Below are 144179 nucleotides of genomic sequence, written 5' to 3' on the forward strand. Positions count from 1 at the left end.
AAAAAGTTAATACGACTGCAAGTTATCTACAGTTGTCCCAATCGACAGTCTCCACAACCTTAAAGGACAAAGAAAAAATATGTGAAGTAGTGAAAGGTTCACACGTATGAAGTCTATGATAATAAGAAAGCAACAACAAGGACCCATCCACAAAATGGAAATGTTGTTGATGCTGTGGATGGAAGATCAAATTAAAAAAATGTGTACCACTCGGCTTAATAGCATTCAGGCAAAGGCTAGAGGTCTTTTTGAGACTTTGAAGGAGCGAGCGAGAGAGGATTACATCGAGAACTTCACAAGTCATGGTTGGTTCAATAGATTTAAAAGAAGGTATAGCTGGCACAACGTACAAGTCACAGGTGAAGCAGCAAGTGCTGATGAAGGAGCTGCCGAAAAGATAAAAAATAAATCAAAGAATTTCTTTATTTCTTTATAATAAACCACAGAGTGATTTAAAAACATTTCAATTCATAAAATGGTTAAACAAAAATGAGATAATCATAATACAGTTTATATAACATTAAAAAATAAAAATGAAATAAGAACTAAAGAATCTTATATAAAAGGTAAAAAGAAACTACAGAATCATATAATAAAGCTGGGTAATAAAAAACGAAATATTTGATAGAAATTGAGAAAATAAAAAAAATGCCATACAGGTATATGAATTTTACATGCCATGTTGACATACGTCTGACTTATGTACATTTCAAGATCTGACCACTCGGTCAGAATGGAACTCAGACGTATGTTGGGGAATGGCTGTGTATATATGACACATGACAGCTAGAGACTGAGTGTGAATGAATGTCACCTTTTTTGTCTGTTTTCCTGGTGCTACCTTGCTGAAGTAGGGGGTAGTGATTCTATTTTCTATGTGGTGGGGTAGCAAAAGGAGTGGATCAAGGCAAGCAAGTACGAATATTTACATGTGTATATATGTATATGTCTGTGTATGTATATGTTGATATGTATATGCGCATGTATGGGCATTTATGTATTTTTTTTTTTTTTTTATACTTTGTCGCTGTCTCCCGCGTTTGCGAGGTAGCGCAAGGAAACAGACGAAAGAAATGGCCCAACCCCCCCCCCCCCCCCATACACATGTACATACACACGTCCACACACGCAAATATACATACCTACACAGCTTTCCATGGTTTACCCCAGACGCTTCACATGCCTTGATTCAATCCACTGACAGCACGTCAACCCCTGTATACCACATGACTCCAATTCACTCTATTCCTTGCCCTCCTTTCACCCTCCTGCATGTTCAGGCCCCGATCACACAAAATCTTTTTCACTCCATCTTTCCACCTCCAATTTGGTCTCCCTCTTCTCCTCGTTCCCTCCACCTCCGACACATATATCCTCTTGGTCAATCTCTCCTCACTCATTCTCTCCATGTGCCCAAACCATTTCAAAACACCCTCTTCTGCTCTCTCAACCACGCTCTTTTTATTTCCACACATCTCTCTTACCCTTACGTTACTTACTCGATCAAACCACCTCACACCACACATTGTCCTCAAACATCTCATTTCCAGCACATCCATCCTTTATGTATATGTATAAATAAATCAAATGAGTGGATGGGCCATTCTTTGTCTGTTTCCTGGCACTATCTCAAAGACACAGCGATTAAGTATGAAAAAAAATGTATGTATAACAGATTGGGGAAGAGCAGTGTGGTTTCAGAAGTGGTAGAGGATGTGTGGATCAGGTGTTTGCTTTGAAGAATGTATGTGAGAAATACTTAGAAAAGCAAATGGATTTGTATGTAGCATTTATGGATTTGGAGAAGGCATATGATAGAGTTGATAGAGATGCTCTGTGGAAGGTATTAAGAATATATGGTGTGGGAGGCAAGTTGTTAGAAGCAGTGAAAAGTTTTTATCGAGGATGTAAGGCATGTGTACGTGTAGGAAGAGAGGAAAGTGATTGGTTCTCAGTGAATGTAGGTTTGCGGCAGGGGTGTGTGATGTCTCCATGGTTGTTTAATTTGTTTATGGATGGGGTTGTTAGGGAGGTGAATGCAAGAGTTTTGGAAAGAGGGGCAAGTATGAAGTCTGTTGGGGATGAGAGAGCTTGGGAAGTGAGTCAGTTGTTGTTCGCTGATGATACAGCGCTGGTGGCTGATTCATGTGAGAAACTGCAGAAGCTGGTGACTGAGTTTGGTAAAGTGTGTGAAAGAAGAAAGTTAAGAGTAAATGTGAATAAGAGCAAGGTTATTAGGTACAGTAGGGTTGAGGGTCAAGTCAATTGGGAGGTGAGTTTGAATGGAGAAAGGCTGGAGGAAGTGAAGTGTTTTAGATATCTGGGAGTGGATCTGGCAGCGGATGGAACCATGGAAGCGGAAGTGGATCATAGGGTGGGGGAGGGGGCGAAGATTCTGGGAGCCTTGAAGAGTGTGTGGAAGTCGAGAACATTATCTCGGAAAGCAAAAATGGGTATGTTTGAAGGAATAGTGGTTCCAACAATGTTGTATGGTTGCGAGGCGTGGGCTATGGATAGAGTTGTGCGCAGGAGGATGGATGTGCTGGAAATGAGATGTTTGAGGACAATGTGTGGTGTGAGGTAGTTTGATTGAGTAAGTAACGTAAGGGTAAGAGAGATGTGTGGAAATAAAAAGAGCGTGGTTGAGAAAGCAGAAGAGGGCGTTTTGAAATGGTTCGGGCACATGGAGAAAATGAGTGAGGAAAGATTGACCAAGAGGATATATGTGTCGGAGGTGGAGGGAACAAGGAGAAGAGGGAGACCAAATTGGAGGTGGAAAGATGGAGTGAAAAAGATTTTGTGTGATCGGGGCCTGAACATGCAGGAGGGTGAAAGGAGGGCAAGGAATAGAGTGAATTGGAGTGATGTGGTATACCGGGGTTGACGTGCTGTCAGTGGATTGAATCAAGGCATGTGAAGCGTCTGGGGTAAACCATGGAAAGCTGTGTAGGTATGTATATTTGCGTGTGTGGACGTATGTATATACATGTGTATGGGGGGGGTTGGGCCATTTCTTTCGTCTGTTTCCTTGCGCTACCTCGCAAACGCGGGAGACAGCGACAAAGTATAATAAAAAAAAAATAAATGATAATAAAGATCACTTGGATAAAATTTTTATTTCAATTCAACTATAGTGATAAAAATCCTACAAGATAACTACATTCATGTATCATTACTTTCATATATAACTAATCAGATATATTAACATACAAGTATATACCAACCTATAAAATGAAATGGATACGGCATAAACATTTTTCAAGAAAAAAAAAAGATGAAGTTACTGGTTCCATTAAAGTAAACAGCCTCAGAAGCTTTGAATCATCTCATTTGCTGTTACCATAAAAGACTTTATTTGTTCATCATAAAGAAACGTAAGCTATGTCAATGTTACAGAATCTTAACCATACAAAGAAAAGTCATGAAGGGTACATAATACAACTATTTACATGTGGACTAGATTCTTTTTCCAACACATATAATATCTATAACCATTACCACACATAATTTTGTAAAGACTTCAACATACTGACTACCATGTAAACATGGGAAACAGTGGTCAAATATGAAAAAAAAATTAGTGTATTTAATCCATTCAACTTTACATCTATCTACTACACTCTATTTTCTTTTGGTACTATTGTCATTGCAAATTTCTACAAACATCTACATACATAATGGACCAAACTATTCACACACCATCTATCTATCTATATCTCTGATGCCCATTCCCTCTGGAAACTCCCACCTCGGGGATGGCCACAGCAAGAGTTTCCACTTATCCCTGTCTTGACATGCCTCCACATACACCATTCCACACATTCTTCCACCATTTCTCTCCCCACAGTATTCTTCTGCTCTATTTCCCCATGTCACAAGTGGTCTTTCTCTCACACCAACCCCTTTAACTGTACTACCATACATTCTCCTTGTAAACTCAAAATCATGCATTCTTTCCACATGCCCAAACCACCTCAAAGTTATACAATTCAACCACTCTACCACTCCACAATTCACTCCCTTTGGATTTACTACCATAAAACATCTCTTATACACCCTTCATTTCTTTCTTCATTCCATATTTCAGCTGCAAAGGTCAGGAGTGGGAGGACTATGCTGTCCCTTAATCCTCTCTTCACTTCCATACTTACACCTCCACCCTTCATTATTGTTAAGGGACCCAGTGACTCTTCTACTCTGCACTGCTCTCTCCCGAATACTTAAATTCTCTCACCTCTTCCAGTCTTTCTCCTCCTATATCTAAAATACAGTTCAGGACACTTCTTTCATAAAGCATACTGCATTATCAAGAGTTCAATGATTCAGAATCTTATGGCAAGCTTCATTTTTACATATACTGATAAAGCTGTCATAGGTTTGAAACCTTGAAGCTTCTTTGCATATGTATGTATGCATACTACTATCCAGTATATCAACATTTACTGATAAATCACATGTGATGCTCAGTATAAGTTTTCCTGATCTGCACTTACCCAAAACTGAAAATTTCCAAAATTATCTTTATCAGACCTTTTAAAAAGTTATACAATTTAATCTTGCAAATACAGGTCTTGGACATTACTAATATGCCTGTAAGATACAAATACTAATACCTTGTATTTGGGTTGCATTGTCCCTATACCATCCTAATTTGAATATCAGGTATTAATAATGGATATCAGAAAAACCCAAAACTTGTCTCGAAGACTGTGTTCAGGATATATGCTTTGACAATAAAAACATTTGGTCAAGAATTGCAGTGATATCTGCATGATTCCTTTTATCGTATGGATCTTATGTTTTTGAAAACTAATATATGTTTCTGTAGATTCATTGAAGAAAAAGGGAATATAATACATAAAATTATATTGCAAAGATCAGCATTGAAAACATTAATGTATTTTCTTAATACCATTCCCACACAAGCATTTGTACGTCAACTATAATGGATGACTGCTTGGAACTGTGTATAATTCTACGATGAAGCATCAGTGAATCCTTCTATCATGGAACATCAATGAAATCCCACTCAATTTCACTGGATACAGACAAACAGTATGGCATGTTAATGAATGGATGAAATGTATGCCTAGCCACTCATGAATACTGCACCAGCCAGACTGATGGAAGTTTCATGTGGATACAACTTATCTGGTGAAAGTAGTTAAATACAAGTTCCAACAGAACATGTTAAAGGTGCAATATTTTCTATAGCATCAAAACCATTAATATTATATATTTTTTTATACTTAATCGTCGTCTCCCACATTAGCAAGGTAGCACAAGGGAACAGACAAAAGAATACCCCAACCCACCCACATCCCAGGGGATGGGAGAAAGAATACTTCCTCCATATTCCCCACATGTCGTAGAAGGCGACTAAAGGGGGCGGGAGTGGGAGGTTAAAAACCCTCCCCTCCTTGTATTTAACTTTCTAAAAGGGCAAACAGAAAACCATTAATATACACTACTATAAGATGCAATGAGGTAATCAAATGGAATACTTATTTCTTAACTTTTGTAGGTAATGGATACTAAAAATATTAAGTTACACTGATCTTGTATAAACTATATCTTGTAAAAGAATACTTTATTACTGGATACTACAATGCACTTTCAGAAGGGTCATTTTATAATTATCCAATTCTTTATATGGTCTGCTGCCTTCAGCACAAATAGTAATCCATTTTTGCTTTCTTTTTGAAAACTTCACTAAAAGTTGGTGCTACAGTTTCTTTTGTTTTTCACCTCCAATACCACACTGATAGCTTCTAACTGGCAGAAAGAAGAACGAGACTCATAGCCTGAGTTAAGAAGTCAAATTAATTTCTGGGGGCGAAAATTCTGGGAGCCTTGAAGAATGTGTGGAAGTCGAGAACATTATCTCGGAAAACAAAAATGAGTATGTTTGAAGGAATAGTAGTTCCAACAATGTTGTATGGTTGTGAGGCGTGGGCTATGGATAGAGTGGTGCGCAGGAGGATGGATGTGCTGGAAATGAGATGTTTGAGGACAATGTGTGGTGTGAGGTGGTTTGATCGAGTGAGTAACGTAAGGGTAAGAGAGAGGTGTGGAAATAAAAAGAGCGTGGTTGAGAGAGCAGAAGAGGGTGTTTTGAAATGGTTTGGGCACATGGAGAGAATGAGTGAGGAAAGATTGACCAAGAGGATATATGTGTCGGAGGTGGAGGGAACGAGGAGAAGAGGGAGACCAAATTGGAGGTGGAAAGATGGAGTGAAAAAGATTTTGTGTGATCGGGGCCTGAACATGCAGGAGGGTGAAAGGAGGGCAAGGAATAGAGTGAATTGGAGCGATGTTGTATACCGGGGTTGACGTGCTGTCAGTGGATTGAATCAGGGCATGTGAAACGTCTGGGGTAAACCATGGAAAGCTGTGTAGGTATGTATATTTGCGTGTGTGGACGTATGTATATACACGTGTATGGGGGTGGGTTGGGCCATTTCTTTCGTCTGTTTCCTTGCGCTACCTCGCAGACGCGGGAGACAGCGGAAAAAAAAAAAATAATAATAATATGTGTATTTCAGCTCGTTTCCATTTCCCTGCCCATAACTGTACCAATACAAGACACTTTAAGTAACCCCATGAACACACTATATTACTGTCAATATAGGTGTATGGCAGCTCTATACACAATACAATTATATCATATACACCAGTATATTGCAAAGAAAAAACATACAAAAAGAAATCAATCCTAACAGCAATGCAAAAGACCAACTAATTTCTTGCTTATCTAACAATATGAAGTTTTACTATATGCAACTAAATATCTAGTTTGATAATTGTCTAACAGTCAAATTATAATCAAAGTATGTAGATCACCAGTTAAAAAAAAAAAAAAATACAAGTATTCAGTCCTCATCTTCTCAGATTTCATAAAACTGTTACTGGGTTATGTCCACAAGGTCTTGCATGTCCACCACACTCATCCTAGGACTGGAACATCACTTAAGAATAACCTACTCACAATACCTACATAACACACTAATCATTGACTTTACCCATCAGATGCAATACTACAGAGCTCAATTATTTATACACTAGTTTCTTTGAATAGGTCACTCAAGCACAATTAGCTTGAATATTTACACTAACATCTTGTATGAAATGAAATGCATTAAAAAGCTATTGCTGTAATAAAAATAAAAAGCTTTACCCCTAATAGACTAGTTCATCTATAACAGAAACACCTAAAAATTCACTTTCCCAGACTAGGTCTGGAATGAATGACAGTTAATAAACTCCATTCATCAATTATGAGGTACTCAGTATCAAGAATAGCAATACTTAAGATTCTATAATCTCCAAACTATCAGGTAAAAAACAATTACACATTGTAGTATACACACAATGTATTCAAAATATGCAACAGGAAATGTTTAAAACTTCCACATAATCATTATCCCTTAAAATTTGTTTTGTTCTTACTTGATCATTCTAGAAAAAAATCCCCCTGCAGTCTTCCACTTATGCAAGGAGGTAACTTTTCAGAAGAGAAAAATAAACTACTAATCTAGGAACCTCATATAATCGGTGCTCACCTGCTAATACCATTGCCAAAAAAGTTCCATTAACTCTGACCATCCATGAAAGTCATTACAATTTATATAATACAAGTAACTTATTTTACTTTGACCATTAAAACTGACAAGACATTATGGATAAGAACAACACAGACTTTCATTGAGGACAAATGTTAATCAAGACTATACACACGAATTGTGGGGTTAAACTTTGGGGTACAATTAAGTAAAGGAATATTCTAAACCTTTTACAGGACTTTTACTAACAAGAAACATTTAAACTGTGCAGTATAATCACAAGTTAAATATAGGACGTCTCAATGCATGAACCTGTTGAATTATGAAGACCGTGGGGTTTGCTTGCATGAATCTTCTTCTGCATACTGAGAAAAGATATACAAAACATAGTTAAAAGTAGACTATAAATGGTACTTGATACATAACAGCTAGAGACTAGAAGAGTGTAGAGATGCCAATGTTCATCTGCTCTTGAGGCTACCTTGCAAAAGTGGGGAAAGGTAAATAGTTGTAAACAAAAAAGATAATGGATGATAGTGCAATCAGCAACTTCAATCCTTAACAATCTTCATACAATACACAGAAAAGGTAATAATTACTTCCAGAGTCTCATCTCCTTCTATGAAAATAACATATAAGAAAAACACCTACACTGGACATGCAACTAGGGCTTAGAATTTCAATAAATTTATTGGCAGTTTATAAAAATTTGCATTCTGGGAGCACTAGCTACCATATATCTTCAGAGTAGTTCATAATATGTACACTGTAAGGTATGTGGTGAGTTACCAAGAAAGTCAGAAATCAACTTATTATAAAACAGTTATAGGTATTTTTGATATGAAGATGTCATGCTCAAAATGTTGAATTACAGCTTAGATAAAGGAAACTTATAAGTTTATCAGCAGTGCAAAGGATCTTGTTAAGATGTTTGGCACCAAATGCAAATATATCTAATGATGAGGAAGCAAACTTAATAAAATGGTCCTTTCTAAAAATCAAATTAACATGCACAAGCAAAACCATCAAAATAAAATCAAAGCTCTCATCAAACATCATTATGTGAGAAAAATCAAAGTTAGATGTTCTTTGCATGTAAAATAGACAGCTCCTAACCTAATACCTTATGAAAAATGAGAACATTCTATTTAAATGTGATACATCCTTTTCAGTTATCATAGTTACCAAACAACCATCTACCTCCACTGCATAAAAGTGCACAATTATTCATTTAATCAAACACACTGCATCTAAATAAAATAGGTGCCATAGCAACATTTACCGAAGTATGTGGGAAAATCCTTCAGTCTCTGTGCATAACCTATACGAAAATTAAAAATTCTTCTGATTTAACTCTCATCACTGAATATTCTTAAAAACATGTTTAATGTAGCATTCTTTACTGTCACTTTCAAACTTTTCTATTTTCAATAACTGAAAATTCTATCCATCAATTATCATTAATCTAGTCCCAAATCAATGGGGTGGATCAGGTATATACAGCCTCCACATTATTCACATAACATCTCAACCCATGCCCTATATGTTAAAGTGAACCATGGAATTTCCTGCTAATACATAAATTTTCTATTTCACTTTAAACACACTTAACTGTTTAATAAGACCAATACCTCCTTTCATACCACCTCCAAACACAGTTTCCAGTGGATCTGTTTAACAATCGTTCATATAACTATAACAGAAACATCCCTAGCACTTGGCAGATGTTATAATGAAGGAAATGTACGATGCTGGGCAATATCACTATCCGCTGTACCATGAAGACATGGACGTTTGTCACATTACTGAACCAAGGGTCATATATCTCTTGCTGTTGGTTTCAACGGAGCCTCAGGTGACTTGAGAGAGTACTTTGGCAATTTCTTGGGAGGTGTTATGGGAGAATGCTTTTGTGAGTCTCTTGAGAAACCCCACAAGTGACTACTTAGGTGACCTTTTGCATATTCCATACCTAAATCTGTAGCTGCTCACAAGGGAACAAGTTCATGATAGCCCAAGTAAGGTGGATTTAGAAGGGGATCTGGGATATACTTTCATAATACTTCAGTTTTGTAGCTGCATGACCAGCTTCTTACTTCTTTGGACAGTATTCTCTTTAGTATTTTTAAAAATAAAGGCCTGTAAATCAATTCCTATTCTGATTAAGTCAAAATGTAGCAATTCATGCTCATCTGGTTATAAAAGAGTCTTCCAGGATACAAAGAGATCTCATATACTTCTTCATGCATTTTGCCAATCACATGGTGGCATATGGTGTCTGGTATGACATATGCTCTAAAAAGACTACTGCACTATGATACTGTAACCCTTTCCTTTGACATTTCTCAAAACATTCATTAGTTTTCCATCTAATCAAACACTTTACACACTGAAGGCAAGAGCACCTCTTCTTAAAATCTGTTTTGCTAAAATGAGGCATAGTATTGTAAGTCATGTGTCTGATAGCTACTATACTTTTGAAAAATGAAGTTCAAAATTAAAAGTCTGCCTTAATATGTTATCTATTTTGTTTACCCAACCCATCCATCACTTTTTTGTATATTCTTTTGAAGTAAAGTTAACTGGCAGTAAGTCTTCCTCCAAGAACTGGTTATCCCTGATTTCTGTAAGCCTGTGGGACTTATGATGAGGTTCCGTAAAAGTAATTCCTTTTAAAAGTTTTGCACTATGTTCTCTAAATCCTACCAATGTAAATGATCAAGAATTCACGAAAACAGATAGTTAGATGAGTGGCTAGAAATCCTCCCTTCCTGTATTACTTTCCAAAAGAAGGAACAGAGTAAGGAGCCAAGTGAAGAATTTTTCTTTCTGAGGCTTTGTCATCTGTTCTTGATGTTACCTCACTCATGTGGGAAATGGTGAGCATGTGGAAGTGGACAGGGAGCTGTGGTTTCAGTGCATTACACATGACATCTAAAGACTGAGTATGAATGAATGTGGCCTTTTTTGTCTGTTTTCCTGGTGCTACCTTACTGAAGTGGGGAGTAGCGATGCTGTTTCCTGTGGGGTAGGGTGGCACTGGTAATGGATTGAAGGAGAGCAAGTATGAATATGTACATGTGCATATATGAACATGGCTGTGGTATCAGTGCATTACATTTGACAGCCAGAGAATGGATGTGGCCTTTCTTTCTTTGTTCCTTACATTACCTCTCTAACATGGGAAATATGAAAAAAAAATTATGATAAAGTATGCATTGTTTCCAACAGATGTACAGATTTCTTTAAGAAACCAGTAAACGTTGCTTGACTGCAAGGGCATGTCAGGCCAACAAAAGCTTCTACTTGCCAATCTGCTGGGTTATCTATATCTGCAGAATATTTTCAAGGATGAGGGTGGATGTGTTGGAAATTAAATGTTTGAGGACAATATGTGGAGTGAGGTGGTTTGATCAAGTAATGAAAGGGTAAGAGAAATGTGTGGTAATAAAAAGAGTGTGGTTGAGAGAGCAGAAGTGTGTGTGTTGAAATGGTTTGGTCACATGGAGAGAATGAGTGAGGAAAGACTGACAAAGAGGATATATGTGTCAGAGGTAGAGGGAACAAGGAGGAGTAGGAGACCCACTTGACCTAATTGGAGGTGGAAGGATGGAGTGAAAAAGATTTTGAGCGATCGGGGCCTGAACATACAGGAGGGTGAAAGGCATGCAAGGAATATTTTCAATTTCATATTTATGACTCATCATCAGCATTATGCTGTTTTCTCATTGAATTTTTCTCATACAAAAATATGCAAGTGCTCTCCTTGCATAAGTTCAAATTAAGAAAAAAGTAAACAATAAACACCTGTAATCATGAGTAACCCTACATATGTATTCTTGGTGGGAAATTCTACAACCAACACCTAAATTCAACAAGAAAATGGCATGTATGATACAAATCCAATATGTAAAAGAAGATCATAGCAAAGCCACAATATAGTTAATGCACTACAGTGAAAATGAACATGACACAAAAATGCAAAATATGCACTCTTTACATGCTAAAACTAAAATAAATAAAGTATTTCTATCTGCACTCAAAGAAGATTATCAAACGTTTGCACAAAATCACCCAATACATTACACACTTTATCTATAGTGTCCTCTTTCTTCAGTTGCCTCTCTGATGACCTGGGAGTGCTCCCTCCTGATGATGCAGCAATGCTTCCTTCTGCACCTGATGTGGGAATCAATGGTGGGGGGAGAGGAAGTTGAGGACCCTCCAAGGGTGGAGAAAGTGGGTCAGGGGGCAAAGAAAATGAGTGTCCTGTGTCACATGGTATATTTGGAATCCTACTACCCTGAATGGTAAATCCCGAGTAGGAGGACTGGGGAGGAGTATGTGATGGCTGAGTGTTACAGGCAGAGTTAATTACAGATGGACCAACTCCAACACCAGTAACAATCATTGACTTAGAAAATGAATGTTTAGGAGGTAGTGGAGGTGGTACTGATGGGGTGATGGGATGTATGAAGGGATTGGATACAGAAACTGTCAAGTCCAAAGCAGGTGATACATTGGCAGACGTATTCTTCAAACTATCACTTCCACATGGACCAAATGAATCCAAGAGATCAGGCAGGGATGACATCTTGGATAAAGGTGAATCATCAAGGAGGGATTTATTTTCAGGAGATTTTACTGCATCAATATCCCCATCATCTGATGCACCAAACTCAGTTTCTTCTCCAAGTGATACCAGTCCTGAGTCTAAATCTGACAAACCCTGAAGGAAAGACAAACTTTGCTGTGCTGCCAAGATATCTGGGCTTAAAGGGGCATCCGAAGGTCGAGAAGCATCAAGGCTACCATCTCCAGTCTTATTTTCTTGCATTACATGTAGCTTTCCACCCTCTGTAGTCTGCAGAATATCCACAATGCAAGAGATATCAAAATCTTGGTGTCAAAGAAAGAGTACATAATAAGATTCATATCAATGCCATTTGCAAAACATTGCCAAATGACCTATTCTTGAATAAATATTTCATCTGAAAGGAAAAATATATAATGTCTGCATTAATTCACTTTCCTTTAAAAGTAGAACAATGCACAATCAACAATTCACAATCATATTCTTAACTTCAATAATCCTGATATTTCACTTTCTCCATTTTGTGTATCTATTTATCTTTCCTTTTTTTCCTTCATACTTGATTGCCATTTCCTGCATATGTAAGGTAGTGCCACAAACTGATGAAGAAAGGCCACATATACTGACATCCATTCTCTAGCTGTCATGTGTAATGCACCATAGCTCCCTATCCACAGCCAGGCCCACCAAACCTTTCCATGGTTTACTCTGGATGCTTCACATGCCCTGATTTAGTCCAATGACAGCATATTAATCCCTGTAAACATCATTATTTTAATTCACTCTATCTCATGCATGCCTTTCGACCTAAATATCTTTTCACTCCATCCTTCCACCTCCAATTTGGTTTACCCGCTCACCTTGTTCCCTCCATTTCTGACTCACATATGTATCCTCTTTGTCAACTTTCCTCACTCATTCTCTCTAAATGTCCAAATCATTTTGGCACACCCTCTTCAGCTCTCTCAACCATACTCTTTAGTACCACACCTGTCTCTTACCTCTGCATTACTTACTCAATCAAACCATCTCACACCATACATTGTACTCAAAACATTTCATCTTTAACACACCTAACCTCCACCACAGTCTTTTCTCAAAACATTTAATCTTTAACACACCCAACCTCCACCACAGTCTTATGTATAGCCCATGCATTTCATCCACAAAATAATATTGGGACTACTAATACCTTCAAACATGCCCATTTTTGCTCTCTCAGATAAGGATCTCTCTTTAAACACACTTTTCAGTGCCCCCAGAACCTTCCTCCCCTTACCCACCCTATGACACACTTCTATTCCATGGTTCTATTTGCTGCTATGTCTACTTCCAGGTATCTAAATCACTTCACTTTTGCCAATCTTTCTTTACTCAAACTCACACCCTAACAGACCTATCCCTCAATACTGATGAACATAATACCTTGCTTCTATTCTCATATACTCCCAATTGCCTCCTTTCATACACCCTTCCAAATTCAGTCTCCAAGTTCCACAGTTTCACACTCACATCTGTCACCAGCACTGTATCTGCAAACAATAACTGACTCACTTCCCAAGCCCTCTCATCCCTCACAGACTAAATACTCACCCCTCCCTCCAAGACTCTTGCATTTACCTCCCTCACCACTCCATCCATAAACACATTAAAGAAACATGGTGACATCACATAACCCTACCACAAACCACCCTTCACTTGGAACCATTCACTCTCCTCTCTTCCTACTTGTACACATGCTTTACACCCTTGAAAATACTCACTGCTTCTAGAGCTTTCCTCCTACACCATATATTCTTAAGACTTTCCAAAAAGGCATCTCTATCATCCCTATCATATGTTCTCTCCAGTCGTTTAATACACACACAAATCCATCAGTTTCTCTACATATTTCTCACACACATTCTTCATTGCAAACACCTAATCCAAATACCCTCTACCACTTCTAGACCACACTGTTCCTCCCCAATCTGATGCTCTCTACATGTTTTCAATCTATCAATCACTACCTTCCCATACAAAATTACTACATACACTCAACAAACTTATACAATGGCACTATACATGCATTCTGCCGATCCTCAGGAACCTCTTCACGATACATACATACATCAAAAATTCTAACAGGACAGTCATCTCCTTTTTAGTAAATTCAACTGCAGTACCATCCACTCTAATGCCTTGCCACATTTCATCCATCATAAGGCTTTCTCCTCTACTATCTTCATCAAACCACTCCCCAAGACTCTCTCACTTTGCATACCAGCCTGACCCAAACATCCTACATATGCCATTCTATCATCAAACTGTTCAATAGTCTTTCAAAATAATCTATCTCCTACTCACTTCATCACTACCTGTAAGCAGTTCCCCTTTTGCCCCCTTAACTGATGTTCCTATTTGTTCTCTTGTGTTTTACACATTACTTATATCCTTCCAAAACATGATCTTATTTTCCCTGAAGCTTATTGTTACTCACTCACCCTCTCATCTGCCCTCTTTTTCAACCCCTGCAACCTTCCTCTTGACCTCTTGCTGCTTTCTTTTATATATCCCCATTCATTGGCATTCATTCCCTATAAGTACCATCTAAATGCACTTCTTTTCTCTTTCCTTAGGCAACTTTACTACTTCATTCCACCATTCACTACCCTTTCCAATTTGCCCAGCTCCTACCACTCACATGCCACATGCATCTCTAATACATGCCAGCACTGCTTCACAAAGTACCTCCCATTTCTCACCTACTCCCCTTGCTTCATTTGTTCTCGCCTTATGCCATTCTACACTCAATCTATCCTGCTCACTTACTTTCATAATTCTTTTCCCTGATATTGTTTCCTTTATTCCTAAAACCTCTTTAAATCTTCACCCTTGTCTCCACAAGACGGTGATCAGACATCCCACCAGCTGCCCCTCTCAGCACATTTACATCCAAAAGTTTATCTTCTACACATGTATCTATTAATATGTAATCCAATAAAGACTGCTGACAATCACTGTACACCAGGTATTCCAAATCACCAAACCATTTTTGGCACAACTCCAAAAGCTGTTCACTTTTTCCATTCATAATAATACCTCCAATTGCTGTATCTCAACTTCACATTCAAATCACCAATCATCAATTAATATCCAGTCTCATGCAACAAAATGCTGACACACTCACTCAGTTGCTCCCAAAACACTTAACTATCATGACCTTTCTTCTCATGGCCAGGTGCATAAGCACTAATAATCACCCGTCTCTCACCATCCTCTTTCATCTTTACTCTCATCAGTCAAGAATTCTTTTTCTTACACTTTCACACTCTAATCACTCCTCTCACCAACCCCTGACTTTACTCATAGGACATTTCCAAACCATTTTTCCCCTTCACCCTTGAGCTTTATTACACTCAGAGCCTGAATCTCTCTCTCTCTCTCTCTCTCCTCTTTTCTTATCTTAGTTACATCCACACAAATCTAAACATACCATCCTGAGCCTTCAAGGAGGATGAGCACTCCCTGCCTAGCTCATTGTTCTGTTCCATCTTTTAGGAATTAAAATACAAGAAGGTCAGGGTTTCCAATCACCTCCTACCATCCCCTTTGGATGCCTTCTACGACATTCAGGAAATATGGGGGTAGAATTGTTTCTCCCCTACCTCAGGGATCTATCTACAAATCTTCATTTATGGTTTAGATGCCCTATATATATATATATATATATATATATATATATATATATATATATATATATATATATATATATATATATGGAGAAAAACTGGAGGAAGTGAAGTGTTTTAGATATCTGGGAGTGGATCTGGCAGCGGATGGAACCATGGAAGCGGAAGTGGATCATAGGGTGGGGGAGGGGGCGAAAATTTTTTTTTATACTTTGTCGCTGTCTCCCGCGTTTGCGAGGTAGTGCAAGGAAACAGACGAAAGAAATGGCCCAACCCACCCCCATACACATGTATATACATACGTCCACACACGCAAATATACATACCTACACAGCTTTCCATGGTTTACCCCAGACGTTTCACATGCCCTGATTCAATCCACTGACAGCACGTCAACCCCGATATACCACATCGCTCCAATTCACTCTATTCCTTGCCCTCCTTTCACCCTCCTGCATGTTCAGGCCCCGATCAAACAAAATCTTTTTCACTCCATCCCTCCACCTCCAATTTGGTCTCCCTCTTCTCCTCGTTCCCTCCACCTCCGACACATATATCCTCTTGGTCAATCTTTCCTCACTCATTCTCTCCATGTGCCCAAACCATTTCAAAACACCCTCTTCTGCTCTCTCAACCACGCTCTTTTTATTTCCACACATCTCTCTTACCCTTACGTTACTTACTCGATCAAACCACCTCACACCACACATTGTCCTCAAACATCTCATTTCCAGCACATCCATCCTCCTGCGCACAACTCTATCCATAGCCCACGCCTCGCAACCATACAACATTGTTGGAACCACTATTCCTTCAAGCATACCCATTTTTGCTTTCTGAGACAATGTTCTTGACTTCCACACATTCTTCAAGGCTCCCAGAATTTTCGCCCCCTCCCCCACCCTATGATCCACTTCCGCTTCCATGGTTCCATCCGCTGCCAGATCCACTCCCAGATATCTAAAACACTTCACTTCCTCCAGTTTTTCTCCATTCAAACTCACCTCCCAATTGACTTGACCCTCAACCCTACTGTACCTAATAACCTTGCTCTTATTCACATTTACTCTTAACTTTCTTCTTTCACACACTTTACCAAACTCAGTCACCAGCTTCTGCAGTTTCTCACATGAATCAGCCACCAGCGCTGTATCATCAGCGAACAACAACTGACTCACTTCCCAAGCTCTCTCATCCCCAACAGACTTCATACTTGCCCCTCTTTCCAAAACTCTTGCATTCACCTCCCTAACAACAACATCCATAAACAAATTAAACAACCATGGAGACATCACACACCCCTGCCGCAAACCTACATTCACTGAGAACCAATCACTTTCCTCTCTTCCTACATGTACACATGCCTTACATCCTCGATAAAAACTTTTCACTGCTTCCAACAACTTGCCTCCCACACCATATATTCTTAATACCTTCCACAGAGCATCTCTATCAACTCTATCATATGCCTTCTCCAGATCCATAAATGCTACATACAAATCCATTTGCTTTTCTAAGTATTTCTCACATACATTCTTCAAAGCAAACACCTGATCCACACATCCTCTACCACTTCTGAAACCACACTGCTCTTCCCCAATCTGATGCCCTGTACATGCCTTCACCCTCTCAATCAATACCCTCCCATATAATTTACCAGGAATACTCAACAAACTTATATATATATATATATATATATATATACCCCCTTTGCATGTTCCACATACTCTAACCCTTTACCACAATAGTAGGATCCTACATTAGTTCATAACCACCATTTCCTCATAAGCTCCTTGAATCCTAACCTTGTGCACTCTTATGCATCCATTTTGCATTCACTGTCCATATACATACACACAGTTAGGCCACCACATGAACACCTTTCTGGAACTCGTTGCTTCAAGAATGTGCTTCACAATGGAGTGGACACAAGATGGGCTCCTTTGGAGCAACAAGGTCCTTGATGAGATGATTCTTTTTTGTGCACTGTTGATGATAGAGCCTTGTTGAAAGTGATTTCTTCCTCATAACATGAGTAAATGCACATAGCATCCGAGCAAAATAGTTTTATTCATTGAACAAGATGAACAGTGAATGTTTCATGCTAGCCTTGCTACCAATGACTTAATCTAATATGTAGGTAGGTACTCTCTCCGACACACATTAAGAAAAAGTGTCATTGATCAGGGAACTGTTACCAGTACTACATGCCTGGGTATCAGGTGGATTAGTGATAGCTTCATAGTGAGCCAACACTCCAGTGGCAGTCAAGTTTCACTCCTTAAACCAAGATTGCTGCCTCAACCACATGTAGGCCGCAGGCTGGCATTCAATCCACAAATTTCTCCATCACAAATATAACACTTGAAAAACATGTGAGTTGTGTGTTGTCAATGTTTTGGAAGGAGGTGGACACTGAGAGGAATCGTGTGAGGAGAACAAGACAACAAATGAGAGCATCAGTAAAAAGGAACAGTCATAACAGACAAAGGAAAGGCAAAGAGGTGATGGAGTATTCTGAAGGACTGTTGTATGTATTTAAAGATGGGAAAGCAGATGTTGTATGTGGAGGTATGGAAAACTAGAGTCATGGCAAGTGGTTTGGAGAAAGGAAAAGAGGTGGAGAATACTTTGTGTAAGATGAACTGTGGCAAAGCATCTAAAGTGGATAGAACTGTCACTGCATTTCTCAAGAAAGAGAGTGACAGTAATGGTGATTGTTAAAGTAGGATTTTCAATGTAAGTATGGCTAATGGTGAGGTGCCTGAGGACTAGCAGAATGCCTGCACAGTGCCACAAAAGTTAATGTTAAAATTACAGAGGCAAATGTTTGTGGAGTGCACCTAGTTAGATGGATGGGAGTGGTGACTGAGAGGGTGGAGGCAAGTACAAAGCAACATACTGGGAGGGAACAATGTTGTTTGAGAAGTGAAGAAAAAAAATTTGTATGGGAAATACTTAAGAAAAATAGATTGATATGTATGTGGCATGGAGAAAGCATATGATAGGTAATAGATTTGCTTCATGGAAGTAGTTATGAACAGACAGTATGGGAGAAAGTTATGAAAAGTAACAAGTTTTTATCATGAGAGTAAGTCACGTGTGCATGGAAGAAGAGGAGGGTGACTGGTTATAGGTTATGTCACCAAAGCTGTTTAATCTGTTTATAGATAGGATGGTGAGGAAGTTGAATGCAAGGGTCTTGCAGAGAGGGATAGGCCTGCCATCTGTGGAGGTTGCATGGGTCTGAGAGGTTAGTAAGCTGCTGTTCACATGGATGTGGAGGTAAATATGAATGAGAAACTGCAGCAGCTGGTTTCTGAGTTTGGGAGAGCTTGAAAGGAGAAAGTTGAGATAATGTGTATAAAAGACAGCTTCAGCATTGGAGTGAACACATTGGATGGAATACAAGTATAAAGAGCAAGAACCTACAGGAAGTCGAGTGTTTTAGATACTTTTGAGCACATATGACAGTGAATGGAAACATGGGAGCTGATATAAGCCATAAGGTAAGTTAGGAGGCTAAGGTTCTGGGTGCACTGAGGAGTGTCTACAATGGCAAAGATGGCTATATTTGATGGCATAGTAGTCCCTATGGTGCTGTATGGATTCAAGGGTGGAAGTAGTTAGATGCGTTAGAGATGAAACGTTTGAGGACAACATGTGGTGCTAAGAAGGTTGACTGAATAAGAATCGATATGGTACAAGAGAGAAGTACAGCAATATGAAGAGTATATACAAGAAAGCAAAAGAGGGTGAGTTGAAATGGTTTGGAAATATGGCAAGATAAGTGAAACAAGCTGAGTAAGAGGGTATACATGTTGGAAGTTGAGGGAACAAGAAGAAGGAGGAAACTGAGGAGGTGGAGAGATGGAGGGAAAGATGCCTTGAGAGTTTGGGACCTGATCATGCAGGAGGGTGCAAGGAGCACATGGGATAAAGCAAGGTGGAACAATGTGATATATAGTGGGCAAAGAGATGCCATTGGGCTGAACCACTCCAAATGAAGTAGTAGTCATGGAAAGGTCTATGGGGCTTAAATGTGGATAGGAGGGCTCTGGTTTCAGATAATCTTACATGACAGCTAAAGAAAGCATGAGAGCAATTTAGGTCATTCTTCTGTTCCTGACACTACATCATAACACAAAGAATGGCAAATAAGTATGACAATATATCTAATTCACTTTAGACCTCAAGGATCATGGTTACCAGGACCTGTGGAACAAGGCTGTTTCAAGAGGTGAATACTAATCTGAGACACTTAGGGTTTCCATAAAAAGGCCCAGCTACAAGACAGAACATGAATGGATAATATCCTGTGGTGAGCGGTTAGCATTCCTGACCATGATGCATTCATGGGCCACCCACGGTCGAGCACATAGATTTGAATCCTGTTATGGCAGTCAGTCCACAGTCAACCCAGCTGTTCATCCACCCTTAGGGGTTGGTCAATAAGATGGGTACACATCATATTCTTTATCATACTTGATTGCCATTTCCCACATCAGGAAACAGACAAAGAAAGACCCATCCACTCTTATACACACATGTAAACATACACACACATACATGTACATATCAACATATACACATATACATGCACATACACAGACATATACATCTATGCACATGTACCTATTCCTACTTGCTTGCCTTCACCCATTCCCAGCACCACCTCATCCTACAAGAAACAGCATTCCCCATTCCCTGCATTAGTGAAGTAGAGCCAGAAAAACAAACAAAAAAAGGCCACATTCATTCACACTCAGTCTCTAGCTGTCATGTGTAACGCATCAAAACCATAGCTCCCTATCCACATCCAGGCCCCACAGACCTTTCCATGGTTTACTTCAGAGGTTTCACATGCCCTGGTTCAGTCCATTGACAACATGTCAACCATGGTATACCACATCATTCCAATTCACTTCATTCCTTGCATGCCTCTCACTCTCCTGCATGTTCAGGCCCCAATCACTCAAAATAATTTTCACAACATCCTTCCACCTCCAATTTGGTCTCCCGCTTCTCCTTGTTCCCTCCACCTCTGACACATATATCCTCTTTGTCAACCTTTCTTCACTCATTCTCTTCATATGTCCAAACCATTTCAACACAGCCCCTTCTGCTCTCTCAACCACTCTTTCTTTATTACTTACACAATCAAACCACCTCACACCACATATTGTCCTCAAAAATTTCATTTCCAACACATCCACCCTACTCTGTACAACCCCATCTATAGCCCATGCCTTGCAACCATATAATATTGCTGGAACTACTATTCCTTCAAACATACTCATTCTTGTTCTCCAAGCAAGGGGGAAGTAATAACAGGTAGTGATTAAAAGAGTATTTTGAAGGTTTGTTGAATGTGTTTGATGACAGAGTGGCAGATGTAGGGTGTTTTGGTCAGGGTGGTGTGCGAAGTGAGAGGGTCAGTGAGAATGGTTTGGTTAAGAGAGAAGAGGTAGAGAAAGCTTTGCAGAAGATGAAATCTAGTAAGGTGGCAGTCTGGATGGTACTGTTGATTGGTCGGGAAGGATATTCAATGTATGTATGGATCATGGTGAAGTGCCTGAGGATAGGCGGAATGCATGCATAGTGCCACTGTGCAAAAGCAAAGGGAATAAAGGTGAGTGTTCAAACTACATAGGCATAAGTTTGTTGAGTATTCCTGGGAAATTATATGGGAGAGTATTGATTGAGAGGGAGAAGGCATGTACAGAGCATCAGATTGGGGAAGAGCAGTGTGGTTTCAGAAGGGGTAGAGGATGTGTGGATCAGGTGTTTGCTCGAATAATATGTGTGAGAAATACTTAGATAAACAGATGGATTTGTATGTAGCATTTATGGATCTGGAGAAGGCATATGACAGGGTTGACAGATACTTTGTGGAAGGTCTTAAGAGTTTATGGTGTGGGAGGTGGGTTGCTAGAAGCAGTGAAAAGTTTTCACCAAGGATGTAAGGCATATGTATGAGTAGGAAGAGAGGAGAGTGATTGGTTCCCAGTGAAAGTCAGTTTGTGGCAGCGGTGTATGATGAACCCATGGTTGTTTAATTTGTTTATGGATAGGGTAGGTAGGGAGGCAAATGCAAGAGTTTTGGAGAGAGGGGCAAGTTTGCAGTACGTTGGGGATGAGAGGGCCTGAGAAGCAAGTCAGTTTTTGTTCACTGTTGATACACATCTAGTGGCTGATTTGAGTGAGGAACAGCAGAAGTTGGTGACTGAGTTTGGAAGAGTGTGTGAAAAGAGAAAGTCAAGAGTAAATATGAATAAGAGCAAGGTTATTAGGTTCAGTGGGGTTGAGGGACCAGTCAATTGAGATGTAAGTTTGAGTGGAGAAAAATCAGAGGAAGTAAAGTGTTTTAGATTCCCGCCCTACAGGAAACAGCATTGCCACCCCCTACTTCAGCATGGTAGCGCCAGGAAAACACACAAAAAAGGCCACATTCGTTCACACTCAGTCTCTAGTTGTCATGTGTAATGCACCAAAACTACAGCTCCCTATCCACATCCAGGCCCCACTGACCTTTCCATGGTTTACCCCAGACGTTTCACATGCCCTGGTTCAGTCCATCAACAGCACGTCAACCCTGGTATACCACATCGTTCCAATTCCCTCTATTCCTGACACACCTCTTATCCTCCTGTATGTTCAGGCCCCTATCACTCAAAATCTTTTTCACTCCATCCTTCCATCATTAATGGTATGGCTTTGACTAGGGGCTAAGCTGCCCATGCCATCTCAGCTAAAAAGAAAATCTAAAAACAATGCAAGTTACAATACATAACTTTCTACTTGGTCCCAGACAGATTACTCACCTGTGGTATGAGGGGAGGTGGCAGGAGTTCTGATGTTGGAACTTCCTCATCGATGTTAGCACGTCGAGGACGAATATTTAGTGGTGTTCGTTCAATGACTTCTGCGACTTTTTGGGACACGTTTTCCTGTGAGGTATGTCAGTGTAAGGACACAATGAACTTCTATGTACTACTCACTATTGTCCTCCATATGATTCCAGTTATCTACTGTTTCACAAATAACCCTAATTTACATCTGCTCAATCTTACAGATTCATCTTCTTTGCTCATTCATGCTAATAAGAATTTCTTCCAAAACATTTCCATATAAAAAAATGCAAGATGATAATTTGCTCTGTTTGAGAGCTTTCTTGGGTAAAAATTATGTATAAGTTAAATGTTCTAATATTACTAACAAACCAAGGATATTGCAGGCTTTCTACTCCTATACAGGCTGCAGTGAACATCAGATAGACAAGCCATTTTAGTGCTAATGACTGCATAACAATGAGATACACCTCATTTAGACATGATGATTTTTCAAGATTTTTCTAATATTCTTTTATTATGCTTTGATGCATTACACATAACAACAAAATAATGCATATGAATGGATGTGCATTACGCATGACAGCTAGAGACTTTACCGAGTGTGAACAATTGTGGCCTTTTTTGTCTGTTTTCCTGTTGCGACCACGATGAAGCAGGGGGAAGTGATGCTGTTCCCTGTAGGGCAGGGTAGCACCAGAAATGGATGAAAGCAAGCAAGTATGAATATGTCGATGTATATATGTGTATGTCTGTGTATCCATATTTTTTTATTATTATCTTGCTTTGTCGCTGTCTCCCGCATTTGCGAAGTAGCGCAAGGAGACAGACAAAAGAAATGGCCCAACCCACCCCTATACACATGTATATACAGACACGTCCACACACGCAAATATACATACCTATACATCTCAATGTACACATATATATACACACATATATACACATGTGCATAATTCATACTGTTTGCCTTTATTTATTCCCATCGCCACACATGGAATAACATCCCCCTACCCCCTCATGTGTGCGAGGTAGCGCTACGAAAAGACAACAAAGGCCCCATTCGTTCACACTCAGTCTCTAGCTGTCATGTAATAATGCGCAAAACCACAGCTCCCTTTCCACATCCAGGCCCCACAGAACTTTCCATGGTTTATCCCAGACGCTTCACATGCCCTGATTCAATCCATTGACAGCACGTCAACCCCGGTATACCACATCAATCCAATTCACTCTATTCCTTGCCCGCCTTTCACCCTCCTGCATGTTCAGGCCCCGATCACTCAAAATCTTTTTCACTCCATCTCTCCACCTCCAATTTGGTCTCCCACTTCTCCTCATTCCCTCCACCTCCGACACATATATCCTCTTGGTCAATCTTCCTCACTCATTCTTTCCATGCGCCCAAACCATTTCAAAACACCCTCTTCTGCTCTCTCAACCACGCTCTTTTTATTTCCACACATCTCTCTTACCCTTACATTACTTACTCGATCAAACCACCTCACACCACATATTGTCCTCAAACATCTCATTTCAAGCAGATCCACCATCCTGCGCACAACTCTATCCATAGCCCACGCCTCGCAACCATATAACATTGTTGGAACCACTATTCCTTCAAACATACCCATTTTTGCTTTCTGAGATAATGTTCTTGATTTCCACACATTCTTCAAGGCTCCCAGGATTTTTGCCCCCTCCCCCACACTATGATTCACTTCCTCTTCCATGGTTCCATCCGCTGCCAGATCCACTCCCAGATATCTAAAACAATTTACTTCCTCCAGTTTTTCTCCATTCAAACTTACCTCCCAATTGACTTGACCCTCAACCCTACTGTACCTAATAACCTTGCTCTTATTCACATTTACTCTTAACTTTCTTCTTTCACACACTTTACCAAACTCAGTCACCAGCTTCTGCAGTTTCTCACATGAATCAGCCACCAGCGCTGTATCATCAGCGAACAACAACTGACTCACTTCCCAAGCTCTCTCATCCACAACAGACTGCATACTTGTCCCTCTTTCCAAAACTCTTACATTCACCTCCCTAACAACCCCATCCATAAACAAATTAAACAACCATGGAGACATCACAAACCCATGCCACAAACCTACATTCACTGAGAACCAATCACTTTCCTCTCTTCCTACACGTACACATGCCTTACATCCTCAATAAAAACTTTTCACTGCTTCTACCAACTTGCCTCCCACACCATATATTCTTAGTACCTTCCACAGAGCATCTCTATCAACTCTTATCATATGCCTTCTTCAGATCCATAAATGCTACATACAAATCCATTTGCTTTTCTAAGTATTTCTCACATACATTCTTCAAAGCAAACACCTGATCCACACATCCTCTACCACTTCTGAAACCACACTGCTCCTCCCCAATGTGATGCTCTGTACATGCCTTCACCCTCTCAATCAATACCCTTCCATATAATTTACCAGGAATACTCAACAAACTTATACCTCTGTAATTTGAGCACTTACTCTTATCCCCTTTGCCTTTGTACATTGGCGCTATGCACACATTCCGCCAATCCTCAGGCACCTCACCATGAATCATACATACATTAAATAACCTTACCAACTAAGTCAACAATACAGTCACCCCCTTTTTTAATAAATTCCACTGCAATACCATCCAAACCTGCTGCCTTGCCGGCTTTCATTTTCCGCAAAGCTTTTACTACCTCTTCTCTGTTTACCAAATCATTTTCCCCAACCCTCTCACTTTGCACACCACCTCAACCAAAACACCCTATATCTGCCACTCTATCATCAAACACATTCAACAAACCTTCAAAATACTCACTCCATCTCCTTCTCACATCACCACTACTTGTTATCACCTCCCCATTAGCCCCCTTCACTGAAGTTCCCATTTGCTCCCTTGTCTTACGCACTTTATTTACCTCCTTCCAGAACATCTGTATGCATATGTATATGTGTATATGTTGATATGTATATGTATGTATATCCCTGGGGATTGGGGAGAAAGAATACTTCCCACGCATTCCTCACGTGTCTTAGAAGCCGACTAAAGGGGATGGGAGTGGGGGGGTAGAATCCCTCTCCTCCTTGTATTTTAACTTTCTAAAAGAGGAAATAAGAGTAGTCATGCGGGGAGTGCTCATACTCCTCAAAGGCTCAGATTGGGGTGTCTAAATGTGTGTGGATGTAACCAAGATGAGAAAAAAGGAGAGATAGGTGGTATGTTTGAGGAAAGGAACCTGGATGTTTTGGCTCTGAGTGAAACAAAACTCAAGGGTAAAGGAAAAGAGTGGTTTGGGAATGTTTTGGGAGTAAAGTCCGGGGTTGGTGAGAGGACAAGAGCAAGAGAAGGAGAAGCACTACTCCTGAAACAGGAGTTGTGGGAGTATGTGATGGAGTGTAAGAAAGTAAACTCTAGATTGATAAGGGTAAAACTGAAAGTGGATGGAGAGAGATGGGTGATCACTGGCGCCTATGCACCTGGGCGTGAGAAGAAAGATCATGAGAGGCAAGTGTTTTGGGAGCAGCTGAGTGAGTGTGTTAGTAGTTTTGATGCAAGAGACTGGGTTATAGTGATGGATGATTTGAATGCAAAGGTGAGTAATGTGGCAGTTGAGGGAACAATTGGTCTACATGGGGTGTTCAGTGTTGTAAATGGAAATGGTGAAGAGCTTGTAGATTTATGTGCTGAAAAAGGACTGGTGATTGGGAATACCTGGTTTAAAAAGATATATATATACGTATGTAAGTAGGAGAGTTGGCCAGAGAGCGTTACTGGATTACGTGTTAAGTGATAGGTGCATGAAAGAGAGACTTGTATGTTAATGTGCTGAGAGGTGCAACTGGAAGGATGTCTGATCATTATCTTGTGGAGGCGAAGGTGAAGATTTGTAGAGGTTTTCAGAAAAGAAGAGAGAATGTTGGGATGAAGAAAGTGGTGAGAGTAAGTGAGCTTGGGAAGGAGACTTGTGTGAGGAAGTACCATGAGACGCTGAGTGCAGAATGGAAAAAGGTAAGAGTAAAGGTCGTTAGGTGAGTGGGGGAGGAATGGGATGTATTTAGAGAAGCAATGATGGCTTGCACAAAAGATGCTTGTGGCATGAGAAGTGTGGAAGGTGGGCAAATTAGAAAGGGTAGTGAGTGGTGTGATGAAAAAGTAAAATTGTTAGTGAAAGAGAAGAGAGGCATTTGGACGATTTTTGCAGGGATATAATGCAAATGAGAGGGAGATGTATAAAAGAAAGAGGCAGGAGTTCAAGAGAAAGGTGCAAAGAAGGAAGGAGGTAAATAAAGGAAGGAGGTAAATAAAGTGCATAAGACAAGAGAACAAATGGGAACATTGGTGAAGGGGGCAACTGGGAGGTAATAACAAGAAGTGGTGATGTGAGGAGATGGAGTGAGTATTTTGAAGGTTTGTTGAATGTGTTAGATGACAGAGCGGCAGATATACAGTGTTTTGGTCAGGGTGGTGTGAGAAGTGGAAGGGTTAGGGAGAATGATTAGGTAAACAGAGAAGGGTAGTAAAAGCTTTGTGGAAGATGAAAGCTGGCAAGGGAGCGAGGTTGGATGGTATTGAAGTGAAATTTATTAAAAAAGGGGGTGACTGTATTGCTAACTGGTTGGTAAGGTTATTTAATGTATGTATGACTCATGGTGAGGTGCCTGAGGATTGGTGGAATGTATGAATACTGTCATTGTACAAAGGCAAAGGGGATAAGAGTAAGTGCTCAAATTACAGAGGTATAAGTTTGTTGAGTATTCCTGGGAAATTATATGGAAGGGTATTGATTGAGAGGGTGGAGGCATGTACAGAGCAACACATTGGGGAAGAGCAGTGTGGTTTCAGAAGTGGAAGAGGATGTGTGGATCAGGTGTTTGCTTTGAAGAATGTATGTGAGAAATACTTAGAAAAGCAAATGGATTTGTATGTAGCATTTATGGATATGGAGAAGGCATATGATAGAGTTGATAGAGATGCTCTGTGGAAGGTATTAAGAATATATGGTGTGGGGGCAAGTTGTTAGAAGCAGTGAAAAGTTTTTATCGAGGATGTAAGGCTTGTGTATATGTAGGAAGAGAGGAAAGTGATTGGTTCTCAGTGAATGTTGGTTTGTGGCAGGGGTGTGTGATGTCTCCATGGCTGTTTAATTTGTTTATGGATGGGGTTGTTAGGGAGGTGAATGCAAGAGTTTTGGAAAGAGGGACAAGTATGCAGTCTGTTGTGGATGAGAGAGCTTGGGAAGTGAGTCAGTTGTTGTTCGCTGATGATACAGCGCTGGTGGCTGATTCGTGTGAGAAACTGCAGATGCTGGTGACTGAGTTTGGTAAAATTTGTGAAAGAAGAAAGCTGAGAGTAAATGTGCATAAGAGCAAGGTTATTAGGTACAGTAGGGTTGAGGGACAAGTCAAATGAGATGTTTGAGGACAATATGTGGTGTGAGGTGGTTTGATCGAGTAAGTAATAATAGAGCAAGAGAGATGTGTGGTAATAAAAAGAGTATGGTTGAGAGAGCAGAAGAGGGTGTTTTAAATGGTTTGGTCACATGGAGAGAATGAGTGAGGAAAGATTGACCAAGAGGATATATGTGTCAGAGGTGGAGGGAACGAAAAGTGGGAGACCACATTGGAGGTGGAAAGATGGAGTGAAAAAGATTTTGAGTGATCAGGGCCTGAACATGCAGGAGGGTGAAAGGCATGCAAGGAATTGAGTGCATTGGAACGATGTGGTATACCGGGGTCGACGTGCTATCAATGGATTGAACCAGGGCGTGTGAAGCGTCTGGGGTAAACCATGGAAAGTTCTGTGGGGCCTGGATGTGGAAAAGGAGCTGTGGTTTCAGTGCATTATATATGACAGTTAGAGACTGAGTGTGAACGAATGTGGCCTTTGTTGTCTTTTGCTAGCACTGCCCCGTGCACATGTCGGAGGAGGGGGTTGTTATTTCATGTGTGGCGGGGTGGAGATAGGAATGAATAAAGGCAGACACTATGAATTGTATACATGTGCATATATGTAAATGTCTGGGTGTGTATATATATGTATATGTTGAGATGTATAGGTATGTATATTTGCGTGTGTGGACGTGTATGTATATACATGTGTATGTGGGTGGATTGGGTCATTCTTTCACTTGTTTCCTTGCACTACCTTGCTAATGCAGGAGACAGTGACAAAGCAAAATAAATAAATAAATAAGTTTGATGAGTATTCCTGGGAAACTATATAGGAGGGTATTGATTGAGAGGGTGAAGGCATGTACAGAGCATCAGATTCAGGAAAAGCAGAGTGGTTTCTGAAGTGGTAGAGGATGTGTGGATCAGGTGTTTGCTTTGAAGAATGTATGTGAGAAATACTTAGAAAAGCAAATGGATTTGTATGTACTATTTCTGGAAGGTGGAGAAGGCATATGATAAGAGTTTATAGAGATGCTCTGTGGAAAGTATTAAGAATATATGGTGTGGGAGGCAAGTTGTTAGAAGCAGTGAAAAGTTTTCATTGAGAATGTAAGGCATGAGTATGAGTAGGAAGAGAGGAAAGTGACTGGTTCTCAGTGAATGTCGGTTTGCGGCAGGGGTGCGTGATGTCTCCATGGTTGTTTAATTTGTTTATGGATGGGGTTGTTTATGGATGGGGCAAGCATGCAGTCTGTTGTGGATGAGAGGGCTTGGGAAGTGAGTCAGTTGTTGTTCGCTGATGGTACAGCGCTGGTGGCTGATTCGAGTGAGAAACTGCAGAAGCTGGTGATTGAGTTTGGTAAAGTGTGTAAAAGAAAAAAGCTGAGAGTAAATGTGAATAAGAGCAAGTTTATTCAGTACAGTAGGGTTGAGGGAGAAGTCAATTGGGAGGTAAGTTTGAATGGAGAAAAACTGGAAGAAGTGAAGTGTTTTAGATATCTGGGAGTGGATTTGGCAGCGGATGGAACCATGGAAGTGGAGGTGAGTCACAGGGTGGGGAGGGGGCGAAAGTTTTGGGAGCATTGGAAAATGTGTGGAAGGTGAGAACATTATCTCAGAAAGCAAAAATGGGTATGTTTGAAGAAATAGTGGTTCCAACAATGCTATATGGTTGCGAGGCATGGGCTATAGATAGAGTTGTGCGGCAGAGGGTGGATGTGTTGGAAATGAGATGTTTGAAGACAATATGTGGTGTGAGGTGGTTTGATCGAGTAAGTAATGAAAGGGTAAGATAGACGTGTGGTAACAAAAAGAGTGTGGTTGAGAAGAACAGAAGAGGGTGTTTTGAAATGGTTTGGTCACATGGAGAGAATGAATGAGGAAAGATTGACAAAGAAGATATATGTGACAGAGGTGGAGGGAACGAGGAGAAGTGGGAGACCACATTGGAGGTGGAAAGATGGAGTGAAAAAGATTATGAGCAATCAGGGCCTGAACATGCAGAAGGGTGAAAGGCGTGCAAAGAATAGAGTGAATTGGAACGATGTGGTTTAGTGGGGTCGATGTGATGTCAATGGATTGAACCAGGGCATGTGAAGTGTCTGGGGTAAACCCTGGAAAGTTTTGTGGGGCCTGGATGTGGAAAGGGAGCTAAGGTTTCGGTGCATTATACACGACAGCTAGAGACTGACTGTGAACAAATGTGGCCTATATTGTCTTTTCCTATCACTACCTCATGTGCATGCATGGGGAGGGGATGGTCATTTCATGTGTGGCAGGGTGGCGACGGGAATGAATAAGGGCAGACAGTATGAATTATGTACATGTGTAAATACATATAGGTCTGTGTATGTATATATATATATATATACATATGTATAGTGTTTTAGATATCTGGGAGTGGATCTGGCAGCGGATGGAACCATGGAAGCGGAAGTGGATCATAGGGTGGGGGAGGGGGCGAAAATCCTGGGAGCCTTGAAGAATGTGTGGAAGTCGAGAACATTATCTCGGAAAGCAAAAATGGGTATGTTTGAAGGAATAGTGGTTCCAACAATGTTGTATGGTTGCGAGGCGTGGGCTATGGATAGAGTTGTGCGCAGGAGGATGGATGTGCTGGAAATGAGATGTTTGAGGACAATGTGTGGTGTGAGGTGGTTTGATCGAGTAAGTAACGTAAGGGTAAGAGAGATGTGTGGAAATAAAAAGAGCGTGGTTGAGAGAGCAGAAGAGGGTGTTTTGAAATGGTTTGGGCACATGGAGAGAATGAGTGAGGAAAGATTGACCAAGAGGATATATGTGTCGGAGGTGGAGGGAACGAGAAGTTGAAGACCAAATTGGAGGTGGAAAGATGGAGTGAAAAAGATTTTGTGTGATCGGGGCCTGAACATGCAGGAGGGTGAAAGGAGGGCAAGGAATAGCGTGAATTGGATCGATGTGGTATACCGGGGTTGACGTGCTGTCAGTGGATTGAATCAGGGCATGTGAAGCATCTGGGGTAAACCATGGAAAGCTGTGTAGGTATGTATATTTGCATGTGTGGACGTATGTATATACATGTGTATGGGGGTGGGTTGGGCCATTTCTTTCGTCTGTTTCCTTGCGCTACCTCGCAAATGCGGGAGACAAAGAGAAAGAAAAAAAAAAAAGAAAAGAAAAAATGTATGTATACATTGAAATGTATAGGTACGTATATGTGCGTGTATGGAAGTGTATGTATTTGCATGTGTATGTTATGTGGGTGGGTTGGACCATTCTTTCGTCTGTTTCCTTGCACTACCTCGCTAACGCGGGAGACAACAACAAAGTAAAATAAAATAAATGTATATGTGCATGTGGTTCAGTGAGTGTGAGGAATGGGGTATATTAGGGAAGCAGAGATGGTATGTGCAAAAGATGCATGTGGTATGAGAAAGGTGGGAGGTGGGCAGATTAGAAAGGTTAGTGAGTGGTGGGATGAAAAAGAGAAGTTGTTAGTGAAAGAGAAAAGGGAGGCGTTTGGACGATACTTACAAGGAAGGAGAGCAAATAATTGGGAGATGCATAAAAGAAAGCGACAGAAGGCCAAGTGGAAGGTGCATGGGTTGAAAAAGAGGGCAAATGAGAGTTGGGGTGAGAGAGAATCATTAAACTTTACAGGAATAAAAAGATGTTTTGGAAGGAGGTAAATAACATGCGTAAGACCAGAGAGCAAATGGGAACATCGGTGAAGGGGGCAAGGGGGGATGTGATACCAGGTAGTGATAAAGTGAGGAGATGGAGCGAGTATTTTGAAGGTTTGTTGAATGTGTTTGATGACAGAGCAGCAGATGTAGGGGTTTTTGGTCAGAGTGATATGCGAAGTAAGAGGGTCAGGGAGAATGGTTTGGTTAAGAAAATGAAGAGGTGAGAAAAGCCTTATGGAAGATGAAATACGGCAAGGCGGCAGGTTTAGATGGTATTGCAGTAAAATCTATTAAGACAATGCAGTGAAAGCAGCAGTAGAGGAATTCATAGACAAAGACATGATTTACCAAGCAGACATAGATAAGCTAAAGTCTAATGATAAATTGCAAATAGCCACAAAAGACTAAACAGATAATTAATTTGATTTTGTAGGTATGATTTTTTTCCTTGTCTGGACACTACCTCTCTCATCATCCTTCACACCCTTTGTGCAACTAATGTATCTGCAACAGTCAACCAGTGATGAAGATATTTCACATATCTTTTCATCATTACTAAACCTTGAAATATGAGTGACTTGCAGAAAGTGACTCATGATATGGGAGAAGAATCTTCATTTTTTTTCTTTGCTTTCCATTGTCAAAAGAAAAATACATATAAAAGAAAAGAATGTGAATAAAAACACTAACATACCTTATATGGCTGTAGTATTGTGCTTATGTACATGTGTAAATCTCAAGGAGAGTTGGTGGAAGAAGGGTGGAGGTGGGTGTGGTCATTAAAATGTTGTTTCCCATTCTATAATGAAAGAAACAGAAGTGAAAGTGACAATTATGTACTTATTATTGGTCTAACCCACCTTTTGTGGTCATGGTACAGAGCTCATTTATGGACAAAGATCCTCTAGAGGGTTGGTGGAGGATGGGTGGTGGAGGTTGGACATTACCCATTGTTACAGTCTGAGGCATCATTGAGTCATGAACCATGCTGCCCAAGCATGGAAAGTGACCAATGCTAAATCTAGTAGCCATAAAAATGACAAATATTGGCATACTATGTCTCCTGCCACTCCCAATTTGGTGAACTTTTTATATTAAAGCCTCACAGCATTTAAGCATTAATTTCCTGAACTTAGAATCATCTAAAACAACCAATCATGGGAGAAAGAGAGAAAGAATCTGTTATCTAATGCCCTCAACAGACCAAAATCTTCATCAAAGCTTTTTTACCACACCCTTACCCTCACCAGTGCCACAACATCACCACTACCTGCCCCACACACCTGATTTCATTTATCTCAAGCCTGGGGAAGACAAATATGCTGGTGTATATATGTATACTTCTGTAAGCAAACAAAAACAGGCAAGACAAAGAAAAAATGGTGATGATAAAAATGAAAATGATGAAATGAGCTTTTTCTACAGAAAAATGGCACAGGTCATTCTCTTAAAGTACTGATAAGTATTACCTCTAAATCATTCATCTCCTGCATTAGTGAGTCTGACTCTGTAATGAGTCGATCCATGCGTGTCTGAAGGTCATCCAGAGACTTGAGGTTCTGTTGCATGATCCTCATTCCCTATAGAAAGCAAATAATATAAGTATTTTCTGTGAAAGTATTAAGAAATGTATATACTATTAATGCTTTTTACCAGATTCAAACATCATATTTTACAAACATTTTTCTCAAATATTTTGAGTTTGCTTGTAGAGTACGTGTTGTTCTTTACAGCATTCATAAGGTTGCTAAGTGTAATGCCCTAAATACAACATCCATACTCTATCTCAAAACCTTCAGTTGTGAAATGTAGTATAAATTATATGAGAAGGGATATGCATCCAACTGTAATCTGATGATGATATATGTACTGTGAATACAAAACCCAGCAAGAAATTTCCATGCTTGGCGTACAAATACAACATGATCACAAGCATGTAATCCTTGTGTTACCTGCCACTAGAGTGTTTAACAATCCTTAACTTTACATGGATAGTTTCTGTAAAAGCCCATGTTTAACCCAATCATGTCCATTATCAAGAATACCCAACACAAGATTTGCCAATCTGAGCACTGTTATTCATTCCCAAGTGAAACTGCAGCCACACCTTTGGTGTACATTAATATATTGGCTTTGCCTGAATTATGTAATCATAATATGTGCTACTGTCATTTGTGTACATGAAATAAGAAACAGCCAGCATCAGTGTCTAAGGACAGAGACATGTTATTTTACACAAGAGTGCTTGGAATTTCTCCTAAAATTTTGATGCAAGCCCAGTAAATGCCTCTAAAGGCATCACATAATCATTTGAAAGTTCTGCCTTAAAACTGCAGTAAAACAGGTTAAACTAAGTAATCAAAGCCAGAAGGTACTCACTAAACAAAATTATTTTCAAAATACACCATTAAAGATAACAACTGGGAAACTATACTATGTCTATCCTTGGAGTCCATAAAGCAGGACCACTGGTCAAAATTGGTTTGGATTTGTCACAGAACTTCAATAATCTTTGCAATATCCAAAAAGGCTTTGTGAACCAAGACACCCAACTCTGTTGAAGTAGGTATGAGAAAAATGACAGTAGAAGTATCAATGACCCACAGAACAGCCGACAAAACTTTCATTTACAGCAAAGGCAACCCCGAATCAATGTTAAGTCAATACAAACACTGTTGCATTTCCATTTTGAATAGAACCAACCTCAGCTTCAATCTTTAAATCACTTGAGCAAGATTCAGTAGCAAAATTTCATTACTCACCTAAAAGACCGAATTCACCAAGCCTTCAACTGGTTAAATGACTCGCACTGTAGTTCAGCATGCTTGGAAACTGATCACAGCAATTCAATGCACTTGGAAATTTATCACTGCATTTCAGCATGCGTGGAAACTTAAAAATTAGGTGTCAAAATAAAGTTTTGCTGAGGTAACCAATTTCATGATTAAAACTGAAGAGTAAGATATATATCAAGCATCACAGGTTAAAAACATGAGTGAGGTGAAGAGTAGACAAGTAAACTTTATGCCAGTTTCTTGAAGGGGTTACATGGATTCAACTGCAATTCAGCAACTGACTGTAGTTGTCCTGCCACCTCTCTCGGGATATTTGGTAGCCTGCTTCCGTAGGTGGTATACCAATATTTTCAATGTCAAGGCACCCATGTGATTACCATTTTATGATGATTCAACACAGAAATGGATATGGCACCAATTAGAAAAGTTATATGTTGACAACAAAGCTACTGGATCAATTTTTTTTTTTAAACTGGTGAATATAGCAAAGATGATATGCTACTTCATGCATTCTGAGATTAAAGGCCAGCCTGCCTCTCTTTTGTCATCTTTCTTACCTAAGTATCATACAAAGTCTTGTTATTCTACCACTGATGAACCCAAAGTCTGAGAGTTGGCTTTCCCCTATATCTCTAAGGTTTTTTTTTCATATTTGTTCAATGTTTCCCACATTAGTACTAGGAACAGGCACAGACAGGTTCAAAATTACAATTTTACAGTCAACTAGTTACCAAAGTCTTAGTTGCTTTCTGCTCTACACATTTTACACCAACTGAAAATTTGGTGGGAAAAACAAGAGCAAAATAATTACATGAACAACTTGTCAACTTACCTCACAGAGCCAAGTATCCCCTTCGAGAGCATTAGGGGGAAGAGCTACACCTGACATGTATCGCTGAAACTCATCTGTCGTCAACCCTAGACTCTCTGCGGTCAACTTTTCTATAAAGGCAACTGCACAACACTGAGGAATATACATGTTTTCCAATATATCTCCCCATATATATCTCATTTCTATAAAATATTTCATATAATCTTCCGTGCAAACTTCTACATCAATACAATCACTTTTATATCAAGTGCATGCATGCAAGAGCACAAACAGGTAATCACACACACATACACACATATGTAATAGGTGGCAGGCAAACATAAACCAAAGAAGTACTACCATCTGGGTATCAGAATTGTTAGTGCTGGAAGTGCAGTGGGTCAGCACTTTAATGCCTTTCAAGTACCTTTCCCAGTTCCATGTTGCTGTCTCTTCCTGTCTTACATTTGCATGGGTTATTGGCTTTAGCTGACAAACACAAGCTCTCATACGACACTTGACAACATGTAATTCACACAACTCTTTATTTTCAACCCTTAAGTTTTGTGCGGTGGCCACAATGCACTAATTAAGCCTAACAGCAAAATTTCATCAAAGGTTAAGTTAAAAATAATGGAGCCCCATGAGTTTAGAACTCACTCTCTTCATAGTGCATAAAAAGATTATTTACTCACTAACTTTATGAGTGAATTGCACAGTGGTATTGATAATCTAATACTCCAAAAATATTTCACTGAACCAGACATAATATATATACAGCAATGAGGGAAAAACCAGGATGGTACAGAATGCAGTCATATGTACACATGTCAAAAATGGTCAAGTTCTAGTAATGGGATTTCAACCATAAAGTGTCAGAAATTTGAATGAATGCATAAATGGGTTTGAAAACAAGAGAAAGGTGGTTGTAATGGGTGATCTGAATGCAAAGGTGGTAAAAGGTAGTATGTAATGAAACTGGCAAGCTAGTTGGTAAATGAAAAGTGCCTGAAGTACATGAGAATAAAAGTTATCTTGTGATGTTTGTGCTGAGTGGGGTTATTCCTTGCAAACCCTTTTTTTCATAAGATAATTAAAAGATATATGTGGATGTGAAATGATAGGAAAGAAGAACAAAAGTTTGAATGGCTTTCGCAGTGGAAAAAGATTGATAAATGTTGTGCTGGATGCTAAAGCTGTGAAAGGATTCTTTAGAGATTTTGACCATTCTGCATTTTCTGTGGAGGTGAGGATCAGGGATAAGTGGAGGTATGGTGTAAGGAAGAATGAAGAGGTAAATGAGTTGGAAAGTGACATGATGAATCAAAAAGAAGGCAAGGAGGATTATAAAAGAGGGGAACAGAAAATTTAGGTGAAAGTGCTGTAAATGCAGGGATGCAGTCATGCAAGATTTTTTCTTGAAGCTGTGACAGCACGGGCAATTGAGGCCTTAATCAAGGCCATCACACTAATACTTTATTCATTTATTTTCTTTTATCATACTTAGTCACTGTCTCCTGCATTAGCAAGGTAGCCCAAGGGCTAGATGAATGCTAGATGAATGCTTTATATACATTTATTAAACTCAATTGCCATTTCCCGCATCAGCAAGGTACCACCAGGAAACAGACGAAAAAAGACCCACCCACTCATATACACACATATATACATACACGTACATATACATATCTTCATATACACATTTACATACACAGACATATTTCATTTTATTTATCATACTTAATCGCCATCTCCTACATTAGCGAGGTAGCCCAAGGAAACAAACAAAAGAATGGCCCAACACACCCACATACACGTATATACATAAATGCCCACACACACACACATATACATACACATTTCAACATATACATACACATACTTATACATATATACACATGTACATATTCACATTCCCTGCCCTTATCCATTCCCATAGCAACCCTGCCACACATGAAATAGCATCCCCCCCTCCAGCAAAGCAGCGCCAGGAACTGGAGGGATGTCTGATCACTATCTTGTGGAGGTGAAGGTGAAAATTCATAGAGGCTTTCAGAAAAAGAGAAAGAATGTTGGAGAGAAGAAAGTGGTGAGAGTAAGTGAGCTTGGAAAGGAGACTTGTGTGAGGAAGTATCAGAAGAGATTCAGCATAGAATGGCAAAAGGTGAGAGCAAATGACGTGAGGGGAGTGGGTGAGGAATGGGATGTATAAAAACACACACAAATGATTAAGAGGGGGAACTCTATGGACATAAAAACTCTCTGTAATGTACCTATTGAGGGAAGGAGAGGATCTCAGGGAACTCTGTCAGAGTCCCTCACAAGGAAGCCAACCTACTGCCATCCACCTCTTAAGTGCAGATCAATATGTGAACTCTGGCTTAAGCTGAGATGTAAAAATCTGCATAGTAAACTATTGTTGGTGGATGTCCAAATAAAAGCTGCACTCCCTGTATCATAGCATATGGCATCTGAGTTAGAATGGACAAGAATAAATACTTACCAAATTTGTGAAAAAATATCCAGCTTCTCCACTCTGAAGAGTACTTTGCTGAGCAAAGTTTGTGATATAAGCAATGTTGCTGTGTAGAAGTGGTGGGTTGGCCTGTAATACACAGTAGATCAGAGCTGGTAGGAAGTCATCAGCTGATGCTGGAGCACCTCCTCTTGACTGCTTCAGAAGGTTAAGTACATGGTGACTAGATGAGACAAGACATTTCAGTTTATCAGATGGAACTCTCTTACTGTTCATTTCAATCAATTCTGGAAAAAAAAAGTTGAGCTGTGTGTACATGAAAAAAAAAGTTTGTCTTAAATCATTCAGGGTATTGGCCCTGGTGACCTCACCTACTTGGGATCTACGGTCTTGGGGTCTTCTTTAGACACCTTATGCTAGTGCCACGCACATTTATACTTTTTGATAAAAGACATTATTACTGTCACAGAAACACCAAAATGATCTTGAAAAATTTATCTACAATGGAGTAAATATTCATAAGAATAAATATTTCAATTTGTATGTTGTATCATGTGAAACTATAACTACTTAGAACAGTTTTAAACATGCATACATAAAGATTTACAACATGTCAAGTCATCTTAAAAAATTACATACACTTATACATGCAATTTACCAACAGTATGTTAGAGATACAAAAAAAGCCAGCATTACACAAAGTCATCACAACAAACTATACAAAATATTACAAATTACAGCCTAAAATGTGTGTGTAAACCTCATGAGGATAAAATCGAATCAAAGGTAAAATGATTACAAAACCCCTGAGGAAGTTGAATACACCAAAAATAACATTAGTAGATCTAAAGACAGTTAATGCCTAAAGTATGTTACTAAATTCATTAAGTTTAAAATCAACTTCTCAATACTTATTCATTTCCAGCATCAGCAAGGTAGTGCCAGGAACACATGAAGAAAGGCCCCAATCACTCACATCCATTCTCTAGCTGTCATTTGTAATGCACTGAAACTACTGCCCCCTACCCATAATCAGGCCCCATGAACCTTTCTGTGGTTTCTCCCATCTAATTCATGTGCCCTGGTTCAGTCCATTGACAAAACGTATCCCCTGTATACCAAAGCACTCCAATTCAATCTATGCCTTGCATGCATTTCACTCTCACAGAGACCCAATTTGGTATACCCCTTCTTCTTGTTCCCTCCATTTCTAACGTATATCCTATCTGTCAACCTCTCCTCTCATTCTCTACATATGTACAAATCATTTCAGCTCACCCTCATCAGCTTTCTCAACCATAATCTTTTTATTACCAAACCAAATTCTCTTATCATTTTATTACTCAATCAAACTCCTTCCATACACATGTCCTAAAACATTCAATTTCCAACACATCCACCCTTCTCACTTCCTACTGCATAGCCCGTAACTCACATCCGTACATCATCATTGGGACTTTTGTACCTCTGCCCTCCCAGATAATGACCTCTCTTTTTACACATTCCAAACTCTACTTAGATTCACCGTCATTTGGTCTTTTTATACAGGTGGCCTCAGTAAAGCTCTCTGTAAGGCTCTCAAAACAAGAGTTTATAGCATAAAAGTTTCAAACACGTTCTCACATGCAAAGAGTAGCACTCACGCACTGGGAAGGTGCCTAGTACTATACGATCAGCAGGAACAAGAACCTGGCTGAAATCTTAAAGATTAATTTTGGTTACATTCTGGAATTTACACAATATAGTATCTAGGCTTAACCCTGGAACCTAGCCAGGCTACATGGATGTCAATTGCTATACGTGAAGAGTGTCACATGAAGGCCCATGTTAAGCTAAATCTTCCATAAAACAATTCTTCCTACAACTTTAGAGAGAAATATGCATCTAGGAGTTCTCGCAACTATCAGAATCATATTCATGATAATTACCCCACTTTTTCCTCTATGCTGAAAACTTTAATGAACCACTGATGAGAATCTCCCATCACCTAAAAAACTTTTGTAAATACACCAATGACAAATATATAGTCATAGCTTCAAAAATTCACAAAAATTACACTATTTGTTACTTTGTATAATGGTTTAAATGGTGTGCAAGACATTTCTCATTCTACTTGTGAGCAGTGTGTGCATTTGTTTGCACTGACTTGTAAACTGGACCATTCTCAATACCCAGTACCCAATATCTTCTACAAAGGTTTGTATGGACTGCTCACATTGTCATCTATGAAGTGACCTTATGGTGTTCTAATGACATTTCTAAACTCTTTTGCATTTTTTCATCTAAAGTTATCATTCTCAACACAATTAAAATGAAGAAAAATATGAAGAAAGGAAAATGTCTAAGAAAATAATAATAAAAACATCATATACAGTGATATTGGCACCTCTTAAATTCAGTGTTTAATGTGTACTGGCACCTCTTAAATTCAGTATTTAATGTGCACAGTATCATAAAACAGTCATTTACAAACAAATATACAGTATATGAAAAATGAATTATGACAAAATAATACCACAATTCAAAAATCTTTGTAAACATTTATGCATGGCTAAGAGACAGCAGTAGCAACTGGGACCACCTTGGGTGTGGCTCCCTGGTTCCTTAGCGTTATACTGTAAATCTTCCCTAATATTTGTATCATTTTTTTGAATGCAGCATCTTCCCAAAAAAGGTGTTACCAACATAGAACACCCAACATACTTCCAACCTCACAGTATTATGTGAAACAAAGATTTTTTTTTCTATTATACTTAGTCGCTGTCTCCCGCATCAGAGGAAGCACAAGGAAACAGACGAAAGAATGGCCCAACCCACGCACATACATATGTATATACATAGACACCCACACATATATACCTATACATTTCAATGTATACATACATAAACATACACAGACATATACATATATACACATATACATATTCATACTTGCTGCCATTCCCATCGCCACCCTGCCACGCATGATATTACACCCCCATCCCCCCATGTGCACGTGAGGTAGTGCTAGGAAAAGACAATAAAGGCCACATTCATTCACACTCAGTCTCTAGCTGTCACGTGTAGTGCACCTGAAACCACACCTCCCTTTCCACATCCAGGTCTCACAAAACTTTCCATGGTTTACCCCAGATGCTTCACATGCCCTGGTTCAATCCACTGACAGCACTTTGACCCCAGTATACCACATCGTTCCAATTCACTCTATTCCTTGGACACCTTTCATCCTCCTATATGTTCAGGCCCCAATCGCTCAAAGTCTTTTTCACTCCATCTTTCCACCTCCAATTTGGTCTCCCACTTCTCCTCGTTCCCTCTACCACTGACAATTATATCCTCTTTGTCAATCTTTCCTCACTCATTCTCTCCATGTGACCAAACCATTTCAATACACTCTCTACTGCTCTCTCAACCATACTCTTTTTATTACCGGGCATCTCTCTTACCCTTTCATTACTTACTCGATCACACCACCTCACACCACATATTGTCCTCAAACATTTCATTTCCAACACATCCACCCTCCTCCACACAGCCCTATCTAAAAACAGTACCAAAGATAGTACAATACAAACAGTCCTTTCCATTCATTCTAAATGAACATGACCTCCAGGTCACTAAAGACAAATAATTTTTATTTAGCTCAACACCTACATTCTAACCTCAAAAAAAAATTGGGTTCTCAAAAATATAAAAACATAATCAAAGATGATGTGATGTGAGAAGGAGATGGAGTGAATATTTTGAAGGTTTGTTGAATGTGTTTGATGATAGAGTGGCAGATATAGGGTGTTTTGGTCGAGGTGGTGTGCAAAGTGAGAGGGTTAGGGAAAATGATTTGGTAAACAGAGAAGAGGTAGTAAAAGCTTTGCGGAAGATGAAAGCCGGCAAGGCAGCAGGTTTGGATGGTATTGCAGTGGAATTTATTAAAAAAGGGGGTGACTGTATTGTTGACTGGTTGGTAAGGTTATTTAATGTATGTATGACTTATGGTGAGGTGCCTGAGGATTGGCGGAATGCGTGCATAGTGCCATTGTACAAAGGCAAAGGGGATAAGAGTGAGTGCTCAAATTACAGAGGTATAAGTTTGTTGAGTATTCCTGGTAAATTATATGGGAGGGTATTGATTGAGAGGGTGAAGGCATGTACAGAGCATCAGATTGGGGAAGAGCAGTGTGGTTTCAGAAGTGGTAGAGGATGTGTGGATCAGGTGTTTGCTTTGAAGAATGTATGTGAGAAATACTTAGAAAAGCAAATGGATTTGTATGTAGCATTTATGGATCTGGAGAAGGCATATGATAGAGTTGATAGAGATGCTCTGTGGAAGGTATTAAGAATATATGGTGTGGGAGGCAAGTTGTTAGAAGCAGTGAAAAGTTTTTATCGAGGATGTAAGGCATGTGTACGTGTAGGAAGAGAGGAAAGTGATTGGTTCTCAGTGAATGTAGGTTTGCGGCAGGGGTGTGTGATGTCTCCATGGTTGTTTAATTTGTTTATGGATGGGGTTGTTAGGGAGGTGAATGCAAGAGTTTTGGAAAGAGGGGCAAGTATGAAGTCTGTTGGGGATGAGAGAGCTTGGGAAGTGAGTCAGTTGTTGTTCGCTGATGATACAGCGCTGGTGGCTGATTCATGTGAGAAACTGCAGAAGCTGGTGACTGAGTTTGGTAAAGTGTGTGAAAGAAGAAAGTTAAAAGTAAATGTGAATAAGAGCAAGGTTATTAGGTACAGTAGGGTTGAGGGTCAAGTCAATTGGGAGGTGAGTTTGAATGGAGAAAAACTGGAGGAAGTGAAGTGTTTTAGATATCTGGGAGTGGATCTGGCAGCGGATGGAACCATGGAAGCGGAAGTGGATCATAGGGTGGGGGAGGGGGCGAAAATTCTGGGAGCCTTGAAGAATGTGTGGAAGTCAAGAACATTATCTCGGAAAGCAAAAATGGGTATGTTTGAAGGAATAGTGGTTCCAACAATGTTGTATGGTTGCGAGGCGTGGGCTATGGATAGAGTGGTGCGCAGGAGGATGGATGTGCTGGAAATGAGATGTTTGAGGACAATGTGTGGTGTGAGGTGGTTTGATCGAGTAAGTAACGTAAGGGTAAGAGAGATGTGTGGAAATAAAAAGAGCGTGGTTGAGAGAGCAGAAGAGGGTGTTTTGAAATGGTTTGGGCACATGGAGAGAATGAGTGAGGAAAGATTGACCAAGAGGATATATGTGTCGGAGGTGGAGGGAACGAGGAGAAGAGGGAGACCAAATTGGAGGTGGAAAGATGGAGTGAAGAAGATTTTGAGTGATCGGGGCCTGAACATGCAGGAGGGTGAAAGGAGGGCAAGGAATAGAGTGAATTGGAACGATGTGGTATACCGGGGTTGACGTGCTGTCAGTGGATTGAATCAGGGCATGTGAAGCGTCTGGGGTAAACCATGGAAAGCTGTGTAGGTATGTATATTTGCGTGTGTGGACGTATGTATATACATGTGTATGGGGGTGGGTTGGGCCATTTCTTTCGTCTGTTTCCTTGCGCTACCTCGCAAACGCGGGAGACAGCGGCAAAAAAAAAAAAAAAAAAAATCAAAGAAATATACATTATGCTCCAGTATGTTATTCCAGCATGTATAAAAGCTAGTATTTTCAAAGTTGACATGAAAGGTCATGAAAATAAAAGATATATGGGTTTCAAATCAAATTTCTTTACAAATCATGCTTTAGAACTGACTGGCAAATCTGTAGGAAGGATGTGGAGAACAAAAATCCTTCAAGAACTTTTAATTCCTGGTGATAGGGGTGAAAGAATACTTCCCATGCATTCCCTATGTGTCGTACAAGGTGACTAAAGGGGAGTGGAGCGGGGGACTAGAAACCCTCCCCTCCTTGTATTTTAACTTTCTAAAAGGGGAAACAGAATTTGAAGGAGTCATGTGGGAAGTGCTCACCCTCCTTGAAGGCTCAGATTGGGGTGTCTAAATGTGTGTGGATGTAACCAGGATGAGAAAAAAGTAGAGACAGGTAGTATGTTTGAGGAAAGGAACCTGGATGTTTTGGCTCTGAGTGAAACAAAGCTCAAGGGTAAAGGGAAGAGTGGTTTGGAAATGTCTTGGGAGTAAAGTCAGAGGTTGGAGAAAGGACAAGAGCAAAGAAAGGAGTAGCACTACTCCTGAAACAGGAGTTGTGGGAGTATGCGATAGTGTAAGAAAGTAAACTCTAGATTGAAATGGGTAAAACTGAAATTAGATGGAGAGAGATGGGTGATTTTTGGTGCTTATGCACCTGGTCATGAGAAGAAAGATCATGAGAGGCAAGTGTTTTGGGAACAGCTGAGTGAGCGTGTTAGCTTCTTTGATGCATGAGACCGGGTTATAGTGATGGGTGATTTAAATGCAAAGGTGAGTAATGTGGCAGTTGAGGGAATAATTGGTGTACATGGAGTGTTCAGAGTTGTAAACGGAAATGGTGAAGAGTTTATAGATTTATGTGCTGAAAAAGGATTGGTGATTAGGATAACCTGGTTCAAAAAGAGATGTATACATAAGTATACGTATGAAAGTAGGAGAGATGGCCAGAAAGTGTTATTGGATTACGTGTTAATTGATAAGTGCATGAAAGAGAGACTTTTGGATGTTAATGTGCTGAGAGGGGCAATTGGAGGGATGTCTGATATTATCTTGTGGAGGCAAAGGTGAAGATTTGTATAGGTTTTCACAAAAGAAGAGAGAATGTTGAGGTGAAGAGAGTGGTGAGAGTAAGTGAGCTTGGAAAGGAGACTTGTGTGAGGAAGTACCAGGAGAGATTGAGTGCAGATTGGAAAAAGGTGAGAGCAAATGACGTGAGGGGGAGTGGAGGAGGAATGGGATGCCTTTAGGGAAGCATTGATGGCTTGCACAAAAGATGCTTGTGGCATGAGAAAGGTGGGAGGTGGGCAGATTAGAAAGGGTAGTGAGTGGTGGGATGAAGAAATAAAGATTGTCAGTGAAAGAGAAGAGAGAGGCATTCGGCCAATTTTTGTAAGGAAATAGTGCAAAGGACAGAGATGTTCAAAAGAAAGAGGCAGGAAATCAAAAGAAAGGTGCAAGAGGTGAAAAAGAGGGCAAATGAGAGTTGGGGTGAGAGAGTATCATTAAATTCTAGGGTGAATAAAAAGATGTTTTGGAGGGAGGTAAATAAAGAGCTTAAGACAAAAGAACAAATGGGAAGTGAAGGGGGCTAATGGGGAGGTAATAACAGATAATGGTGATGTGAGAAGGAGATGGAGTGAGTATTTTGAAGGTTTGTTGAATGTGTGTGATGATAAAGTGGCAGATATAGGGTGTTTCGGTCAAGGTGGTGTGCGAAGTAAGAAGATCAGGGAGAATGGTTTGGTAAACAGAGAAGAGGTAGTGAAAGCTTTGACGGAGATTAAAGCTAGCAAGGTGGCGGGTTTGGATGGTATTGTAGTGGAATTCATTAAAGAAGGGGGGACTTTGTTGTTAAATGGTTGGTAAAGATAATCATTGTATGTATGGATCATGGTGAAGTGCCTGAGGATTGGCGGAATGCATGCATAGTACCATTGTACAAAGGCAAAGGGGATAATGGTGTGTTCAAATTACAGAGGCATAAGTTTGTTGAGTATTCCTGGGAAATTATATGGGAGGGCATTGATTGAGAGGGTAAAGGCATGTACAGAGCATCACACTGAGGAAGAACAGTGTGGTTTCAGAAGTGGTAGAGGATGTGTGGATCAGGTGTTTCCTTCGAAGCAGGAGGGGGTGCCATTTCATGTGTGGTGGGGTGGCAATGGGAATGGATGAAGGCAGCAAGTATGAATATGTACATGTGGACATATGTATATGTCTGTGCATGTATATGTATACATTGAAATGTATAGGTATGTATATATGTGTGTGTGGGCATATATGTATGTACATGTGTATGTGGGTAGGTTGGGCCATTCTTTCGTCTGTCTTCTTGTGCCACCTCGCTAATGCTGGAGACAGCGACAAAGTACAATAAATGAATAAATAAATAATGACTTCTATGTGCAGACAAATGCCACTGGATCCAAGACCTGCAAAACTGATACTTACTGAACTTGATACACAGAACATACCAGTAATTACAAGATCCAATGTTTCCCTCACTTCACTTGATTCTTTCACTCCACATTCTAAATGTTGACTGCTTACCCACGCTAAGCTTCGAATTCTGATTAAAGAAATGAGAAATGAAAAAACATTACTAAAATAAGACAAAACTTGCATCTACAAAAACATCATATTCAAAGTTTCTTTTCTTTGGTGGTACACAGCCCCCATTTTAAGAGAATGGTTATATTAAACAAAACTATGCAATCAAGAATAAACTAACCGAGATTTTATGGGCAACTAAATGCCCTAATCATAACCATCTCACATACTTGCTCCCAACCCCATGAGTCCATTTTATCTTTAAAAAATTCCCTGGGCACTGAGGCAGCCAGCTACATCCACCAGGAACAACAATATGTCAAAAAGTGTCCTGATGTTGTTGTGTATCTATATGTGGAGAGTGCTGGGAATCTTGTGCATTAAGTGCTCAGAGTTTTCATTGAGGGTGTTACACTCATGGGTAAGAAGGGCCCTATGATGTGCTGAATCAGTGTTTGTAGTAATGTACGGATGGGTGATGTTCACAGAATAAACAGGAAGGTGTGACTGAAGTCTGTCTGGGGAGTGTGGTTTCAGATGGATGTATGTCCACCACGAGTTATGCTCTCCCACTTATGCTCTGGACATCATCCATCACTACAACACTGCAAACATTTCAACAAATCCTAAGACCCTTCATACTCATGCAACTACCATAAAGAAGACACCAAGCACTTGCTACTCAATTGCCCTCCACTCTTTACACATAGACACACACATCACAACACTTTTGACCTGCTGTCCTACTTGATGAATGATGCCAGCTGCTTGAGTGCTGCAGGAGCCTCATATGGATCAAATGGACTCTAAAGGAAGGAAATAGTAAATAAATAAGGGAGCTGAAGTTGGTGTGCTGAAGCGGTTTTGACACATGTAGAGAATAGGTGAGAAAAGGTTGACAAAGAACATCTATGAAAAAAATGGAGGGGACAGTGAGAAGACCAACTTGAAGATGAAGGGATGCAGTGAAACAGATTTTGAGTGCTAGAGGCCTTGAACATGCATGAAGGTGGAAAGCATACACACTATAAAGGTTAACTGGAACAATGTGGCACACAGGTAAGCATGCTGTCAGTGGACTGAACTAAGGCATATGAAGCAGCTTGGGAAAAACTAGAAATGTCTGTGGGGACTGGTAGTAGACAGGAAGATGTGGTTTCAGTGCTTTATACATGACAGCAAGAGATGATGTGACCAAATGAGGCCTTTTCTTCATCTGTTCCAGGAGCTATCTTGTTAATGCGGAAAACAGTGAAAAAGTATGAAAATAAATAAATCAAATATATCAAGGGTGTAAGGTGCGTGTGCAAGTAGGAATGATTCCAAGTAAATAAATAAATCTATAATTTGCCATTTCCTGCATTAGCGAAAAAGGTACAGCTCAGGAGCAGATGACTGAACCTTAGAGGAAAAACTCCACACTTTGCCCCTTTCTATGTTCCTTCTTTTGGTAAATAAAACTACAGGGAGCAATTTCCAGGCCCCACTCCCACCCCTTTTAGTTGCCTTCGAAGACACGCAGGAAACATGTGGGCAGTATTCTTTCTCCCCATCCCCAGAGCTCTTATATATATCTATATTCATCTTTTATTATCCCTGGGGATAGGGGAGAAAGAATTATCCCTGGGGAGAGGGGAGAAAGAATACTTCCCACGTATTCCCTGCGTGTCGTAGAAGGCGACTAAAAGGGGAGGGAGCGGGGGGCTGGAAATCCTCCCCTCTCAATTTTTTTTAATTTTCCAAAAGAAGGAACAGAGAAGGGGGCCAGGTGAGGATATTCCCTCAGTGGCCCAGTTCTCTGTTCTTAACGCTACCTCCTACCTCGCTAACGCGGGAAATGGCGAAGTTAGAAAAAAAAAAAAAAATCTTTTATTATACTTAACTGCTGTTTCTCACGTCACCGGGGTAGTGCCAAGAAACAGATGAAGAATGGCCCATCCACTTGTATATACATACATACACATAAATGCCCATACACGCACATTTATATATACATATATGCCCATACATGCACATATACATACATATAAATATCAACATATACATACACATACATAGACATATCCTGATATACACATATACATTTTCATACTTGCTTGCCTTCATCCATTCCTGTTGCCACCCCACCACACAGGAAATAACGTCACTAACATGAGGGGGAGGAGGTTGTTATTTCATGTGTGGCAAGGTGGCGATGGGAATGAATAAAGGCAGACAGTATGAATTATGTAAATGTGTATATATGTATATGTCTGTGTGTGTATATATATGTATACGTTGAGATGTATAGGCATGTATATTTGCGTGTGTGTACGTGTATATATATATACATGTGTATGGGGGAGGATTGGGCCATTCTTTTGTCAGTTTCCTTGCACTACCTCGCTAACGCGGGAGACAGCAACAAAGCAAAATAAATAAATAAAACTCCTACTTCAGCAAGGACGCGCCAGGAAAACAGACAAAATGGCCACATTTGTTCACACTCAGTTTCTAGCTGTCATGTGTAATGCACCAAAACCACAGCTCCCTATCCTTTCCATGGTTTACTCCAAACACTTCACATGCTCTAGTTCAGTCCACTGACAGCACGTCAAGTCAACTGGGATGTAAGTTTGAATGGAGAAAAATTGGAGCAAGTGAAGTGTTGTAGACATCTGGGAGTGGACTTAGCAGCGGATGTAACCATGGAAGCTGAAGTGAGTCACAGGGTGGAAAGGGGGCGAAGGTCCTGGGAGCATTGAAGAATGTGTGAAAGGAGACAACCCTAAAAATCAGCGACTCTCTTTCTACACATTCCTCAATACACCTAGGACCTTTGGCCCTTTAACCACCTTACAGCTCAAATGAACTCAAATTATTCCTTTTGCTCCCATATCCACTCTCTGGTAACTAAAACACTCCACTTTCTCCAGCTTCTTTCCAATGAAACTCACACCCCAAACAACTTGCTTTCACTCAGATTTACTCTCAACCTTTTCCTATCATACATACTTTCAAACTTAGGTGCCAGCTTCTGGAATTTCCCACTTGAATCTGCCATGAGCACCATTTTTGGATGGACTACTTACTTTTTGAATTCAAGCCTGAAATCTAATTATGCAGAAAAAAAACGTTAAGCATTCACCCTAAAGCAACAATATACAAAACATGGATGGTTTACATAGCACTGTCTTGTTCTTCCTAAGCTGAAATAAGGATCAAAACCTTTCATCTGAGCCTAAGTCAGATGAGGATAAAGGTATCAAAGTGAATGGGAAGGGCCCACAATTAATAATACAATACCAATACAGAAGAGGAATTCAATGGCAGGCCCCCCTCCCTCTTCTTAGTCACATCCTACGACAAACAAGAGATCATAAGTAGAATTCTTTCTGCCCCTATCCCCTGGGATTCACAAAAATTAATGTTTTAACAGCTACAAAATGACTTACCTGTTCTGAATTGCTAAATCCTTCTCTTCATTAACAGCATTGACAGCACTTATCAAAGCTTTATAGAGTAGTGTTGTCACATATCGTTCAGTCAATTCATTGATTCTATCAACTTGATCCTGGGTTAACTCTGAAAAAAAATATTGATTTTTAACATCAATGAAAAGATTTTTTCTATGTTCACTTTCAACATAATGTGTGGTTGAGAGAGCAGAAAAGGGTGTATTGAAATGGTTTGGTCACATAAGAGAGAATAAGTGAGGAAAGATTGACAAAGAGGATATATGTGTCGAGGTGGAGGAAACAATGAGAAGTGGGAGACCAAATTGGAGGTGGAAGGATGGAGTGAAAAAGATTTTGAGCGATTGGGGCCTGAACATGCAGAAGGGTAAAAGGCGTCCAAGGAATAGAGTGAATTGGAACGATGTGGTATACCAGGGTTGACGTGCTGTCAATGGATTGAACCAGGACATATGAAGCATCTGGGGTAAACCATGGAAAGTTTTGTGGGGCCTTGATGTGGAAAGGGACCTGTGGCTTTGGTGCATTACACATGACAGCTAGAGACTGAGTGTGAACGAATGTGGCCTTTGTTGTCTTTTTCTAGTGTTACCTCATGCGCACGCGGGGGGAGGGGGTGCCATTTCATGTGTGGCACGGTGGTGATGGGACTGGATGAGGGCAGCAAGTATGAATATGTACATGTGTATATATGTCTATGTATGTATACGCTGAAATGTATAGGGATGTAAATGTGCGTGTGTGGGCATTTATGTATATACATGAGTATGTGGGCGGGTTGGGCCATTCTTTCATCTGTTTCCTTGCACTACCTTGCTAACATGAGAGACAGCAACAAAGTATCATAGTATCATACATAATATTTTATTTATTATCCCTGGGGATAGGGGAGAAAGAATACTTCCCATGTATTCCCTGCGTGTCGTAGAAGGTGACTAAAAGGGGAGGGAGCGGGTGGTTGGAAATCCTCCCCTCTCGTTTTTTTTTAATTTTCCAAAAGAGGGAACAGAGAAAGGGGCCAGGTGAAAACATTCCCTCAAAGGCCCAGTCCTCTGTTCTTAATGCTACCTTGCTAACGCGGGAAATGGCGAATAGTATGAAAGAAAGAAAAAGAAAGATTTTATTTACATGGGAGCCCTAAATATATTTGATATTCTGTAGGTTGAAATCACTAAATTTTGTCAGAAAGATTCATATAAGCTTCATCTACCATAAAACATGACTTTCAACACTGCAACTTAACAACTTCAGTGACAACAGAGGAACTTTGCAAGTCAGTGCAAGTCTGCTCCTTAATTGTTAGATGACAGAGGAAATTTTCAACTCAGTGCAAGTTAGCTTCTGAATGGTAGATGATGTTGAGGCAAAATGATTATACAGAACAACTTTGTGTAGAAAACCACCTGTAGTTAATATTCTAAAATGTGAAACCACTATACCATGTCAAAAAGAGTGAAATAAACTTTTTCAGTTTCACAATACCTAAATCTTTATATATCATTCTTAATGGTAAAGAAACCTGTAAATGCAATATACCTAACACGAAAGAAGCATAAACATTTAAATCTATGTAGAACATTCACTAACCCTGATAGGCACTGTGCATGGTGACCATTTCATTCATAGTATTGTAGAAGTCATGAACTTGTTCACCAGACTCGTCCACAGACTGAAATTCCACACTGTGAAGCATTTTCTCAACAAAACTTCTTATTTGCTTTCCGATTCCCACATGCATATCCTTGTTGAGTGTCTGTGGATGTTGGAGAACTTCATATAATATTTCATTTTCTATCATATGCCTGAAATATTTTGAAAAAAAAAATCTCCAAACACTAAACATGCACACACTTCCTCAATACCTATAGCTTTCTTAAAATGCTCACAACCAAGTAAGCAGTACACAGAAGCCACCAAAGGAGTGAACCAAATTTTTGGATTCATAGGAAGTGACTTCAAATTCAAATATATGAAAATCATCCTTACTCTTTATAAGTCATAGGTTCATCCCCATCATAAATACTGTGTTAAAAAAGAAAAAAGAAAAAAAAGAAATGGAGAAAGTGCAGTGTTGGGCTACCAAGATGATTCCTGAGCTAGGAAAAAAATCCTATGAAAACTGACTAATCAATTTGGAAATATTTAGCTTAGAAACAAAAAAGGTTAAAAGGAGATCTAATACAAGTATTTAAAATCATCAAAGGCTTTGATAATCTTGATCTAAGAAATTACTTACGATCTGATTTGTCTGATTTCCCTCACAGTAATGGATACAAACTTGTTGGCAACTGTTTTACCTTGAATGGAGTGAAGAACTTTTCCTTCAACAAGATTGCTAATATATGAAATGAATTACCAATCAAGAGGGGTTGAAAGCAGTACTATAGTAACCTTAATAACTGTTTTGCCTAAAGTCCACAACTTATATCATTTGTGGCTCCACAGATACATTAATAGTTTGCATGTTACTCTCTCTGATCATTAATAAAGGAGCTTCTGATATCTTCCATTATCACAAACAGCTTCAAAAGCATCCAACAGCTGTTGCCGTTTGAATTCCTTTGTAAGTCCTCTCCCTGTTCACAACATAGTACCACACTGTTATTGTTTTTCTGTTTACATTAAAGCTAAACCCACTGACTGAAAGAAATGGCTTTTGAATGACACTAAAAATATATGGTGGTGAAGGATTACTACATACTACAAGACTGATATTTTGAAATCTGTAAAAACTAGAACTTACCAGTTATTCAGTGCTATTTAACATGATAAAGGTAACTAAAAACTTCAATTTACTTGCACAGAATTTTTCATTTTTGCTTTTTCAAGATATCAACACAAAACTAGTTAAAAATTATCAAATATTTCTACATTCTTTAACGAATTCATTAGTCTATCTATAGCAAAATGTTTTGTTTCATACTTGTTTGCCATTTCTGCATTAGCAAAATAGCATCAGGAGAGAAGAAAAGGACTTGTTTGCTGTTAACATTATTATCTAAAATTTTTCAAATACTTTTATTACATGATTCATACATGATCTAAAGACTCCCAAATTATTTGCATTCTGTTAGAACATGTTCCAAGATAATATTAAAATTCCAGTCACATATTGGAGCAAGTCTCCTATCTATCAAATGACCAAGGGTCAACAAGGTATGATCAATCCTTATTCAACAACAGTCTCTCAAAATGGCGATTCCTGTTGAAGAAGGAATGCCATACTCCAAGTCCCAACAATCAGGATATTTACATCTAACACAATTATATATTCTGCTCATAAAATCATTGAGGTAAAACTCACATATACAGATTGCTAGATATAGCTGCTTTTGCCTTAGCATCTGCTATGTCATTTTTTCATGGTTAATATCTACTGTCCAAGACACTAGTAGAATTCCATCACTTTAATGCTTTGAGTGGATTCTTATGAATATAATCTTGGAATTTTGGAACTAATGGACACACGGCATTGTGTTATACCATTTGAAGTCCACACTGAGAATCAAGAGTAAACTGTAAATTTCTTTTCTGGAGACTGTTCATGTAATCTAAGTGCAACATGAATACTAAACAGTTCCACAGTAAATATGGAAGATTTTCTTGGTAGTTTTTTGAAGAGGCTCTTCTTCAATAACTATGGCAAAACTTACACCTTCATCACATCATGAGCCATAAATAAATATCTTTATTCTATTTGCATAAATAGTATCATGCTGAGGGGATTTACAGCATGTTACTATAAAAGCAATGTTGCTTTTGGGTCCATTTATCCAGTTTCTGCAAAGTCTGATCTCAAGAACCTCTAAAGAGGGAACCAAGCAGGACCTACTTTTTGAAACAAATTTACTTTGCCATCATTCCCATTAACGACTTACTTTATTCTTACATTAGCCCTTTAACATGCCCAAAAGATCTTCAACACCTGAATCAACATCTACAAATGAAAATCTACAAACTGTAAATTCTTGCCACAATTTCAAGGATACATACAGAATATGGTTAAGGAAGGAAGCACCAATGGTGTCAAAAGCCTCCAAAGGACAATCACTTTCAGCTACCCTGGAGATACAAATATAGGAGAAAAACTAGAGAAAGTAGCTGAAAAAAAAGGATTTACTAGCTAGTACCTGAACACTTGAGAGAAAGTAGCTGAAAAAAAAGGATTTATTACCTAGTACCTGAACACTTGCAATCACCTTCAGTCAAAACATTCAACTCATAATAGGTAAATGAAAAAGTAAACTGTATCTTGAAAATACTTTCTCTATACAATTCCTTCCATAGGTTCCTACCTAATGCATGTGTTGATAATCATCTAAATGGTCATCAAAATGAGAGAAAAGAGCTGAAACTGATGGATATCTTGACTAGCCCCTGAATGCTCACAATCATTTCTAATTCAAAATATTCAGTTTATAATTTCTGAATAATAAGGTAATCTACATTTTTCATGTACTTTTTATACACAATTTTCTCCTTACACTTACACATTAATCAAAACCAATCTACATGTTCAGGAAAATATTGCAAAAAAAAAAAAAAATGCTGAAACAAGCACATTTCTTACTTAGTTCCTGAGCACTAGCAACTGCTGTTGCTTAAAAATAATTCATACAATTTTTTCTATTCATTTCTCTTCAGTAAATTCTTACCTAATGCCTGAATAAATAATTATCCATCTATCTTTCTACCTTCTTTTTTTCTTCTTTCAAACTATTCGCCATTTGCCGCATTAGCGAGGTAGCGTTAAGAACAGAGGACTGGGCCTTTGAGGGAATACCCTCACCCGGCCCAATTCTCTGTTCCTTCTTTTGGAAAATTGGAAAAAAAAAAAAAACGAGAGGGGAGGATTTCCAGCCCCCTGCTCCCTCCCCTTTTAGTCGCCTTCTACGACACGCAGGGAATACGTGGGAAGTATTCTTAATCCCCTATCCCCTATATTTTTTTATTTTTTTTTATTTTGCTTTGTCGCTGTCTCCCGCGTTTGCAAGGTAGCGCAAGGAAACAGACGAAAGAAATGGCCGAACCCACCCCCATACACATGTATATACACACACGTCCACACACGCAAATATACATACCTATACATCTCAATGTACACATATATATACACACACAGACACATGCATATATACCCATGCACACAATTCACACTCTGCCTTTATTCATTCGCATCGCCACCTCACCACACATGGAATACCATCCCCCTCCCCCCTCATGTGTGTGGGATAGCGCTAGGAAAAGACAAGAAAGGCCTCATTTGTTCACACTCAGTCTCTAGCTGTCATGCAATAATGCCCAAAACCACAGCTCCCTTTCCATATCCAAGCCCCACACAGCTTTCCATGGTTTACCCCAGACGCTTCACATGCCCTGATTCAATCCACTGACAGCACGTCCTTGCCCGCCTTTCACCCTCCTGCATGTTCAGGCCCCGATCACTCAAAATCTTTTTCACTCCATCTTTCCACCTCCAATTTGGTCTCCCACTTCTCCTCGTTCCCTCCACCTCCGACACATATATTCTCTTGGTCAATCTTTCCTCACTCATTCTCTCCATGTGCCCAAACCATTTCAAAACACCCTCTTCTGCTCTCTCAACCACGCTCTTTTTATTTCCACACATCTCTCTTACCCTTACATTACTTACTCGATCAAACCACCTCACACCACACATTGTCCTCAAACATCTCATTTCCAGCATATCCACCCTCCTGCGCACAACTCTATCCATAGCCCACGCCTCGCAACCATACAACATTGTTGGAGCCACTATTCCTTCAAACATACCCATTTTTGCTTTCCGAGATAATGTTCTCGACTTCCACACATTCTTCAAGGCTCCCAGGATTTTCGCCCCCTCCCCCACCCTATGATTCACTTCCGCTTCCATGGTTCCATCCGCTGCCAGATCCACTCCCAGATATCTAAAACACTTTACTTCCTCCAGTTTTTCTCCATTCAAACTTACCTCCCAATTGACTTGACCCTCAACCCTACTGTACCTAATAACCTTGCTCTTATTCACATTCACTCTTAACTTTCTTCTTTCACACACTTTACCAAACTCAGTCACCAGCTTCTGCAGTTTCTCACATGAATCAGCCACCAGCGCTCTATCATCAGCGAACAACAACTGACTCACTTCCCAAGCTCTCTCATCCACAACAGACTTCATTCTTGCCCCTCTTTCCAAAACTCTTGCATTCACCTCCCTAACAACCCCATCCATAAACAAATTAAACAACCATGGAGACATCACACACCCCTGCCGCAAACCTACATTCACTGAGAACCAATCACTTTCCTCTCTTCCTACACGTACACATGCCTTACATCCTCGATAAAAACTTTTCACTGCTTCTAACAACTTGCCTCCCACACCATATATTCTTAATACCTTCCACAGAGCATCTCTATCAACTCTATCATATGCCTTCTCCAGATCCATAAATGCTACATATATATCCATTTGCTTTTCTAAGTATTTCTCACATACATTCTTCAAAGCAAACACCTGATCCACACATCCTCTACCACTTCTGAAACCACACTCTCTTCCCCAATCTGATGCTCCGTACATGCCTTCACCCTCTCAATCAATACCCTCCCATATAATTTACCAGGAATACTCAACAAACTTATACCTCTGTAATTTGAGCACTCACTCTTATCCCCTTTGCCTTTGTACAATGGCACTATGCATGCATTCCGCCAATCCTCAGGCACCTCACCATGAGTCATACATACATTAAATAACCTTACCAACCAGTCAACAATACAGTCACCCCCTTTTTTAATAGATTCCACTGCAATACCATCCAAACATGCTGCCTTGCCGGCTTTCATCTTCCGCAAAGCTTTTACTACCTCTTCTCTGTTTACCAAATCATTTTCCCCAACCCTCTCACTTTGCACACCACCTCGACCAAGACACCCTATATCTGCCACTCTATCATCAAACACATTCAACAAACCTTCAAAATACTCACTCCATCTCCTTCTCACATCACCACTACTTGTTATCACCTCCCCATTAGCACCCTTCACTGAAGTTCCCATTTGCTCCCTTGTCTTACGCACTTTATTTACCTCCTTCCAGAACATCTTTTTATTCTCCCTAAAATTTAATGATACTCTCTCACCCCAACTCTCATTTGCCCTCTTTTTCACCTCTTGCACCTTTCTCTTGACCTCCCATTCCCCCTGGGTACTCCCATTAAGGGAGTGGTCACGGCAAGAGTCTCCACTTGTCCCTGTCCTTATATACCTCCCTTACATATATCATTCTACGAATTCTTTCCCTGTTTCTCTCTTTCCAGTACTCTTCCACTATGTCACAGATGGTCCTCTCACATTAATCCCTTTAATCATACACACTCTTTGAAAACTCCCCACCTTGAACTCTTTCTACATCCTTGTAAATTCCCCATCTTGCATTCTCTCCATTAGCCAAAATCACTTCAAAGTATTGTTTCACCCACTCCACCATTCCTTGCCTTACCAAATCTCTCATACATTCCCAAATTACTTTCTTCATTCCATCCAGTCACAGTAAAAGCAGCTTTCCTCAAATAACTCATTTCCACAACCTGGATTCTTGACAAGTTTTGGCTGCAGAGGTCAGGGTCAGGAGGATTACACTGTCCCTTAATCCTTTCTTCACATCCATACTTACATCTTTACCCTTCATTATTCTATTAAGGGAACCAGTGACTCTTCTGCCCTGTACTGCTCTCTCCTTCACCTCTCCTTCCATATCACCAAACTAACTCAAGATAGCTCCAAAATACTTAAATTCTGTCACCTCTTACAGTCTTTCTCCCCCATAACTATAACAGTTCAGTACACTTTCTTCCATTGCTCTCTAAGGCATGCAAAATCTATATCTTCACTCCGCTTCCTTTTGAACACCATTACTTTACTTTCACTCGCATTCACCTCCAACTGCCTATGCTTACACACAGAATAAGACAAACTTACAACCTTCTTTAACTCCTCTTCACCATCAGCAAACAACACAGGGTCATCCAAAAGCAGGCTTTTAACTAACATCCATATAAATGTTAAAAAGCCATTGTGACATCACAAAGCCCTGCCTCACACCCACATGTATACAGAAAATTTTTGTTCAACTCTCCATCCACTCTTACACATATATTTGCTCCTCTATAGAAGTCAGCCTTCACATCATCCAACAGCTGTCCCACTTCCCCATATATCCTTAACATATCCATAAAGCATTCTACTCAACTCTATCATATGTTTTCTCCTAATCCATAAAAGCTGCATAAAGCTTCTTATCTTCCCTACCTCTACTAAAACCCTCTTTCCTCATTTTGCGTTCTGTCACTTTCATTACTCTATCAATTAGTATTCTTGCATGCACTTTTTCTGGTATTCTATCTATCTACCTGTCTATACCACCAATGCTCATTCTCTTTAAGAGCTCCCTCAAGGAGGTGGCCATGGCCTTTCACAGGCTACTAGCAGAGGGCAACTCTAGTGCAGTGTTTTCAAGGCTCCCACTGACTACTTCTACCTAATGTCCCAACCTACAACTTATACTTAATGCTCCCACCTAATGCTCCTTCTTATCATTTCTACCATAGGAAAATCAGAGTTACAAAGAAAAGAGTTCTGTGAGTTAAGTGCTATCAAGTGTTCTATATGACAATGAGAGGCTGTTTGTTTGTGGACAGAATGCCATAAGTCCTGGTACACTTAACAGACTCATTCCCCTATAACTGCTAAATATATCCTAGCACTTCTTCCTTTGGATAAAGGCATAATAATTGCTTTCAGCTAACCTCCAGGAACAACTGTCTGCTACCAAGCTAAGTTGCATATCAAATACATCCATTCTACCACACTTTTTCCTCCACACTTCAATATTTCAGTTGTAATTCCATCCACTCCAGGTACCTTTCCTACACTCAACCTCATTATCATGATTTCACCTTCCATCTTTCTATAGGCCCCAGCACTTGTATCCATTTCCTGCCATCTGCTGTGCCAATGCATGTAACAAATGCTGCCTCACCTTCACCAGTACTCATCAGTTCCTCAATTACTTTTTCCATCTTCCTACCAATTCTTCCTTTTGATTTAGCAACTCCCCTTCCTTATATCTCACATTTACATTTTAACTCTTATATCCACCTCTTTCCTTTTTTCACCCCTTTCCAGTCAAATTTCTTGATTTCCTTAAACTTTCTGCTCAACTTTTGTCCAAAATCTTCATATACTGTTTCTCAGCTTTCCTCTATCAGCCTCTTAACATTCTAATGAAACATCCTGTATTCTTCCTTCCTCCTTTGCTGAACTTCCACTGGTACATTTCTTTTGAGCAACACACAGCATATATAATCTCGGCCATCCACTATGCATTTCTACTTTTATTCTTATATCTCACATCCTTGTATCCATCTACTAATTTTCCATTCAATAACAGTCTTTCACTAAACTTTTTTTCATGTTGAAGAATTGAGACATGGACAAAACTCCACATAAAGGCTAGGCAGTAACTGAAATACAAAGAGAATAATGAATACACCCCATCCACATGACTTAATCCCCACATGTACTGACCTTTCATCTAAAGTATGTCACCCTTCTCTCATACTCCTCCTTGCATTCTTTCTGATTCATCTTCTCCCTTGTCAACACTTTTACCTTTTCTTTCTTCCTGATACCACATCTCCACAAGAACTGCAAAATGGTCAGTGAATGATACTAAATTTTCTTTCATATCTGATCACTGTTTCCTGCGTTAGCGAGGTAGTGCCAAGGACAGACAAAGAAAGGCCACACCCGCTAACATCCATTCTCTAGCTGTCATGTGTAATGCGCAGAAACCATAGCTCCCTACCCACAAATAGGCTCCACAGACCTTTCCACGGTTTACCCCAGATGCTTCACCATACCCTGGTTTAGTCCACTGACAGCACATCGACCCCAGTTTACCATATCGTTTCAGTTTGCTATATCCCATTCAAGCCTTTCACCATCCTGTCTGCTCAGGCCCTGAAAGCTCAATTCTTTTTCATTTTATCCTTCCAAGTCTGATTGGTCTCCCTTTTATCCTTGTTCCCTCCACTTCTGACATACATATTCTCTTTGTCAACATTTCCTCACTCATTTTCTCCTTATGTCCAAACCATTTCAGAACACTCTCTTCCACTCTCTCAACCACTCTCTTTTTATTACCACACATCTTTTGATATTTACTTGATCAAACCACCTCACACCTAATGTCCTCAAACATTTCATTTCCAACACATCATCCTCCTACGAACAGCCTTATCTACAGCACATGCCTCACATCCATATGACAGTGTTGGGACTACTAATCCTTCAAACATACACTTTTTTGCCCTTCCAGATAATGTTCTCTCTTTCCACACATTCTTCAGGACAACCAGGACCTTCATCCATCCTATGACTTACTTCTGCTTCCATGGTTCTGTTTGCTGCCATGTCCACTCCCAAGTATCTAAAACACTTCACTTACTCTAATTTTTCTCCATTCAAGCTCATCCCAACAAAGCTGTCCCATAACCTTACTAATCCTAATAACCTTGCTTTTATTCACATTCACCTCAACTTTTAATTTCATATTTTTTTGTACAAATTTCCATTCAGCAGGTTCTTACCTATTGCACAAACTAACAATCATCTACATTTTCAAGAGAATATTGGAGAAAATAAATGAAACAGACAGAAGTCTTCCCTAAAACCCCTAATGATCATATTCAGTTTTGGTTCAAAACATCCAACTTGAAATCAGTTAATGATAAAGCAATTTGCATTTCTCCTATATTTCTTCTCCACAATTCTCTTCAACAGGTTTTTACTTAAATCATACATGAATTCATAATTATCTACATAGAAAAAATCTGGAGAAAATCTTACCTTGAGAAAGTCTTTCAATTCTTGACCAACACACTGAGATTCAAAGCTAAGTTGACGGGTTGGCTTCCACTGTTCTTTGGTTGGATCTACAATATAATCTCACATATTAATATATTAAATATAAACAATGAGAGAATGTTATGGAGATATGTTAAGAACATAAGCAACAGGTTAAGAAAATGCAACAGAAAAATAAGAACTAAGTGCTTTAAATGTGATTTACACAGGGTGGCAACTGTGCATAATAGTTACCACTATTTTCCTGATGAGCAACATTACGGTAAGACTTCAAAAAAATTCCATGCTAAGAGTCATATCATCATTGAGATAGGAAGCAACTATTCCTTTATATACAGGTAACAACACTGCACCCATCTACTGATGCACCAAAGGCTTTATATTCCATGCATTCAGGCAGCTACATAACACATCTTCCCTGTCATATCAGCCAATGCAGATGCCAAAATTGACTTCACTTTCTTTCTTCATATTCAACTACTTCATTCTCAACTAATCTGAAACACTTCCAATATTTCCTCCCATCTCTACACTTTTTTTTTTTAACCATATACTTTCCTCACTTCAAAGAAGTGTCAGGAACAAACAAATGAGCCTTTAATGACAATAACTGCTTGGAGCTTTTATCTTTCCCCACTTTTACATTTATATTAAAAGATGGGAGGGTTTTCAGCCCCCAGCTCCCACCCATTAATCACCTCATACAACACAAAGAACAAACATGGGCAGTATTCTTATTCCCCAACTTCCAAGGAAAGGGAAGTATAGACATATCTTCACTCACACCACTACAACCTTTTTGAGATATCCCGTCAGTCACACACATACTGTGGCTTATATAAAACTCTAGTTTCTACTTTCCTCTTCTCACACTATTTTTCATTCATGTGATACTACAGCCTAAAACCCCATTCATACCTTTCAATCTTCAATGTCTACAACTGATTTTTCTAAAAACCTCAATCACCTTCTTTAACCTGTCTTCTGTATCCACAATTCTTCTTTAAAGTTTTAGAAAATCTGGCAAACCTAATCAAGTAAACCATCAATCTAAGGTACTAAATGGGAATGGGCTGTCTAATAACACCCACTGTCTGTTAAATCACAAAGTTTTGCACAAATACAAGTCAACAAAGTGAACAGTTTTCAATTCTATGAAAGCACATAATAATGAATCATTTATACAAAAAACAATACAATATAACCTATATTTCCATACATCTTCTGCTACTTAAAATATTCATTCTCTCTAACATCTATAATAGCTTTTAACCTTACTTGTTATTTAACCAAGTATTGGTTCCTTCTACGATTCAATGTACCCTTTGCAACATCTGCTTCACCAAACTTTCATAATTATGTACATGATTATTCAACTCTTTCATCCATTTTCCTTTCAAACTGCTTTGAAACTCATTTTGTGTCCCATCTATTGCCTTCTACTCTCATTCCAATAAAAACACCAAAACAATCTTAGTATCTGTCCATTATCTGGAATACAACCCCTTTTCTGTACTGCAGTACACATTTCATTCACCTTTAGTTTCCACTTCAGTTCATTTAAACAAAAGTAATTTTACATCTTTTCTGAACATATCACATGGAACAAATGGTTAAAATTTCAAATCAATGCACAATCCCTTTGCACCTGCTCATTACATAACCTCTCATAACACACCCTTGCTCTGAGATTTGCGGAAAATGGACTTCACGGCCTTAGTTCTCTTGTCTAACTGCAGTCTTCGCTTCTCTTCAAAGCGATCAAACTTGCGGCTCATCAAAGAGGTAGCAGTTGATGTAAGCTCTGACACATCACTCACTGAACGGCTCACCTTGCTGAAAATATATGCAATATGACATTAGCACCATGTAGACATTATAATTTAATAATGATTATATATCTGTCAAGTATAGATATGAATGAATTTAAAGGTTAACAATGATAACAAACAAATCACTGGATGAACCTCTAATATGATGTAACAGATCATCGTGATAATGATAACCACACAAACCAAGGTAATCTATCTTAAGCTCTATTTATTTCTATACTTGTTTGCCATTTCCTACACAAGTGAGGTAATGCCAGGAAAAGACATAGAAAAGCCACATCTGCTCACATCCATTCTCTAGCTGTCTTGTGTAATGTAACAAAACCACAGCTCTCTATCCACAGCCAAGCCCTACGGACCTTTCCGTCATTTCACCAAGCCACTTCATAAGCCCTGGTGCAGTCTACTGAGAGCACTTCGACCCTAACACATCACACCATTCAAATTCATTATCCCACACATGTGTTTCATCCTCTAACATATCCAGGCCCCAATCACTCCAAATCTTTTTCTCTCCCTCCCTCAGTCTTCAATTCAGTCTCATTGTCAACATCTCCAACTCATTCTCTCTAAACACCCTCTTCAGCTCTTTTATCCACACTGTTCTGATTATCAAACCTCTCTCTTGCCTTTTTATTAGTTACATGACCAAACCCTCTCACACCAAATACTGACTTCAAACATTTCATTTCCAACACATCTGCCTACCTCCACACATCCTCATCTACAGCCCATGCCTCACATCCATCCAACATTGATGGGACTAGTATACCTTTAACCATACCCATTTTTACCCTTCTTTCTTTCCATACACTTCTCAATGCTCCCAAAACCTTTGCCTCCTCACCCAACCTATGACTCACTTCCACTTCCTTGGTTCTTTTCACTGCCATGCTCACTCCCAGGTACCTAAAACACACTTCCTCTAAATTTTCTCCATTCAAACTCATACACCCAACTAACTTGTCCCTCTGCCCTCCTAAACGTAATAACCTTGCTTTTATTTACATTTACTCTCAACTCTCTCACACTTTCCCAGACTCAGTTGCCAACTTTGGCAGTTTCTCACATGAATCAGCCACCAGTGCTGTATCATCAGCAAACATGTGACTTACTTCTCAGGCCCTCTAATCTCCTACAGACAGCTTATTCAACCCTCTCTCCACGACTTTTGCATTTACTTTCCTGACCAACCCAGTCATAAACATAACAAACAGCCATGGTAACATCACAGACTCCTGCTGGAGACCAACCTTCATCTGGAACCTGGTCATACACATGCCTTATGTCCTTGATAAAAACTCACTGCTTTTACCAGTTTTCTTCCCACACAGTAAATTTGTAAGACCTTCCACAAGGCATTTCTTTCAACCAAATCAAATGCTTTCTCCTGATCCTTAAATGCCACATACAAATCCATCTGTTTCTTTAAACATTTCTCACATTCTTCAAGGTAAATGCATGATCCACACATCCTCTATCACTTCTGAAACTATAATGTTCCTCCCCAATTTGATGTTCTAAACATGTCTTCACCCTCTTAACCACCACTCTCCCTTACAACTTACCAGGAATGCTCAACAGACTTAAACCTCTGTAATTTGAACACTCACCTATGTATGCTTTGCCTATATACATTGGAACCATACATGTATTTCACCCATCCTCACCACGAAAACATGAATCCTAACTAACCAATCAACAAGTCATCCCCTTTCTTAATGAGTCCAACTGCAATGCCATCCTCATCAGCCGCCCTGCCACATTTCATCTTACACAAGGCATTCACCACCTCTTTCTTCACTAAACTGCCCTCCATGACTTTCATTTGACAAACCTCCCTAACTCAAAAACACCACATCCGCCATCTTAAAATCAAATGCATTCTACAATCCTTCAAAATACTCACTCCACCTCCTCCTCTCTTCATCACTATCTGTTACCACTTTCTCATTTTCCCCCTTCACTAACATTCCCATTTGTTCTCTTGTTTTTCTCATACTATTAACCTCCTTAAACATCATTTTTCCCTGAAGTTTACTGATACTCACTCAACCAAACTCTCATTTGCCCTTTATTTTAACCCCTGCACCATCCTCTAGACCTCATGCCATTTCCTCTTAAATATTTCCCAATCATTTAAACTCCATCCCTCTAAGTACCTTTCATAAAATCACTTCTTCCTATTTCACTAAAAACTTTATTTCATTACTCCACTCCTCATCACCCTTGCTAGACTCCCCACCTCCCACCTGCCACATGCTTCTCTTGCACATGCCAGCACTGCTTCCCTTCGCCCACTCCCCTATCAGTGTTTATTCTCATCTTTTACCATTCTACACTCAATCTCTCTTAGTATTTCTTCACACATATCTCTCTTCCAAGCTCACTCACTTTCACCACTCTCTTCTCACCCATATCATTTCCTCTTCTCCAAAAACCTCAACAAATATTCACCCTTGCCTCCACCAAGAAATGATCAGACATCACACCAGCTGCCCCTCTCAGCACATTCACATCCATGACCCTGTCTTTTACATACCTATCAATCACTATGTATTCCAATAATGTCTGTTGGCCATCTTTTCTATTTACCTATGTATACTAATGTGTCCCCCTTTTAAAACAGGTATAGTATTATCATTATACATAATCACTGTTTCCCGCATCAGTGGGGTAGCACTAGGAAACAGATGAAGAATGGACCATCCACTCATATACACATATATACATAAACGCCCACATACACACATATACATATCAACATATAAATACGTATACATACACATATGCAGACATTCTATACATACACATGTACATATTCACACTTGCTTGCCTTCATCCATTCCTGCTGTTGCCCTGCCCCACAGGTAAACAGCATCACTGTCCCTGCTTCAGTGAGGCAGCGTCAGGAATACAGACAAAAAGGTCACATTTGTTCACACCCAGTCTCTAGCGGTCATGTGTAATGCACTAAAACAACAGCTCCCTATCCACATTCAGGCCCCACAGACCTTTCCATGGTTTACCCCGGATGCTTCACATGCTCTGGTTCAGTCTATTGACAGCTCATCAACCCCAGTATACCACATTGTTCCAATTCACTCTATTCCTTGCACGCCTCTCACCCTCCTGTATGTTCAGGCCCCGATCGCTCAAAATGTTTTTCATCCCATCCTTCCACCTCCAATTTGGTCTCCCATTTCGCCTTGTTCCCTCCACCTCTGACACATATATCTTTATCATTTTGTAGGTAGTAGTTGGTAAAAAGCCAACAACTAGGGAGGTATATTACCAGTGCTACCCCCCTGGGTATCAGGAGGGTTAGAGGCATCTGGTTAGTGAGCCAGCACTTTAGTGGTTGTCAAGTTGCATTCCTCTGACCATATAGTTGTCTTTTCCTTCTGTCTCATTAACATGTAAACTACTGGCATTCTGACCACAAAGTTACACTCTCTCCTTGTCATATGCAATACTTGACAACACATGTGAAGCGTCTGGGGTAAACCATGGAAAGCTGTGTAGGTATGTATATTTGCGTGTGTGGACGTATGTATATACATGTGTATGGGGGGGGGGCATTTCTTTCATCCGTTTCCTTGCGCTACCTCGCAAACGCGGGAGACAGCGACAAAGTATAATAATAAGTATAATAATATATTTTCATACAGTGAGCATTATGTGCTAGCCCTCCCTTTTGGCAAAATGGTAGGAGCAGTAGATAGATGTAGTAGGTAGGAACATTTGGGCAGGATTATTAGGTAGAAACATTAGATAGAAGCAGTAGGCAGGAACATTAGATAGAAGAAAGTATTAGGAACATTTGATAGGAGCCCCTACAAAACTGCACTAGGCTTGCCCTCTGCCAGTGGCCTGTTATGGATGAGGCACTGAAGGATAAGAGGCAGCACTGGAGTTCTTTAGTTATGGAGACTTTGTTGTGGTGGCAACTGCTTTGAGGGAGTTCCAATTGAAATAAGCATCAGAGATACAGATAGATAGATATAATCATCATTTCAAATCATTCATGAAAGATGACAAGGAATGAATACAGGGCATTTGTTTCATACATGCCATCACTATTGAGATAGATGTTAAAAAACAAGCTTAGAAAAGGCAAAAGATAAGGTACAAATGTGAAGAATGGCACAATTACTGACTATTGTAATCTCAACAGTATGTATAAAACTTCACTTGCTATGCTTTGATCCATTACAAAAACTAATTCTACAGAAATTCACATCAGCAAACACCTGTTTATGCACCACTAAAACATGAGTTAACTTACTACGCACTTTAATAACATAAATGAATATTCAGAATGAACTTTCATATTCAAGACCTCAACATCTTATATGTCATAAATTCCATAAAATCTTAATTCTCATTAATAATGGATTCTATTTTTCTCTTCATGGTCAGTCCTACTACACACTATTAACTACATCAAGAGGATTTATCATCCAGTAATTCCTACATTCATTTAAAATCCTGTCATCCATGAGGCATCATTACTTTCATCTAATATGGCACACGTCAACTTTGCCACGCATCCTTTCTCTCCCTATCCATTATAGAAGTGTTGTGCCTTTATGATGTCTCTTGAACATGATATTTTTCGGAGCATTACTGCACACTTCATCAATTCTTTGTGGTATCTAACTTTATGCATTTTCATACATTCTAATTTGTAGTCCAAGAAATATGGGTCTACCTACTCTCTTCCTGGAATTCTGAAATTTTAAAACAAGTTCCTAGTAATAATGGTAATGGAGAAATGGTATATGGCATGCATAAATTGGGAAGAGGTGTTGCAAAAACATCCTTTCAGTACATAAAAGTCCTTATACGTGTGGTATAGGAACAAAAACATAAAGTATAACTGATATACTTTCAGTAGAAAATATGTGTAAGTGATGTAAAATCTAAGACATCAGGTGAGGCATTAAAATTACATGCAGCCACCTTGAGAATTCAAAACAAGTGGTCACCAGTCCAGGGCTCCTTTAAACCAGCTTAAACTTAATAATCATGTTGCTAGTGAAATACATAGTAACCTGGTCATGAGGATTTTTTTCTGTCACATCACACTCCTTGGTATATCTTAAGTCTCAAAGGGGAAGGAGAAGTAAAGATTCAGTATTTACAACCATCTTCTGAAGTGGGAAAATGGCATGTCAAAAATATATAAAAATCTCCATACTTTGACACACATTAGTTCTATTCCTGCCATAGCACAGCTCAACCAACAACATTCTGTAAATTACCGGTACTTTACTACATGAATATCCATGTCTGATCTGCTCCCCTTCACTGATAACACTCACTTAGTTATTCAAATGGTACATCAAATTACTTAATTCGCTAAATTCTAAGAACAAATTAATGATTGCATAAAAAAGTCAATACACTGTTAATGATCACCAGTGCCAAGAAATAACAGTATCCTATAAACACTAGTCCATATAATACATATTTTCAATTTTTAATTGCATGAATGAACAGCACTATAAACAGTATAAGGTTAGAGGATATCATCTGTGCCCCAACCATTGTTTGGTGATATAACTGCACTATGACTCGGATAATCAGATAAGAATCTATAACCTACTACTGATACACATAACAAAGGCAGAAAGAGCAACCACAGCCCCTTCATTATCTACTGCTAATAAAGGTACTGGAAATCTTTTTAACATTAACTAGTGGCACTTCCAAAAGTGCTCCATGCTAACTTTCAAAAGTGTTGCATGCTAACTTTGTATAAAAACTATCACTGGCCATCAGAAAATACTAAACACTAATTTTCAAGAAAAATTTACAGTTTTCAAACTAACTGCCTCTCCTTTTTTCTGTACCTTAGTTACATCCATGCACATTTAGATACCCCTGCCTGAGCCTTCAAGGAGGATGAGCACTCCCCTCTTGACTGCTTTTGTTCCCACCTTTAAAAACTGAAATACATGGAGAGGAAGGTTCCTGACCCCCACCCACCCACACTACCCTTTTAGTAATCCTCTGCAACAAGAAGATATGAAGGCAGTATCCTTCCTCCCATCCCCAGGGACAATTATAACAGAAACCATAGCCTACTAGCCACAATCAAGCCCCACAATCCAATTCTATAGTTCTCCTTGAACATTATGCACTATACCTTCAAGAAAAATGGCAGGAGTAACAGACAGAAGTAATAGGTAGGAATGTTTAAGCAAAGCATTAGATAAGAACATTCAATAAAAGTAGTTGGTAGTAATATAGGACAAGTGCATTAAGTAGTAAATAGGAACATTATGTAGGAGACCCTGCAAACACTGCACGAGAGTTGCCTTCTGCCATTGGCCTGTTATGGATGAAGCACTTAGGGGTAAGAAGTGGTATTGGATTTCACTAGTTATGGAGAAACTACTGTTATGGTCGCCACCCCGAGGGAGTTCCAGGTGGAAAGAGGCATCACAGAGATAGACAGATCCCTGATTATAGTAATCTGTTAATATGCTGCAGAACACAGAACATTTTTCTCTCTTAGCATTGGAACTAGATTTGGGACATGAGCTGTGTCCTCTATTGGAAAAGCACATAAAAAATATCAAAATCTTTACCATGGTTTCAACGTTTTGAACCACTTAACAATTTTTGGTTTATCTTTTGGCCTATTCTGCAGTATTACTGCAAACTTAATAGCTCTGTATCTTCCTTGCAGAGATTCTTTCAGATCTAGTGTACCATTCTTCATGCACTTAATTTGCTGATGGACAGAATCTTATACAACTTTCCCTTCTTTCTTAAAAAGAGGATACAAAGTTCTTTCAACTTTTCATCACTAAGAAAGCTGTGAGATTCACTTAAGAAAAAAGAAAATGCAATACATTGACTGTGTTGGGCATCTTTGGAGGCACTGTACTTAGAAATGTTAAAATGAGCCTTTCTGCTGCACAACAAAAATGAGAAATGCCATTGTCTTTTATAAACAAAAACACTTATCAAAGCCATAGCTCAACTCAAATATTTCATGCTCTACTTCTAAGACACGTTAAACAGTTTTACTAAAACTCCACATAAGTGAACAGCCACTAGAATATTGCTGATTCAGTCTTAAACAAGGCATAAGGGAATGTTTAATCAGCGACTTGTTTAAAATCCTCTTTTCACAAAAATTACAATGTCCCATACCCCACTGATTTTGCCAATTTTGATAACACCCAACCCAAACTTTTATGTAAGTCATCTGAACTAAACAAAATCCAGTGTACAATAAATTTTTGTGATCTCAAAATCTAATGAAAAATGTGTTTTTCCTGTGAAAAACAAGACATATACATCAGGATCTTCAACGGCTTTTCTTCAAACATAGAAGCCTCAAAATGTGTTAATAACACAACCTAACATAAGCCAACTAATTTTCACATTTCTCAACTTCCATTACATAAGAATGGGTCAATAACAATGGTGAAATGAAGCGATGGAAAAAGTGAAAAGGCAATAATAGCGGGTCTCCAAGTAAGTAACATAGTCAGTACCCCACCTGCGAATCTTCTGTGTTGGGTCAAACACTGTCTTTCGTTGATTTTTTTTCTGAATTCTTTCCTTGTAGCACTTGGAGCAGTGTCCATCCCATGCTGGGTTTCCATAATACCCACATCCTGTCTGGCACAACAATTCTGATTCATCAATATGGGGTCTTGCCCCTGTCCAGGCTGAGTTTGACATCACTAATCAGGCTGAAAATTAAAAAGAAAAAAATCAAACATATCCTTCTTTTTCTACATCCAAGATGTTATGGATGGAACCAAACTGTAGTACATCTTCAAAGTCCAAAAATCCAAGAAAAAGCAAGAAAAGTAAAACAAAAGTCTTAACAAAAGTACCCTGGACCAATCAATGCTTTAGCTAACAGTGTGCCATGTATAGAGAGAAAGATGGATGATAACATAAGCAGAGACAATAAGCTAAGCTAAAGATTACTTATATGAAGGGTAGCCTACCTATTTTCTCTCTTATTCACTCAGGTTTGGTTAGGTAGTTCAGCTACTTAAGTAAGATTAGACCGGTGCCAGTGTCAGTATACCTGGTAAATCATCAAAATCCTGTAGCTCCTAAATACAATCATTTAACTAGTATATTTACAAAGCAACCTTTTTTCTCCCCATACTCCAGCAAACATATTATGTAGTTATTTACTTACTCGTATATGTGATTTTTCAAATACTGTATGACAAACAAGTGGATACATATTTTTTCTGTCTTCATTTCTCTGCCAACTTTTTATATATTTCAAAAGATTCATACTGCAATCATATTCCAAACAATCCTCTAAACAACAATTTCAGCAACAAAAGATATTGGATTTATGGCTCCAATAATAAAAATATTATCTATTTATCTATTTTGCTTTGTCGCTGTCTCCCGCATTTGCGAGGTAGCGCAAGGAAACAGACGAAAGAAATGGCACAACCCACACCCATACACAATGTACATACACACACGCCCACACACGCAAATATACATACCTATACATCTCAAAGTACACATATATATACACACACAGACCCATACATATATACCCATGCACACAATTCACACTGCCTGCCCCTATTCATTCCCATCGCCACCTTGCCACACATGGAATACCATCCCCCTCCCCCCTCATGTGTGCAAGGTAGCACTAGGAAAAGACAACAAAGGCCCCATTCGTTCACACTCAGTCTCTAGTTGTCATGCAATAATGCCCGAAACCACAGCTCCCTTTCCACATCCAGGCCCCACACAACTTTCCATGGTTTACCCCAGACGCTTCACATGCCCTGATTCAATCCACTGACAGCACGTCAACCCCGGTATACCACATCGATCCAATTCACTCTATTCCTTGCCCGCCTTTCACCCTCCTGCATGTTCAGGCCCCGATCACTCAAAATCTTTTTCACTCCATCTTTCCACCTCCAATTTGGTCTCCCACTTCTCGTTCCCTCCACCTCCGACACATATATCCTCTTGGTCAATCTTTCCTCACTCATTCTCTCCATGTGCCCAAACCATTTCAAAACACCCTCTTCTGCTCTCTGAACCACGCTCTTTTTATTTCCACACCCATAATTCAATCACCATCAAAATCACTTCATTTATATGCAGCTCAGATGCACATTCATCATTGCCCACTCAGACTACAGAATGTTATTCATTTTTTTAATTCTTGCAAGCCATCAATCAATCTTTGAACGCATGCCAATGCACTTAACCAGAAGTCTTTCTCACATAAGAACAAATTTCAATGCATACAAAAGCTGCTCCAAAATCACCAAAGCAAACAAAATTGGTGCATTTGACAAAATGCTTTTCAATAATTTGAAGATTCACTTTATGATCCTCAGTGAATGAATTTTACTAATGCTTTTTACTACAACCAATTTTCAAGGTTTTCACACATTTTAAATGTGGCAAAAATTTCCCTCTTCATTTGTTATGTGCCTGTTAGCTAAAAACAGCAAATACATGGAATGTTTTTACTTTACCTTTCATTTTTCCACACCTATTTTGCCTCTCTGTAAAAAAACCTAACCTTTCCTTCTCCTTGGAAGCATGCCTTGGTGCAGCCCATCCCTAGATCACTCTAACACCCCTAACTACAGTCCCACTACTGTGCTCTCAGGTCTGCTATCGCAATCTTAGAAACTCTTCTTAATTCTCTTTAATGATCAGAATCCCATTCCCTTCTTTCTGAACACAAATATGTTCTATGTACACTGGTGATGTTCTCTTCTATACAACTCACCTCTGGTCCTCTTCTCTCAGGGATTTTGGTGTCTTTTTTGTCATGACCCTTGACATCTCCAAAGCATCTGAGAGGGTGTGGCATTAGATTCTGCTTTCTGAACTCCCTATTCACTTCTATGCTGATGATTCTTCTTTACACAATTAAACTTACTTGCCACTCCTCCTCCTTCTAATCCTCATTCTCTTTCTTAAACTGAACATATCTCTCTCTCAATTCAGACCTATGCAGCATCTTAAAATGGGGAAACAGGGACCTTGCTACATCTAATGGTGCAATTTTTCCCTATATCTTTAGAATCATTAGTTTTCCTCTGTTCATTTTCAAAACACCATAATTTAACCTTGTAAATACATAAAAATGTTGAGCAGAATCATACTCTTCACTTCATTCTAGTTAAAATCAATATAAAAAAGTCTGCTTCCCAAAATATAGTGGTGTTGTGTAGGTACTGTAATAATTTTTCTTGAGAGCTACCATTTCAAATACGCAGCAGTTTTTTTCACCTAATATGAAATATTGCTCCATGTGGGGTGGTTCTTTCTCCACCTGCTTATCAACCAGAGGGGAATCAAAAGCCTTCTGTCTTATTAATCCCCGAGCATCATTTCTCTTCAACCATCCCTTTCCGTATGCCACAAAGTTGCTGCTGCTCTCTCCGTTCTACAAGCATCATTTTTTTCTTTTATGCTCATACAATGTTTGCACCAGCCTCCACTCACAAGGCTTTGTAGACTGTTGGCTGATGCTTTCTAAAGTTTCTATATGGAGACTGGCCACTCAAGGACTGACCATTATATCCTCCTCTGAACAGTCTAAAACACCTAAGAGGGTCTAATTTATTTCTATTTTCTTTTTCTCTTATCTTATTCCCATAACCCTAGATGGCTTTTAACTGTGACTTGTTTCATCCATTACATGTTTTTCTTTATAAAAACTGCAATAACCAGCACTTATCTTGAAGTGGGAAGATGTAAACTGCCCCTAGTAAAATGATACAAAAAATCAAACGCTACAGTTTGAATTTGACTTATGAGCAGACCATAAAGTGAACACCAATCAACCTTACCAAGCCCCTAATGTGGACATTCTGCTGCTCAACCTTTGTACACCTTAATGTGACCCTAGCCTGCTTCACCATAACCTAAATGTGTTGTAAAGAAAAATAAACATTAAAATTAACAAGAGGCCAAATTAATGCTTCTCATCATCATTAGATTTGAATACTAAGTGATTTTCTTCTGCATTGCTACTACAGTGCTCAGAGAATGCAACTTATGTTGTAAGCATGATTTGCAGCATCAGATTGTCCTGAACCATCTTTTAATGAGGAGAGAGTAAGGATTACATACACAGCAAGGCAACTGTAAGGTTATTTGATGTAAAAGTATATAATTCACATGTAAAATATCTACAGAACCTATAAAACCTTACTCAGTGGCCAAAATGATAGCTGAAGCATACTGCCATTAAATCCAATAGATGCTAGGAATGCAGCATCCCCTCAAGTTCTCATTCATGATTGTGAGGATACATCTTGTCCAGAATACTGAACAATGAGATATATATGTGAGGTTTTTGAAGGGTCTGTTGATTATTGACAAACATGTTATACCTTTACTTTAATCAATATCAAATTTTCCTAGATTTACTTATATAGCCTTGTTTCATATTACTAAATGAAATATAATGGTCATCATCAAGCTCCACAACTGCTATTATATTCTTTAAACCCTACACTTGCATTACAGAACAGAATCACTCAATACACAAAGTTAATAGCTATACAGAGATAAACTAGACTTTTACTTGCAAAATACCTATTTGGTAGAACTTAAGTTGGTATCAGTTGTTGTCTAGATTCGCTTTTCATTACTATTGTTCTTGAATACTGGGTGACCTCTGCATCACTAGAGTGGAGCTTAAGAATATAATATCAATTGCAAAACTTGATTTAATGCATTTTGTTTCATTGAAAGATAATCAATAAGGCAATAATGGTTATATCACAGAAAATTTGGTTAAGTAATGTGTAAGTAGGTAATACTCTTGTAAAATATCAACAGAACCTTTTAGGACCTCATCTAACTACTTACACACCTGCACAGTGAAATGATACAAAACATCTGTCAATATACTGGCAGCACTCAATCATGGATGTCACTGTTGTACTTTTACTAGAATACTGAAAATCAAGATGAATTTTGCCTGCTACAAAGGTGAGACTGTTATAGGCTCGGTTGACTTTTCATTATCATATTATTTCTTTCACTTTTCCCTTATACTATACTATTACATTATCTTCTTCAATATCATTTGACAAAACATAAGGTAAAAGTCTAATTAACTCTGTATTACTAGTAGTTAGGATATTGAGCAATTCTGTTCTGCAGTACTAGTGTAGTGTTTTGAGAATTCAGTAACAAATGCAGAACATGATTCTAAGCATTATACTTTATTGAACAATATCTAGGTAATAATCATGAATATGCTGTATATCACAGAAAATGTGGGGTTAATTAATGTTTATGAAAGCAAAACACTTGTAAAACTCAAACAGATTTATGAGAGTGTCACTTAGTAGCCAAAATGTATGGCAGAAATTATTCATTCACTTATCATACTTTGTCACTGTCTCCCGCATTAGTGAGGTAGCGCAAGGAAACAGGCGAAAGAATAGCCCAACTCACCCAAATACGCGTTTATACATACATGTCCACACGCACATATACATCCCTATACATTTCAATGTATACATATATATACGTATATATTTATTTATATTTATTTATTTTGCTTTGTCGCTGTCTCCCGCGTCAGCGAGGTAGCGCAAGGAAACAGACGAAATAATGGCCCAACCCGCCCACATACACATGTATATACATACATGTCCACACACGCACACTATACATACCTATACATCTCAATGTACACATATATATACACACACAGACATATACATATATACACATGTACATAATTCATACTGTCTGCCTTTATTTGTTCCCATCGCCACCTCGCCACACATGGAATAACAACCCCCTCCCCCCTCATGTGTGCGAGGTAGCACTAGGAAAAACACCAAAGGCCCCATTCGTTCACAATCAGTCTCTAGCTGTCATGTAATAATGCACCGAAACCACAGCTCCCTTTCCACATCCAGGCCCCACAGAACTTTGCATGGTTTACCCCAGACGCTTCACATGCCCTGGTTCAATCCATTGACAGCACGTCGACCCCGGTATACCACATCGTTCCAATTCACTCTATTCCTTGCACGCCTTTCACCCTCCTGCATGTTCAGGCCCCGATCACTCAAAATCTTTTTCACTCCATCTTTCCACCTCCAATTTGGTCTCCCACTTCTCCTCATTCCCTCCACTTTGACGCATATATCCTCTTGGTCAATCTTTCCCCACTCATTCTCTGCATGTGACCAAACCATTTCAAAACACCCTCTTCTGCTCTCTCAACCACACTCTATTTATTTCCACACATCTCTCTCACCCTTACATTACTTACTCGATCAAACCACCTCACACCACACATTGTCCTCAAACATCTCATTTCCAGCACATCCACCCTCCTGCGCACAACTCTATCCATAGCCCACACCTCGCAACCATACAACATTGTTGGAACCACTATTCCTTCAAACATACCCATTTTTGCTTTCCGAGATAATGTTCTCGACTTCCACACATTCTTCAAGGCTCCCAGAATTTTCGCCCCCTCCCCCACCCTATGATTCACTTCCGCTTCCATGGTTCCATCCACTGCCAGATCCACTCCCAGATATCTAAAACACTTCACTTCCTCCAGCTTTTCTCCATTCAAACTTACCTCCCAATTGACTTGACCCTCAACCCTACTGTACCTAATAACCTTGCTCTTATTCACATTTACTCTTAACTTTCTTCTTTCACACACTTTACCAAACTCAGTCACCAGCTTCTGCAGTTTCTTACATGAATCAGCCACCAGCGCTGTATCATCAGCGAACAACAACCGACTCACTTCCCAAGCTCTCTCATCCACAACAGACTTCATACTTGCCCCTCTTTCCAAAACTCTTGCATTCACCTCCTTAACAACCCCATCCATAAACAAATTAAACAACCATGGAGACATCACACACCCCTGCCGCAAACCTACATTCACTGAGAACCAATCACTTTCCTCTCTTCCTACATGTACACATGCCTTACATCCTCGATAAAAACTTTTCACTGCTTCTAACAACTTGCCTCCCACACCATATATTCTTAGTACCTTCCACAGAGCATCTCTATTAACTCTATCATATGCCTTCTCCAGATCCATAAATGCTACATACAAATCCATTTGCTTCTTCAAAGCAAACACCTGATCTACACATCCTCTACCACTTCTGAAACCACACTACTCTTCCCCAATCTGATGCTCTGTACATGCCTTCACCCTCTCAATCAATACCCTCCCATATAATTTACCAGGAATACTCAACAAACTTATACCTCTGTAATTTGAGCACTCACTCTTATCCCCTTTGCCTTTGTACAATGGCACTATGCAAGCATTCCGCCAATCCTCAGGCACTTCACCATGAATCACACATACATTAAATAACCTTACCAACCAGTCAACAATACAGTCACCCCCTTTTTTAATAAATTCCACTGCAATGCCATCCACACCTGCTTCTTTGCCAGCTTTCATCTTCCATAAAGCTTTTACTACCTCTTCTCTATTTACCAAATCATTTTCCCTAACCCTCTCACTTTGCACACCACCTCGACCAAGACATCCCACATCTGCCACTCTATCATCAAACACATTCAACAAACCTTCAAAATACTCACTCCATCTCCTTCTCATATCACCACTACTTGTTATCACCTCCCCATTAGCCCCCTTCACTGAAGTTCCCATTTGCTCCATTGTCTTACGCACTTTATTTACCTCCTTCTAGAACATCTTTTTATTCTCCATGAAATTTAATGATACTCTCTCACCCCAACTCTCATTTGCCCTCTTTTTCACCTCTTGCACCTTTCTCTTGACCTCCTGCCTCTTTCTTTCATACCTCTCCCATTCATTTGCATTTTTTCCCTGCAAAAATCGTTCAAATGCCCCTCTCTTCTCTTTCACTAATAATCTTACTTCTTCATTACACCACTCACTACCTTTTCTAATCAACCCACCTCCCACACTTCTCATGCCACAAGCATTTTTTGCGCAAGCCATCACTGCTTCCCTAAATACATCCCATTCCTCACCCATTCCCCTTACCTCCTTTGTTCTCACCTTTTTCCATTCTGTACTCAGTCTCTCCTGGTACTTCCTCACACAAGTCTCCTTCCCAAGCTCACTTCCTCACACCACTCTCTTCACCCCAACATTCTCTCTTCTTTTCTGAAAACCCCACAAATCTTCACCTTTGCTTCCACAAGATAATGATCAGACATCCCTCCAGTTGCACCTCTCAGCACATTAACATCCAAAAGTCTCTCTTTCGCACGCCTGTCAATTAACACGTAATCCAATAACGCTCTCTGGCCATCTCTCCTACTTACATACTTATGTATATCTCGCTTTTTAAACCAGGTATTCCCAATCACCAGTCCTTTTTCAGCACATAAATCTACAAGCTCTTCACCATTTCCATTTACAACACTGAACACTCCATGTATGCCAATTATTCCCTCAACTGCCACATTACTGACCTTTGCATTCAAATCACCCATCACTATAACCTGATTTTGTGCATCAAAACCACTAACACACTCATTCAGCTGCTCCCAAAACACTTGCCTCTCATGATCTTTCTTCTCATGCCCAGGTGCATATGCACCAATAATCACCCATCTCTCTCCATCAACTTTCAGTTTTACCCATATCAATCTAGAATTTACTTTCTTACACTCTATCACATACTCCCACAACTCCTGATTCAGGAGTAGTGCTACTCCTTCCCTAGCTCTTGTCCTCTCACTAACCCCTGACTTTACTCCCAAGACATTCCCAAACCACTCTTCCCCTTTACCCTTTAGCTTCGTTTCACTCAGAGCCAAAACATCCAGGTTCCTTTCCTCAAACATACTACCTATCTCTCCTTTTTTCTCATCTTGGTTACATCCACACACATTTATACACCCCAATCTGAGCCTTCGAGGAGGATGAACACTCCTCGCGTGACTCCTTCTTCTGTTTCCCCTTTTAGAAAGTTAAAATACAAGGAGGGGAGGGTTTCTGGCCCCCCGCTCCCGTCCCCTTTAGTCGCCTTCTACGACACGTGAGGAATGCGTGGGAAGTATTCTTAATCCACTATCCCCAGGGAATATCCCCAGTTTTTATCGAGGATGTAAGGCATGTGTACGTGTAGGAAGAGAGGAAAGTGATTGGTTCTCAGTGAATGTAGGTTTGCGGCAGGGGTGTGTGATGTCTCCATGGTTGTTTAATTTGTTTATGGATGGGGTTGTTAGGGAGGTGAATGCAAGAGTTTTGGAAAGAGGGGCAAGTATGAAGTCTGTTGGGGATGAGAGAGCTTGGGAAGTGAGTCAGTTGTTGTTCGCTGATGATACAGCGCTGGTGGCTGATTCATGTGAGAAACTACAGAAGCTGGTGACTGAGTTTGGTAAAGTGTGTGAAAGAAGAAAGTTAAGAGTAAATGTGAATAAGAGCAAGGTTATTAGGTACAGTAGGGTTGAGGGTCAAGTCAATTGGGAGGTGAGTTTGAATGGAGAAAAACTGGAGGAAGTGAAGTGTTTTAGATATCTGGGAGTGGATCTGGCAGCGGATGGAACCATGGAAGTGGAAGTGGATCATAGGGTGGGGGAGGGGGCGAAAATTCTGGGAGCCTTGAAGAATGTGTGGAAGTCGAGAACATTATCTCGGAAAGCAAAAATGGGTATGTTTGAAGGAATAGTGGTTCCAACAATGTTGTATGGTTGCGAGGCGTGGACTATGGATAGAGTTGTGCGCAGGAGGATGGATGTGCTGGAAATGAGATGTTTGAGGACAATGTGTGGTGTGAGGTGGTTTGATCGAGTAAGTAACGTAAGGGTAAGAGAGATGTGTGTAAATAAAAAGAGCGTGGTTGAGAGAGCAGAAGAGGGTGTTTTGAAATGGTTTGGTCACATGCAGAGAATGAGTGAGGAAAGATTGACCAAGAGGTTATATGTGTCGGAGGTGGAGGGAACGAGGAGAAGAGGGAGACCAAATTGGAGGTGGAAAGATGGAGTGAAAAAGATTTTGTGTGATCGGGGCCTGAACATGCAGGAGGGTGAAAGGAGGGCAAGGAATAGAGTGAATTGGAGCGATGTGGTATACCGGGGTTGACGTGCTGTCAGTTGATTGAATCAAGGCATGTGCAGCATCTGGGGTAAACCATGGAAAGCTGTGTAGGTATGTATATTTGCGTGTGTGGACGTATGTATATACATGTGTATGGGGGTAGGTTGGGCCATTTCTTTCGTCTGTTTCCTTGCGCTACCTCGCAAATGCGGGAGACAGCGACAAAGCAAAAAAAAAAAAATATATATATATATATATTTTTTTTTTTATACTTTGTCGCTGTCTCCCGCGTTTGCGAGGTAGCGCAAGGAAACAGACGAAAGAAATGGCCCAACCCCCCCCATACACATGTATATACATACGTCCACACACGCACATATACATACCTACACAGCTTTCCATGGTTTACCCCAGACGCTTCACATGTCTTGATTCAATCCACTGACAGCACGTCAACCCCGGTATACCACATTGCTCCAATTCACTCTATTCCTTGCCCTCCTTTCACCCTCCTGCAAGTTCAGGCCCCGATCACACAAAATCTTTTTCACTCCATCTTTTCACCTCCAATTTGGTCTCCCTCTTCTCCTCGTTCCCTCCACCTCCGACACATATATCTTCTTGGTCAACCTTTCCTCACTCATTCTCTCCATGTGCCCTAACCATTTCAAAACACACTCTTCTGCTCTCTCAACCACGCTCTTTTTATTTCCACACATCTCTCTCACCCTTACGTTACTTACTCGATCAAACCACCCCACACCACACATTGTCCTCAGACATCTCATTTCCAGAACATCCATCCTCCTGCGCACAACTCTATCCATAGCCCACGCCTCGCAACCATACAACATTGTTGGAACCACTATTCCTTCAAACATACCCATTTTTGCTTTCCGAGATAATGTTCTCGACTTCCACACATTCTTCAAGGCTCCCAGAATTTTCGCCCCCTCCCCCACCCTATGGTCCAATTCTGCTTCCATGGTTCCATCCGCTGCCAGATCCACTCCCAGATATCTAAAACACTTCACTTCCTCCAGTTTTTCTCCATTCAAACTCACCTCCCAATTTACTTGACCCTCAACCCTACTGTACCTAATGACCTTGCTCTTATTCACATTTACTCTTAACTTTCTTCTTCCACACACTTTACCAAACTCTGTCACCAGCTTCTGCAGTTTCTCACATGAATCAGCCACCAGTGCTGTATCATCAGCGAACAACAACTGACTCACTTCCCAAGCTCTCTCATCCCCAACAGACTTCATACTTGCCCCTCTTTCCAAAACTCTTGCCTTTACCTCCCTAACAACCCCATCCATAAACAAATTAAACAACCATGGAGACATCACACACCCCTGCCGCAAACCTACATTCACTGAGAACCAATCACTTTCCTCTCTTCCTACACGTACACATGCCTTACATCCTCGATAAAAACTTTTCACTGCTTCTAACAACTTGCCTCCCACACCATATATTCTTAATACCTTCCACAGAGCATCTCTATCAACTCTATCATATGCCTTCTCCAGATCCATAAATGCTACATACAAATCCATTTGCTTTTCTAAGTATTTCTCACATACATTCTTCAAAGCAAACACCTGATCCACACATCCTCTACCACTTCTGAAACCACACTGCTCTTCCCCAATCTGATGCTCTGTACATGCCTTCACCCTCTCAATCAATACCCTCCCATACAATTTACCAGGAATACTCAACAAACTTATACCTCTGTAATTTGAGCACTCACTCTTATCCCCTTTTCCTTTGTACAATGGCACTATGCACACATTCCTCCAATCCTCAGGCACCTCACCATGAGTCATACATACATTAAATAACCTTACCAACCAGTCAACAATACAGTCACCCCCTTTTTTAATATATATATATATATATATATATATATATATTTTTTTTTTTTTTTTGTGTGTATATATATATATATATATATATATTTTTTTTTTTTTTTTTTTTTTATACTTTGTCGCTGTCTCCCGCGTATTGCGAGGTAGCGCAAGGAAACAGACGAAAGAAATGGCCCAACCCCCCCCATACACATGTACATACACACGTCCACACACACAAATATACATACCTACACAGCTTTCCATGGTTTACCCCGGACGCTTCACATGCCTTGATTCAATCCACTGACAGCACGTCAACCCCTGTATACCACATCGCTCCAATTCACTCTATTCCTTGCCCTCCTTTCACCCTCCTGCATGTTCAGGCCCCGATCACACAAAATCTTTTTCACTCCATCTTTCCACCTCCAATTTGGTCTCCCTCTTCTCCTCGTTCCCTCCACCTCCGACACATATATCCTCTTGGTCAATCTTTCCTCACTCATTCTCTCCATGTGCCCAAACCATTTTAAAACACTCTCTTCTGCTCTCTCAACCACGCTCTTTTTATTTCCACACCTCTCTCTTACCCTTACGTTACTTACTCGATCAAACCACCTCACACCACACATTGTCCTCAAACATCTCATTTCCAGCACATCCATCCTCCTGCGCACAACTCTATCCATAGTCTTGGAAAGAGGGGCAAGTATGAAGTCTGTTGGGGATGAGAGAGCTTGGGAAGTGAGTCAGTTGTTGTTCGCTGATGATACAGCGCTGGTGGCGGATTCATGTGAGAAACTGCAGAAGCTGGTGACGGAGTTTGGTAAAGTGTGTGGAAGAAGAAAGTTAAGAGTAAATGTGAATAAGAGCAAGGTTATTAGGTACAGTAGGGCTGAGGGTCAAGTCAATTGGGAGGTGAGTTTGAATGGTGAAAAACTGGAGGAAGTGAAGTGTTTTAGATATCTGGGAGTGGATCTGTCAGCGGATGGAACCATGGAAGCGGAAGTGGATCATAGGGTGGGGGAGGGGGCGAAAATTTTGGGAGCCTTGAAAAATGTGTGGAAGTCGAGAACATTATCCCGGAAAGCAAAAATGGGTATGTTTGAAGGAATAGTAGTTCCAACAATGTTGTATATATATATATATATATATATATATATATATATATATATACACACACACAGACATATACCTATATACTTTTCTTTCTTTCATACTATTCGCCATTTCCCGCATCAGCGAGGTAGCGTTGAGAACAGAGGACTGGGCCCTTGAGGGAATATCCTCACCTGGGCCCCTTCTCTGTTCCCCTTCTCTTTTGGAAAATTAAAAAAAAAAGTGAGAGGGGAGGATTTCCAGCCCCCCGCTCCCTCCCCTTTTAGTCGCCTTCTACGACACGCAGGGAATACGTGGGAAGTATTCTTCCTCCCCTATCCCCAGGGATAATATATATATATATATATATATATATATATATATATATATATATATATATATATATATATATATATGAATTGAGCCCACAAATAAGGTTGAAGAACTTACACAAAATACCCATGTAAGGGAGATAATCCATATATAAATCTGCATATTTGTAGCATGGATTCATGATATATGAAAGGGTATTTGCATTCAACATCCTACTGTGTTGAGGCAAAGAATCCGTAACACGCTCAATTTTTTTTTCCATTAAAAAAATAATAACTACACATTAATTCGCTAATCATGTATCACAAAGCTCATACATTATTTTGAAGTACATCAGGAATATTACCTAGGAAAGAACTATCATTATCTTAACAAATGAGAAAGCCAAAATTCAAAGTATAACACATAATCATTCATCCTTTATACAGCAAAATATTTTATTACTATAAAACTGCCACACAAAATATCAAGACACTTCCCATCCCTACCATAAATATGTCTATTATAAATTTCTTACACACATTGCAAAAAATGCTTTAGTTAAATTTTTCCCTTTTATGCTAAAGTATAGTATGGCCTTTTATATGAATCACTTGAACTTAACTTACATCTAGTATAATTATTCTATATACATGTGTACGAGAGTATGAGTACTCAAGTAAAAATTTGTAGCTAAATATACAGCTGAAGATTTTCATTCATTATGAAGGGAAAATACATGAAAATGTGCTTGACAGTATCATGTGCTCTACGATGAACTACCCAGTCACATGCTTATAATTAGTTCCTGCATGACACATGTGTCTATCTATCTATATATCTGATGCCAGTTCCTTTCAGGAACTCTCTCATGAGAGAGAGAGAGAGAGAGAGAGAGAGAACTTGTTGCCTTTATTCATTCCCATCACCACACCGCCACACGTGAAATAACAACCCCCTTCCCCCGCACGCGCAAGAAATAGCGCTAGGAAAAAACAACAGAGGCCACATTCGTTCACACTCAGTCTATAGCTGTCATGTATAATGCACCGAAATCACAGCTCCCTTTCAACATCCAAGCCCCACAAAATTTTCCATGGTTTACCCAAGACGCTTCACATTCCCTGGTTCAATCCATTGACAGCACGTCGACCCCGGTATACCACATCGTTTCAATTCACTCTATTCCTTGCACGCCTTTCACCCTCCTGCATGTTCAGCCCCTGATTGCTCAAAATTTTTTTTCTCTCCATCCTTCCACCTCCAATTTGGTGTCCCACTTCTCGTTCCCTCCACCTCTGACACATATATCCTCTGTCAATCTTTGGCAGAAATATGTCTGAAATTTACTAAACAATTTGGTTTTCGCAGGACAGCATTACTACTAATGTGTTATCTGTTAGCATTTAGGGCCATTTTCAAAATGCTTTACCATGGTTCTGACTGGTATATTCTGACGTTAGTATTGAATACTAAGAAAAATCTGAGCTACAAGAAAGGTTGGGTGAGGCTTTCAGAGGTTGTGTTCATCTTATACATGTGTATAACAAATCTTTACATTAATCTTCATTTTCCATGAAATACATACATCCCTATTTCATATTATTCAATAAAATAGAATGCTCCACATCAAGCTCCACAAATGTTTTTGCATTCTCAGAGGCAAGTCGCACTGAAGAACAAATTCACAAAATAAAAAGCTGATAACAATGCACAGCTAAACCAGATTTCTAAGAAATATAATACTCCAGTACACTCGGAATGCAGTACAAAATCACTCTACTTAAAGCTCACAGCAGTGCAGTGGGAAGTCAGAACATTTCTGGCAAGTTTTTGCATAAGCATGATAAGCAAAGGAAGGAATCCTAATTCTACTAAGTTCAGCAGGAATCTTCCAGAGCTCTTATCTGTCACTTTCCAGAAGTGCATGAAAAGTGTTAGTTGTAAACAATAAAATTTTACCCAACAAGCTTAGAACTGGTAAACCCAAACCCCCAAACCTTGGCCTACCTCAATGTTACCCATACATGCAAAATATTTCCCAAATACTGAGAGACATGTTTGGTAAATCTAGTAATAATATGATTGGTTACACTAATGCCAACATTAATGTACATGTTGGCATAACCAATATTTTCTCAATTTACAAGTTTTCGAGAAGGTAGCAGTAAAAGATACATAGGAAAACCCAATGACATTATTTCTGCCGATAATATTTCTGGTAAATGTGACATACTTAAATGTTTTAATATAATTTCTAAGAAACTTATTTTTGATACATGATTCTTGTACTCCTCTCATTCATAGAGGCAATTATCATTGTTAAACCCCACACAGTACAGTAAGGGAAAATTGTATGAGCATGACTTGGATACATGTTCAAGCAGAACATCATCTTACACTCCAGTACAAATAAAGTCTCCATCCCAACCCCAACCCATGGTAACAATAAAGCTCAGCTTCCTGAAAATTGTACACTGGCATAACTGTGAACTTTACAGCATTTTGCAACACCTCAGCTTTCCTTGACCTGGTATGGTTGTATCATGAAATAATTTAGCGTTCAAACTCTCGTTCTTCCCCAGAAAGTATTCCAAAGGTTGTCAATCACTTCCAGAGAGCTGACCTATTAACCATCTATCACAAGATGGCAGCGTAATATCCACTCACATAAAGCAGACACTTCAATGTTGTAACGTACAAGCCACCACTACAGATGACAATTATCTTGTTAGGACAGTTACTGTGTTGGCCAAGATGGTGTCAAGGTCAGGCTCGAGAAACAAATATTATTTGTGTACTGGTCGTCTTCACCAGGTAACCTCGTACCTCATCATCACTACCATTCCATCTTTACTAATATTAATTCACGTTTACCCAAAAGTTATTAGAGCAATACTATTTTGTTTAGATTGCACAAATCTTATGATTTTAACAAATTGAAATAACTCGCGTAGTACAGTTCCCACCGTACATTATATTGACCAACTTTATATTAGAGATATTTTGATGGTTGGAGAAAGGTTTCATTCAAAAATATTTGGTTATGGTCACGACATACATCTTTGCTCGCTAGAATTTTACGATAGATTTCAGGATGTCAGATAATAGTGTTCATCATATATTACCACATGTCCTTCCGTTCTTGAGTGAAGCTCTTCCTAAGTTTATATAAGTTTGTTTTGTGTTGAACCCAACCACAGATGGCTCACCTCTCGCTTAACATTATCATCTTTATTTAGGCCATTTAACTCGTCGACCACAAAAGTAAACCTTCTTATCACTGAACTAAGCATGTGTATTCATTTTAGCCCATTTACAAGAGACATTCCGTATAAATCGCATGCATTAATACCAAACAAAATCCAATACAAATAATTAATCCACATATACTAGCACGAAGCGTGAAGATCATTGAAAATTCAGACTAAATTGTTCTTCATTCCTAATAGTGGCAGAGTAAAGATGGGTTTGTTGTCAGGTTATGATTTTCAAATTCCTATGTAGACTAGAAGAAACGATTCATTACTTGATTCATTAGCGTGATATGTGAGTGGCATAATTCTCCATGATTAACAGGTTGGTGTGGGTTCTAAGCTCTGGTGGCCATGGTTTAGAAGGGAAGGGAACATCAGTAACATATATGACTCCTAAATCAACTGTATGTGCCGGAGAGTTAGATGGACTACTGAACAGTGAACCTAAATTATGAAACCCAGTTAAATACACCAGTAAACTGAGGAAAACATCATAGAGATGATGAAAATTTTCCTTGAAATCACAGTAAAATTATTGAGATGTTTTAGAATGTTCTTCAGGTAACTGCCTAGAAAAAGACACTATCAGGAAAGCTCAATATGAGGAAACATTCAGCCTTACATCCCGATCATAAGCACAGCAGTTCACACCTTGATAACGTAAGGCAATATCACCAGTTCTCGGGTTATGTGTCCCTTACCTGAAGAGTCTTGCTCTGTTCCTTGCCAGGTGAACAGAGTCTCTTTCCCCTGCCAAGTGGAACTGAGCCCAAGTCTGTCCCCCTGTGAAATGGAACTCTTTTGTTCCGTCCTCTTCCAGATGGTGAGGAATATCCTGGTTTTGTACTCTGCCAAATGGAACAAAGCCTAGATCTGTCCCCTGTCATGTAGTAAAAGTCCTGGTTTATACCCTGCCAGATAGGGCAGCATCCAAGTCTGTCCCCTGCCTGGTGGGACAGCATCCATGTCTGTCCCCTGCCAGGTGGGACAACATCCATGTCTGTCCCCTGCCAGATGGGACAGCATCCATATCTGTCCCCTGCCAGCTGGAGCAGGGTCCAGGTGTGTCCCCTGTCAAGTGTAGCAGAGTCCGGCTCTGTCTCCTGCTGGATGGAGCAGTTTTGATTTGTCCCCTGCCAGATGGAGCAGAGTCCTACTCTATCTCCTGCCAGATGAAGTAGAAGTCCTGGTTTATTCCATGCCAGGTGGGTCAAAATACCAGTGTCTTCCTTCCCATGTGAATCCTGCTCTGTCTCCTCCCAGCTGGAACAAAATCCAGGTCTGTCCTCTGCCAGGTCATGCAGAATTCGAGTCTTTTCCCAGCCAGGTGGAGCAGAGACCTGGTCTGTCCCCTTCTAGGTGGAGCAGAGTCCTTGTCTGCTATCTTCCAAGAGGACCAGAGTACTGGGCTGTTTCTTTGCAAGTGAAGCCGAGTCCTTGGCTTTCCCTCCCAGTTAAAAGAGTCCTGAGCTGTCCCCTCCCCGTTGAAGCCCTGGTCTTGTCTCTTCCTAGGTAGAGTGTAGTCTTGGTTAGTTCCTTCCCACATTGAACAGTCTCCTAGATGGAACAGTTCTACTCTGTCTCCTCCCATGTGGAGCTGATTCCTGGGCTGTCTGCAGAGTTGGGAGTATGATCGATAAAATATTTCGTTTGTAATCTGAACTGGAAATATTATGATATAACTCTAAAGACTTCATACCATACTAGTGCAGCAGAAAAAATAGTACAGTAATTTCATACCTCAACATAAATAAAACTTTATTGTGCCACACTAAACACTAAATATTAAGTGATCAAATTATATGGGAGTTTATCGAACTTGCTGACATTAAGGACAATATCATAAATAAAGAAGCATAAACATGAAAAAAAAAAATGTTGCAAGCACGTGGTAATTAGCTGATATCCAGAAGTTCTCCCAGTTGCCGCCAGAAACAATTGAAGTGATATTGGCATGGTTAACGATGGCTGCGCAGTGATCCAGCACATCAGTAGATGTCAAGTTGCACCCTTTTTTTCTACCTCACCCATGCATGGACTGCTGGTGTTCTATCCACAACCTCTCCGTGACACAAATAACTTTCGACAACTTTCACTTTTTGCCAGCCCCACTTTTTGGCATAATGATAGGAGCTATATATAGTAGTGGTAATTAGTTAAGGAGCAATAGATAGAAGCAGTAATTAGGAAGTTAGGAACTTTATGTAGAAACATTAGGTAGGAGCACGAGCTGGGAGCATTAGGTAGTAGTTGTGATGCTGGGCAGGAATATTAGGTAGACATAGGTAGAGGCAGTTGGTTGTAATGTTGGACAGAATATTAGGTAGGCACATTAGGTAAATGTAGTTGGTAGGACCAATAGGTAGGTGCCTTTGAAAACATTGCATTAGAGTTACCCTCTCCCAGTGACCTTTTAAGGGTGAGGCAATAAAGGCTATGAAGCAGCAGGAGTTCAGCAGTAATGGAGACTTTTGTCATGGCCGTTCCTTTAGGGAGTTCCCAATGGGAACAGGCATCAGAGATACAGATAAATACAGAGAAAATTTATCACTGTTAAAGTTACTCTCCAGAATCCTAATGTACGTAGCACTGATATGGAAGGGTAGAGAAATTTTTTTTTTGTGCCATACCATTTCTGGAAAAAATCACTATAAATTTCACAACATACTTGTCAAAAAAAAAAAATTATCAAGCTATACTACTCAGCCAGCCTTGGCAGTCTTCTCCTAAGTCAGAGAGTTATGACAAGTGGTCTCATGAAAAGAAGAGGTGGAGAAAGCCTTCTTTATGATGGAATGGGTGGGATTGCAGTTGAATTTCTCAAAGAGTAAATGACATTGTTGTTGGTCAGTCAGGATGTTTAAGGTATATATGGCTGAAACAGTGCCTTAGGGTTTGCTGAATGCCTATATATTGACACCTTATAGGGGGTGCAAATATAAATATACTAGTAAGGTGTATGGGTTGGTGGAGGATGTTGTGACATACACAGCGTCAGACTGGGAATGAACAGTGTAGCTTCAGGAGTGGTAGAGGATGTTTGGATTAGGTGCTTGCTTTGAAGAATCTATGTATAAAATACAAGAAACTGATGGGTTTTCGAGTGGCATTTATGGGTCTGGAAAAGCACGATATGGTTAATAGAAATGCTTTGTGGAAATTATCACAAATACATAGTAGAGTAGGAAAGTTACTAGAAGCAGGGAGGAGTTTTTATCAAGGGAGTAACATGTATGAGAGTAGGAAGAGAGGTGAGTGAGTGGTTTCAGGTGAAGTTGGGTCTGTGGTTATTTATGATTAGGGTGGTTAGGGAAGTAAATGGAAGGGTCTTAGAAAGGGGTAGGTCTGTAATCAGTTGAGTCAGTTGGTGTTTGATGATGCCATGACTCGGTTGGCATACTTGAAAGAGAAACTGCTGAAGCTGGTGTTTGCGTTTGGAGGAATGTGTGGTAGAAGAAATATGAGATTTGATGAGAATAAAAGTAAGAGAGAGAGAGAGAGAGAAGTTTGTTGGGGATTTTTTTTTTTTCTTTTTCAAGGCTCCAGTCAAGGACAAAAGTCCACATCAAGGCTAGGCCTTAATTGAAACATTGAGAGAATAATGAAATGGAAAAAGGAAAGACAAGGGAAAGTATTTATGAACTTTGGAGGTGAAAGACCTGTCTTGAAATGTGCCAGGTCATAGTTATTGAGAAAAACATGAGAAGGCAGAGAGTTCCAAAGCTTCGACAAGTAGGGAAAGAAGCAGGTATCAAAATGACCCACCTTTGAGATGTCAATGACCACACATTATCATGTGATGCAGCAGCTTGCCAAGTATTGTGCAGTCTACCTAGTGGTGGGAGCACACAAGCAGCCAGATCACGGTAGCTAAAACAAAGTAATACCTATAGAAAAGTGAACCAACATTGTGACATACAGCAGTGGGAGTCAAGTATGGAAGCTAGCCTGAAATTGTTTATGTCAGATTGCTTTTGACTCATCTCTATAAAGTAAGCATACAGAGCTAGAACCACCCCAAATGTGAGAGCTATACTCAACTCAAGGACAGATCAATCTCTTGTTTAAATGAATCAACTGTTCAGAAGAAAAGTCTCAACATATCAACAAGACACCCAGTTTCTTAGAGGCAGGCTCAGCTATTCCTGTAATGTGTTGTCTCCAAGAAAGTATGTTTGCTGAGTGAAGAGGTGGAATTACAGAACCATCAAAGGAGGGATGAGAGTTGTGAGTTTTCAATAGAGAGAGAGGTAGAAACTGGGTCTTGGAGGCATTATACTTAACAAGATTTTGTCTAACCTAAAGAGATATCCTATTCAAATCTGAGTTTATTGAGGAAGTTGTGTCAAGATGAGATGCAGATCAAATAAGAGAAGAGGGAGTTATTAACAAGTTGTGTCAAGACTACATGCAGATCAAATAAGAGAAGAGGGAGCAGAATTGAAGGATGTGGATGAATGCAGTGTTGTGTCAGTATATGAGTGTATTGGAATATTTGTGGGGGAGAGGAAATCATAGAAAAAATGGAGTAAAAGTTTAGGGGACAATACAGAACCTTGGGGGACACTGCTGTTGATAGAGAAAAGATGGGAGGCTGATCTATCAATAACCACAGATAGATTGGCTGGAGAGGAAGCTAGATATGAAGGAATAAAGTGAGGGAGAAACCCAAAAAAGAGGAACTTAGAGTTGAGACCCTGATACCACACCCTGTCAAAAGCCTTAGATATGTCAAGGGCAACTACACATGACTCCCCAAAATCTTTCAGGAATGATGACCAGACATATATAAGATAGGCGAGAATATCACCAGTGGATCTCACTTTACGGAAGCCATACTGGTGATTAGAGAGAAGACTGATTTTCAATGTGTTTAAGGATATGAGAGTTGAGGAGGGATTCAAAGACTTTGGAAATGGTAGATGTCAAAGTAATAAGACAATAGGGGTAAAAATGGTCACCCTTCTTAAAGATGAGATGTATTGATACATGTTTCCAAGATGGAAAAAATTATGGTTTTTAAGCAAAAACAGAACAAATGAGCAAGTGAAGGTGCAAGTCCAGAGGCACGCTCTTTCAGTACATGAGAATGGATGCCATCAGGACAAGCCATGCTTGAGTCCACAGAAAGAAGCACTTTTTGGACAGTCCAAAGAGATTATGGGAAGAGGCATAGGATTAGTAAGAGGAGCATCAGGGGGTGAAGGAATGTTAGAGTCATCCAAGGTGGAGTTAGATGAGAAATAGGAACCAAAGAGAGTTGTTTTGTCTATGGGAGAGACAGCTATAGTACCGTCAGAACAGAACAGTGAAGGAAAGGTAAAGCGACAGAAGGTTATTAGAGATGTCCTTAGCTAAAGACCAGAAAGTCCTGTCAGTGGATGATGGGGAAAGGTTATCACACTTCCTTTGAAAACAAGAATGCTTCATCTCACAGATAACATGCTTGCAGTGATTACAGACAATGATAGAAGCTGAATGGGAGCCAAAGGAGAGTTTTTTCAAGCCCGATATGCCCAATCCTTTGTCTGAATGGCCTCAGAGCAGGAACGTTTGAACCATGGATTAGGTGAAGAGGTTGTTTTGGAGGAAGATGGGATAAATGCCTCTGTTCCTGAAAGAATAACCTCTGCTATGCATTTGGTGGAGATAGAAGCATCACCACATGAGAGACAGTAATTTACCCTAGGAAAGTCAGAAAAGAAGTTATGTATGTTATATTAGTCAGCTTTGTTGAGGTGCCAGTAATGACGCTTAGAAGGGGCTGTCATTAGAATAGATACATTTATGAGAGTAAGATCAGATGAACCAATTGGGAGTGTTATTGTGTATTTACAGTGGGATGGTCTAGAGATGAAAAACAAATCCACAATATTAGGAGAGTGCTCACAGCAGTCAGGAATGTAGGTAGAGTGGAAGATACTTTGCTCTAAATCATTGAGAATAGAGAATGTGAGGGCTTTAATTGCTCCTCTATCTGTAAGGTTGGAATTCAAGGGAACGTAGAGGATGTGGAGTATGTTAGATGCCAGAAAGTGAATGTAGCAGTGGATATAATTATGAAAGCTGGAGTAACGCACATGGTGTGTGGGGATATAGGGTCTTGAGCACACTAAGAAGTGCTTGGAAAGAGATGTCAGTCTGAGAGGGCAAAAAATCTTCCCCTCTCATTTTTTAATTTTCCAAAAGAAGGAACAGAGAAGGGGGCCAAGTGAGGATTTCCCTTAAAGGCTCAGTCCTCTGCTCTTAACACTACCTCACTAGTGCGGGAAATGGCAAAGTATGAAAAAAAAAAAGAAAAAAGTCTCAATGGTGTGCTATGGATGCACGGCATGGTCTCTAGATTAAGAAGTTTGGAGGGAATTGGATTGGATGGATATGAAATGTGAGAACAATACGTGGTATGAGGAGGGTTGATAGGGTAAGAGATGTGTGGTAGTAAAGGGAGCAAGTTTGAGAGAACTGAAAAGGGTATGCTGAAATGGTTTGGACTTATGGAGAGGATGAGTTAAGGAAAGGCTGACCATATGTTGGTTGTGGAGGTAACAGGAAGAAGGGGAAACCAAAAGAAGTCAAAGGATGGAATGAAATAAGCTTTGAGTAATTGGGGTCTAGGTACAAAGGGTGTAAGGCATGCATGGGATAGTGAATTAGTGCAATGCAGTATGCAGAGCATTGACCCAGGGAACATAAAGAAGTCCAGAGAAATCACATAAATGTCTGTGGAGCTTAGCTGTGGTTAGGGTAGCTCTGGTCTCAGTGAATTATACATGGCAGAGAGTAGATGTGAGTGAATGAAAGCATTCTTCATCTTTTCCTGGTGCTACCTTACTGAATAGCAAATGGTGTGTGAGCAGAAAAAAAAATCACTGAAAGGGCATAATATGAATTGTGCAGTTAGAGGGTTTAAGGGCTATCATTAAAACAGTTGTGGGTTCCTGGCACAGGCAAACCTTGCAATATTTGTGAACTGCATTTTTCTGCCGATGTGAAGGACCCTATGCTTCCTTTGCCAATCTGAAGGATGTATAAATGCCAGATATCACTCCTAAATTGAACACACAGAAATGTCCATAAGACTCAGTTACTCACACATTACTGTGATGAAAAAATGCCACTCACTTCTCTCATCTTACGATGAGGTATAAACACATAAGTTTGTAGAGTATAACATTAAAGAAAAAGTAACTGTACAAGCACAGGGAAGTAAGAGTAAGGATCATATGATGGGGTAACTATGTGCACACTCGAATTAAATGGCAGTAGCAAATGAAAATTTAAATCCTTAGCAGTAGCATATGATGTCTAAATGGCTTATAGTGCTTGTCATTATTTCCAATACTGCTAAAACTCCACTGTCTATAGGAGATGATTTCATAGGAATCTACCATCCCAAGAGAGTTGAGTAAGGTTTCTGTATTGTTTAACAGAAACCTACGTATACTGGTATCCAGTACAGTGTTTCAATTTCAAATATTTCCTGCAACTGTAAATATATGGGGTATTATGAAAAAAAACTCAGTTTGCATGTTCTGTAATGTACTCTTAAATCAAAGATAATACTGTGGAGCATTTATAAAATTTCCAAATGAATACTAAATACTATTACTATAAACCTGAAGTACTTTACATACATGGTCTACATTCATGGTCATCTAAGGATGTGTGTAACAAAGTACCAAAATTTGCTTATGCTTTATGATAACACCATCAGGCAGTCATACCAGACTTCACATGGAAGTGGTTAAACTGTGAGCAGGAAGTCACCTTTGGTGAGGTCATATCAATGTCAACAATCATAAAGAAGTACAAACACTTCAAGTACCTTATCACTTCAAAATAGACCATCATTACTCTGCTCCTGTTGAGTACATCCACGAAGCTGTAGGAGTCTCATAAAAGGGACCCTAGAGCTATATCATAATAACAATCACGAAGCAAATTTTTACATCCAGTGTTTTATCATAAGTTTTCCGAGCTAAGAAACTGCATCAAATGATGATACAGTGAAAAATGAGAGAATGAAGATATGTTTTTGTAATAAAAAAAAAATTAGCAGCTGTATTGGAAAAAAAAAGTCATGTAGCTAATAACAATGCCACTGCCATATTTTTAACAATGGACAAAAAAAAAAATGGAAGAATTTTTAGGTGCTGTAATCTCACAGCACACACTATTTCAAAAATTAACTAACCTGTCTATCTTACATTCTCAAGGAGGTAATTGGGATACACTCTAGTAGTAACAAGAATGGGAGTAACATGAACATTAATAAAAATATAATTAATTTCAGTGATAATAGTTTTGCCAATGAAACAATTTCAGAATCTTACTATATATAAAGGCATCCACAAAACATCCATAAAATATAAATCTCATTCATGAAATATTCACTCATGAGAATTACTTAATTAACATGAACAAATCTGAAGTGATGATATTTATAACTAAACCACGTCAACATCTCAATGATCCAAATGCACTATGGCAAATGGCCCCAAGATAAGGGGCTCTAAAATATGAGATCATAGTCTCTAGTTCAGGCTCAATGGCAAAGCTGCACCAGAGAAATCTAAAAAAAAAAAAAAATATGTATTATAATTTTAGGTTTTCTTTCCCTGTTAGCAATGACTGGTTTTATTGCTGGTTCCTATGTCATTTGATGCTTCTGATACATGCAGTTCTAATGAAAAATATCATTTATAAAGTACTTCAAGGTACCATAAATGGGTTTAAAAAGATAAAATCTGATGTAAGTGCAGAAAACATGTGAAACATTTTATAATTCAAGATTCACCCTGCTTGAAAGTACAGATACATTTCTGAAAATATGTTTGATATGCAGAATCTCAGTAAGCAAAATCTGTTTTTCCATAGATGCGTATTAAAAAAATCCACTCTATTCTACTCCAGTAACACCCCAAGCCATTATTACCACCTTTTTCAGTAAGCATCCCTTAAATTTTGTCAATATCACCTGTGATAAGGTAGCAGTAAGTGAATAAGATTCTGGGAGTGATGTAGAAAACCCTTGTCCACTTTCATTGACCTCCCAGTAACCCTCACTAAACCCTATCCCACTCTACCTTAAGCCCTTATCACCATTTTTTTTTAATATCAAATCAATTACATCACAACAAAGTGTGGTATATTAGTGGTAAGCTTACTGTTTACGGTAGTCCATCCAAAATCACTACTCACAGACTGGAAAATTTTTTTGTCATAAACTTGGTTTTCAATTGCTCAACTTGCACTGTTCTGATTTATAAAAGATTTCCTATGTACATATATACACATGTACATAATTCATACTGCCTACCCTTACTCATTTCCGGTCGCCACCCCGCCACACATGAAATGACAACCCCCTCCCCCCCACATGTGTGTGAGGTAGCACTGGGAAAAGACAACAAAGGCCACATTTGTTCACACTCAGTCTTTAGCTGTCATGTATAATGCAACGAAACCACAGCTCCCTTCCACATCCAGGCCCCACAAAACTTTCCATGGTTTACCCCAGATGCTTCACATGCCCTGGTTCAATCCATTGACAGCACATCAACCCCGGTATACACTGTTCCAATTCACTCTATTCCTTGCACGCCTTTCACCCTCCTGCATGTTCAGGCCCTGATCACTCTAAATCTTTTTCACTCCATCTTTCCACCTCCAATTTGGTTTCCCACTTCTCGTTTCCTCCACCTCTTGCAACCTTATAACACTGTTGGAACTACTATTCCTTCAAACATACCCATTTTTGCTATCCGAGATAACATTCTCTCCTTCCACACATTCTTCATTGCTCCCAGAACCTTCACCCCCTTTCCTCACCCTGACTCACTTCTGCTTCCATGGTTCCATCCACTGCTAAATCCACTCCCAGACATCTAAAACTATTCATTTGCTCCAATTTTCCTCCATTTAAACTCAAATCCCAACTAACTTATCCCTCACTCTCAACTTTCTCATTTCACACACTTTTCCAAATTCGGTCATCAACCTCAGCAGTTTCTCACATGAATCAGCACTAGAGCTGTATTAGCAACAAACAACAAATGACTCACTTACCAGGCCCTCTCATCCACAACAGACTGTATACTCGTTCCTCTCTCTAAAACTCTTGCATTCACCTCCCTAACCACCCCATCCATAAACAAATTAAACAACCATGGGGACATCACACAACCCTGCAGCAGACCAACATTCACTGGGAACCAATCACTCTCTTCTCTTCCTACCTGTACTTATGCCTTACATCTTGGTAAAATCTTTTCACTACTTCTAGCAACTTACCTCCCACACCATATACTCTTTAAAACTTTCCACAAAGCATCTTTATCAACCCTATCGTATGCCTTCTCCAGATCCATAGATGCTACAGCCAAATCCATTTGTTTTTCTAAGAATTTCTCACATTCTTCACCACTTCTGAAACCACACTGCTCTTCTTCAATCTGATGATCTGTACATGCTTTCACCCTCTAAATCAATATCCTCCCATATAATTTCCCAGGAATACTCAACAAACTTATGCCTCTGTAGATTGAACACTCACCTTTATCCCCTTTGCCTTTGTACAATGGCACTATGCATGCATTCTGCCAATCCTTAGGCACTTCACCATGGTCCATACATACACTGAATATCCTAACCAACCAATCAACAACACAGTCACCCCCTTTTATAAGAAATTCCAATGCAATACCATCCAAACCTGCCGCCTTGCAGGATTTCATCTTCCACAAAGTTTTCACTACCTCTTCTCTCTTTACTAAACCACCCACAAACACACATATATATATTCCTACGAATCCACAGGGAAAATGAAACGTGTTATCGTGTTTCATTTTCCCCGTGGATTCATAGGAATATCTTGATCATGTGCAAAATTGTGATCCTTTCCAACACACACACACACACACATATATATATATATATATATATATATATATATATATATATATATATATATATATATATATATATATATATATATTTTTTTATTTTTTATTATACTTTGTCGCTGTCTCCCGCGTTTGCGAGGTAGCGCAAGGAAACAGACGAAAGAAATGGCCCACCCCCCCCCTATACACATGTATATACATACGTCCACACACGCAAATATACATACCTACACAGCTTTCCATGGTTTACCCCAGACGCTTCACATGCCCTGCTTCAATCCACTGACAGCACGTCAACCCCGGTATACCACATCGCTCCAATTCACTCTATTCCTTGCCCTCCTTTCACCCTCCTGCATGTTCAGGCCCCGATCACACAAAATCTTTTTCACTCCATCTTTCCACCTCCAATTTGGTCTCCCTCTTCTCCTTGTTCCCTCCACCTCCGACACATATATCCTCTTGGTCAATCTTTCCTCACTCATCCTCTCCATGTGCCCAAACCACTTCAAAACACCCTCTTCTGCTCTCTCAACCACGCTCTTTTTATTTCCACACATCTCTCTTACCCTTACGTTACTCACTCGATCAAACCACCTCACACCACACATTGTCCTCAAACATCTCATTTCCAGCACATCCATCCTCCTGCGCACAACTCTATCCATAGCCCACGCCTCGCAACCATACAACATTGTTGGAACCACTATTCCTTCAAACATACCCATTTTTGCTTTCCGAGATAATGTTCTCGACTTCCACACATTCTTCAAGGCCCCCAGGATTTTCGCCCCCTCCCCCACCCTATGATCCACTTCCGCTTCCATGGTTCCATCCGCTGCCAGATCCACTCCCAGATATCTAAAACACTTCACTTCCTCCAGTTTTTCTCCATTCAAACTCACCTCCCAATTGACTTGACCCTCAACCCTACTGTACCTAATAACCTTGCTCTTATTCACATTTACTCTTAACTCTCTTCTTCCACACACTTTTCCAAACTCAGTCACCAGCTTCTGCAGTTTCTCACATGAATCAGCCACCAGCGCTGTATCATCAGCGAACAACAACTGACTCACTTCCCAAGCTCTCTCATCCCCAACAGACTTCATACTTGCCCCTCTTTCCAAAACTCTTGCATTCACCTCCCTAACAACCCCATCCATAAACAAATTAAACAACCATGGAGACATCACACACCCCTGCCGCAAACCTACATTCACTGAGAACCAATCACTTTCCTCTCTTCCTACACGTACACATGCCTTACATCCTCGATAAAAACTTTTCACTGCTTCTAACAACTTGCCTCCCACACCATATATTCTTAATACCTTCCACAGAGCATCTCTATCAACTCTATCATATGCCTTCTCCAGATCCATAAATGCTACATACAAATCCATTTGCTTTTCTAAGTATTTCTCACATACATTCTTCAAAGCAAACACCTGATCCACACATCCTCTACCACTTCTGAAACCACACTGCTCTTCCCCAATCTGATGCTCTGTACATGCCTTCACCCTCTCAATCAATACCCTCCCATATAATTTACCAGGAATACTCAACAAACTTATACCTCTGTAATTTGAGCACTCACTCTTATCCCCTTTGCCTTTGTACAATGGCACTATGCACGCATTCTGCCAATCCTCAGGCACCTCACCATGAGTCATACATACATTAAATAACCTTACCAACCAGTCAACAATACAGTCACCCCCTTTTTTAATAAATTCCACTGCAATACCATCCAAACCTGCTGCCTTGCCGGCTTTCATCTACCACAAAGCTTTATATATATATATATATTTTTTTTTTGCCGCTGTCTCCCGCGTTTGCGAGGTAGCACAAGGAAACAGACGAAAGAAATGGCTCAACCCACCCCCATACACATGTATATACATACGTCCACACATGCAAATATACATACCTACACAGCTTTCCATGGTTTACCCCAGACGCTTCACATGCCCCGATTCAATCCACTGACAGCACGGCAACCCTGGTATAGCACATCGCTCCAATTCACTCTATTCCTTGCCCTCCTTTCACCCTCCTGCATGTTCAGGCCCCGATCACACAAAATTTTTTTCACTCCATCTTTCCACCTCCAATTTGGTCTCCCTCTTCTCCTCGTTCCCTCCACCTCCGACACATATATCCTCTTGGTCAATCTTTCCTCACTCATTCTCTCCATGTGCCCAAACCATTTCAAAACACCCTCTTCTGCTCTCTCAACCACGCTCTTTTTATTTCCACACATCTCTCTTACCCTTACGTTACTTACTCGATCAAACCACCTCACACCACACATTGTCCTCAAACATCTCATTTCCAGAACATCCATCCTCCTGCGCACAACTCTATCCATAGCCCACGCCTCGCAACCATACAACATTGTTGGAACCACTATTCCTTCAAACATACCCATTTTTGCTTTCCGAGATAATGTTCTCGACTTCCACACATTCTTCAAGGCTCCCAGAATTTTCGCCCCCTCCCCCACCCTATGATCCACTTCCGCTTCCATGGTTCCATCTGCTGCCAGATCCACTCCCAGATATCTAAAACACTTCACTTCCTCCAGTTTTTCTCCATTCAAACTCACCTCCCAATTGACTTGACCCTCATCCCTATTGTACCTAATAACCTTGCTCTTATTCACATTTACTCTTAACTTTCTTCTTTCACACACTTTACCAAACTCAAGTCACCACCTTCTGCAGTTTCTCACATGAATCAGCCACCAGCGCTCTCAATCAATACCCTCACATATGATTTACCAGGAATACTCAACAAACTTATACCTCTGTAATTTGAGCACTCACTCTTATCCCCTTTGCCTTTGTACAATGGCACTATGCAAGCATTCCGCCAATCCTCAGGCACCTTACCATGAATCATACATACATTAAATAACCTTACCAACCAGTCAACAATACAGTCACCCCCCTTTTTAATAACTTCCACTGCAATACCATCCAAACCCGCTGCCTTGCCGGCTTTCATCTTCCGCAAAGCTTTTACTACCTCTTCTCTGTTTACCAAATCATTTTCCCCAACCTTCTCACTTTGCACACCACCTTGACCAAAACACCCTATATCTGCCACTCTATCATCAAACACATTCAACAAACCTTCAAAATACTCCATCTCCTCACATCACCACTACTTGTTATCACCTCCCCATTAGCCCTCTTCACTGAAGTTCCCATTTGTTCCCTCGTCTTATGCACTTTATTTACCTCCTTCCAAAACATCTTTTTATTCTCCCTAAAATTTAATGATACTCTCTCACCCCAACTCTCATTTGCCCTCTTTTTCACCTCTTGCACCTTTCTCTTGACCTCCTGCCTCTTTCTTTTATACATCTCCCAGTCATTTGCATTATTTCCCTGCAAAAATCGTCCAAATGCCCCTCTCTTCTCTTTCACTAATAATCTTACTTCTTCATCTCACCACTCACTACCCTTTCTAATCTGCCCACCTCCCACGCTTCTCATGCCACGAGCATCTTTTGCGCAAGCCATCACTGCTTCCCTAAATACATCCAATTCCTCCCCCACTCCCCTTACATTCTTTGTTCTCACCTTTTTCCATTCTGTACTCAGTCTCTCCTGGTACTTCCTCACACAAGTCTCCTTCCCAAGCTCACTTACGCTCACCACTCTTTTCACCCCAACATTCTCTCTTCTTTTCTGAAAACCTCTACAAATCTTCACCTTCGCCTCCACAAGATAATGATCAGACATCCCTCCAGTTGCACCTCTCAGTACATTAACATCCAAAAGTCTCTTTCGCGCGCCTATCAATTAACACGTAATCCAATAACGATATCTAGCCATCTCTCCTACTTACATACGTATACTTATATATATATATATATATATATATATATATATATATATATATATATATATATATATATATATATTTTTTTTTTTTTTTTTTTTTTTTTTTTATACTTTGTCGCTGTCTCCCGCGTTTGCGAGGTAGCGCAAGGAAACAGACGAAAGAAATGGCCCAACCCCCCCCATACACATGTACATACACACGTCCACACACACAAATATACATACCTACACAGCTTTCCATGGTTTACCCCGGACGCTTCAAATGCCTTGATTCAATCCACTGACAGCACGTCAACCCCTGTATACCACATCGCTCCAATTCACTCTATTCCTTGCCCTCCTTTCACCCTCCTGCATGTTCAGGCCCCGATCACACAAAATCTTTTTCACTCCATCTTTCCACCTCCAATTTGGTCTCCCTCTTCTCCTCGTTCCCTCCACCTCCGACACATATATCCTCTTGGTCAATCTTTCCTCACTCATTCTCTCCATGTGCCCAAACCATTTTAAAACACCCTCTTCTGCTCTCTCAACCACGCTCTTTTTATTTCCACACATCTCTCTTACCCTTACGTTACTTACTCGATCAAACCACCTCACACCACACATTATCCTCAAACATCTCATTTCCAGCACATCCATCCTCCTGCGCACAACTCTATCCATAGCCCACGCCTCGCAACCATACAACATTGTTGGAACTACTATTCCTTCAAACATACCCATTTTTGCTTTCCGGGACAATGTTCTCGACTTCCACACATTTTTCAAGGCTCCCAAAATTTTCGCCCCCTCCCCCACCCTATGATCCACTTCCGCTTCCATGGTTCCATCCGCTGACAGATCCACTCCCAGATATCTAAAACACTTCACTTCCTCCAGTTTTTCACCATTCAAACTCACCTCCCAATTGACTTGACCCTCAACCCTACTGTACCTAATAACCTTGCTCTTATTCACATTTACTCTTAACTTTCTTCTTCCACACACTTTACCAAACTCCGTCACCAGCTTCTGCAGTTTCTCACATGAATCCGCCACCAGCGCTGTATCATCAGCGAACAACAACTGACTCACTTCCCAAGCTCTCTGATCCCCAACAGACTTCATACTTGCCCCTCTTTCCAAGACTCTTGCATTTACCTCCCTAACAACCCCATCCATAAACAAATTAAACAACCATGGAGACATCACACACCCCTGCCGCAAACCTACATTCACTGAGAACCAATCACTTTCCTCTCTTCCTACACGTACACATGCCTTACATCCTCGATAAAAACTTTTCACTGCTTCTAACAACTTGCCTCCCACACCATATATTCTTAATACCTTCCACAGAGCATCTCTATCAACTCTATCATATGCCTTCTCCAGATCCATAAATGCTACATACAAATCCATTTGCTTTTCTAAGTATTTCTCACATACATTCTTCAAAGCAAACACCTGATCCACACATCCTCTACCACTTCTGAAACCACACTGCTCTTCCCCAATCTGATGCTCTGTACATGCCTTCACCCTCTCAATCAATACCCTCCCATATAATTTACCAGGAATACTCAACAAACTTATATATATATATATATATATATATATATATATATCTTTAAACCAGGTATTCCCAATCACCAATCCTTTTTCAGCACATAAATTTACAAGCTCTTCACCATTTCCATTTACAACACTGAACACCCCATGTACACCAATTATTCCCTCAACTGCCACATTACTCATCTTTGCATTCAAATCACCCATCACTATAACCCGGTCTCGTGCATCAAAACTAGTAACACACTCACTCAGCTGCTCCCAAAACACTTGCCTCTCATGATCTTTCTTCTTATGCCCAGGTGCATATGCACCAATAATCACCCATCTCTCTCCATCAACTTTCAGTTTTACCCATATCAATCTAGAGTTTACTTTCTTACACTCTATCACATACTCCCACCACTCCTGTTTCAGGAGTAGTGCTACTCCTTCCCTTGCTCTTGTCCTCTCACTAACCCCTGACTTTACTCCCGACATTCCCAAACCACTCTTCCCCTTTACCCTTTAGCTTCGTTTCACTCAGAGCCATAACATCCAGGTTCCTTTCCTCAAACATACTACCTATCTCTCCTCTTTTCTCATCTTGGTTACATCCACACACATTTAAACACCCCAATCTGAGCCTTCGAGGAGGATGAGCCCTCCCCGTGTGACTCCTTCTGTTTCCCCTTTTAGAAAGTTAAAGTACAAGGAGGGGAGGGTTTCCAGACCTCCGCTCCTTTAGTCGCCTTCTACGACATGTGAGGAATGCATGGGAAGTATTCTTTCTCCCCTATCCCCAGATATATATATATATATATATATATATATATATATATATATATATATATATATACTTTTTTTTTTTATACTAATCGCCATTTCCTGCATTAGTGAGGTAGCGTTAAGAACAGAGGATGAGGACTGGGCCTTTGAGGGAATATCCTCACCTGGCCCCCTTCACTGTTTCTTCTTTTGGAAAACAAAAGAGAGGGGAGGATTTCCAGCCTCCCGCTCCCTCCCCTTTTAGTCGCCTTCTACGACACGCAGGGAATACGTGGGAAGTATTCTATCTCCCCTATCCCCAGGGATATATATATATATATATATATATATACATATATATATATATATATATATATATATATATATATATATATATATATATATATATATATATACACACACGCATACACGTACATATACATACACACATATATACATATATATATATATATATATATAGATAGTGGTTCCAACAATGTTGTATGGTTGCGAGGCGTGGACTATGGATAGAGTTGTGCGCAGGAGGATGGATGTTCTGGAAATGAGATGTTTGAGGACAATGTGTGGTGTGAGGTGGTTTGATCGAGTAAGTAACGTAAGGGTAAGAGAGATGTGTGGAAATAAAAAGAGCGTGGTTGAGAGAGCAGAAGAGGGTGTTTTGAAATGGTTTGGTCACATGGAGAGAATGAGTGAGGAAAGATTGACCAAGAGGATACATGTGTCGGAGGTGGAGGGAACGAGGAGAAGAGGGAGACCAAATTGGAGGTGGAAAGATGGAGTGAAAAAGATTTTGTGTGATCGGGGCCTGAACATGCAGGAGGGTGAAAGGAGGGCAAGGAATAGAGTGAATTGGAGCGATGTGGTATACCGGGGTTGACTTGCTGTCAGTGGATTGAATCAGGGCATGTGAAGCATCTGGGGTAAACCATGGAAAGCTGTGTAGGTATGTATATTTGTGTGTGTGGACGTATGTATATACATGTGTATGGGGGTGGGTTGGGCCATTTCTTTCGTCTGTTTCCTTGCGCTACCTCGCAAACGCGGGAGACAGCGACAAAAAAAAAAAAAATATATATATATATATATATATATATATATATATATATATATATATATATTTATTCAATATTATACTTAATCGCCATTTCCTGCATCAGCAAGGTAGCGCCAGGAAACAAAGAATGGCCCATCCACTCATATACACATAAACATACATATACATATGCATACATAGCCATACACATATATACACATGTACATATACTTGCTTGCCTTCATCCATTCTCTGTGCCACACCACCTCAGGAAATAGCATTGCAAGGTAATGCCAGGGAAACAGACAAAAAAGGCCACATTCGTTCACATTCAGTCTCTAGCTGTCATGTGTAATGGACTGAAACCACAACTCCCCATTCATTCCTAATTAGTTTACATTGTTATTATTTCTACGTCTCTGTACTACTTGTTCCTCTACAACAATTGATCCAGCAATGATGTCATATACAATACGATTATGTTGGAATGAGAAGAATGTGAAGCAAATTGGGAAAAGAAAAGTGAGAGAAAAGTTCTTCACCACTGATCGAATGACCGCACGACACAACCTGTGAGAGAGAAAAAGATTAATCACATGATGCCTACTTATGTATCAAAATATGTATCAAACTATAACATATTTGGCTTCTTTAATGATATTCAGTAAGGTACCCTATTCAATTAAGGTAAAACAGCTAGAAGAGAATCTTCTACTTATGCATTATAGGACTACTTCCACTGCATTGTGAGGTAGCTATAGCATAGCTTTTGCAAAATACTAAATGCAACACATTTTATACACTCCTAAATACTCACATCCCTCACATACATTGTTCTAAGCTTTATCCTTTTACCTCATGTTTAGTCTTTTCCTATACCTAATCTTATTCAATTAACTCGCAAATATTCTCTTAATTTTTAGCTACACTTCAGTTATTTCCACATTCCTATAATAAACAAACTCACTCTACAATGCAGCTGACAGTGATTACACCTTTCCCATCTAGCTTTGTCTCTTCGATGTATATCAACTGACTGTTATATTTCTCTCTTGTCTCTCCCCTGATGATGTGATTATTACACGAAAGTGCACTTGGGAACCTTTCGTGTTTCATTTTCCGCGTGGACTCATAGGAATATCTTGATCATGCGCAAAAGAATACTTCCCACATATTCCCTGCGTGTCGTAGAAGGCGACTAAAAGGGGAGGGAGCGGGGGGCTGGAAATCCTCCCCTCTCGTTTTTTTTAATTTTCCAAAAGAAGGAACAGAGAATTGGGCCAGATGAGGGTATTCCCTCAAAGGCCCAGTCCTCTGTTCTTAACGCTACCTCGCTAATGCGGGAAATGGCGAATAGTTTGAAAGAAAAAGAAGAATATATATTATCATTATTATTATTATTTTGCTTTGTCGCTGTCTCCCGTGTTAGCGAGGTAGCGCAACAGAGGAAAGAATGGCCCAATCCACCCACATACACATGTATATACATACACGTCCACACATGCAAATATACATACCTATACATCTCAATGTATATGTATATACACACACACAGATATATACATATATACTTTTTTTTTTTTAAACCATTCGCCATTTCCCGCCTTAGCGAGGTAGCGTTAAGAACAGAGGACTGGGCCTTTGAGGGAATATCCTCACCTGGCCCCCTTCTCTGTTCCTTCTTTTGGAGAGAAAAAAAAAAAGAAAAAAAAAAAAAAAGAGAAGGGAGGAACGAAGGCCCCATTCGTTCATACTCAGTCTCTAGCTGTCATGTAATAATGCACCGAAACCACAGCTCCCTTTCCACATCCAAGACCAACAGAACTTTCCATGGTTTACCCCCAGATGCTTCACATGCCGTGGTTCAATCGATTGACAGCACTTCGACCCCAGTATACCACATCGTTCCAATTCACTCTATTCCTTGAACGCCTTTCACCCTCCTGCATGTTCAGGCCCTGATCACTCAAAATCTTTTTCACTCCATCTTTTCACCTCCAATTTGGTCTCCCACTTCTCGTTCCCTTCACCTCTGACACATATATCCTCTTGGTCAATCTTTCCTCACTCATTCTCTCCATGTGACCAAACCATTTCAAAACACCCTCTTCTGCTCTCTCAACCACACTCTTTTTATTATCACACATCTCTCTTACCCTATTATCACTTACTCGATCAAACCACCTCACACCACATATTGTCCTCAAACATCTCATTTTCAGCACATCCACCCTCCTGCGCACAACTCTATCCATAGCCCATGCCTCGCAACCATACAACATTGTTGGAACCACTATTCCTTCAAACATACCCATTTTTGCTTTCCGAGATAATGTTCTCGACTTCCACACATTCTTCAACGCTCCCAGAATTTTTGCCCCCTCCCCCACCCTATGATTCACTTCTGCTTCCATGGTTCCATCCGCTGCCAAATCCACTCCCAGATATCTAAAACACTTCACTTCCTCCAGTTTTTCTCCATTCAAACTTACCTCCCAAATGACTTGACCCTTAACCCTACTGTACCTAATAATCTTGCTCTTATTCACATTTACTCTCAGCTTTCTTCTTTCACACACTTTACCAAACTCAGTTACCAGCTTCTGCAGTTTCTCACATGAATCAGCCACTAGCGCTGTATCATCAGCGAACAACAACTGACTCACTTCCCAAGCTCTCTCATACTATTCGCCATTTCCCGCATTAGCAAGGTAGCATTAGGAACAGAGGACTGGGCATTTGAGGGAATATCCTCACCTGGACACCTTCTCTGTTCCTTCCTTTGGAAAATAATAAAAAAAAAAACGAGAGGGGAGGATTTCCAGCCACCCGCTCCCTCCCCTTTTAGTCGCCTTCTACGACACGCAGGGAATACGTGGGAAGTATTCTTTCTCCCCTATCCCCAGGGATAATATATATATATATATATATATATATATATATATATATATATATATATATATATATATATATATATATCTTTCTTTCTTTCATACTATTCGCCATTTCCCGCAATAGCGAGGTAGCGTTAAGAACAGAGGACTGGGCCTTTGAGGGAATATTCTCACCTGACCCACTTCTCTGTTACTTCTTTTGGAAAAAAAAAAAAAAAGAAAAATGAGAGTTAAGAGTAAATGTGAATAAGAGCAAGGTTATTAGGTACAGTAGGGTTGAGGGTCAAGTCAATTGGGAGGTAAGTTTGAATGGAGAAAAACTGGAGGAAGTGAATTGTTTTAGATATCTGGGAGTGGATCTGTCAGCGGATGGAACCATGGAAGCGGAAGTGGATCATAGGGTGGGGGAGGGGGCGAAAATTTTGGGAGCCTTGAAAAATGTGTGGAAGTCGAGAACATTATCTCGGAAAGCAAAAATGGGTATGTTTGAAGGAATAGTGGTTCCAACAATGTTGTATGGTTGCGAGGCGTGGGCTATGGATAGAGTTGTGCGCAGGAGGATGGATGTGCTGGAAATGAGATGTTTGAGGACAATGTGTGGTGTGAGGTGGTTTGATCGAGTAAGTAACGTAAGGGTAAGAGAGATGTGTGGAAATAAAAAGAGCGTGGTTGAGAGAGCAGAAGAGGGTGTTTTGAAATGGTTTGGGCACATGGAGAGAATGAGTGAGGAAAGATTGACCAAGAGGATATATGTGTCGGAGGTGGAGGGAACGAGGAGAAGAGGGAGACCAAATTGGAGGTGGAAAGATGGAGTGAAAAAGATTTTGTGTGATCGGGGCCTGAACATGCAGGAGGGTGTAAGGAGGGCAAGGAATAGAGTGAATTGGAGCGATGTGGTATACAGGGGTTGACGTGCTGTCAGTGGAGTGAATCAAGGCATGTGAGGCGTCTGGGGTGGACCATGGAAAGCTGTGTAGGTATGTATACACGTGTGTGGACATGTGTATGTACATGTGTATGGGGGGGGGGTTGGGCCATTTCTTTCGTCTGTTTCCTTGCGCTACCTCGCAGACGCGGGAGACAGCGACAAAGTATAAAAAAAAAAAAAAAAAAAAAAAAAATATATATATATATATATATATATATATATTTTTTTATACTAATCGCCATTTCCCGCATTAGTGAGGTAGCGTTAAGAACAGAGGATGAGGACTGGGCCTTTGAGGGAATATCCTCACCTGGCCCCCTTCACTGTTTCTTCTTTTGGAAAAAAAAAGAGGGGAGGATTTCCAGCCTCCCGCTCCCTCCCCTTTTAGTTGCCTTCTACGACACGCAGGGAATACGTGGGAAGTATTCTATCTCCCCTATCCCCAGGGATATATATATATATATATATATATATATATATATATATATATATATATATACACACATGTATACACGTACATATACATACACATACATATATAGACATGTACATATTCATACTTGCTCACCTTCATCCATTCCTGGCACCATCCCATCCCACACAAAACAGCATTGCTACCCCATGTCAGCAAGGTAGCTCCAAGATAGACAAAAAAAAAGGCCACATTTGCTCACACAGTCTCTAGCTGTCATGTGTAATGAATCGAAACCATAGCTCCCTCTCCATATCCTGGACCACAGACGTTTCCATGGTTTACCCTGAATGTTTCACATGCCCAAGTCCAGTCCATAGATAGCATGTTGACCCCAGTATACCACATTGTTCCAATTCACTCTATTTCATGCACACTTTTCACCCTCCTGCATGTTCAGGCCCTGATCGCTCAAAATCTTATTCACTACATCCTTCCACCTCCAATTTGGTCTCCCACTTCTTGTTCCCTCCATCTCTGACACATATCCTCTTTGTCAACCTATCCTCATTCCTTCTATACGTCCAAACCATTTCAATACACCCTCTTCTGCTCTCTTAACCACACTTTTTATTACCACACATCTCTCTTACCCTTTCATTACTTACTTGATCAAACCACCTTACACCACATATTGTCCTCAAACATTTAATTTCCAACACATCCACCCTCCTCCATACAATCCTATCTATATCAACACATAATTACAATTTCATCAATACTCTTCTGAAAAACAAGTGCATCACATGTGGAGAAAAAGCAAATTCATTTCTCCATCTCAGCCCTACCCCAAGTCTGTGGCAGGGTAGATCAAAGCCTGGTCTGCAGCAGTTGGTGCTACCCACTCACACCTTACGACTCGCAAGCCTACCACCTTTTTGCCTGGTGTAGCACCTCCTACCCCTCCAGAACCACGGTGTAGACAAAGAGCCTGTTGACAATGTATCAATACACATGTAAAATCTTTTAATACCTACTTGCCACTCCCTCTTTACTAAGGTAGTATCAGGAAGAAATGAACAATGAACATTTGCACTTATATAAATTTACAAGAAGTATTTATGATTCCCTTACTATAAGATAGAAAGTACCATTAACATGTCTCCTATGTTTCTTATGAGGTGACCAACAGGCATAGGAGACAGGGCTGGAAACCACCCCCTCATGTATACCACTTTCTGAGAACAGGAAAAGGAGGAGGCAAAGATGTAACCAGGAAGAAAAGGGGGGAAAGATAGGAGCTATGTTTGGAGAGAGAAACTTGGGTATTCTGGCTCAGAGCAAGAGCTGAAGGGTAGGGATGAAGTGGTTTGGGAATCCTCGGTGGTTAAAGACATAGTGAGAAGAAAATACCACAAGAAATGGTAGCTCCTTTGATGAAGAATGAGCTGGGGGATTATGGTAAAGAATGTAAGTAAGTGAGTTTCAGACATGCATAATAGAAAAAAAGATCATGAGTGGTGAGTAATCATAAGTGTGTTTCCTGTGAGTTATAAAGGGAGTGAAGAAGAAAGGACTGTATTTTGGGAGGAGCTAAGTTAGAGCTTTGGCAGTTTTGATGCAAGAGATCAAATCTTGATGGTAGCTTGGTGGCGTGGCATGGCATCCTTGGTGTAAATGGAGAACAGCTTCTCAAGTTGTGTGCTGGGAGAGGAATGGTGATAGAGAAAACATGGTTCAAAATAAGATGCAGCTGTAATCTTACATAGGTGAATGTGGTTGGTATCACTGGGAGTTATTGAATGCATAGGAGAGGCTGATGGATGTGGATGTACTGAAAGAGGTAAAAGGCGGAATGTCTAATTATATCTTGCTGGAGGCAAAAGTGAAATTTGGTGGTGGGTTCAGGAATCAGGAAATAACATATGTTTGACAAACTGTGAAAGAATATGAGCTTGGAAAGTGGCCTGTGTTTACATACCAGGAGAAACTACATACCTGGAGAAACTAAGTGAAGAATGGCAAGGGAGAACATAAATGGAAATACAAGAGTGGAAGAAAAGAGGAGTTTTTAGGGAGATGTTATTTCAGTGTGCAGGTGGTATGCTGAATATGAAAGGGCAGTGAATGATGAAATGAGGATCTTATACTGCTATGAAATGAGAAAAAGGAAATTTAACTTCACATCCTCTCCAAGAAGCTTCTTATCTACCGTCTTGTTATTTATTTATTTATCATACGCAGTTGCTGTTTCCTGTGTCAGCGAGGTAGCGCCAGGAAACGGACGAAGAATGGCCCATCCACTCATATACACATACATATACATAAATGCCCATATACATACATATACATACATAAAAACATATACACACACACACACACACACAGACATATACACATGTACATATTCCTACTCGCTTGCCTTCATTCATTTCTGGCTCTACTCCACCACACAGGAAACAACATCGCTACCTCCCACTTCAGTGAGGTAGTGCCAGGAAAACAGACAAAAAGGCCAGATTCGTTAACACTCAGTCTCTAGCTGTCATGTGTACTGCACCGAAATCACAGCTCCTTATCCACATCCAGGCCCCATAGACCTTTCTATGGTTTACCCCAGACACTTCACATGCCCTGGTTCAATCCATTGCCAGCACGTCATCCCTTGCCTCTCATGATCTTTCTTCTCATGCCCAGGTGCATAAGCACCAATAATCACCCCTCTCTCTCTATCCACTTTCAGTTTTACCCATATCAATCTAGAGTTTACTTTCTTACACTCTATCACATACTCCAACAACTCCTGTTTCAGGAGTAGTGCTACTCCTTCCTTTGCTCTCATCCTCTCACCAACACCTGACTTTACTCCCAAAACATTCCTTAACCACTCTTCCTGTTTACCCTTGAGCTTCGTCTCACTCAGAGCCAAAACATCCAGGTTCCTCTCCTCAAACATATTACCTATCTCTCCTTTTTTCTCATCTTGGTTACATCCACACACATTTAGAAACTCCAATCTGAGCCTTTGAGGAGTATAAGCACTCCCTGCGTGCCTCCTTCTTCTGTTTCCCCTTTTAGAATGTTAAAATACAAGGAAGGGAGGGTTTCCAGCCCCCCCCCCCCCCCCCCCTCCTGTCCCCTTTAGTCACCTCCTACAACACGTGGGGAATGCATGGGAAGTATTTCTTATTCATCATATTTCAAGAATTTCATGGGATCAAACACAAACAGCCCCCAAAACTTCCAGATTCCTCTCCTCAAACATACAACCTATCTCTCCTTTTTTCTCATCTTGGTTACATCCACACACATATAGAAACCCCAATCTGAGCCTTCGAGGAGGATGAGCACTTCCAGCATGACTCCTTCTTCTGTTTCCCCTTTTCAAAAAGTTAAAATACAAAGAAGGGAGGGTTTCTAGCCCCCCTGCTTCTGTCCCCTTTAGTCGCCTTCTACAACACGTGGGGAATATTTTTTTTTTTCATACTATTCGCCATTTCCCGCGATAGCGAGGTAGCATTAAGAACAGAGGACTGGGCCTTTGAGGGAATATCTTCACCTGGCCCCTTTCTCTGTTCCTTCTTTTGGAAAATTAAAAAAAAACGAGAGGGGAGGATTTCCAGCCCCCCGCTCCCTTCCCTTTTAGTCGCCTTCTACGACACGCAGGGAATACGTGGGAAGTATTCTTTCTCCCCTATCCCCAGGGATAACGTGGGGAATATGTGGGAAGTATTTCTTATTCATCATATTTCAAGAATTTCATGGGATCAAACACAAACTGCCCCAAAACATATATTTTACAATATACATGAAAGGTTGAGATTGTATGTGTGAATAAGTTCATTGTTCATTTGTTGCTCACACTACCTTGCTAAAACGAGGACAATAAAGTATAATGAAAATAATTATAATGTCTCTTGTGCATAAAAATATAACTTTAGGAGAAGCTGTATTCACATCTGAAATATCTTAAGTAACTGAGACCAAACACCTTATATTTGATTTAATACTGATAACATGTGCAGGTTACTATGCATTAACTAATGGTAAAGAGGCATTTAAAGTTAAACCATTATTTTTCCTCTATGAAAATCAATTTGATTGTAACTGCAAAAGAAGCTATGGGCAATGGACAGCTTAATCGTTCTTTAACTCTGCATAATCCAAAAAATGGCAGAAAAAATATACATAATATGAATACAGACACACTTTACTTGAGAAAGGCTATTCCTTCTTTAACTATTTATCATTTAAAACATATGGGAGTAAAAATGGCTACATTTCTATCATTCTAACTTGCTGACTACACTTACATATTAATTTTAATTGCACCTTATCACATTTCATAATTAAATTCATCCTTCCTTTCCATCACATAATGGGTAAAAGTGAATTTAGAACATTCTTTTTTTCATACATGCCATTCCCGCATTAGCGAGGTAGCATCAAGAACAGAGAACTGACCCTTGGAGGAAACAATCCTCACTTGTCCCCCTTCTACGTTCCTTCTTTTGAAAAAGTAAAAACTAGAGGGGAAGACTTCCAGCCCCTGCTCCCATCCCTTTTAGTCACCTTCTAAGGCATGCAGGGAATAAGGGGGAAAGTGAAAACTTTAAAGATTCTTTAAGCAAATGTCAAAAAATGTCCTCTAACCATGAAAGAAAATGTAACTACAAGGAACATAAAACACACTGAAACAACTACAAAACACTGCAAAAAAACAGAGTAAATTATCAACTTTTTGGCTGATCCCAGGAAGTAGTGGAGGTGAAGGCAGAGACATTTACAAAGCAAATCTCTGGATGTCCCGCTTGCTATTTCAAAGCAACTGCTGCAGACATCCCACTTGCTATTTCAAGGCTACTGTCACTGTCGCTGAGTTTACATTTTCCTTCCCAACACTTTATATTTGATCTATCAATTTACTGAAACCTAATACAATTTTCATATCATGTATTACAATGAAATCATAACACTTGAGTGAGAGAGGATAAGTTCACTATCACTTGGAACTTATTATCAAGGTCATTTTCTTTCATACAATTTAATGTATTACAATCCTTAGCAACTTATAGTTACCACAGCAAACCCTCAGGTGTGATTTAAAAAAGTTTAAATCAACAAATGGAACAATCACCCTCTGTGCAAGTCAACTGTCCAAAAAAGTTAAGTCGAGGCAGAGCTTTGTTAAGAGCTTTCATTAAATTTCAACTTAGCCACTGAAAACTAACCAATTAAATATTACAATGCAAATGCATGCCATTTTGGCCAATCATGAGAGGAAGTTCAAGCTGGTGGTGTCTAAGACATTTACCCCACTACACACTGGATGCAGGAAAAATGAACTGTGTGGTGCACAGCCACAAGAGTGTGAATTTTAACTCTGAATTATTGAAATTTGGGTAGTAAAAAGTACGTCTTGTAGGAACAAATTCAGACCTCGTGGAGCACTATAAACAAGGGTCAGGTGTATTGTCATCATATCTAGTGCAGGGACAGTACAGATTTTCAGTGTAATTTGTTCCATTCATCATAACCTATATTTTCATATCTTCCTTCTTCTCTCTGTCGATGCTCCACCTTTGCTAAGCAACTCTTTCATACAGGTTTGTATGTTGCTTTTCATAATACCTTAATTTGTTCCAGACCTTGATCTTAGTTCTTTGTTTCTCCATCCATAAGTGTTTGTTTCAGATGGGATGAAAATCTCAATGCCTACCCAATTTACACTTATGATACCTGTCATAAAAGTAATATACTTCTATCTCCTTTATCGCAGCAGGGTGCAGAAATTTGCATCTATTTCATAATATGTTCCATAAACTACAACTCACCTTTTATTAATAAAGATTTTAAGGTATGAAAACAACTCACCTCAAACACACAGGTGCCAATTCGATGAATAAGCTCCAACACCATGAGTTCTGATGTCATTTCCATTGCCTTTCTGAAGTCAGCCATGATATCTGTACGCAAGTTTTCAAAGTCAAACATTTCAACATCACTCCTGAGAAAACAAAATCTAATGTAGCTTTATATGCTCCAACTCAGTAAAATTATAATGCTCTTGCACAAGAACTTTAACAGAAAAAAATAGGATTTTTGGATGGGATGTGTTGAATGCAAACTGCTGTCAAAGTAAGATGATTTGTGTAAGACACTAGAGATGCATAATAGGAGTAGAACACCTGTGGTGAGTCTTGATTTGGACTAGATACATTTAATGTTATGTTAATCATAAAAAAAGAAGGAAAGTTGAGTTTGTTAAGGCTCTACGAGTGGGTCAATTTCAGCAATGCTTTCATAAAGGATGTGTGAGAGACAGGAATAGGAAAAAATATCAAAAGTACATAAGAGCATATATATGAGTATCATGGGAAGCAGCAATTAAGTATAATAATAATCAACATATATATACATATACACACACATACACAGACATACATATATATACATGTACATATTCTTACTTGTTTGTCTTTATCCATTCCCAGTACTACCCCGCCCCACAGGAAACACCATCGCCACCCCTTGTATCACCGAGGTAGTGCCAGGAAAACAGACAAAAAAAGGCCACATTTGTTCACACTGCCTCTAGCTGTCATGTGTAATGCACCAAAATCACATCTCCTTATCCACATCCAGGCCCCACAGATCTTTCCATGGTTTACCCAAGATGTTTCACATACCCTGGTTCAGTTCACTGACAGCATGTTGACCCTGGTATACCAAATTGTTCCAATTCACTCTATTCCTTGCCATAAAATATGGTGCTTTAATACCCTAATTTGTTGTTCCATTATCCTCAAAAAACTTGGGTTGACCTATATATAAGGCATATCATAAATTAATGATTTCTTGACCAGAAATCAAGGGTCGTCCTATACATGAGGTAGACTTATAGATAAGTATATACAGTATGTATGAAAAAAATATTTTATTAATTTTCTTTTCAAGGCTCTGGTCACAGAGAAAAGACCACATAAGGGCTAGGCCTTACTTGAGATATATAAAGGTTAATAAAAGGAAAACAGAAGAGACAAGGAATAGTATTTACCACTTTTGGAGAAAGTGAAATACCTGTCTTAAAATGTGAATTTCATGTTACTTTTATGTGAACTTTCAACACCTGAATAGGACTCCCAGTTTCTTACAGTCAGACTTGGCTATTTCCATAATGTGGGGTTTTCAAGATAGAGTGGATGTTACAGTAATATCAAGTACATTACTGGGGATAGGGGATTAAGAATACTTCCCACGTATTCCCTGCGTGTCGTAGAAGGCGACTAAAAGGGGAGGGAGCGGGGGGCTGGAAATCCTCCCCTCTCATTTTTTTTTTTTTTTTTAATTTTCCAAAAGAAGGAACAGAGGGGGCCAGGTGAGGATATTCCAAAAAAGGCCCAGTCCTCTGTTCTTAACGCTACCTCGTTAACACGGGAAATGGCGAATAGTTTAAAAAAAAAAAAAAAAAAAAAAAAAAAAATTACTGAGTCACGAGGTGGAATTACAGAATTGTCAAAGGAGAGAGGAAAGTTGTGAGGAACTTACTAAAGGGAGATTGGTAGAAACAAAGTACTGGAGACAATAAACTTAACCAAATTTTGTCTATCCCACTGAGATATTGTGTGGAAGTTTGAGATGATTGAGGAAGTTGTGTCAAGATGAGATGCAGATCATGTGAGGGAAGAGAGAAGAAAGAGCAGAGCTGAAGGATGTGGAAGAATACAGTGTTAAGTGGTCAGTGTATGAGTGCATTTGATTATATGTGAAGGAAAGGAAAGCTTTGGTAAGAAGGATAAAAAGTGTAATAGACAGGACAGAACCTAGTGGGACACCACTGTTGATGGAGAAAGTGGCAGAGGCTGATCCCATCAACAACTACTAAGACAGATTGGCCAGAGAGGAAGCTTGATATGAGGAAGCAAAGTTCAAGAGAGTAACCAAAAGAGGGGGACTTAAAGAGGAGACCCCAATATCTCATCCTGTCAATAGCTTTGGGTATGTTAAGGGCAACAACATAAGATTCCCTAAAATCTTTCAATGATGAAGACCAGACATTAGTAAGACAGGAAAGAGTATCACCCGTGAATCTCGCCTTATAGAAGCCAAACCAGTGATCAAAGAGAAGATGGTAAATTCGGGAAGTCTGAGGATACTGGAGTTTAGGATGGATTCAAAGACTTTGGAAATTCTATATGCCAAATCACTAAGGAAATAGTTAGAGGGGTTAGAACGGTCACCCTTCTTAGGAAAGGGATGTATTAATGCATGCTTCCAAGAACGATAAAACAGAACAGACAAGCAAGCTAGGTGCAAGTTCATAAGCAAACTCTCAGTACACAGGGATGGATGACACCAGGCCATAAGCCTTGCCTGTGTCCAGAGTGAAAAGTGTTTTTTGAGAGTTAGAAGAAAGATTATGGGAAGGAAAATACGATTAGTAAGAGGAGCATCAGGGGGTGAAAGAATGTTAAAGTCATCCAAGGAAGAATTAAAGGAGAGACTGTAACCTAAAAGAGTAGCTTTGCTAAGGGAGAGACAATTACAGTATCATCAGAATGGAAAAGTGATGGAAAGTTAAGCAACAGAAATTGTTTGTGACACCCTTAGCTAAAGACTAGATAGACCTAGCAGTGGATCATGAGGAGAGGTGGCAGCAGAAAAAGGCATACATGATACTGATAGGCAGATAAGGTACATTAATATATCAGTGTAAGCACAATGCAACTCAATGATATCATGATAGATAATCAACACTTAAAAGATTTCAAATGTGTTTTGGTTGTAACATTAGTCTCCAAAATACTGCTTAAACTGTAGTAAATTAGGTACTCAGATAATGTGGCTAGCACCAATGTTAATGTATAAGAAAAATTTCTTGTCAAATATACTCTGATGCATCTACAAATGTAGTGTGATAAAAGTCATTACTTGAAATTAATAAATATAAAAACAAACATACAGCAAATCAAAGGCATCCACTGCAGCCAATGTAACTGCCAGCTTAATTACAAACAAGAGTAGGAAGTCAATGGCCTCAGCAACAAGTCTCTTCCACAGAGGTGGGATTGTGTATTCCACACCTGTGGAGTAAATAAAAAAAATCATTAAAATTCTAATGAATACAGACATTTGCAAGTTTGCCATTTATAAAGAGTCAGTTTTGTGAAAAGCATCTTACAAAAGCATGCTTCTGAACTAAAATCCCCACTTGCCCTTTTCCTATGTAGTTCCTCTGTAAAGCTGTTAAGATCATATGGTTAGATGACTTTACACTCGCAGCATACATGACACTACTCAAGAAACAAAAAACATAAAATCTGGGATGTAAATGGGGATAAATAAGAGTGCAAACTGTGTAATTAGTTCATTAGCATGTACTCAGTTCCCAGAACCAATTTCCATTACTGGATACAAAACTACACCATGCAATCAAAACAATGACTCACTCAAAACAGAATTTCTGCACATCAACAGGAAATCCACCGACACCCTCTTACCCCTGATAGGCATGAATCTAACCAACATTCTTCTGTAACTTTGAAGGCTCACCCATTACGCTCAAGAGAACACCAACTATACCAGGTATCATACCCAACCATAATGAGTAACAAAACCAACCATGTATCACAACCAATCATAGGTAACATAAACAACCATGCCAGGTAACACATCCAACAATGTATCACAACCAATCATACTAGGTATCACAACCAACCTTACTCAGTAACATATCCAACCATGTATCACAACCAATCATACTGGGTATCAGAATGAACCAAACTGGGTGTCACAACCAACCATACCAGGTATAACAACCAACCACAATGGGTATCACAATAATTCATACTGGGTATTAGATTCAACCAAACTGGATATCACAACCAACCATAATAGGTATTACAACCAACCCTACCAGGTAACACAACCAACCATATTGGGTATCACAATCAATCATACTGGGAACTAGAATAAACCAAACTGGGTATCAAACCATCCTTACCAGGTATCCCAACTAACACTACCAGGTAACACAACCATAATCGGTATCACAACCGATCATAGTGGGTATCAGAATCAACCCTACCAGATAACACAACCATAATGGGTATCACAACCAATCATAGTGGGCATCAGAATCAACCAAACTGGGTATCAAAATCAACCATACCAGGTAAGACAACCCACCATAAGCGTATTACAACAAATCATACTAAGTATCACACTAATCCATACTAAGTATCACAACCAACAATGTTGGGTAAAACACCCAACCACACTAGGTCTCAAGCAACCATACCAATTATCAAATACAACCATACTGGGTATCACAACCATCAAAACTGGGTATCACAACCAACCATACCAGGTATCACAAACAACCATTCTGGGTATCACAACCAACCATACTGGGATCACAAGCAACTACACAAGATATCACAACCGACCATACTGGGATCACAAGCAACTACACAAGATATCACAACCAACCATACTGGGATCACAAGCAACTACACAAGATATCACAACCGACCATACCAGGTATTGCAGTAGGTATCACAACAAACCATAGTAGGTATCACAACCATGCTTGGTATAACAACCAACCATACTGGGTATCACAACTAACCATACTTGGTATAACAACCAACCACACTAGGTATCACATCCAACCATACTAGGTATCACAACCAACCATGATGGGTATCACAAACAAATATACTGGGTATCAAACACAACCATTCTGGGTATCACAAACAACCATATAAGGTATCACAACCAATCATACATGCACATAATTTCAGTCATACCAAACATCATACACAACACACTCATAATATTCACTCCTTACACCTCAAATCAATATAGAGGCCACAAATAAACACCCTTAGAAACACTTAGCAGCACCAGTTTAGGATTAAAAGAAAAGAATCCCTAAGTGTGCCCTCCAAAAAATTCATCTACTCCACCCTAAACTGTCTCATCTGCATGGTCTTCAATCATCGAAAACTAATATAACATAGCTGCAAACCACACACAAAAGAACTTTCAAAACAATGACTAGCTTCTTTGCAACCACAAACACTCAACACCTTCACAGACACAAAAATACTTCAAATACAATCTCACTTCAATATGCTCAGCACTCACTTTGCAGCAGCACTATGCTTCTCCAAACCCAAACTACTCCATAACTAATCACCAGTCCTTAGGCAGAAGTAAAAGGCTTACCTCTGCTTTATACTCACAGTTATCCCTCTCCCCAACAACAAAACAATGACAAAACATATACATAATCTTATGACTAAACCAGCACTAACCAACTGCCCTTCTAACCCATTCTCAAACTTCACCTGACATATATCCATCCGAAACTACAGTCCCAATGCATGTATGAGTTATAATTTCTTACCTGTGTTCTGGACACCACCCATCTCTTCAACATTTTAAACACTGATTCAACACAGCACAATATTCCCCATGCTCAAAATACAATTTTCAAAGAAAAGACACTAAACCCTTACTCCTCAAATGTCCTGCACTTTGAACATACAAACATCACTACACTTCTTGTCTGAAGGTCCCACCAAGTGGATGTGGTTTGCCTGCTAAGTGCTGTGGGAGCCCTACAAAAGATTCTGGGGCAGGATGGTAAGCTACATGGTTGACATTGGCAAGATAAGTAAATACATGACAAAAAAATCACACAGTCATGCTTAAAGCATGCAAAAAAACATAATGTGTCCTACAGGGAACAAGACAAAACTACTCAAAAACTGTTTTAATTACTCGCTATTTATGCCATTATGACACCGCATTATCACATCTCAGCCATCTACAATTTTAGTCATTAACCTTCAAGGGTCTTAGTATGGTGAGCCAACCTCTTCTGGGGAAGATGAGCTGAGTGTGCAAGGAGATGGAGGGCAGATGAGGATTCTAGAACAAATATATGCTTTTCAAAAACACAAAGCTGATAATTTGAATAAGACCTTCACTTGCCTTTTACCCATGCAGTTGCATTAAAAGTCTGTACTTCAAATATGAAAAAGCTCGACTTAGCACGAGAAAATCATTACAGTACCCAGTAGCAGAACAAGCACCTCCAGTTACTAATCCCTTGAACATAACCATGGAAGAGACTCTTCTCTTTCTGAGGTCTTAGCAAGGTATAACCCTTCCCATGGGAGCATCATTTAGCATTGACAAAAAGTGTTTAATTGTATTTCCAGAAGTACATGAAAAAATCCATCTTATGAAATATACCAATTCTTGCATCCTTCAGTAAGTTTCTAGTTGGCTGATCTTATCTGGTTCTCAAAACTCATCATAAATCTTTCCTTTAAACTATCCCTATTCTAAGTAAGGCTGTTTAATACCAAGCAGAACAAGGGACTGGGTTAGAGCTTAAATTATAAAACTTACTAAACACCCTGAGTACATACATCAGCCAAACTCCTAACAACACTCAAAATGTTAAATCATACAAAGAAAGGTAATGCAAATTTCTTAAATGCAACTCATCAATAGACCAACATCCTGAGAATCAATAGTTTGAATATGAAGAGTTCTCAAAGGAACAAATATGAGACAATCAAGATCCCAGCAACTGATGTTCATTAACCTTCAAACTAACTAGGATGTTTCTTTCCATATAGTACACTCTGTAGTCATTGATAAAAGTCTTCTTCAAGATGAGATATAACAAAAAAAGTTTTCTTCAAGAAGAGATACATTAAAAAAAAGTCTTCCTCAAGAAGAGATAAAAAAAAGTGTAAAACCCACTCTTACATTTGGGTAGGTTGTTGCAGCCTGGATGACATGAAGTGGTAAACAGATCTTAAGGGTGTGGGAAAAGGAGGAAAGTAAAGTCCCATAGATTCTCTGTACTTCTCTAACCAGTCTAGGAACCACAATTGATGTGATCTCAACAGAATCATCAGCTAAACCTGATCCAAAAGAGGGTCAATTTTGTTTGAAATCACTGAAAATTTTACCATGGATAAAACAGATCATGACAACACCAGTAATTCCAGCTGAAACTGAATTCATCTTAACATATATGCATGCAGATCTCAAGCAGGAAATCCATAAACTAGGAATTTGACATTAACAACTACAGCAAGCACATCCATCCCTAGAGTGAAACCTTGAAAAGACATGGAGAAATAGTGGAAGAGTACTAGAGGGAGAGAAGTGGTGGAAGAATGTATGGAATGGCATATGGGAGAGCTGCATGTAAAGACAGGGATAAGTGGAGACTCTTATGCTGTGGCCATCAACTTGATGGAAGTTCCTGGAGGGAACAGGCATGTGACACCTGCAAGATGTATGGGAAAGTGGTGATTGAGAGGGTGGAGGCACGTATAGAGCATCAGATTAGGGAGCAATAATGTGGTTTCAGAAGTGAAGTGGTGGAGGATAGTTAGATCATGTGATTGCTTTGAAGAAAGTTTTCTGAAATGATTTTGATATGAGAGATTGAATGGGGAGAGGTAGATAAAGAGGACTTATGTGATGGAAGTGGAGGTGACAGTGAGAAGGGGAGACCAAATTAGAAATGGAAGATGAAGTGAAAAATATTTTGAGTACTCAGGGCCTGAACATGGATGAGGGGAAATTCTTCCATAGAATAGTGAAATCGAGCAATGTGGTATATATGAGTCAACCTGCTGTCTGTGGACTGAACTAAGGCTGAAGCAGCTGGGGGAACCACGGAAAGGTCTATGGGGCCTGGTTATGGATAGGGAGCTGTGGTTTCAGTGCATTACAAGTGTTTAGAATGGACATCAGTGAATGAGGCACTTTTTTCATCCTTATCTGTTGCTATTTCACTAACATGGGAAACAGTGAGCAAGCATGTAAGTGAGAAAAAACATATGTATATTTATCTATCTATTTATCTATTTTGCTTTGTCGCTGTCTCCCACGTTAACGAGGTAGCACAAGGAAACAGACGAAAGAATGGCCCAACCCACCCACATACACATGTACATACATACACGTCCACACACGCAAATATACATACCTATACATCTCAATGTACACATATATATACACACACAGACATATACATATATACACATGTACAAAATTCATACTGTCTGCCTTTATTTATTCCCATCGCCACCTCGCCACACATAGAATAACAGCCCCCTCCCCCCTCATGTGTGCGAGGTAGCGCTAGGAAAAGACAACAAAGGCCCCAATCGTTCACACTCAGTCTCTAGCTGTCATGTAATAATGCACCGAAACCACAGCTCCCTTTCCACATCCAGGCCCCACACAACTTTCCATGGTGTACCCCAGACGCTTCACATGCCCTGGTTCAATCCACTGACAGCACGTCGACCCCGGTATACCACTTCATTCCAATTTACTCTATTCCTTGCACGCCTTTCACCCTCCTGCATGTTCAGGCCCCGATCACTCAAAATCTTTTTCACTCCATCTTTCCACCTCCAATTTGGCCTCCCACTTCTCCTCGATCCCTCCACCTCTGATACATATATCCTCTTGGTCAATCTTTCCTCACTCATTTTCTCCATGTGACCAAACCATTTCAAAACACCCTCTTCTGCTCTCTCAACCACACTCGTTTTATTTCTACATATATATACTTCCCACGTATTCCCTGAGTGTCACAGAAGGCGACTAAAAGGGAAGGGAGCAGGGGGATGGAAATCCTCCCCTCTCATTTTCCAAAAGAAGGAACAGAGAAGGGACCAGGTGAGGATATTCCCTCAAAGGCCCAGTCCTCTGTTCTTAATGCTACCTCACTATCGCGGGAAATGGCGAATAGTATGAGAGAGAGAGAGGGGGGGGGGGGGGAGAGAGAGAGAGAGAGAGAGAGAGAGAGAGAGAGAGAGAGAGAGAGAGATTGTTCCAAGGTACACTAAGGAGTATGAGGAAGGAGAGGTGAAGAAGGGTATGCTTGAAAGTATAGTGTATAGCAATGCTGTACATTCATGAGTAGAGCATGGAGGTGTTAGAAATGGAATAACTGAGAATGATGTGAAGTGCGAGATGAATAGACTAAGAAAGGAAAGACATTCTCAAAGAGACGGTGTGGTGGTAAGGATCGTGTGACTGAAAAGACATGATCAGGGTGTGCTGAAATATTTCTGGCATAAGGAAAGGATGGGCGTGAAGACAGGCTATCAAGATCTATGTGTCAAAAGTGGATGCAGCAAAAAGATGAGGGAGACTGAGAAGGAAACAGAAGGATGGAGTGAAGGAGGCTTTAAGGTATCAGGGCCTAAACATTTAGAAAGAGGTGTGTACTGGATACAATGAATTTGATCAATTTAAGTGTGTGGAGTGGAGTGATATGCTATTACTGGGCTGAACCAGGGACAATGAAGTTTAGATAAACCATGGAATGGTATACATATGGTGACTTCTAGTTGCTGATATATTTATTCATTTATAATACTTGATCGTTGTTTCCCGCGTCAGCGAGGAAGTGCCAGGAAACATACGAAGAATGGCTCATCCATAAATATATATACATACAGTGATAAGAAATGTCAAAACTGACTGGAATCTAGAAACAAGTGATCCAGACAAAACTACAAAATGGCTAATAAGAGAAAAGTACAAAAAGGCTAAAAAGAGACTTCCAGAGATATCAACAAACACCATAGCTACCGAAACCTAAATCATTTCATAATGTGGCTGATAAAAAGATATGGGATTAAAAAGAGCATTATACACACAATAAAGGATGATCCACCCCTATGCAAATGAAAATGAAGTTAACAATAACAGATAAATTAAAATCATATTGTGCTGATGTCATACAAACATATGGATTGAAAGAATGAAGGGAAGACTAAGAAAAATAAGTATTTTCTGTATTCCTTTGAATGTGTGCAGTAAGCGTGAAAAAGGAAGCTTTTTTAAAAGAAATAAAAAGTCAAAAGCCAAACTGCACTAATCAGAGGTGTACAACATACAGAGCTATCAGATGATACGAGGTAACCATGGTAAAATATACAGAACTGTCAGATGATACAAAGTAACCATCGTATGATAGAGTTAATATTCAGCAGTAATTAGCTTACATAAGTGGAAGCTTAAGTTTAAAGTTATGCCTTGTTTATTTCACATAAAGTGAAAACAGAGGAGATTAATACTTGTATTAATCAGACTAAATGGTCCACTGAGAAAAAGTACTGTCCTATTATCACACATGTCCAGGACTGAACACTAAAAGCTAAACCATGATATTCCTGTGATAGCCATTCAGAATATCAAAGGGAATGATTAATACCTCTTTGCTGCTGTTCTGGCTGCTGCTGTTGCTGAGTATTCCCTTGGTCTGGAGTAGGTGGTGCTGGTGTAGGTTCTGACTGTGAATGCTGCTGTTGAGTGGAAAGTAAGGCAGAAGCTTCTGCAGTAGGCCCAAGTCCACTTTGTGTAGCTGCCTAGAACATTTTGAAGAAATTTGGACTTAGCTGTATGCCGTGTGCAAAATGTGCAAGAATGATTCTTGTGCTATCCATGACTCAAAAAATAACCCTTACCACAAATAGATATCTAATCTTTTGTTATTCTTCTCTACCAATCTCTTCCTCAAAATCCCTAAAAGAATCCATTTCAATAAGTTCTCTCATGGTGATTTTTATATCCCATATAAATGCTTTACTTTGAATTGAGCCAGGTTTCTCCACTCATTCAAGTAAACACTGTCATCTGCAAGTTTACAAATCATTCCAAAGTTTAATCTCTCTGATGTTCTTCCTCATATTCTAATCCTTACTCTTCCATCAAATTTGCAACCCATATATTAAATACCTTGAACTCTCTCTAACCATAGTCTTCATCTAATACCACATCTCTAAATCACTACTGTCTCAACATCTGGATTCATACTTATCTTTTTTCTCTTTCATAAAACCTTTACAAGTAGATGTGACTGGTATCAACTCCTTCAAAAATATTTTTGTTATGTAATCAACAGGCCCTCTTATGGAGCTCTTAAAGCTTCAAGGCTGCACTACAACCAGTAGCTAGGAAATGACTTACTCTTTTGGAGTAAATGTTCATTTGTGAGACTGTACTCCTTTTCATTTACTGACAGTGGTATAACCTTGCCAAAGGTGAATTTCCACTCATGGTGTAACTTCTTGCAGGCAGAGTCCAGTAACATCATAAAATATTCTATACATAAACAGTAATTCTCTAATGATCTTCACTGCAACTTTACAACATCAGCTTAAGCTCCAAAAATTACAGTGAATTAATACAATGATTAATCATATCATATACAATGAAAGCATGAGTGCAAAGTAACTGTTTTTCCTCTAATCTTTATTACTTTTTCGATTAATCTATTCTTTTCATTTTATATTGGAGGCTCCAGTCATGGACAAAAGTCCACATCAAGGTTAGGCCTTAACTGAAATACAGAAAGGTTAATGAAAGGGAAAAAGAAGAGACAAAGGAAAGCATTTTAAAATTTTGAAAGAAGTGAAAAAACTGTCTTATAAACTGTACCAGATCACAGTTACTGGGAAAGACATGGAAGGGGTGAGAGTTACAAAGCTTCAAGGTGTTGGGAAGGAAACAGTTATCAACACAGCCCATCCATTTACCGACAGTGGTATAACCTCGCCAAAGGTGAATTTCCACTCATGGTGTAACATCTTACAGGCAGAGTCCAGTAACATCATAAAATATTCTATACATATACAGCAATTCTCTAATGATCTTTACTGCAACTTTATAATCCACTACATCAGCTTAAACTCCAAAAAATACAATGAATTAATATAATGATTAATATTATACATAATGAAAGCATGAGTGCGAAGTAACTGTTTTTCCTCTAATCTTTATTACATTTTTATTCTTTTCTTTTCTTTTTATATTGGAGGCTCCAGTCATGGACAAAAGTCCACATCAAGGTCGGGCCTCAACTAAAGTAGAGATAAGTTACTGAAAGGGAAAAAGAAGATACAAAGGAAAGCATTTCAAAATTTTGGAAGAAGTGAAAAACTGTCTTGGAAATTGTACCAGATCACAGTCATTGGTAAAGACATGGAAGGGGTGAGAGTTACAAAGCTTCAAGCTGTTGGGAAGGAAAGAGTTATCAAAACAGCCCACCCATGAGTTGCCAATGGCCATGCAGTAGTCATGTGACGTAGCATGGTCTACCTAATGGTGGGGGCACACAAGCAGCCAGCTCTTGGGATCAAATCCCAAAGTAACACTTATAAAGAGGAAAAGTGAACAAACACTGCAGCATAGGGCAAGCAAGTTAAGTTTTGAGGTTATCCTGGGAGAGTTTATAAGTCCATCCATTTTTGACTTAACTCTGTTAAGTAAGGATGCTGAATTAGAACCACTCCAGAAGTGAGAGCAGTACTCCATACAAGGACAGATCAGTCCTTCATATAAATGGAGGAACTGTTCAAAGGCTATGAAATTTTAACACCAAGACAGAGCTCCCACCAACATCATGTCGACCCCAATATACCATACCATTCCAATACATTTTCTCCCTTGCAAGCCTTTCACTCCCCAGCATGTTGAGCCCCTGATCACTCAAAATATTTTTCCCTCCATCCATCCATCTCCAATTTGTTCTTTCTGTTCTCTTTATTCCCTCCACTTATGGCTCATATAAATTCTTTATCATCCTTTCCCCACTCATTCATTCCATATGTCCAACCACACTCTTTTTATTATCACACATCTCTCTTTCACTCTTTCATAACTTACTCTATCAAACCACCTCACACCACATATTGCCCTCAAACATTTCATTTCCGACACATCCACCCTCCTCCACACATCCCAACCTATAGCCCATGCCTCGCATCCATATAATATTGGTGGACCTACTATTCCTTCAACCATACCCATTGCTGCCCTTCCAGATAATGTTCTCTCTATCCACACATTCTTCAACTCCCAGAACCTTCGCCCCTTCCCCAACCTATGACTCACTTTCATTTCCATGGTTCCATTCACAACCAAGTCCACTTCCAAATATTTAACACATCACTTCCTCCAATCTTCCTCCATTTAAACCTACAACCCAACTAACTTGTCCCTCAACCCTGCTGAACCTAATAACCTTGCTTTTATTCACATCTACTCATAACTTTCTCCTTTCACACACTTTTCCAAGCCCAGTCACCAACTTCTGCAGCTTCTGATTCAAATCAGCCACCAGTGTTCTATCATACGTAAACAACAACTGACACTTCCAAGGCCCTCTTACCCCCAACAGATTGTATGCTTGCCCCTCTCTCCAAAACTCTTGCATTTACATCCCTCACCACCCATTCACAAACAAATTAATCAACCATGGTGACATTACACACCCTCGCCACAGACTGACCTTCAATGGGAACCAATCACTCTCCTCTCTTCCTACTTGTACACATGCCTTATACCCTTGATAAAAACTTCCCACTCCTCCTAGTGGCTTATCTCCCACACTATATGTTCTTAAGAACTTCCAAAAAGCATCCCTATCACCCTATCATATGCCTTCTCCAGACCCATAAATGCCACACATAAATCCATCTTACCAACCCTACTATATGCCTTCTCCAGATCCATAAATGCCATAAACCAATCCATCTGTTTTTCTAAGTATTTCTCAGACACATTTTTCAAAGCAAACACCTGATCCACACATCCTCTACCACTTCTGAAACCACACTGCTCCTCCCTAATCTGATGCTCTGTACATGCCTTCACCCTCTCAATCAATACCCTCCCATATAAGTCTTCCAGGTGTACTCTACAAACTCATGCCTATACAGTTTGAACACTCACCTTTATCCCCTTTACATTTATACAATGGCACTACATATGCATTCCTCCAATCCTCAGGCACTTCACCATGATGCACACATACACTAAATATCCTTACCAACCAATCAAAAACACAGTTACCCTCTTTCTTCATAAGTTCAACTGCGATACCATCCAATCCCACTGCCTTGCCAGATTTCATCTCCCACAAGGCTTTCAACATCTCTTCTGTTTTCACCAAACCACTCTCCCTATCTTTCTCACTTCACATACCACCCCAAACCAAACACCCTACATCTACTATTCTATCATCAAACACATTTAACAATCCTTCCAAATACCCACATCATCTCGTCACTCCATCACTATCTGTTATCACTTCCCCTTTTGCCCCCTTCATCAAATGTTCCCATTTGTTCTCATATCTTTTGCACATTATTTATCTCCTTCTAAAACATCTTTCTGTTTTTCCATACATATTCTCCATTTCCCGCGTTAGCAAGGTAGCGTTAAGAACAGAGGGCTGAGCCTTAGAGGGGATATCCTCACTTGGCCCCCTTCTCTGTTCCTTCTTTTGGTAATCAAAAACAAGAGGGGAGGATTTCCAGCCCCCAACTCCCTCCCCTTTTAGTCACTTTCTTCAACATGCAGGGAATACATGGGAATTATTCTTTCTCCCCTATCCCCAGGGATAAAAACATCTTTTCATTCACCCCTAAAGTTTAACAATATTCTCTCATCCAAACTATCATTTGCCTTCTTTAATGCTCTCCGCACCTTCCTTCTGACTTGCTACTTTCTCTCACATATCTTCCAATCATTTGCACTCCTTCCTGGTAAGTACTGCCCAAATGCCTCTCTTTTCTCTTTCATTGGCACCTTTACTTCTTCATCCCACCACTCACTACCCTTTCTAATCTGCCCATTTCCCACCTTTCGCATGCCACATGCATCTCTTGCACATGACATCACTGCTTCCCTAAATAACTTCCATTCCTAATCCACTTCCATCATGTCATTTGCTCTCACCTTCTGACACTCTACACCCAATCTCTCCTGGTACTTCCTCCCACAAGTCTCCTTTCCAAGCTCACTTAATCTCACCACTCTCTTCTCCCCAACATTTTCTCTTCTTTTTTGAAAACCTCTACAAATCTTCACCTTCACTTACACAAGATAGTGATCAGACATCCCTCCAGATGCCCCTTTCAGCACATTAACATCCAAAAGTCTCTCTTTTACAAGCCTATCAATTAACAGGTAATCTAATAATGCCCTCTGACCATCTCTTCTACTCACATACATATAGTTATGTATATCTCTCTTTTTAAACCAGGCATTCCCAATCACCAGTCTTTTTTCAGCACACAAATCCAAAAGCTCTTCACCATTTCCATTCACAACACTGAATACCACATGTACACCAATTATACTCTCAACTACCACATTACTCACCTTCACATTTAAATCACCCATCACTAATATCTGATCCCATGAACCAAAGCTATTGACACAATCACTCAACTGCTCCATCCACTCACATCAATCTAGAATTTATTTTCTTACACTCTTTCATACACTCCCACAACTCTTGCTTCAGGAGTAGTAGTACTCCTTCCTTAGCTGTCATCCTCTCACTAACCCCTGACTTTACTCCCAAGACTTTTTCAAACCATTCTTCCCCTTTACCCTTGAGCTTCATTTCACTCAGAGCCAGAATTTCCAGGTTTCTTTCCTCAAACATACTTCCTACCTCTCCTTTCTTCTCATCTTGGTCACATATATTATTTCATTCATATTCATTTCTATTATACTCAATTGCTGTTTCCTGCGTCAACAAGGTATTGCAAGGAAGCAGATGAAGAATGGCCTAACCACTCATATACATATATATATACATAAATGCCCATACATGCACGTATACATACATACACATTGCAACATATACATACACAGACATATACATATATACACATGTACATATTCATACTTGTTGCCTTCATCCATTCCCATCGCCCCGCCACACATGAAACGGCATCCCCCCCTCCAGCGAGGGAGTGCCAGGAAAAGACAAAAAGGCCACATTCATTCACACTCAGTCTTTCCCTGTCATGTGTAATGCACCGAAACCACAGCTCCCTTTCCACATCCAGGCCCCACAGACCTTTCCATGGTTTACCCCAGATGTTTCACATGCCCTGGTTCAATTCACTGACAGCACATGGATCCCAGTATACAACATTATTCCAATTCACTTTATTCCTTGCACGCCTTTCACCCTCTTGTATGTTCAGGCTCCAATAGCTCAGTCTTTTTCACTCCATCCTTCCACCTCCAATTTGGTCTCCTGCTTCTCCTTGTTCCCTCCACCTCTGACACATACATCTTTTCTCACTCATTCTCTCTATGTGTCCAAACCATTTCAAAACACAATCTTCTGCTCTCTCAACCACACTCTTTTTATTACCACACATCTCTCTTACCCTTTCATTACTTACTCAATCAAACCACCTCACACCACATATTGTCCTCAAACATTTCATTTCCAAAACATCCAACCTCCTCTGCACAACCCTATCTATAGCCCGTGCCTCACAACCATATAACATTGCTGGGACCACTATTCCTTCAAACATACCCATTTTTGCTCTTCTAGATAATATTCTCACCTTCCACACATTCTTCAATGCCCCCAAAACCTTCATCCCCTCCCCCACCTTGCGACTCAAAGTTGCTTCTATGGTTCAATCCACTGCTAAGTTCACTCACAGATATCTGAAACATTTCACTTCCTCCAGTTTTTCTCCAATCAAACTTACCTCCCAATAAACTCGTCCCTCAACCCTACTAAACCTAAAAACCTTGCTCTTATTCACATTCACTCTCAACTTTCTTCTTTCACACACACTTTACCACTGATGATACAGTGCTGGTGGCTGATTCAGGTGAGAAACTACAGAAGCTGGTGACTGAGTTTGGTAGAGTGAGTGAAAGAAAAAAGCTGAGAGTAAATGCGAATGAGAGCAAGGTTATTAGGTACAGTGGGGTTGAAGGACAAGTCTATTGGGAGGTAAGTTTGAATGGAGAAAAACTGGAGGAAGTGAGGTGTTTTAGATATCTGGGAGTGGATGTGGCAGCGGATGGAACCATGGAAGTGGAAGTGAGTCACAGGGTGGGGATGGGGCGAAAGTTCTGGGAGCATTGAAAAATGTGTGGAAGGCAAGAACATTATCTCAGAAAGCAATGTTTGATATGTTTGAAGAAATAGTGGTTCCAACAATGTTATATGGTTGCAAGGCATGGGCTATAGATAGAGTTGGGTGGAGGAGGGTAGATGTGTTGGAAATGAGATGTTTGAGGACAATATGTAGTGTGAGGCAGTTTGATCGAGTAAGTAATGAAAGGGTAAGAGAGATGTGTGGTAATAAAAAGTGTGGTTGAGAGAGCAGAAGAGGGTGTTTTGAAATGGTTTGGTCACATGGAGAGAATGAGCGAGGAAAGATTGACAAAGGGGATATATGTGTCAGAGGTGGAGGGAACAAGGAGAAGTGGGAGACCAAATTGGAGGTGAAAAGATGGAGTGATAAAGATTTTGAGCGTTCGGGGCCTGAACATGCAGGAGGGTGAAAGGCGTGCAAGGAATAGAGTAAATTGGAATGATGTGGTATACCTGGGTCGACGTGCTGTCAATGGATTGAACCAGGGCATGTGAAGCGTATGGGGTAAACCATGGAAGTTTTGTGGGGCCTGGATGTGGAAAGGGAGCTGTGGTTTCGGTGCATTATACATGACAGCTAGAGACTGAGTGTGAACGAACGTGGCCTTTGTTGTCTTTTCCTAGCACTACCTCGCACGCATGTGAGGGAAGTGGGTTGACATTTCATGTGTGGCGGGCTGGCGACGGGAATGAATAAAGGCAGCAAGTATGAATTATGTACATGTGTATATATGTATATGTCTGTGTATGTACACATATGTATACGTTGAAATGTATAGGTATGTATGTGTGTGTGTGTGTTGACGTCTATGTATATACATGTGTATGTGGGTGGGTTGGGCCATTCTTTCTTCTGTTTCCTTGCGCTACCTCACTAATGCAGGAGACAGTGACAAAGTATAATAAATATAAAATAGAATGTTGTTGTTCGCTGATGATACAGCGCTGGTGGCTGATTCATGTGAGAAACTGCAGAAGCTGGTGACTGAGTTTGGTAAAGTGTGTGGAAGAAGAAAGTTAAGAGTAAATGTGAATAAGAGCAAGGTTATTAGGTACAGTAGGGTTGAGGGTCAAGTCAATTGGGAGGTGAGTTTGAATGGAGAAAAACTGGAGGAAGTGAAGTGTTTTAGATATCTGGGAGTGGATCTGTCAGCGGATGGAACCATGGAAGCGGAAGTGGATCATAGGGTGGGGGAGGGGGCGAAAATTTTGGGAGCCTTGAAAAATGTGTGGAAGTCGAGAACATTATCTCGGAAAGCAAAAATGGGTATGTTTGAAGGAATAGTGGTTCCAACAATGTTGTATGGTTGCGAGGCGTGGGCTATGGATAGAGTTGTGCGCAGGAGGATGGATGTGCTGGAAATGAGATGTTTGAGGACAATGTGTGGTGTGAGGTGGTTTGATCGAGTAAGTAACGTAAGGGTAAGAGAGATGTGTGGAAATAAAAAGAGCATGGTTGAGAGAGCAGAAGAGGGTGTTTTGAAATGGTTTGGGCACATGGAGAGAATGAGTGAGGAAAGATTGACCAAGAGGATATATGTGTCGGAGGTGGAGGGAACGAGGAGAAGAGGGAGACCAAACTGGAGGTGGAAAGATGGAGTGAAAAAGATTTTGTGTGATCGGGGCCTGAACATGCAGGAGGGTGAAAGGAGGGCAAGGAATAGAGTGAATTGGAGCGATGTGGTATACAGGGGTTGACGTGCTGTCAGTGGATTGAATCAAGGCATGTGAAGCGTCTGGGGTAAACCATGGAAAGCTGTGTAGGTATGTATATTTGCGTGTGTGGACGTGTGTATGTACATGTGTACATGTGTATGGGGGGGGGGGTTGGGCCATTTCTTTCGTCTGTTTCCTTGCGCTACCTCGCAAACGCGGGAGACAGCGACAAAGTATAAAAAAAAAAAAAAAAAAAATCTATTACACTTAGTCGCTGCTGTTGTTCTTTGATTCTCCAATAAATTCATCAATCTTTATGATCATCTGGTGACTTAGTGAGGTGTTAATGTGTTCGAAGTAAAATGAGAAATTCTTTTTTCTATTCTGCATTTAAGAAGTGATATTTTCTGAACTTATAAATCTTACAATTGTAAAGTTTATTACAAAATTTGGATTCTATAACTGTGAGTACTGTATCTGTAAATTGATGCAATACATCACAGGATCTGTGCACTCTTTTCTTTCAAAGAATCTCTGTTTTTCCCTACTAATAGTAAAGAATCTATATCATGGTTTGCTCATGCTCTCTACTTATGATTACTGTACCTGGGTCTGTAATGATGCCAGAAAGTATGGAAATGTGGCCATTACCCACTGCCATTGGTACAATTGATTCATCCATGTTCGCAGAGCAAGGGCATACTCCCCCGCAGTATGGTAGTCTCCTTCATACTCCTTTAGCAATGCTGGACGGTATTCTGATGATGAAAAATATGAGCATAAACATTATAGTATAACTGCTGTTGTCTGTATGGCTTTAGAGTGACATGTATACTAACCACTGCTCAATGAAGACTGCACATCACCCTCCTTTAAGCACAAAAACAATTTATTGTATAAGATTAAAGAATGAAATTAAAAAGGCAGATATCCAGTAGAGCCCTGAGCCAGTTCTTTTCCATTAATCAAAACACTACCATGATGAATTTCTTGAACATATTATAGCAGGAGCATAATACACTTCCACAATCTAATTATTCAGTTCTAGGATGACAAATATACAGCACAAACACAACAAAATATATGATTCATCAACAAGAATCTAACACAATGTAAGACTCTCATAACAGTGAAAGAGGAAAGATGAATGTAACAGTTCTGATATACAGTATATGGCCATGACTAAACATTGACATAACATATAGAGTTAAACAACATAAATGTATAGAAAAATACATTTCAATTTAAAAATATATTCAAATAGGTAGTACCTAGTAGGCAGCCAACGACTAGGGAGGTATATTACCAGTGCTACTCGCCTGGGTATCAGGAGGGTTAGTGACATCTGTTGAGTGGGCCAGCACTTTAGTGGTTGTCAAGTTGCACTCCTCTGACCCAGGTAGTTGTTTCTTTCTTTCTGCCTCACTAACAGGTGGACTACTAGCATTCTGTTCACAAATGTACAATTCCTCCTTGTTATATACAACACTTGACAATACTTAACTCACGCAACTCATTCTTCATAAATCTAGATTTTCCTGCAGTGAGCACTATGCCCTAGCCCTGCCTTTTGGCAAAATGGTAGGAGGAGTAGACAGAAATAGTAGGTAGGAAGATTTAGGCAAGAGTATTAGGTAGAAGTAGTAGATAGGAGCATTAGACAGAAGTAGTCTTTGGGAATATTAGGTAGGAGCCTGTGAAAGTACACTGAACTAGACTTGTCCTCTGCCAGTGGCCTGTTAAGGGTGAGGCACAAAAGCTATGAAGTGGCACTGGAGTTCTTTAGTTACAAAGACAGTTGCTGTGGCCACCCCTTAGAGAAAGTTCCAATTGGAACAAGCGTCAGAGATATAGGCAGATAGATAGTCAGTGACTAGGGAGGTATATTACCAGTACTAACCACTTGGGTATTGGGAGGGTTAGTGATGGCTGTGTAGCAAGCCAAACTTCAGTGACGGTCCAGTTGCACTCCTCCGACCCAGGTAGCTGTCTTTTCATTCTGCTTTTCCCATACGTTGACCAATAGCATCTGTCCACAATAATATCATTTCTCCTTGTCATAAATAACACATGACAAAACATTACTCACACAACTCATTTTTCATAATCCTAGATTTTCCTATGGTGAGCACTATGGGCTAGACCTACCTTTTGGCAAAATGGTAACAGCAACAGATTGAAGTGGTACATGGGGACACTTAGGCTAGGACATTAGGTTAAAACATATAAGGTATAAGTAGTAGGTAGAAATATTAGGCAGGAACATTAATTAGACACAGTCAAATTAGGTAGGAGCCTCTGCAAACACTGCACAAGAGTTGCTTTCTGCCAGTGGCCTGTTAAGGTGCGGTGCTGAAGCAGCTCTGGAGTCCACTAGTTATGTAGAATCTATTGCAGTGGCCACCCCCTTGAGGTAGTTTCAGGTGGGAACAGCCATCAGAGACAATGACTGAATGACAGACAGAATACATTCAATACATAATAAAAGACCCAGAAAAAGCTCACTCTTTTTGGCTCCAGTTGAAGAAGAATCTTCACCAGCTGTTACCATGGTGATGCGCCTGCAAGAAAAAATTTTGGTATGAAAATAATTTCCAATCACAAAAAAATATACTCTCTGAAAATTATGATGGTATTCATATACAGGACTCCCCTGTTTAATCCCAGAAAATGCTAAATAAGCTAGCTACATTTCTCTCAAAGATTTCCATTATACAAATTATGGTGAATTCCACAGTCAAAATTTAAAACCTACATATTACTCTAAAATTCTCACTACACTGTTTATACAACTAATTTGCACTGTTAATGAAGAGCTACACAGTAGCTACTTTACAGCAATGATAACATATTACATAAATAAACCTGCTGATGTGGTGTGTGTATTTAAGCCAGAGGGGGTGATGACAAGAGCAGCTGGATTTCATTTCATATTTCACTACTGAAGTTAATCACTGATACTACAGGGAGTCAGAAATAATACAGAGTTGATGATATAAATTATAAAAACAATGGTGTACAGACACTAGAACTAAGCCTACAGCTCTGGCAATGAAAGCTATTTTCTTCTTCACTTTAAGGTGTCAAAGAACATTCAGTTTCACTTCCAAACTACAGGCTGTACCTCCCTAACATGATGCTCTGTGGTCCAGCAACCATCTACGGTCAAGCACAGTTTAGAGATGCCACCATTAGTTCGTGGATCTGCCACCAGGGAGGCATTGTTAGCAGTGCTAAGGCACCAAAATCTGTTTACACTGCAGCTGAGCTAATTAACAGTCCTGTTAATTTCTTATAGCCCCAGAACAAGTGTATAATGCTGATGAATCTGCCATATTGTTGTCATATACCACAAAAAACCCTTGCCCAGGATACTGAGGATTCTCCATCTTGGGGTAAGCATTCCAAAGATAGGGTAACAATTCTTGGCTGCAGCAATGCTGCAGGCATACATAAAACCAAGCTGATGGTAATTAGTAAGTGTTTCCCCAAGGGCCTTACAAGGGCTCACTTTCTGTTTTCTGGCATTTTCTGTGGTCCAGCAATGGCCAAGTCCCAAGGTTGCCTGATTGAAGAGGTACAACCTGTATTGCACTCCTCTTGATCATTGTACTACTACAATTCTTAACACTCATGGCACATTTTGGAACTCACTTTGAATGGTATGAAGTACTGCAAAAGTTCAAAAGAAACCTAAATCAGGGCAAAATAAACTGATCTCATTGCTCACATGGACCACAGGCTGAAATGTGAAAATCACTAATAATAGCAAATTTACACCACTACATGGCAACTAGTGGCTTGCATGCAAGCCTCATGAAGAACTGGTGCTCCAAGAACATGCTTAGCTTGAAAATGTCACTACTATGTTAAGCAGTTATGTGATATAAGAACAGGTGATACTGTACCTTAAATAACTTATTTCCCTAATATCTTACAAAAATAATTCAAAAAGCAGAACATTTAGCAGGAATTACCTGTATCTATATCCAAATCAGCATCCCACACTCAAGCAGAATCTCCTGTAAATACAATTATCAACAGAAGTCTCCTAACATTCATCAATACAATGTCCATCATGAAATTTTATGAAAAACAATTCCAGGATGTGATACATTACATACCATGGAAACATAAGGAGTATGATGAACATTTGTCATACGTAGCATAAAAAATACAATTTGTCAGTTCCAGTCAGTTACGTTGATGAATAAGAACAATATGTCACCTATATCCACTTTATCTTGGAAACCCCACGTTACGGAAATAGCTAAGTCTGCCTCTAAGGAACTGGTACATGTGTTTGCAAGAATTTCATTTCTTGCAAACACTTGTTATGTTCATATAAAGGATTGATCCATCCTTGAGTCAAAATACTCCTCTCATATCTAAGGTAGTTCTAGCACTGCATCGTTACTGGACAGAGTCGAGTAGTCTAACTTATAAACTCTCCCATGCTAACTTCAAAACTTGACCCGCTTGTCCTAAGCTGCAATGTAGGTATATTTTTCTCTCTATCGGAATTCCTATGATTTTTGCTCCCAAGATCTTGCTACTTGTGTGCCTCTGAGCACTACCTAAACAATACAGTACTGAGCAAGCTTCTGTGTCACATGATTACTGTGTGGCCACTCGCAACTCCAGGGTGGGTCGTTTTCATGAGCGTTTCTTATCATACACCTTGAAACTTTGGAATTCTACCCTCTTGCATCTTTCCTAGTAACTATGACGTGGCATATTTTAAAATTGGTTTCTGACTTCCTCCAAAATCCAGTTTCCCTTGTCCCCCTTCTTTTTTTCCTTTCATTAATCTCCTTATACTTCAATTAAGGCCTGGCCTTGACATGGAAGGTTGTCCATGACTATAGCCTCCAACATAATTAAAAATAAAAAGTAAATTAACCTTACAGAAGTTGAATTGCTTCTTGGTCACACCAGAATAAAAAGAATTTCTTTTTTCATCTGACATGACGATATTTCTATGCAGCATTCACATGATCTTGAGAAGATAAGAACTCCCAAAAAAACTGCTCATCTTAAAGCAGTGGCACAAATTTGTTGACGTTTCATCAAACTTTCGTGGCCAGCAGCTCGACATCACTAAGCCTGGGAAGGTGAGTCCTGGCCTACAGCTCATTACCAGTAAGCTTACGATGATTGTGCTAACCTACATGTCAACACCAGACACCTATGATGATGGTGTTGACCTGAGGCTGGGCAACGCATTATATCCCCAATGAACATGTTAAATTTGGGTGTTATTGAAACCTTTCACTGTGATTCTAATTGAATCACCTTTTCTACAATTTCATTTACCTTTCTCTTCACTTACCTGACAGTATAAAAGTGAATAGTTATCTCCAGAAATGGACTAACCTCAACAACATGAACCCTTAAAACCAAAATAAACAAACGTCATCACATAAACACAACAGACGTATAACAAGAAAATATAATACTCCAAAACAATTGTGGCAATCTAATAAAATGATATACGAATAGAAAAATACATAAAATTAGGATCAGTTGACAGCAAAATTCACTCTTTTTTCTTTCATACATTTTCGCCATTTCCTGGGTAAGGGAAGGAGCGCCAGGAATATACGACAATATGGCCAGGTTGGATGACATGTATTGTCCAGTTCTCGTGTACAATATAACGCTATTGGTTAATACAACACCGTATTTCTTTCCTGTAGACACATAAAGCATACATGAAGGAAGGTGGAGCACGTTTTCCGTGCTTTCGTTGTTATAATGTTAAAATAATCAGTTAGTGTAGTTGGTGCTTTAGGCTTATATACAAGCAAGAGTAATATATTTAATTTTAGTGCCAAAGAGCCAGAAAATACATGGCGCATAAAATTAAAATGAAATAAAATACTTGAAAGTGACAATAAGCAAGTGAAATTCTTTCAATTAAAAAGCTAGACCGCCACACACATGTGAAGTTTGGTACATACGATTACTGCTTTATTAAAGTATTTAATTGGAACTGTAGAAACTAAATGCCCCATCATCACCAGTACCAGGGTAACCAACTCTCCCACCATCACCAGTACCAGGTTGTGTTTGGCTTTCACCTTCATCTTGTTAGCATTATTCAGTAGGCAACACACAATGGTCAGAGGTAATCATGATGGGCAGTAATGTCGTTAACCTAGTGACGTCAACTCACGCTCTCGGGTCGGCAACTTATTTCTCACCACTTATTTTGGTTCCCATTCTTGTCAAGTATTGTTTCATCATAACCAAGATATCACTGTTGCTATCAGTAGTGACTTAGATAATCTGATATAATAAATGTTGGAAATAAATATATAATAGCTGGAGTAAATGGCTGGAGGATCAGTGAACTTTAGTTCAGCCTCAGGAGCATCAGCCAAGGCGTTTGTATTAAGGTATGAATAAGGCTTTCATTATTTCTAGAGAAGTTCTTGCAGTGTCACCCATTTGACTTTGGATAGGAATGAATTCAACTTGCACTCCTTCCATCACTATGAATGACTAAATGCTAACACTCGACAAAAGAGCAACAAATCTGAACATGGCTTACACCTACACATGATGTTCACTCTCACCCTACAAACATCAACACAAAACAAACCAAGATATGAAATAATGATTTTGTAAATATTATCTGGTTTGATTAGTCCTTTGCCAGGATTTTTAGGGCAGTCAACTTCAACCTACATCCACAAAAAAAAAAAAAAAAAAATTCGTGCTTAGGATAATTCTAAGATCTTACTACACACACTTTAACTGTTGAGAGACAGCGGCAGCTTCTACTGTGTGTATGTGGCTCTGAGTCCTGTGTGTGTGTGGCTCTGAGTCCTGTATGTGTGGCTCTGAGTCCTGTGTGTGTGTGTGTGGCTCTGAGTCCTGTGTGTGTGGCTCTGAGTCCTGTGTGTGTGTGGCTCTGAGTCCCGAGTGTGTGGCTCTGAGTCCTGTGTATGTGGCTCTGAGTCCTGTGTGTGTGTGGCTCTGAGTCCTGTATGTGTGGCTCTGAGTCTTGTGTGTGTGTGTGTGTGGCTCTGAGTCGTGTGTGTGTGGCTCTGAGTCCTGTGTGTGTGTGGCTCTGAGTCCTGAGTCCTGTGTGTGTGGCTCTGAGTCCTGTGTGTGTGTGGCTCTGAGTCCTGAGTCCTGTGTGTGTGGCTCTGAGTCCTGTGTGTGTGGCTCTGAGTCCTGTGTATGTGGCTCTGAGTCCTGTGTATGTGGCTCTGAGTCCTGTGTGTGTGGCTCTGAGTCCTGTGTATGTGGCTCTGAGTCCTGTGTGTGTGGCTCTGAGTCCTGTGTGTGTGTGGCTTTGAGTCCTGTGTGTGTATGGCTCTGAGTCCTGTGTATGTGGCTCTGAGTCCTGTGTGTGTGTGGCTCTGAGTCCTGTGTGTGTGTGGCTCTGAGTCCTGTGTGTGGCTCTGAGTCCTGAGTGTGTGGCTCTGAGTCCTGTGTGTGTGGCTCTGAGTCCTGTGTATGTGGCTCTGAGTCCTGTGTATGTGGCTCTGCGTCCTGTGTATGTGGCTCCGAGTCCTGTGTGTGTGGTTCTGAGTCCTGTGTATGTGGCTCTGAGTCCTGTGTATATGGCTCTGAGTCCTGTGTGTGGGGCTCTGAGTCCTGTGTATGTGGCTGTGAGTCCTGTGTGTGTGGCTGTGAGTCCTGTGTGTGTGGCTGCGAGTCCTGTGTGTGTGGCTCTGAGACCTGAGTCCTGAGTCCTGTGTGTGTGGCTCTGAGTCCTGAGTGTGTGGCTCTGAGTCCTGAGTGTGTGGCTCTGAGTCCTGTGTGTGTGGCTCTGAGTCCTGAGTCCTGTGTGTGTGGCTGAGTCCTGTGTGTGTGGCTCTGAGTCCTGAGTCCTGTGTGTGTGGCTCTGAGTCCTGAGTGTGAGGCTGTGAGTCCTGTGTATGTGGCTGTGAGTCCTGTGTGTGTGGCTCTGAGTCCTGTGTGTGTGGCTGAGAGTCCTGAGTGTGTGGCTCCGAGTCCTGAGTCCTGTGTGTGTGGCTGTGAGTCCTGAGTGTGTGGCTGTGAGTCCTGATTCTAGTGTGTGTGGCTCTGAGACCTCCATGCTTTTGTAAGTAGTGAACTTTAACCCACCGACCTGTGTCGCCGCCACAGATATTCATATGGCCAATGGATTCTCTGTGTCTATAAGGAGTGGCTAAGACTTGAACTCTTGTCAATGATAGTCCGTTGTAAGATGTGTAACCTTGCTATGCCACAAGTGGCAAAGGTGTGCCCGCGTGTAACTAAACTGTGGCGTCTTTTAGGTGTGGGTGTTATGTAAAATGTAACGACCTACTTCATCCCAAATAAAATTGTCACAGATAATTAAAACTTTCTCTTGATTTAATGATCTTTGGTGAAGTATTTTGTTTCATGTTGAGGTAGTTCTTATATTTTCATCGTAACTATTCACATAAAGTATTGGCAACAAAACTTGTATGTCCCCCCATACATTTTCAAAGGCGATGTCAAACTAACATTTCATTACTTTTGTCTTCTTTCCTTTTATCTTGATTGCCATGTGCAGATGTATGATAATGAAATTAGCAAGGCTTCTGTAGTGTTCAGTCCATATTTTCGGTGCATTGTGTCTTGATCTCCACATGAGGCAAGGTTAAATTGTTGCAGGAAACATCGCCTTAGTCATGCTACCATGGCACTCAGTATGAGTTGTAGAAATCTCACATGTACCATTCACACATTTACTCGCTTCCATGCGAGAATTTGGGCTTTCTCCTCCTTAGAAAGGTGAAAGGTAATCATCTTGACGCATAGGTGGAAGAAAGACTGCACAGAAGTGAAATTCCTGAAATGAAGTGGCATCCTGGAAGAGTAAGAAAGTACATAATTCCCTTCAGACAGCCTGAGGAAACACCTAGATTAGGTTAGTTTCAGTGCCCAGCTGATGTTCAATGAATAGATTACCTGCTGTAGAACAGCACTGTATAGAAACGAGTTCATTAATCCTGTATAAGACAGAGCGTGGATAGTAAAGCAAAAGACACCTCTCCACTCCTATCTGTTGGGGAGGGGGGCAACTTCCTTGGATTACAACTTCCAGTTGCAATCCCAGCACTTTATTTTCTTATGTAATGGCATGGCATGGGCAGGTGAGGCCTTGATCAAGGCCATCCCATTAATGGTTTCAGAAGTGGTAGAGGATGTGTTGATCAAGTGTTTACTTTGAAGAATGGGTGCGAGAAATACTTAGAAAAACAAATGGATTTGTATGTAGCATTTATGGATCTAGAGAAGGCATACGATAGGGTTGATAGAGATGCTTTGTGGAAGGTTTTAAGAATTTATGGTGTGAGTGGTAAGTTGCTAGAAGCAGTGAAGTTTTTATCAAGGATGTAAGGTGAAGTTTGGTTTGCAGCAGGGTGTGTGATGTCCCCATGGTTGTTTAATTTGTTTATGGATGGGGTGGTTGGGAGGTAAATACAAGAGTTTTGGAGAGAGGGGCAAGTATGCAGTTAGTTGGGGATGAGAGGGCCTGGGAGGTGAGTCAGTTGCTGTTCGCCAATGATACAGCTTTAGTGGCTGATTTGTGTGAGAAACTGCAGAAATTGGTGACTAGAGTTTGGAAAAGTGTGTGAAAGGAGAAAGTTGAGAGTAAATATGAATAAGAGTATGGTTATTAGGTTCAGTAGGGTTGAGGGACAAGTTAATTGGGATGTAAGTTTGAATGGAGAAAAATTGGAGGAAGTGAAGTGTTTTAGATATCTGGGAGTGGACTTAGCAGTGGATGGAACCACAGAAGCAGTAGTGAGTCACAGGGTGGGGAGGGGGCAAAGGTTCTGGGAGTGTTGAAGAATGTGTGGGAGAGAACATGATCATGGAGAGCAAAAATGGGTATGTTTGAAGGAATAGTAGTTCCAACAATGTTATATGGTTGTGAGGCATGAGCTATAAATAGGGTTGTATGGAGGAGGGTGGATGTGTTGGAAATGAAATGTTTGAGGACAGCATGTGGTGTGAGGTGGTTTGATTAAGTAATTAAAGGGTAAGAGAGATGTGTGGAAATAAAAAGAGTATGTTTGAGAGAGCAGAAGAGGGTGTGTTGAAATAGTTTGGACATATGGAGAGAATGAGTGAGCAAAGATTGACAAAGAGGATATATGTGTCAGAGGTGGAGGGAACGAGAAGCGGGAGACCAAATTGGAGGTGGAACGATGGAGTGAAAAAGATTTTGAATGATCGGGGCTGAACATACAGGAGAGTGAGAGGCATGCAAGGAAGAGTGAATTGGAACATTGTGGTATACTGGGGTTGACATGTCAAAGGACTGACCCAGGGCAAGTGAAGCATCTGGGGTAAACCATGGAAAGGTTTGTGGGGCCTGGATGTGGATAGGGAGCTGTGGTTTTGGTGCATTACATATGACAGCCAGAGACTGAGTGTGAACGAATGTGGCCTTTTTTTGTCTTGTTTTCCAGGCGCTACCTTGCTGAAGCAGGGGTAGCGATGCTGTTTCCTGTTGGGTGGGGTAGACAGGAATGGATGAAGGTAAGCAAGTATGAATATGTCCTGAGTTGATAGAATTATTTATCCCCAGTTTAATAAGTAAAGGAAAATCCACATTATTGCTACCAACATAAGTAAGTTGAAGGCTGCTGGGAAAATGGTACAATTTTTTCTTACCAACATGACACAGGCAAAACATGCCCCAATCAAGGCTGTCTCAGGTGAAGGAAAAAAGTAATATGAAAAAGAAGAAACTAATCAGGGCTTTGCAGGTGTTCATAGACCTATTTTTCAAAGGAAGAAAGCTTATATGATGAAGAAAATACTAAGCTTTTTAGGTAACCCAGCATGAAATGCTATATGTGACCGAAATGAGAGAGGAAATATGATCAGTTTATCAAAAATAAAGCAAGTGGCAAAGGGAGGAAGGGAGGAAAATGGAGTTGAAGTTTAAAAAGTGAAATCATTAGCATAAAACTGAATAGGGTTAGAAGAAGAGAAATCATAAACTGAGATGTGAAAGAGAGCAAGTGATAGAGCCCTGAGGAACACCAATATTGATAGGATAGGAGGGGAAAGTCAAAGGCAACTACTGTGATGGAATGGTTAGAAAGGAATTTGTGCATTAAAGAACAGATAGATGTAGTGAAACAGAAGGCAATTTAGAAAGGAAAGATTCGTGCCTTTCCTTGTCAGATGCTTTGGAGATGTCAAGGGCTATGGAAAAAGTTTCACCAAACTCCCTTAAAGAGGAGGACCAGAGGTGAGTCACAAAGGAGGAAGATCAGTGGTAAACCTAGCACTGCAAAATCCTTACTGGTCTTCTGAAAGAAGGGAATGGGATTCTAAGTGTTTATGAGCTCAGAATTTCAGAGACTTTGGAGATAGCAGAAGTGAGAGCAATTGGGCAATAGTTGGGCAATAGTTCTTAGAA

The 144179-nt window shown here is 39.9% G+C and overlaps 2 protein-coding genes across 6 annotated transcripts; both read right to left on the minus strand.

The window, feature by feature from the left end:
- Positions 1-3101: 3101 nt before the first annotated feature.
- Rabex-5 (Rabaptin-5-associated exchange factor for Rab5) lies at positions 3102-85455 on the minus strand. 3 transcript variants are annotated; one of them, XM_071693256.1, is made up of 13 exons: positions 85199-85455; positions 69735-69930; positions 62059-62216; positions 60363-60448; positions 51033-51198; positions 49425-49554; positions 45915-46009; positions 37861-38120; positions 35379-35510; positions 33221-33331; positions 22652-22777; positions 11653-12426; positions 3102-7927 (listed from the first exon to the last, which is right to left on the minus strand). In XM_071693256.1, the coding sequence occupies exons 2-13, from the start codon at positions 69917-69919 to the stop codon at positions 7883-7885; spliced, it is 2268 nt and encodes a 755-aa protein (XP_071549357.1). In that variant the 5' UTR covers positions 69920-69930; positions 85199-85455; the 3' UTR covers positions 3102-7882. The 3 variants fall into 3 exon arrangements, with proteins under 3 accessions (XP_071549357.1, XP_071549354.1, XP_071549355.1); XM_071693253.1 differs by having other exon boundaries at positions 3102-12426; XM_071693254.1 differs by lacking the exon at positions 85199-85455 and adding an exon at positions 85059-85172 and having other exon boundaries at positions 3102-12426.
- An 18499-nt stretch (positions 85456-103954) lies between these two features.
- On the minus strand, positions 103955-139291 carry LOC139765609 (protein FAM8A1-like). Of its 3 annotated transcripts, XM_071693261.1 has the most exons (9): positions 138120-139291; positions 136765-136809; positions 135293-135348; positions 133394-133545; positions 124415-124568; positions 117101-117221; positions 114013-114145; positions 108987-109129; positions 103955-104474 (listed from the first exon to the last, which is right to left on the minus strand). In XM_071693261.1, exons 3-9 carry the CDS (start codon positions 135336-135338, stop codon positions 104294-104296), a joined length of 930 nt encoding a protein of 309 aa, XP_071549362.1. In that variant the 5' UTR covers positions 135339-135348; positions 136765-136809; positions 138120-139291; the 3' UTR covers positions 103955-104293. The 3 variants fall into 3 exon arrangements, with proteins under 3 accessions (XP_071549362.1, XP_071549360.1, XP_071549361.1); XM_071693259.1 differs by lacking the exon at positions 136765-136809 and having other exon boundaries at positions 138164-138235; XM_071693260.1 differs by lacking the exon at positions 136765-136809 and having other exon boundaries at positions 103957-104474; positions 138120-138820.
- Positions 139292-144179: the final 4888 nt, after the last annotated feature.

Source organism: Panulirus ornatus, chromosome 55, assembly GCF_036320965.1.
Source record: "Panulirus ornatus isolate Po-2019 chromosome 55, ASM3632096v1, whole genome shotgun sequence".
Lineage (NCBI taxonomy): Eukaryota > Metazoa > Arthropoda > Malacostraca > Decapoda > Palinuridae > Panulirus > Panulirus ornatus.

What these genes read in the sequence shown, in the direction of transcription:
- Rabex-5 (XM_071693253.1), bottom strand. Translation starts at nt 69,919, where the DNA reads ATGTCAAACTCAGCCTGGACAGGGGCAAGACCCCATATTGATGAATCA. An exon ending in CCGCAAATCTCAGAGCAAGG is followed by an intron (nt 60,449 to 62,058) that starts GTGTGTTATGAG and finishes ATTATATTGTAG; the next exon opens with ATCCAACCAAAGAACAGTGG. An exon ending in GGGATACTTGGCTCTGTGAG is followed by an intron (nt 33,332 to 35,378) that starts GTAAGTTGACAA and finishes TGCTTTCTATAG; the next exon opens with GGAATGAGGATCATGCAACA.
- LOC139765609 (XM_071693259.1), bottom strand. An exon ending in TGGCATCATTACAGACCCAG is followed by an intron (nt 124,569 to 133,393) that starts GTACAGTAATCA and finishes AAAATGTTCTAG; the next exon opens with GCAGCTACACAAAGTGGACT. An exon ending in GCCAGAACAGCAGCAAAGAG is followed by an intron (nt 117,222 to 124,414) that starts GTATTAATCATT and finishes TTTACTCCACAG; the next exon opens with GTGTGGAATACACAATCCCA.